The following is a 144,179-nucleotide window of genomic DNA, read 5'->3' as shown; positions in this document are numbered from 1 at the left end:
CGCATGCTAACAAATAGCAGACGTTGGCGACATCCCAATGTTTGGTTTGCCTGTAAATTTCCTGTCAAAGTAAAATGAAAACATTTGTTGAACTGATTCAGTTTGTATGTAACACCACAGGTGGCCATTTTTTTGTGAGACATGTTTTGAATGTTAACCTTTTCACTCTTCTTTCAGTTGAAAGAGATTGAGACTAGAAATATGGCTCGGCCAACCAAATAATGGTGGAAGTATCACATCCTGGTGTAACAAAGACATGGATCTTCTATTTACGTGGCACTTCATGTGACTCTGATCCAACTGGGTCTGACTCATGTCCCCAAACAGGGAAAATAGACAAATGTGCAGGACGCACAACACATAGCAGGTTGTTTTTCAGAAAACACAACCAACTAAGAAATAAAGAGATAACATAATAAAGGTCAAATAGGGAAAAATTGGACAGAGAGAAGGGGGACAGAGTAGTGCTGTGTCTCAGAGAACAGTGGGATGACAGAAAGAGGAGGAATCACAACACGGGCAAAAATAAACAGCCGGCCACCGGCCAGCAGGAAAGTAAACAAGTGGAAAAGATGTCCGCCTGTTCAAACGTTCAAGCGCTCACGTCACAGATAATACACACATTTATCTTCAGTGTGATGCTCTCATTGATGGACGCAGACAAAAAAATAAAATAGGCACGAAGGCATAATCAAGAATACAAATTGTAAGAATACAAATACGCACACACGCTTCATGAACACTCATAAACAGGGACAAGGAACAATCACTCACAGATACGCACACACTAAAGCATATTCAACTCCAGCATTGGAAGTTAACTAGGCAAACTCCCACAAACATCTGCACACGCATTTCATTAAAGGCACAGTAAACTCTCTTTAACTACAGTAGCTCTCTCACACACACGGAATCACACACAGTACGGTGGCAGTATGAGTTTCACATACCACTGCAGTGGAGTAAATCCTCACCACGGGAGGTGTCACCTCCTCACTGAGACACTTGTGCTGCGTTCTCACTGTTCTGAAATGTGAAATATTGAAAACCGTTAACTCAGCTGACATTTTTTCATGTTGAGACGCTCAGGAAGTGTTGAGACGGGAGCAGAGCTCTGTTTAAATATTAATATGTCAACAGAAATATGATTAAAAGGAGTCACTAAAAACTCTGTGCATGCATATAAATATTTGTATTCGAGTTGTGTCGGTGGGCGGGTGGGTGTGCGTGAGCCTTTTCAGCTCTTTCTATGTACCTCTCTCTGCATCTGTTTCCCCCTGTTACACTCTCTGTAAATATTCATCACAGTTCTTTGTGACACTTAGTTCAGCTCTCCTTCCCCCGCTTGCTGCCCCCCTAACACTGCTGCGTGTAGGGTACATGCTGATGAAGTTGACACTGTATTTAGATAGCTTTGTTTTTGTAGTTTGGCATACTGTTGAAATATTTCTTTAATCCACAGTTTGACGATAATAGTGGAAGTCAAGCTTGTTTGTACAGTAATCTCTCGCTCTTTCGTTCTTTCTTCCGTTCGTTGAGTGTGAGCCGTCTGAACACATGCGGTCCCTCGGTGTGGTTTTCCAAAGGTTCTTCTGAGTCACTGATCAAACTCAAACTCAGCGTGTTTACTTCAGGGTTTGTTAGTTGTCAGAGGGATAACATCTCTGTCTCTGTTCCCCTCTGCAAGCCTGCCCCTCCTGATTTCTCTTCTACCCCCGCTGGAGAGACGCTGCACTCATATGATGTGTTTGAACTCTTACTGCATATGTTTGGATGGGATTTGGATTTCTTATGGTATTTTTTTTTGGCATTTAAATATGTGAACTCTTTAGAGCTTTTATTATCAAAGGGAAGCAATGCATTTTAGAATTAAATTAAATTACTGATGCGATTTTGTGTGAATGGAAAAGCCAGAGGCGTGGATCAGGGGTGTCTGACAGATAAACAGATCCTTCACCCATCAAATAAAAGAGAAATGACCCACAAAGCAATGTTACAGGACCAAACAACAGCAATGTGGTAACTGGTAGTGTCTTTGTCAACTTATATGAGAAAAATACCACAGTTATACATGGAAAAGTGTCTGTCGTCCTGTCTGTCCTACTACTGACTCTTCATCACATTTCTGCCCCGAAAAACAGTGTCTGTCCCCGGCAGCAGAGCCAGGCAGCTCCCGCAGTTGAATGGCGGTGATTATGTGACGCGATTCAGAGCATAAAACTTTAACTCACCATGTCTTTGTCTCCTTCCACTATCGTGTTGTTGTAGTTACTGTCTCTGGCAACTTGTATTGAAAAAGATCGCTGCAACGGTCAGTCCACCTGACCGAGACTTCAGTTAACGTTCCCCCAGAAAACAGCATCCCTCCCCGCGAGTGAGAGTCAGGCAGGGTCCTCTGTTTACTCATGGTGATTATGTCATTATGTAATTTAGAGCAAAACACGCAACTTTGATACTTTACACAATGCATGGTGGATCAGGATCTCAATCACAACGCATTATAACTGCATCCATATGATGATAAACAGTCAGCCGATACATGTTTAGATTAACAGGTGGACACTGAGGGAAACACCTTAAAGAAACCACACAGCTCATGAGGAGATTTCAAAATATCTGTGTATTGCGATATAGCTAATAAATATTGTGATATTATTTTAAGGCCATGTTGCCCAGCCTAAGTAATATGTTCTTATTAATTATATGAGTAATTATTTGCATTTTTTAAATAACTTACCCTACACTGTGTAAAAATGTAGTGTGTAGTTTGAACTTGAAGTTGTCTAATGCATTTTGATGAACTGCCACTGCAACAAGAGGATATATTTTTCACTAGAAAATACAGCGATAAGTGTCTTCTTGCAACAGTTAACATATACTCTGAATTTTTGGATACATGGCGGATATGTAAGTAAAAAGAAATTTGCTTCACTGTACTTTTCAGTCAAGATCAATGAAAACCAAAAGTGATGAGCCTAAGGAAGTGCACACACAACGCACACTTGTGATGCAAGAGAGTCGGGTAGAAAACGCGATAAAAAGTGCTGATTGGTGTTGTATTATGTCAGGTTTGATTGATTAAATGCGGAACACATAGCTTGAGAAGAATTGATTCCTATGATAAAATGAGTAATGTCATCAAGTTTTGTGCGTTACAGGACATAATGTCTCCTTGACCTGTAAGACCCAAGACTGGCAGAAAGTGAGGGAGGCTGCAAAAAAGAGCAAGACAGCATGAGATAAAAGGGGAAACACATTTTCTTTCCTAAATGAGTTATCTAGATTTTACAGAAGACGATAACCTCCCTCACCCTATGATTGATGGCATCAATTAATATAAATGGTGAATTAAAACAAATGGCCTTAAGATAACAATTATACTGATTAAAAAGCTTCAATGTTTTTAGGATGCTGAAGAATCTCTGAAACTGATGATCCCATTTTGGAGATTAATCTGTTCAGATACAGAATTTAATGATATTGTGTTCCAAAAAAGCACAAGGATCGTACTGCACTAGCTTGCTACCATCTGTGTCAACAGTTGTTACACTGATTTAGTGGTAAGCAATTTGGCTTCTGCCTCCATTACCAGTTGGTGACTGATAGACCTAGCATGGTTAATGAGAATTGACTTAGAAATGACTTAGAAATCATTGCACTGGGGTAACTGTATGTATTTTTGAGCTTGTATAAGAGGATATTCTGTGTACTCTTGTGGAAACACAGGGTCGGTCAAGTAGTGCATCACCTCTGGAGTAAATACAGATTTTCCTATTGAAATTATTTGGATGTTTTTGTAATCGTATCATTAGATTACAAATGTGTGCAATCATTATTCAATCCCACAGAAATATCTTTTAAATCCTTTTCCAAAAACAAATATTTCCAAAGATACTGTAGCTGTTAGTGAAAGTCATGCTGGATTACAGTGAAATACATGCAAAAATTATGCACAATAGATCCAGAATATTCCATTAGGTTTAACAGCAACGAAAAGCCAAAAAAGGCTTATCATAGTAATGTCTTGGGACCTCTTGGATATTGCTGCCAAATGAATGGCAGCATCCATTCCTAACAATATCAAGTAGACCAAAATGTAAAAGTCACACTTAAGCTCTGCAATTAAAGCAGAGCTCTGACGGGAACATCCAGTGATGGGCTGGAATTTCACAATGCAACCTCTTGTGTTCCTTTCAGGTCAAATGGAGCAGTTTGCTAAAGAGAATTGATCGGTTCAGCTTGCATTCTGACATTTTATAAGGAGAACCAGCTGAAATGTTCACAACATTCCCCCCTTTCATATTGAAAAAGAAGTAACACATAAAAATGGTAACATCCTCAGTAGTGAAACTCTTACACCACTACTTCCCTGCGAGAACAAAAACAGAATAATAGCACGGTGTTTCCCCGTAAGCTAGTATCATCTCGTTGTCAGATGTTCAGTTTCCTAAGTAGTTCTAAAGGATTTTTTCAGGATATTTTAGTGTTTTGAGAAAAAGGTCGGCAAATCCTTAATCTTGCTCCTTTTCTTGCTCTCTTTTCTCTTTCTTTTCTTTTCTCTCTTGAAATCCGAAAATGATAATTCATTATATAACGTTCCCTTTTCTTTCTTTCTTTCTTTCTTTCTTTCTTTCTTTCTTTCTTTCTTTCTTTCTTTCTTTCCTGGCGCTCAGATTTCACATTCTCCACAAGTCCACTCGCGCTATACTTGACTGACTGACCAACATAATCCCTTACATGTGGAACCCTCAAGATTTAATCCCACCGGGACTCGTCTCTTCAATGCATGCAAATGCACAATTTGCCTTCGCACATGTTGTGTAATCAAAACCAAATTGTGTGTTTTGTGCAAGGGAAGCACAGTTACCCAGACAAATTAACATAAATACATTCCAAATAAGATGGAAGCAGTGAATTGATTTCTTGAGGGGAATTGGGTGTCATGAATAATGACTTAGCTCGGGCTAGTCCTTGAAGTCCCTGATGGAAACCAGGCCAATGTTAGGTCTGCCCTGCATGGCTAATAGACTGGCTAGTCCTGACATCTAGTGGTGAATTCAGCGGTTGCACTGCTGTCTCTGATGGGTGTTAAAGGTAGTTAGACAATAGGTGGTTTAGGCTGAATGGATGACTTGATGGATAAATTCGTCAGTGGAAAGATGCAGGGGAAAAAAAACACCTTTGTTCTGTCTGGGTAAGTGAGTGACTTATTATTTATAGTGTCATGCACCAAAAGGTGCCCAGCCTGCATGGGCTTACAGACAATACAAACAAGAGCAACAACACAATGAGAGCAGAAGAACATATAATGCAACGTAATACATTATCAACAATATCAAACCAAATATAATCACAATTGTAATATAACCAAGGCACATCTGAGGCACAGTAATATAAAGTGTCCTAGTCTCTTGTCATATGTTTTACACAAACTTTGTCTGTACATAGGTACAGAAGACCACATTCATCAGACAGAAAACAAATCAGGACATTCTGGAGACATTTTAAGGAAAAGCCTGTATCTACGATTACGATTTAATGGAAAATGGAACAAAAAGTGGATTTCATTTCTCTCCTCTCCCAGATCACAGATGACACATCCGGATTCCACCGCCAGAGGCAAGATACATCTCAACTGGGCACAGACAGACCTCTGTGCTCTGGACAAAGTCACAAAGGTGACTAAACAAAACTTTCTGTTTCTGTTCATTTTCTTTACAAATAGTATTGTTTTAGTTTGACTAACACTGGAAGATAATTTAATTCTGTAGGCATATATATATATGTGAGATGTGCCTTGTTGAATACTTTTGTAAGTTCACTTCGAGAATAATTATTTGAAAAGTCCCATGTCCAACATGTCATTCATGCCACACTTCACACTGCTCTATTCCCATGTCACACATTCTGCTTGTTATGGGTCCATTCTGTACACACATAGGGAACAGCACATAGCTCTGTTCTGAACTGCAATAGCATTTTCTTCTATTACAATGCCCCCAGAACCCTGCACAATAATCTAAAATAGGACAGTCTCAAGTATTTTACAACTGTGTATAGGGTTTACAATCGAGATCCTGACATAGCTTGAGGAGAGCTCCAAGTGCCCTACCTGCAGAGCCTGATAAGACTTTTATTCCCTCTTCAAAGGTAAGATGGTCCTATAGAGTATTTCTTATGCTCAGTGTGTAACAGAAGTCTGGATATTCATTACTTACAGTGATCTCACGTAGCCATTTGTCAGTAGATGGTTGTACCACTGAAACTGCAATTAGCAAGTGTTTAATCAAACTTGCTTGTGTTGCTTTTATTAAGTATCAGGGTTAGCGTTAGTATCAAGCTTTGGTTAAAGGTAGGGAAGGCAATTCTGGAGAAAGATAGTTGATGTTGAGTCTCATGTCTATATTCTTGATCCAACTGGCAGCGCATCCAATTCTTGCGTCCAGTCATGTTAAGTGATGGGGGCACAAGGCAGCAGCTCCATATTGCCCCCACAGGCTGAGCCCAACAAGGCCCCCATGAGTATCCCAGGCTTGGCTCTAAGCAGCCCTAGTCCATATTCTCGCCATGGTAGCTTTTTTCAGGCCTTGCAGATTCACCTCAGACCAATTTGTCTTATCCTACCAAGAACTGTTGCCCCCAACAACACAGCTCTAACACACATGGGTGTAGGGGTGTGCATACCCCTACACCACCTTAAGATAGTGGTGGAGGAGAATGAGGTGGTTGTGCCTTTGATAAGGACAAATTGCTTAGTCTGTCGCTGCTGTAACCTGGAACTGAGAAAGCATCAGAAAACAGGTGGATGTGTGAACTTTGAACTCAAAGGACAGCATCACATTCATAAACCCTTTAAGGACTGTGCACCTTTATATGTTCTTGATGTAGCAACATGTCAATAATACTGGTTCTTGGGCAATTTATAGACAAACATGCTAAAACATGATCTTTTCCTAACCCTGACTAAGTGTTTTTTGTGCCTAAACCTAAGATAACATAAGGGTGGCATTGTCACAACATAAAATTGATAACTGAACTAAAAGGGGTCTGAGACTGACTTTGATGAAAAGGTATCGGGAAAATGTCTCCCCAAAAGTGACACTTTTTTAAAACATTCACATGGAGCTCTTCCAAAGTATTTTTCTACAATCTTTTAACTTTTTTTGCGATTGTGTAGTTTTATTATGAGTTGTGAGAAAGAAAAGAAAGTGAAGAGAAGGTTTGAAGATGAGCCAGCTGGATCAGAGCGCATCCGTAGATCTTTGAAACTTCTGGCAATGTATGTGCAGGAGCAGCTAAGAAGCAATTTGTCACATTGTATTCTCTGGGGACTTCATTTAGTCATCTGCAAATTAGATAGTATCTATACACTGAAGTCTGCTTATCAGTAAATAATGCAAAGTTCCCTGAGTTCCTGATATGCAAAACAAGAAATAGAAAGCTTCAAAAACTGCGACCCTTAATAGTGACAGCAAGACAGGGTAAAAAAAAGTATCCAGCTTCCACTGATGCATACTTGGATAAAAATGAATTAGTGTCATAATACTTTGACAAGAACAGAATTTATTTAGCATACCTTTTTGAGCTTGGCAGCAGGGCCACTTAAAATACACCAATGTTATTCACCAGAGAAGGCAGCAGTGTAATTAAAGACTGGTGCTTAGAGGGATACTTCAACAAAAATGATAGAGTGTGCTCTTGAGACACTGACTTTAACTGGAAAAAGCCACAAGGAATTTAAAAGACTGGGTACTTCATAGGGGGATAATACATTCCACAACAAATATAAAAAACATGTCAAAGACGAGTCAGAGCCACAAAGATGTGGATGAGGATGTCACATTTCAGGCACTTTTCAGTGTCTATCTGCCACCCCCAAAACAGGTACAATACTTTACTGTATATCACAGTGAGACACACATTGTATTTGTTAGATCTTCTTTTGCTTTGATGCACTTTCACAAACTACAGTTGAAGCCTGCGTCAACAACAAGTGTTGTGTCAAGTTAGGCTTACATGTAAACCTATTTTGAAGATAGAAACAGGTTTCATAATACATTTGGTGAATATAACGTACAGTACAAACATGCAAAACTTCCTAGTTCGCTGATGTTATCATCACGCTGACCTTTAATTCACTAAAATTCAATTTAAATCCTTCTTATTTGTTGCTTTCCCAGTTATTGTTAATAATTGATAAAAGCTGTGGGGTGGCAGGCATGGACCCTTTTTGCATTTCTGAAGGGAGAATACTGTATACCAGAAAAAGTTTGAGAACCACTGTTATAGAATATGTCTGTAAAAGGCTAGCAGCCCCCAGCTGTGAAAATGTGTGAATGTGAAGCAGGTTGTGGAAGATCGAGCATCTAGCATAACATCATTCTATTTTTGCTGGATAAATAAAAGGGAAATAACTACAATTGACAACAACTTTGATTGGTTGAAATGAAAACTGCTTTTACAGCATTTAAACAGGTATAATAGTCAGAACCACATGATTTCACATGATTTGCTCATGTAATGCTGTTGTAGAGGGTATGTACAGTAACAACACCTGGTACTGGGGTGACAATACAGCACGTTCAAATGTAAGACAATAGTGCAGGACATACTGTAGATCAGAAAGTAAAGTCTACCTCAAGATCTCTACTAATATTTTTTATGACACAGATAACAATTAACACAGTAACATGTGGCTTCTTACCAGAAGGGGGAGCTAGTCGCATGTGCTTTATGACCTAATCTCCCCTCAGGCACTTTGTTCTGCTCAGACTGAGGCACATTAATTGCACGATAGAAAGATGTATGAAATAAAGCTTTACAATATTAAGACATATTTGGGGAAATGTAACTGTAGAAGTTGGTTGAGTGAAATGACAAAAATTCTAGCCTCTGATGTGTTTAGCCATATTACTGTAGCTCCATTTTAACACAGAGATAGTCACCCTGTTAATGTGGACGTTAAATGGATCTTTTACATTTTTTTTTATTGTTTTACACACCAAATTCATTTGACTTATCTGTCCTGCCTCAAAGTAATTAGCCCTTAATATAAGAAAATAACCCCAGTGTAATGTATATTGTTCTAAAATGAGACATATATGACACATATATCCAACACTCTAGACAGACCATTTCTTTGCCACGAATCTCACTGGACTGGGTTAATTAATTGATCTAATTAGTATTTTATGGTTAAAAGCAGGTCAGTGGCTGATCCTCTGAACAACTGGCATGGACAATGATCCACAGTGTGTAAATGTTCTCAAGAGATCTGTTCTTATGGTACATGGTATCTCATAGTGCTTATAAAATAATTCCATTATATTTAAATCTCATAAGAATCTCCTATGAATAAAACATATGGCCATGCATGCTAAAGTCATTTTTATAATCTATGAAGGCCTGATCCTTGAAAGACTGATTTAAGGAGATGTAGGTCTGTTGGAACATCTTTCCAATAACTCCAGGAGTTTGGCTGGCTCCTGCTCCCGTACTGTAAAGTTTATTACCAAAAACTCAAAATGATGTGGTTAATTCAACATCTTGATTCACCCATACAGTCCTGAAACTGTCACTATCATTGAGTCTGGTCACCTTATGTAATTTGAAGAAACCTGTGTGGGCATGCAGGGTAACTGAAACAACACATCCTCATGCCTAAACGACTGAATAGCTGTTGCCTGTGACATATATCACAATTCATCAATCCCAAAACAGCATGACCGTTGTAGTGCACAATGGACAGACAGTTTAGGAATGAAAACTAATAGCTTAGGATTATGAATAAAACTCCTTAGTTAGCTTTAGGAAAACATTGTGATTCGGGTTAAAAAAAAAACTGTTACTGATGTCAATTCAGTCAAAAATGTAGCGACACAATGTACATAACTCCAAAAAGTTACATTACGTATGTAACATAACCTAACTAGGTAAGTTAAAGTAACTCACTGATAGACACAAACAGCAGTCTCGTGGGTGAAAGTCCTACTTGTCTATTCCTAACATCCACCCCAACCTCCTTATAAGAACCGTTTTGCTCTTTGAACTACTTCACCTGACTTTCTCCTGCTGCCGTGATAATTATTATGGAGGCTGGAGGTCACTGCCTAACAGCAAATGTCAATATGGGTCGCAATAAGCTACTTTCAGAGTTATCCTATATGTTTGTTTTCCTGATGAGGATGGGCTCCATTAAAAAAAGTGGTCTGGCTAAGCTATGGACTACCATGCTGTTAACCAAAACTTATAAATAGCGCATAAACCTGCATTTCTGCAAGTTTTCTACAAACACATCATAACTCATTGAAACTTTTAGTCTGTCACTTTGACATAAATGTACAGGCCAATATGTATGTGCTGTAATAGCAATGGTTTTACACATTTTATTGAAAGTTTAGCTATTAGGTGTGTCAGTTATCCAGCTAGTTAAATATATTCATACAGTGGAATCACTAATTAACCAACTCTTAAAAAAATGTCACAGATGTCTGAATAGAGAATGACTGTCATTGTGGTTTCAGATGTTTTACTCCTTGGCTGTGTATTGATGATGTGTGTGTGTGTGTGTGTGTGTGTGTGTGTGTGTGTGTGTGAGTGTGCCCATGTGTTTATGGTTTCAAGTGACAGTTAAAAGGTCCACTGAAGTGCTCCATCTGGATGAATGACATACGAGCCAGTATTTCCTTCTCTTTGCGTGTGTGTGTGTGTTCATGTGATTAAACAGACCAATTATAACTCAATTAACTGAGTGTGTTACACACCAGACATGTTGCAAGAATTAGAAGACTTATAGAAATGCACTGTCCATCTTTCGACATACATCTGTCCCTCTCCACTACAACATTGATAATCTCACCATCCATGTCGGAAGAAGAAAGAAAAAAGAAAACAGGGCATTCATCATGAGCCTGGAGACATGGGATATGGGACTGAGACATAGGTGAGCTCTGGAGACTGGAATGCATGATAAATGAAGAAAACTTGTTATAATATCTACCTATTAATATACCTTGGATGTGATATGCTCTTACCTGTTCATCCGTCCAAGTATCCTGAGGGGTTAGAAGATAATTATGCCTTTACTGATGGACAATGTGATTGGGAGTGGGGGAGTGCACACTGGTTGAAAGATTGGGAAGAGAGGCACAGAAAGAGAAATCCAACCCTTTGGGCATCAGGACATTAATGACTACTGGGGTCACTCAAATCCAGATACCACTCTAATATAATATATTCTACCTGGACATGAATGCACTAATCAGACCATGGTCTCATCATCAGTTGATGAGCCCGTCAGTCTGAACTCTTAATGGAGTTGACCCAGAAAAGAAGAAATCTGTGTAGAATATCATTAACAGTGGATGAACAAAGTTTGTTGAGTTAAGTTTCAGTCTCCTCAGCTGGGATGTGGCCCATTGAAGAGGCATGTCTGCCAAGACAGCCCAGCAATGTTGAGAGCCCTCAGCATCTTAGGGCCAATCTGATCCACCACTGGCGCCTTGCTGCTGAAGAGCTTCTTAATTACTTCAGTGACCTCTGCCAGGAATATGGGTGAGTCCTGCTCTGAGTCTTCAGACTCTGCCTCCTCCACATAGGACATGTTATTTGGGTGTAGGAGCTCCTCAAAGTAGTCTTTCCAATGGTCATCAAGCAGTTCTCTTTTCTTTCCACCGTTTGACAGTATCCCCAGTGTGGGTCAGAAGTTCTACTTTCTGGCAGAGCATAGCCTGAGCCAAGGCCTGCTCTCCTTCCTGAGTTGTCCAATAGTTTGCCAGAACTTCCTTGACCCCAACCAAAAGTCCTCCTTCCACACCGCACAGAGTTTTTGTATCCGCGACTGCTGAAGCTGCGGCCCCTCTTGCCTCCCAATACCTGTCTGCTGCTACAGGAGACCCCTTTGACCTTTTTCAGCTTGACAGCTTCCTATCGCTGGTGTGCTCAGCCAAGGACTTGTGAGTATGGTTCCAGAACCTGTGTTATGCAAGGAGGGAAGTCCAATTATATCTACTACTGCACCAGCTCCGGTTTCTTCCCTGCCAGGAGGTGACATTCCACCTCCCTAGGACCAGTCTGAGATGAGAGAGAGTCAACATGCCTCTGTCCTGCCTTGTCTGCCACCTGGCTTGCAAAGCACCCGACCCCAGTGCCTGTTGCCATGGGTGGTGGACCCATTAGGTGGATTTAAGCACTGAGCTCAAAGCACTGCTGTGCCTTACAGAATCTCTGACATAGCTTTGTGACAGGAGCACCTCATAATATTATGCAATCCAATTAACAGCAAAACACAGCAAAACATTACTGCAGGTGTGATCCAACAAACCTTTCAATTTCTGAAACATTTTTAACAAAACTTGACTGTAAGTTTCGTAAAAGTAGGACTTAATGCATGACTGTTTTGCACTGCATTGGATTGAGGTGTGTCCCAGTCATTTTTACCCATTCTTGATGTTCCAAATATGCCATTACCTTGTCAAAGGGAAAAAAGAAGATAGATAACCACTGAAACCCAGAGAAACTGTTTCATGTTGGTCTTTAGCTCCCTATGACCTATTTCACAGATTTTTAGGTTTTGTAGTCATCCCTGAAGCTATAGGCCACCACATTCTAACCTTGATCACACTATCTGATTTTAATTTAAATGCTAAGTTCAGTCATTGAGTTATTAATAGTTGAAAAAAATGTGGTCATTCCCTTGGAAGCCTGAATGAGCTCATGAAAGTTAATGAAAATCTGCCCTCACAAAGACGAGATTTTGGCCATGAATATCCTCACAAAGACTGGACAGTGGCACTTAGAAATGGCGCTCATTAGAAATCATCCTCTGAGGATCATGTAATACACAGTATTCATGACCCGACAGATCAAACAACAAAAATTACAATTATTTTACTGTGATTACATTACAAGTATTTGGGATTCTAATGATTTTTCCATTTTTTCAAGTATTTGCAAATGCACAGTGTTTGGTGCCATCCACAATATTTTGATCTGTAGACTTGCTTTAGCCCTCATTAGAAGGTTCGACTCATCACCCTGACAACCACACCACAATGTGACATCATCTGTCATCATTATCCAAGTCTTGCTGTCGTCAGGGAAACCCCTCTCAGGTCATCAATGATGGCATTGTGTACAGAGACAAAAGGCCCAAGATGAAGCATAACATCAATTATGGATGCTCTCAACTCAATGTTTATGAAAAGAAGCATAAAAGTCTGTTAACTTGTCATAAATTTGAGATACATGCATTTGAGATAAAATACTTTTTTTTATTGGTGAAATTAAATATTTGAGGTGGAAATATGTGAAAGGAATTGACAACTGGTGAGCACCAAAGATGCCTCATATAACTATATATAAATATATATATATATATATATATACAGATATAATAAATGTTCCTTGCATACTAACGAGATAATGCCATGTTGGCGTGAGAGGGACGCCTCTTTCATCTCGTTCACTAATAGAAGATATTCCTCAATCCAAACATAACATGCTTATTTTCTTTAGATCACAACATAATTGGTTTTTGAACACAAGACAACAGTTTTATTATTTCATTGTCTTGACATAGCAAGCTTGTCTTGTTGAGATGGAAATAATTAGGTTTGAATAATAAGTATTTTCTGACTTGATAGCAAGAAAACAAACAATAAATGAGAAGTAATTACATATGTGGCCTTTTCAACCTCCCACAGATAGCATTCTGAGAAAAAAAACAAAGAACGTGCAAAAGCAAAGAGCCAACAATTGCTACACTGTGAATGAGCATCTGCTCTGGTGAATAAGGGCCAATTTAATGAACACTGATCAGTGTCCAGAAGCAATTAACATGTTCCTTGAGGGAGATGGAGAGCCTCACAAAGGAAAGAAGAACTCAGGCAATTGCCAAGCCCACAGAAGGAGACAGCACTCACCTGAGACCCAGCACAACATACTGTAGAGGAAATTCACAGTTCACACTCTCAGATGACAGGAAATGAGGGAACGAGGGTAGAGAAACAGAGGAAGTTAGGGGATGAAACATAAAGCAGATAGAGAGGCAGGGAGAGGGAGAACAGAGGGATGAAACAAAGGGAGGAGAAAACGTCCCCAGATGGTGGGGCATACGGTGAGATGTGTAGCAGACAAAGCTGGCAAGCTGATGTGACTCGGAGAGGAATAAAGGGACAGTGTGTGTGTGTGTGTGTGTGTGTGTGTGTGTGTGTGTGTGTGTGTGTGTGTGTGTGTGGGTGTGTGTGTGTGTCTTTGATCACTCCTCAGAGAGTCATCATTCTCCATTTCCTAATCTTTAATGAAGATCTCCATTGAAAAATAAAAAAAAATCATATACAGCACCACAATGCCTAATGATGCGTATAAATCCTACCCTATATATTACATCATGTGTTCTATTTATATTTGATTTAAAAGTTACTAATGTTCTTTCTATGTGCTCGTTCTATGAGCCTGCAGAGGGCAATGAAACACTACACTCTTCACATAGTTTGTTTGAACTCACACAGGAAAAAGGCTTATTCATGAGTAAGAGACTGTCTTCTTTACTTGCACTGATCTGTGTGTATGTGCAGGCACATGCATATGCAATTGCATTTGTGTGTAGGTATGCATGTGTTAAAAGTAGGGAAATAATCCTAGACTTGTGACAGCAAAGAGTTTCATGGAAGCAAGGTATAAACCATTTTAAAAAAAGCAGTGTCCATCCTCTATGCTGCCTGCTTCTCCGTTGTTTCTTTCCATCCATCAAACCCTTTTCTTGATCTCTCCCTGGGGTATTTTTACCATCTTGGTCTGACTGCCTGCTGTACTGTGAAAACAGAACCTTTAATCGATCCAACACTGATTGAGCTGCTGACTAATTAATAATGGATCAAGTCGGCTTAGCTGCTCTGCTCTTAGGTCCTCTGGTTCGACCTATTGGAAACAGATCACAGGACCAGATGAGCGGACTATATTCCTATTTGAAGACAGTTATATCAGTTTAGGTCAGGTTTACATTTTTAACAAAAAACGGGTCAAGTGCAAAGATTTCAAGACTTTGCGTCAGTACCAGTATAAACTTCCTTTAATCAAGACAAACTAGCACAAGTACAATTAAGTTTTGTTTTTTGGAGGTGGACATTGTGGTGATGTAGGGTAAGCTACATACTGCATACATGGATATTATGCCACATTTGTGAGCCACCATGTTGGGAAAGTAACTTGAAAAATATTATTAGCGAATACATATTGCTCATTGTGATTATGTTATTTCACCGATTACTCAACAGCAAAAATAATTTGTCACATGACTGATGTTGAGTTGTGTACTTAAATGTTTCCAACAAGTTCGAACCCAGAGAAATCCACAAGTTTACTCAAGTTACGGTGCGTTTCATTTGGTCACCTTGTCTGTGAACATGTACGCCTGAGTCACATCAGATAGATTTTCATCAGCAGTGATGGTTGCTTAATGGTATATTCACCACAAGTGAAGCAGTGTCTTGTATTTATTCAGGTAACACATGTACTGTTCATCCGCCTCAGACAGCCAGAATGCTTTACTGTTTATTAGCCGGAAGCTATCGTTAGCGAGCAACAGCACACACCAATTCAGCACCCACCAGAGACTCTCTGGCATTTTTGTTTTGTTTTGATAGAGAGCCCCCTCTCGGCAGAAATGACATCTTTTAAATACAAAAAGAGAAACTCTGTTGACAAGCAGTCAGCCAACAGTTTGGAGGTGATTACTCACCACCAACATCTGGCTTAATGTTAGCCCTGTGACTTCCCACTGTTATTCAAAAGTCTTTTTCTCACTGAAACCCTTGGTTTCATATTTTTCATATTTTTTGATCATACACTGCTATGGATAAGGTTTAGACCTGAAAAAAATAGTCGGTTTGGATTAGACTATTACCTCATTACAGTAAAGACACTTATAATAACTTAATAACTACATGATTCGTGTTAAGGGAACAATTTTCATCATGCCTAAAAGAAAGGAACCAGGAAACAAACAGCAGTCTCCCATGTCAAAATCTGCAATTTCAGACTGCAAACTGGACTAAAGTCTGATATCCCACCTCACTCACAAACTGATTCTTCTCTGCCTCCTTTTTGGATTCACCCATTTCAAAATTGTGTAACTTTTGGATCTCAGCATACCCTAGAGATTGAAGCTAACAGGTTTTCTTTCTTTATTGGTGGACTGTCTGGCTTTCTCTCCTTACCTGTCACTCTGACATCTGTCAGGTGTGCAAAAGCTGTCTTTATTAATCTAAAAGTAGAACAAAGCTGAGACGAAGGTCAAGTGGTGTCAAAGTGGCCAGGAAGTGGTGCAACTGAAGTCAATTATTGATTAGCCCAGTGTATTGATATGGATACAGACACCCCAGACTGTCTGAGGACCAGCTCCTTTGTCATTTATATAAAGAAGGGAAGAGAGAACAGACATGTTCCATTTTTTTATTGTTTTCTGCTAGTTTGTGTCTTTGGGATTGTATGTCCCTTGATATTTGTTTCAATCTTGTTTATGTATTTATTTCTTATACAAATGTACATGAACATTTTATTAAGAATGTAATTTGGTAATTATGTTACTTCAATGATCAAATAAATAAAGCTAATTAAAGTTTGATTAGATTTCATTAGGTGTGATTTGATTTGATTTGTTATTGAACACCGCGCTGCCACCAAATGTCTGTATCCTCACTGCAACCTGAGGTCTTTTCATTAAATGACAATCTAAGCCAGATGGAGCACCATGCAAATCAAAGTGTTAACGATGCGTCTTTGTAGTCACTGCCTGTGCATGTAAATGCACATCAGCAAGACAGTCCAGCCTAAATCCATCTAATCCATACTGGAAATGAGCAGAGGAATGTTGAACGTGATGTCAATTCTGGAAATTCACACTTCAAATTTTCCAACTTCTGTCCTTTCCAGCAATTCATCTTGGAAGTGACACGCGTGCTATTTAGATTCTATGCAGCTATGCTTGCTAACCGAAGTAAAGCTAATATTTTTTGACAGACCCAGATGGTTTCACACCTGTCTCTGCAAGCATAACAGGTTTTATTATCATGTAGTCTCATAAATTTGAATCAGCAACACATTTTAATATGAATCTTAACAATAAACAAGCAAAAAATGCAAGGTTTCTTTTAGGTTATCTGGTGGCAAATCGGGATTCGGTTGATTACATGCACTTCAAATCTACATACTTAAATGAAAAAGATATGCTGTGTTTGGTGCTGCAAGAGGCTCATATCTCAAGATGTTTCCATAGGCAGAAAATTGAGGTATGATGCCAAAATGAGCAGCTGTGAGCGTCATGCAAACCATGCAACAACATTTAGGAATCATGAAGAAGATCAGTATGTGAACAAACATGTTGGCGAGGGAGTTCGTGGGTGTGCTCGTATGTTTCTGTTGAATTCATGAGACATCTGGCATCCCTGAACCCCCTGCCCTCCATCCCAACGTGAACACACACACACAGACACACACATATACAAACACACATGCACACACACACACACACACACACAGACCTGAATAATGAGGTGTCATGTCTCCCTCACACCCTGGGACCTCCATTCATGCCTCATCCATTCACGTCATCTCCCAAATCCATCTCTTGTGCTGTAACTCTCCCATGTTACACACTCTCTCTCGCCCTATCACACACACCCACAGTGACACACACAGACACACACACACAGTGTCAAGATAGAGGTCAGGTCACGGTGCTGAGAGATGGGGCTTCTATTGAGAATAATTACAGTTGAGGATTGGCTGCTCCCTGGTCTCTTCAGTATAAACATCTCCTATTGGTCAGGCTGCTGTATGTCTGGCCTACCAGCTGCCCTGTTTGTCTCGGGTGGTAAAGGCAATTATTATGATTAATGAAGATATTATTTATCATTGCAGATAATTTGACAGCAGAGCTGGCTCTTGCTGCTTTACTATAATGACTGCCATTGTTGAGGTTGTCATAATTTATCCACCCTGCATCTGTCTTGCATTCTCGTGTGAAAATGACCAAACACTGGGGTGAAACGAGAGTAATATTAGAACTGCTGTTGAGAAGATCATGTATTATTGATACTTTTGTGCTTTGTCACTCTGTTTATGGTTGCATCATATTATTTTACTCAATGAAATGGTCTTGTTTTAGTGCTTCCTCTAAAGAAAGCTGCCAGTTGATTGCAGAACAAATGTGCCCTTAACTGATTGTGATTACAAAAGACCATGACTGCTTAAAACTTTAAAATTTCAGATGACACAGACATTAGACCAATCAACCCCGCATATCAACAGGCTGACATTGTTTGTGTGTGCCTTTTAAAACCATTGCAGATTACTGTTGATATTTAAATAAATTAGATACATCTTTTTTTATGATCCGACACTGTAGTGGTTAAACTTTCTACAAGGAGTTTTTAAATGGCTATGAAACAGTCTCAGTTTGATTCTGATGCCTGTATATGAGCTTCATAAGCAACAAGACCATCAGTGTGAAGACTGGACATTTCTATATAGGTTTTTTTAGTTAGTCTTGATGCATGTCACTGAATTGGATTCCTCGCAAAATAATACATTTACTAGGAATTATTCATAACTTTAGCTTTCTCAACAAAATCACAATTACCTAGTAACCACATCTGTAGCTGTAGGCTAATTGTTAGCTGACCTAGTTGTATGAACTGTACTAAAACACTTGACAGCCTGAATTTCTTCTAAGTGCCCCGATTTAGGTTAATTATTTGGTCAGTGCCCCTGACTGCTACTTCCAGATCTTAGTACTGGCAAAGATCTGAGCACTGGCTCAGGGAGCTGGTCCCTGGACATTGTCCATCGACTGTCCACTGCCCCTCTGGAATGAGATAATTGCAGATAACCAATTTCACTACACTGTCCATTGTGTGTAAAAAAATAGATTCTTCTACACATCATATTACAGTTACTACTCTTACATAGCCACAACTAGATACATTACCTAATTGCATGCATTCTACATTCTTTGTTGAAAAAGAAAAAAATAGTAATAGCAATATGTTGCATCTATATTTCACTTGCCTCCAAAACAAATGCACAAGCTGGCCAGAACAAGATCTTTATGGTGCTCATAGCTCTTTTGTCCACAGGGGCCGCCAGAATCAACAAAACATCAACACAAACATTCTTTGAGGCTGTTTTAATTGGTCAGGTTGTGGCACAGAAACGACAAAGTTAATTTTATTGGTAAAATCATCGTCTGGGTTAAAATAACTACTTTCTTAAGGTCAAGAGAGGTTAGGAGAGACACTTAGGGTTAGGGCTATGGAGCAATCATGACTGTGCTTTAAAAACAATGATTGATGGTTGGAAATGAACAGCGCCCTCTCATGTTAAAGTATTGTTATAAGTGTTGCTATGATTTAGATTACTGCCTAACAAAATTCTGTTGTATTTTAATATGCAGTGACAATTAAGTATCTATCTGTACGATGTTTTGGTGACATTTTCTATAACAACATCATCTGACTTCCTCCTTTGCCCCCATCATAATTACTATGTCCAATAGAGGGCCTTGTCACCTCAACATAAATGTATGTTTTGGGGGCATTTGCTGAAACAACTGATGCATTCTCCTGTTTACTGCACTTCTATAGAAGCACAACATACACTAAATGTCCTTCTTATAAAGTGCAGCCTTTATTAATGAATAATACCATTTATTACTTTGCTTTATTGTTGTGATGGAGTGTGGTAAAGTGGATGTTTATTCATATCATTTCACTTTAACTGTCACATACTATTTCATCAGTTCCGTGACTTAAATGCTGTATATCAGATGCAATTTACTAATAATGTTGTCATGTACCTCCAGAATGTATTTGTTACTGGTAGTGTTTATCTACCTGCAGAATATCAACCTTATTAAAGGATTAAATTGTCATCAAAAAGCCAAGTCGCATCACTGCTTTGAAACGCTTCTCTCAGCTACCTTCATTGTTTAAATATTCAGGCTCTCAGTCATCAAAAATTCACAAAGAAAGCACAAATAATATATCAAAACTATGTCAACCCCGAGCATGAAGCCATTGGAAGGTTTTAGTGTTCTTCCATCAACAATCGGGGTAAGTTTTTCATGTTCCACCGGAGCATCAAAAACTTTACCTGCTTTCCTTTAAAAGGCAGAATTTGTCACACCGGTTAATGTTATGCTATGCCACGAAATTATCTCAATTCCTTTGTGTGTAAGTATTTCTTTCTGTCTTTCTTTCTTTGGTTTGTCTTCAAAGCCATCAATAACAGCTCTGTGATTCAGTAAATGAAGGTGACAAGGACACCTGCACACACACGTAAGCTGCACACACACACCTCCCATCCTGTGACCCCGATTACCTACAGGTCGTGTCTCGCTGCTGACAGCTTCATAACACTGCTGAGAGAGGCAAATCTCTCAACAACACTGTGTGTGTGTGCATGCTGTTTTGAGTGTGGCTGTGACTAACAGGAGGAAGGACACAGCAAACATTAATGAGCGGATACTGATCTAATCTAATTCAATCATATTTTCTATCATTTCTTTTTATCAGGCTGCTCAAATATTGGGGAACAGACAGAGAGAGAATGGTACTGATAAAGGAGAAAAGGCGGTAGAGTAGGTAGACATAGGTAGATGTAAGGTAGAGATAGAGAGGTAGCAAGCATAGGTGTAGGAGTTTTAGGAGAGACGATGGGAGCGAGATAATTTATTCAGCCAGTATGTAAATAGTGTGAAGTATAATGCTATTAGCTGTGATTATATTAGGCAGCTATTTCAGGATAGAATCTGCACCCAGCTGCTATCACAGATGTTAGAGGAAAGGAGAGGAGAGGAGGGATTGATATAACTTGCCATGCATGCAACCATAGGATTTATTAAAGTCAGACAAGCCATATACACTGTGCACAGGAATGAATGTTTTTTATTGTGTCCATGCTTATACATAAAAAACTGAGTGCCCGTGCTCTCGCATCTCTTTAAAGGAAGCATCCTCTCCCCTATGGGTAAGCACATGTGCGTTTGCATCCTTGATGTGCGTGTCTATACCATGTACATCCTTCTATAACAGCGTCCCTGTAAAATCATGCATTTGCACACGAGATCTGGCATCTGCGTGCCTGTGTGTGTGCATGTGAACCCTCGCCACTTCTTCCTAGCCCTCTTCCTCCCTCTGTTCCTGTGTTGAGGTATCCTTGTTCGCTGTATTGTGATGTTTTTATCTGTGTGTGATTGCTACAGTTCCCCTCAGCCAAAACACACAGCTCTCTGAAGGCACACACAGTGCCAGCTTTAGCCGCCCTCTGCGGAGTGTACGTCAATAAAATATGAGCCCCGGCATACACACAGCCTAACAAACACTCACGCGAACCCACACATTAACACACACGCCGAGGCCTGCCTCAGCCTGCCTCAGCCTGCCTCAGCCTGCCTCAGCCTGTGAGTTTACACTGCTGTGAACATGAACACTAAGTGGAAGTTTGCACGCAAACATGGCGGCCACAGGAGTTACCTCAGGCCAGCTGCTCTGTCATCCAGCGCACCCCTGTGTTCCCTGCCCATCATCACTGAATCTGATTTGACTGTGGGATATGTTTAATTAATGAGCACCGTTTGTCCTTTCATATCCCGGCCTGATCTTTCAAGACCTTCCCATTGCTCCTACCCCCAACAAAGAAGGAAAGAGGACGATTGAGGAAGAATGATGCGTGTAAACGGGAGAAAAAGAGAGAGAGAGAGAGAGGGAGAGAGAGAGAGAGAGAGAGGCTTGCCACATGGGAATGTGTGCGTGTTTGGTTTGCGTGGGAACTGTTGGTGCAGCAGGCTTGTTTGTTGGTGCATAGAGTGACAGCAACAAACTTCATGTGAGAGTTCTTCAGGCTGAAAGGGTTTAAGTGGGCATCTCAGCGCAGCAGAGGATCAGAGCGATGAGAGGGCACACACGGCATGCACACGCACAAACACAGTTCATGTGCACATTTATTGCAGCTACTGACTCTTGTAAATGACCATCACGCCAACCGACTGTATTGCTGCAAAAGCATCACATTTCTTTATGTTGCAACTTTACGTTTTTCTTTCAGTGTTTTGACAACATTGTGCTTATGGGCTGGTTAGGTTTTAGGCACAAAAAACACTTGGTTAGGGTTAGCAGAATATCATGTTTTGGCTTAAAATACCTGGTTCTGGCTCCACAGACACTGCTGGAAAATATCCCCAAATCACATTAAAATATCCAGTGGTTTCACGCTTACAAATGTTGAAACACCATCTCAAACAGTGGCCTCTGGCTTAGCAACAATCTTCAACAATTGTTACGCGACCACAACCTCTTAACCTCATGACATTGAAAAGCCAGCACAAATACATGTAATGTGAACCTGATATGACACGAATTGTTGAAATAAATGTGAACGTATCCATGTTTTTCAGAAATGTAAAATCTCACTATTTTATTCCAGCAACTCAGGAGCTCCACTATCAGTCGGGCAGTTCGAACCTATAAAGAAAACCATTATAGGAATATAATGAATCTGCTGTACTGTACAGAATTAAAGAGGGAAACTGATGTGATCAAAAAAATAAATCCTTGAAACAGGATTTTTACCATCTCTGGTTGGTTACATCATGACAAACAACTTTTACAAGTCCATGCTCAAATCATTGGTACAAGAACTGAAGAAATGCAACTGAGTTGAAGCTTAATTGTAAATCCTCTTTCTGAGTAGCAGCAAACCTATACTTAATACATTTGGTTTAAAGCATCTCCCCTCTCTGTTTTCATATTGCCAAAAGTGGAAAGCACAACCAACTGTCACTGTAAATGCCTCTGCCAAATCCAGCTTTGAATCTTCAAACTGAAGCCGAACCATCTCTTTGGACCAATCCATGCCAGAATTGGACTACAGAGAGTAATCTTCAAGTGTTACCAGATGTGTTTACCCTGAGCCCTTCCCTGTTGTCACTCATTCAGTTTATTGTCAGGGAAATAACTGCCTCTAATGCCCTTCATAAATTTCTAAGCAGGCCAGAGAGCGCTCCAAGAGGTTTCTCAGCAATAATATCACAACTCCCAGAACAACTCTCGGGCCACCAGGTTTCAATTTGCCAAATGCTCCATAGATGACCCTTCTGTTAGCCCGAGGAAACAGTGGTATAACCCCCTCACCAACCCCACCCCCCACCACCATAGGACCAGCCCAATCGCCAGAATAAAATGTTGACATTGTACCTTTCTGCAAACCACAGATATGTTCAATATGTATGTTTCATACATATCATATCACACATATATCTACAACACTAAAAGCGAACAGGAAATAGACCACTGTTCTTTGGTTATTAATGGCAATACAATGGGACATTTTTGCAGCCGTCTTTGTGACAAAACAACGTGGTCTTTTTAACAGAGACATCAGGACACTTTACAGCCATCTTTGTGCCGACAAAAGGTATTTTGAAAAAGAATATCACCTTCCCAATCCATAAACAAGTAGTTTTTGTGCCTAAACCTGACCAGACCATAAGTAGAGCGTTGTCACAACATGAAATTGAACACTGAAACATAAAGACACGTAAAGTCAAAACAAAGTTGTAAGTTGAAATGTAAAGGAGCATAAAGTTTAAACATATCCATGGTTTGCAGAAACATACAATGCCAACACTGGTCTGGGCAATTGGGTCGTATAAGCCTTGAGGAGTTGCAAGTGGAGTAACAAGGACATGATAGTAATTTAATGATTTTCAGAACTCAATCCACATTACCAATTAAGAATGTTACAACCCTGTTTTCTCAAGGCGAGCATTTTTCAGTTGTTCATCTTACAGCTGAAAAGGTTCAGTTATCTACCCTACATCATAAGCCCTATATTATATACCACAAATGCATATAAAGTCTGGCAACATATCCAGTTCAACAATGAGCCACAGAGATGCTATGCCATATTTGCCTTATTTAAGTTTGGAGCTCTGTGCCCTGTAACAGTTCTGTCAAACTTTACTAATTAGTATTGACAATGAGAATTGGATTTATATTAATGAGTGTGTTATCACTTTAGATCCAGACTATTGGGGCATTTCATGGTCTGGCTGGGGGGACATGAAGCGTGGATTGACGTCTGCAGACCTTTATGAGCTTGATGCTCAGACACAAATTAAACCAGAGGCCACTGAGTTCATGGACAGTTTTGTGAACATAAGTAAAATTAAATTTTGATTGGTGGAACATGAATTGTATATCATTACATATTTACTTCTGTTTACTGTCTCAAAACTATTATCGTAACAGCTCACCCTCTCTTCTCTCACCTCTTTCTCTCCCTCTGACCCCCTCTTCACACTTTCCCCGTCTTTCCCTTTCTACCCATCTGTCTTTTCCTGCACTTGTTTCTTTAGGTCCCCCTTTCATTCTTCCTCGCCTCTCTGTGAATGTACAGGGGTGCTCATTAAAGCCATTCTTTATCATTTAATGAAGCCATTGGATTAGAGGTGATGCACTGACCAGCCAAAGGGGAGAAGTGAGGAGGGAGTTGGAAGGAGGTGAAGGAAATCAGCTGCTGGTAGCACCAAGTTAACATGTGTTTGATCGATACCCACAAGTCTGTTCAAAATAATTGAACAATAAGGCCTTTATTTATTTAGGGCAGCTATTATTGATGAAATATGGTTCATTTTGTGCTTCTCAAAGTCAGAGTTTAAGTGTGCAATTGCAAGTACTTTAATGAGTACAGGAGAGAACAAACAAAGGATCTAGATCATACGAGCTGCCTCAGCAGCATCATTATCACAGATATGACATCTAAATCTACACCATTACTATATATTTCTCAACATCATTTTAGCCTGTGCGACTGCAGTAGAAGTATAATTGTATCACTGTAGTCAAGACAAAAAAACAAACAATAATGGTAATGGTCTCATGACAACCAATGTCAAAACAGCTTGATGTAACGTGAACACATAAGTTAAATCATTTCTCTAAGTTTGGTAATTAGGCCTGCTATGACATGATTATGACAGGTTATGTTGTCTTGGTCAATGTCAGGTTGTTATTGCATAGACATCTCAAGCAAAATCAGCTATGTATTAAAAGTGACATAGTGGATCGAACTTTACAGCTCGTATAAGTTAACTTTGAAAGCTTATTATGACCCATGTTGACGTTTGTTGTTAGGCAGCAATCTCCAGTGGCTGTTGTACTTATTATAGCAGCAAAGGAGGAAGTCAGATGAAGCACTCTAAAGAGCGATAAAGAAGAAGACATACTTTATGAATCCCTTTACAGAGAAATTCATTTTTTTCACTCTGTTATTTGTTTTACATACGCATTCATGAAATACATGCACAAACAGGACCTATACACATGCACTAATGGAGCAAGGGGGCTGCCCCTTATGCAGCGCCGGATGCAGTTAGGGGTTGGTGCCTTGCTCAAGGGCACCTCGGCAGTGCTCCAGTCCACACGCCGTATAGACTGCTCCAATCAGGTCTTGAACGGGCAGCCCTCCGGTCCCCAAGGCAAGTTGCTGCCGACTGAGCTACTTCCGCTCCTCGTCTGTGTAGGGGGGTCTGGATGGAGGTCTGGATGGATGGTAGGGTTAAAAAAAAAGGCACCATACAGGAGACCGTTGTTCATGTCCAGCGTGAAAGAACTAGTAAACAGAATTGTTCAACTTAGTAACGTAGGGAAGTTTCAGAATATCACATGCAAACCTAACCAAGTACTTGTAGTGCCTAAACCCAACCTACTGCGACCATACAACAAAGCTCAAGTATGATTGTCACTGGTGCATTACAACAGTTGTTGTTATGGGAACGGTCATATATGTCACTTTTTGAGTCACTGGCAATCGACCTATTTAGTCGTTTAGGTGGTTATGTCAGTGTCATGCCAGTCTTCTGCACACCCCTTCAAATGAAGTGTTACGCCTTTATTTAAGCACATAACAGGTACACTTTAGGAAATATACTCTTTTGTTTAAACTTGAGAATGCACTTCCCTTTTAAATATGGCAGTTTATTTTCCAACACTGAAGTGCATAAAGTCAGATTTTTGCAACTGAAAGTTAAGCATGAAAAAATGACATACATCTTTCTGTGACTTTGGTTGCCTCCAAGGAGCTGAGGTAAAGAACAGATATCTGATCTGATATTCACATTCAGACCACATAAGAAAAACTTTTGATATGCGGTTTGAAGAAGAGCAGGACTTAAAGCTTTGTCCTGATGTCGATCCTTGGGGGGGATAGAAACATCAATGAGGTGTAGGAGCTTTTAAGTGTGGATGCAGGCTGTGCTTGTATTCTCCTGACTCCAACCAAGGAGACTGTACTGTGTGCAGCTAGCTGTGTCAATATTGAGATATCTCAGCTTAAAGAGACAACAGAGCAGGCAGGCTCATTTCTCTCTCTGTTCTTCGCCCTCTCTATTGCTTTTGTTGTATTTTATTCTTCTTCCTCTCTTGTCTCTCTTTTACCTCTTTCTCTCTGTATCAACGTATTGCTTTTATTCCATCTGTCTCACTGTCACTCACCTCTGTCACTCTTCATTCCTCTTTCAGCCTGCCCCTGTTTCTGTCTCTGTTTCTGTTTCTCTCATTTAAACCTGTCATGACGGGCGCTACACTTTCTTTCTTGTGTGCTCCTTCTTTGCCTGACAATTTATTTCTTCCATTTTCTTTCAAGGAAGGAAAGCACAAGTTGAATGCAATCATATAGCTCAAAATACGATTTTTATCCCAGGACTTCTGGGGTTGGACGGCAAACTGAGCTCAGTCAGTCAGCCGACACCAGCAGGTGTCTGAACCTCCTGTTAGTGAAAGTCAGGGAAACAGTGAAGCTGACAGCATTGAATATGACAATCTGTCTATGATGGAACCATTGTCTCAAACCACTGAGTTATATGAGCTGCAAATTAATTCAGTTTGGGAGAGTTGGATGTTACTTCCGAGACACATTGAAATGTTTGTCACATTCAGTGAGTTCACACGCTGCTCTGCAAAAGTTGGTGGTTTTTAGACATTCTGGAGGGGAAAAAAGTACAGCCATGAAACTTTTTCAATTAAGAGGTGTAAGACCAGGAACCAGGAACTGGAAAAGTGTTATATCTATATATAATATAAATATCTGTAAATAGACCTGGGGAGTGTAATTAGGGATATCTGTTGCAGAAGTCCATCCTTATCAGAAAACATCCACATCTAGGTTGACAGTGCGACCATTACGACCATTTTTTTAGATTTCCTGCCGAGCGGCGACCTCTAGTGGCCAAAGTAAGTATTATGGCAGCAAAGAAGAATGTCAGGTGGTATAAAAAAGCAAAAAAGTCTGAATAGGAAGGGGCAGGTGATGGATGGATGGTTAAAACATACACAGGACTTTCACCCAGGAGACTGCTGTTAATGTCCCATGTGAAAACAAAAGAAATCATTAAGTTATTTTTATTTACTACAGAGTAAAGTGACGTTACGTACATGATGTAACTGAAGCTTTTAAGTTAAATAACTAACATAGTTATTGTCATCCAGTCCACAATGTTATTCCGAACAAACTGAACCTAACCAAACTGCATGCATACGGCAAAGGCATGCGGCCTGCTGCTGGTATGCTGCAACGATCATGCTGCTTTGGGAACGGTGGGAGTCATTGGCAATCAACCTTTTCAGTTGTTTGGGTAAGAAAATGTATTAGTTGTAAGAGACTTCCCCACTTTTGTGAGATGAGATTATTTTTCATCAACTACAGTCAAAGGTAGGGTGGAGTGGGACCTAACTGATCAATGATTGACACCCAAGGAGACATAACCGACTTATGTTGGTGTAGCTAGCAGCGAAAATGTCCCTCCTGCACCACCATAGGGCTTTATGGGGTGTTAATCATTAGTGCATAGGGTGCCACAGGAAAGAGCCCTAAAACCTGGAAATAAGGTTAGTCAGTTAAATGCCTGTATTAAGGCCTGTGGTTAACACAAGCTTAAGAGATTTTCCTGTTTTGTTCTATGACATAAAATAGCCCAGTTAAATTCATTTTAAAAAAGGGTTTTATAAAAGGCGATTGCTAACAAGTGGCTAAATGACCACAGAGGTTGTTGGGGACATTAAACATCATTGCGCTACTCACTGCTTCGTCTTTACAGGCGGACTTGAAGTCTTTTGACTGTGGTTCGTTCAAAGCCTAAAGTTAGCTTTTTCCTTCTGGTGTTTGCTTTTACACTTCAAAAATAATAAAAGTGGTGCTCATCGGTGAAGATTATCTTGCTGAGCAAAACAAGTTTCATAAACTTGTTTTTGCCACAGCTTATTTTCTGCATTATTCCAAAATCCAATTGAAAAGTCCCATGGGCTTTTTCTCAAGGAAACCAGTGAGATGCTTACTTTCGGGTTAGCCTACAAAAATGATCTTCATCAATCTTTTGTTCCTGTATGAGTACTGCAAGCCAATTGATGCAAGTGATGGTAGCTTTCCCTTTCCTGCACTTTACAGCCCCATAATTATGTGTGTGTGGTTATCTTTTTACACCCTTTCTTCTTTTTTACGTTGTGTGTGTAGGGCACATCATTGATTACTACATACCCCTTGTTTTCATTGTTTAATTGATATATAGTATAAAAGCCACAAGCTTCACTGGAATTTAAGGCACAATGATAACTGATTATGATGTAGTGACCGTCTTAAAAATCATAGTTGTGATTTATTTAAGTGTGATTACTATTGAAAAAGATACAACTCTACCAGAGATTGAACTATAGGGAAACTTTGCCTCACATTACTATGAGCTGTGCACAGTTCATTTGATGGTGTAGACCCCAGGGATGGCATTAACTCAGGCAGGATCAGATTGCTCTGTAATAAAGGGTCTGAGACTGCCCCTGCCTTCTGGTGGAAAGTGGATTAAGGGCGGCTGTGTTGTCTGCAAGAGAGGCAAAATAGAAAATGAGAACAGCGGCAAGCTCATTGGTGTAAAGAGGCACTTTGGATGGCCGGGTCACGTGCAGCAATTTGATGAATGAGATGAAGTGAGAGTTAGAATAAGAGAGGAAAGGTTTTGTACCAGAGTGAACGACCACATGTGCCTGGCTCGATCTCATTGTTGAACTTTAATAAACATCTTAAAACTTCTTAAAACTAAAATGTAATCTTTATAAAACTGCATTATCAGCGTTCTGTGACCATGGAGGACACAGAGTGTTCTTTTGTATTGCTTTCTGCCATTCATGATTTGAACTGCACTTTCTTCTACTCTGCCTTACACACACTGGTGTGTGAAGATCATTTGATTGCACAAGACTGACATCATTAGTCTAACTTGAGAAGTCACAGTTAGTTCAGTGAAACTGATCTTATAAATACCATGAAGCCATGACTGATGAAGTGAGACTCTCGCAAATAGTTTTCTTTTCTTTTGCCTCTTTAACTTTGACCTTCTTGCACATAGATCTGTCACAATCCGTAATGCAGAAATAAAACGAAGAAGGATGCAACTTTTTTTTGCATACTGCATTTTACATGCTATGTATTAGCACATACCAAATCTTTTTTCTGGTTAATGTTCCTCAATGAACATTACGCTGCCAGCTGCTGCACCAAAGTCGCCTACTAGTGGGTGACAAGGACTTTTAAATGACCCCTTTATGTGGAGGATTTTCTTCTCCCAATGGAGTCTTCTATCAGTAGGATATATTTTACACTATTACTTGTTGGATAATGCTTAAAAGACCTATTAAGTAATAGATAAGATTTGTCTGACTACGTGAGGCTCCACAGCAGCTTCAATTTAGAAGTAAGAGAAAACACTGAACAAGGACTCAACAAAGACTCAAAAGATTGCTGATTTTCACTCATTGCAGGGTTTTTTGCAACAAAAGAATTGAATACAATCAAACCCAGCTGTCCCAGATGCAGCTTCCTAAGACACGCAAAATGAAAACTAACTTCAAAGGCTGCGGGGGGAATTTTTATGTCTGTTTGGGTGGTGTCAGCTGGAATCTTAGCTCATACTGGCCTTGAACTACTTACATTTTTAATCCAGTGTGGGTCCCCCTCCCGTCTCTGCTGCTTCCCATCTTAATAGTGACCAGGTCATCATGACCCACCTAGTTCCTTTGTTTGGCATCCCCACTGACATCTTAGACAAATTGTCTCATATGTTCTGGTCACATCCGCCGTGAACCTGCTCCAACTGTCAGCACTCAAATAGATCCCTCGGGATTTCGAGATGTCCCAGTTGTTAATTTGACATATTTTATAACATAGCAGACGATTCACTCAGTTATTTACTCCTACTGTTTGGGCAAAAACGACACAAGTGAATTTTGCAACTTTATACATGTTGAAGGCCTTATATGTCTCCACTTTCACAGAGAGAAGGCTCCCCAGCTGCATATTGCAGCTTCAAACCCCGATGCACACTGGTCATTTTTAGGTTCTTCCCAGTTTCCCTCACTCATGTCCGGGCTTCTGTCCACTGTTTCTCCAACTGGCTTATCTGCCTTAAGCTTATCTGCTTGAGGCATCTGGTTACACTCCCACACTCCTGAAGAGAAGCTTTCTCACTGCTCCAGCTGAGTCTAAGATTTAATTTGGCAAAGATATTGCATAAGTCATACGTTACTCACACTTATAAACCTCACATTTGCATATATATATATTTTTTTTTTCTGAAAAGGTGTAACAACACAGAAACAACAACAACAAGACACCAAAACATAAACGCAGACATGATGGGCAAATATATAGACAGTAAACAAGTAGAATTACTGTGATCAGTGATGATATTTGATGATATGATGAGAGTCCAGTCCATCCCCCTCCTTCTTTCTTTATCATCTCTATTTTCATCTTTGTGCTTTGTGCAGGTTAAAGTCCTGTCCCGGTTCAGACCACTCTGTCCAATGGGGACAGAGATCAATTTTGTTTTGTTTTGTTTTTCCTTTTTTGTTGTTGTTTATGTGGTTATTCAATTTAGATCTGTAATTTGTTCCTTCCCCTGGCCTGCTAAGAGGGATGGACTGAGAAACATTCAGGTGCATTGCATATTTCTTACTTTTTATTCATTTAACACATTGAAACCATTATTTAATTATGTGTTACCAGTGTATGGGTTATAAGCCTTGAATTAAAATAAAGTATAGTTTACATGATTACAAGACAAACCTCACATTACAACGATGTTGACAAACAGTAAGGTACAGTAAGGTTTACTTTTTCCCTTTGTCACAACTCTGTCTGTTGCACTGACAAACTTTCATAGTTATAAACTATGTGCTGCCAGGTGCTTTCACAGCATATTCATGGTCCATTGAACACTTGCAGAATGGTAACATTACTGTTTTCATCATCTCTGTTCATCGTAAAGGAAGGAAGGAAGAAGAATCTCGCCTCTGCAACTCCACTGTTTCTCACACCAGCAGCTATTTTTCACGACTAAAACATTGGTAGAAATGAAAAGTTAATATTGTACAATGAAAAGTTTTTAATCTGTGTCTGTCAAAGTGATTTTTTGTTTTGTTGTTGTTTTCTGTTGGATGAGATATGTTAAAGTACAATCCTGACCTATGTGCTAATGTCAAAAAAGCTGTGTTAGATATCATTAAATGAATATATATATATATATATATATATATATATATATATATATATATATATATATATATATATATATATATATATATATATACATACATATATACTAAATGATTGGTTACATTTTAAATCCTCTCCCTTTTCCCTCTCTCATGTCTTTACTCTCTCCATTTAACTCACTTCCTCTCCTCACTTCCCCCCTTCTCTTTTCCTCCCACTCTTCCTTCCTCTTCCTTCTCTGTTTCACCCTCCTTCCGGGTCTTCTCCCTGAGTCTGTCTTCTCTCTCTTCCCATTCTTTCTCTTTACCCCTGAGTCTTTCCCCTTCTCTCTCTCTCTCTCTCTTCCTCTCTCACCCCCCTCTTCCTCCCCTCACCCTATAGGGATACAGACTCAGTAGAATTACCATCCTCTTGATCTATAATTACCACACAACTCTCTCTACCCCTGGCTCTCTTTCTCCTTGCTTGCTTGCTTGCCAGTCTCGGAGTGTACACAGGATACGCGCATCACCATCTTAGCATTTTAGCCTCATCCTGTTTGTGTGAAGAAATATAAGAATCACCGAGTTGTTCAACGGAGGACAGAACTTTATGACAAATGCATGATTGCGTGACCTACATATGGGATGAGCCATTAAGAAAACATGGGAAATGTTGTTGATGTCTAGCACTGCAGTTTTTTCACCTAGATAACAGGTGATGCACTTGATACAAGGGGTTGTTGAGTGTCATAGAATATTATATAACAGCAGCTGTGAACATATACATATGCAAATATATTCATCCGTCTCGGATATCTGTTTCGTGATCATCTTTCCTGCTAATAAATGTATGACTGATGCAAATGGTAGCTTGTTATCTAATCATCGTATAGTTCGCTAATGATCTCATGTGCTGATGATTAATGTTCGCTAAGCAAATATTGGGCTATAACAGGAGTCGGCAGTTTTGGGATAAGTTTGCATTTTCTGCATGAATTGTAAAACTGCAACCTGCACAGATACATCTTCAACTAAATCTGCACTGTCTGGAGTTCATCTTCTTCAGTTTTGTATCAGTTTGCATCTTCTGTGTCAGTGTTTTGGGTGTAGAGACTTCAGTGTCTCACATCTGTCAGGTCATGGATAATAGGCCTGCAATATAAAAGAACTGAAAAGATTCAACACATTATAGAACTATGTGCAAAATTTGGATTGTTGCCTATTACAGCCTATTTAATTTTGTAGAGGGGTGTTATTTCTTGCCACACAATGAGACAGACATGTCCAATAGAGAGGCAAGGTCACACCCCTTTCGGTGGTCCACCATGGCACCTTACTTCAGAAAAAATATGTGGGGTAGCCAATGGTGAGTGACTTTTTTTTATCTTGTTTGAATTGGGATTGAATAAAATAGAATAAAGTCGCATAAGATACGTCAACTCATCTAAAGTTCACCAAAACCCCAAAACTGAAACCGTGGTGAGGCGGTCTCTTAGCATCACATCTGTGATTCATGACAAGTTCAGTTCAAACAGGATCAAAAATGTATCGGTCACATGGGGCACACCTGAAGGGCTGGGACGTCACCTGTCTTTGCCATTGTTCAGTGCCACTGCAGCCAGCAGTGCACCCTGTTATGTAGCAGGGCAGAACGTCAGGAGGTTGGGGCCATGGATGGGCATGACGCATGTTAGACTTTCATTTGTTTGTATCGTGACCCAAACCTGTATTTGTTTTTCAACCATAATCACAATCTTACCCCCTCACCTTTACCAAGTGTTTAGGTTGCTGAACCATTGCATAATTTCTGCTACCATGCACAAATGTTGATATTGTAAGAATTTTTCATGTGAATAAATATGCACTGGACGTGCTAAAGCAGCATTATGTAGAAATTGGTATTTTGTGTGATTTGGCGCAACATCACTGTCATAAATACAAATCCTAGTTCTGTAACAATTCATCAGACTTAATGTAGCTGCTAACTACAAACAAAATTCATTATGTCATAACAATGCTATGTGGTAAAAACTTATACCTTGAAGTAAACATGTATGTAACGCTGTGATCCTCACTGAAGTTACATCGTGCAGAAACAAGTGATGGGGAGCGGAGTGGCTGATACAGAGACACCATTCACCCCATTACAAGATACTACACCATCAACATGACTTTGAAGCTGCTTTTCTAAGGTAAAGGAAAAAGAATCTGTTATTTTCTTTCTTTTTTATCGTATGGTTGATTTAATGTCCTCTCTTGCGGGAATAAGTGCTCGAGAGACGGATGACTGCTCAGACTATAGGCAGGTAATCGAGAGGAATGAGCCACTTAATGACACATTTAGTAAACTGACTGCATTTACAGAGCTCTTTTATCCCAACCACTTTACAATTCACCTCAAACAAACTCAGGAAGCTATCATGCAAGATGCCGCCCTTTGCGGCAAATTGTGGTTCATGTCGACGTACGGAGATGACAATCCTGTGATTAGTGGACGACGTTCTCTAGTAGTTCACTTCACCTCACTATAGAGGATGATACAGGGAGGTGGATGATGGCTCCAGTCATTGACAAGCAGCAAAGAGTCAAATATGCAACGTACTAGCCAAGCATGTGAGGGAGGACAGCTGACTTTCTAAAAGCTGTGGGTGACAGTTTTAACATTATGATGAAATCAATAACGCAGTGTGAGGCAGTGACCCAGTATACTCCTGCTTCCCATCTATGGCAGATTTGGGACCAGAGTGGCTGCCCGTTTCTAGCTAGCGTGTCGTTTTATAAAATGAGCCAGTCAGTCAGTTGTTTAACTATGATGAAATTAATAAGGCAGTAGATGAGGCAGTGAGGGTAAACACAGTTTGTAACCTACACTTCTATTCTCCTCGACATCTATTATTCATCGGCCAAGATGATTCTTTCATGAGGCAAGCTAGTTGCACATAATTCATAACGCAGGCTGTGGAAACTAGGACAGAGTGAGATACAGGCGGAGAGGGGGGTGAGGGGGAAGGGGGAAGAGGAGGAGGAGGAGGAGGAGGAAGGATGAGAGGGCTGCTGGAGAGAGAGGGTGACGAAAAGGATGAAGACAGAGAGGGGTGTCAGGATGAGGAGGTGAGAGAAAAGAAGAGGGAGAGAGGCAACAGGATTTGGGTGTACAGAAATACAATTGACGACGCGGCAGAGTCTGTTTCAGTTTATAACAGAGGCAGAGAAAGAAGGAAAATGCGAGATTAAATGCACATGAAAATGGGAAGAGGAAAAGAGAAAGAAGAGGGGGAAAAAGGAAATGAGAGAGAGGGAGAGAGCGCTTAAAACAGGGGAAGGGGGTTGCGTCTCGCCGATGTGATCAGACATCTTTATCAGGCTTTGGGAGGAGGAGTCTGCAGTAAAAAGAGAAGTTTGTCATTGGTTCTTTGTTTTAGCAAAGCAAGAAGAGAATACATTTGTTAAAGCTGCTGCCTGGTGGGGAGACAAATGATTCCCCTGCATATTTTCTCCCTGCGAATCTCTTGCTGCAGCAACGAGAATCCATATTAGAAATATAACAGCAGTGACAGCTCTATTAGCATTCTTAATTTGGTGTCAGACTTTTGAAGGGAAATCCTCCTCGAAGCCATTTTAATTCTTCCTGTTGCTTGCGAGGCTTGTTTCAAAGTGTTTGTTTGGTATAGGAAACAGTTCACTCGCCTGCACCTGCAACTAATACTGCAGAAATCTGAAAGAAAGACAGCAAGAAATAAATAAATAAATAAATAAATAAATAAGAGAGACGTTAACGTGCAAAGAGACGGTCAGAGAGGTGAGACGCCGAGACAAAAGTTTGGACCGGTTCTCTTTGGTCTGGTGCTGGGAGCGAAAAGATCAGGATTCAAACATCATTCAGCTGCTGCGTGTGTGTTTGAGTGAGCGAGAGAGAGAGAGAGAGACAGACAGAAAAAGTGAGAGAGAGATCACAGAGAGAGTATGCACTCTCTCCCCTGCTATATAGCTCTGGGCCATGTACACAGCAGAAAGTCACGACCCCAAAGTACAGTTCATGGTCTGAATTCCAATGACTTTTTGACTGAGATAGAGCACTGGTGAGCGTGCATGTGTGTGTGTGTGTGTGTGTGTGTAGGAGGATGGTTAAGTGTAAGCGCATGGGGGACAGTATTCCTACGGGAGCTGAGAGCAGAAAAAATAGAATGCTGAATTGTGACAATGACACACTACCCTGGCACACATGCAAACATACATACACAAACACGCACACACAGCAAGCAAACCTTGGAAGAGTTGCAAGTGTAGGGCAGGACAAGGTGACCACAAATAGAGTTGGAATAAGGCTAAGCATCTTGGCGACCGCTTCCACATAGCCATGCCAGTATGCTGGAAAACAAGGTGTAAAAAAAGAAAAGAAAAAAACTTCCTCGAATGTCTGCTTTCAAATGTGACAGTCTAAGAGGGCACTCAGGTTCAAAAGAAAATGGCAGCCAGCATGCTGAAGTGTCATTGAGCAGCACAAAAGCTGTGTTACATATACGTTCTACATAGCAATTCTTAGTAAAACCACACTGGAAAGTGACGACATGAAATAAAAATGTACTTAAAAGTATATGCATACTAACTTCTTTTGTTGAGAATGAAGAAACTGAAATACATTTTCACAACCCAATCACCAGAATAAATGTTGGCAAACCACGGATATGTTGAAACTTCACATTTCTTTATTTTGTAACTCTACAGTACAAAAACCATTTGGTTGGGGTTAGGTAAAAGATCATGTTTTGGTTCAATATATCTGCGATGGTGGCCACAAACACAGCTGGAGATGTCACGACTTCCCGTCAAAATCATCAGGTTTTTGTTGCCACAAGCACAGCTTCAAATTGTCCCGAGGTCTCCTTAAAAATATCCAGTGGTTTCACATTTACAAATGCTGAAACGCAGTCTTGAACTGTGGTCCCTGGCTTGGCAGCCTTCTCACTGAACTTCACCACCATCTCCTCCACCTCCCAATATGAAATGTCATGAACATGTAATGTAAAGTTGACATGACAAGTATTGTCAATATGGTACAGAGTAACAGTTGTTTGCAGCAACTGCCAACATTTCATTCTGCTGACTGGGCTACTTTTAGAACATGGCATTTTGATACCCATCAACTAACCTCTTGTATCACATCGTATCACAGCCCAGCCCGTTCTTAGTCCCATCAAGTCTTCACCAACAGAAATTCTCTGAATCGCTTCCTAAATGTTCACTTCTTCTTTTAGAACTAACCTCATTACTTGAATCACTTTTAATAAATAACTTATGTTATTTTTTGTACATATATTTATTTTCCTTCTCCTTGTTTGATGTCCTTTATGTGGCTTAATTTTTGCCTACATTTGTTCTGTATGTGCTACTATTCAGTTTGACCTGAATTCTTTGTAAATTAAAAAACCGTCCAAACAAGTCGAATTCAAATATGGCAGCTTCGTAATTGGCCAAACGAGCCAAACTATGAGACTTTAGGTGCCCGATTAGCATCATTTCTTCTATTGTAGTAGCATACAGGGTGAGAACTCCTCAATTCATCATCAACACTCCATTTTCTAAAATAGATCTAGCATAAAGGACTCAAACAAAGTACTGTTTTTTAAACCCTTGAGTTTTAAAGAATGTCAATAAATGTACCTTGTAACCTTGAGAAGAGGTGGTCTTCTCAAGAGGTGGACCACGAAGTGGTCAGGGTGATTGAGTGAGTCAAAGACCTGGATTCAGACCTGGGTCTCATGGTACAGTCATGTGGACTGTACCATGAGACCCAGGTCTGAGTGCGGTATGTAACTAAAAGTCAAACTTGAGTTAGTTACATCATGTAAGTTACATAACTGAACTAAATTTCTAGTTTTAACAAAAACATGGGCCCAAGCTGCTGTATTTGATGAGTTGGCAGTGAGGACATGTTGCACATCCTGCCTTTGAAGATTAGTGTCATGAATCCTTCCTGATTATTCCTTTTACCTGATCCTGCCTTCCTGAACCCCTGCTGGGGACTTGAATTCTTTGCCTTCTTTGTTTGCCTGCCTGGTTTTTACTTTTTTTCCTTGAGTTGTGCCTCCTCTGTGCCATCCCTGTTACAAATAGTATGTGACAGTATGTACCTCCACATAAGTAGTGTATCAGCAGCGTGGTGCTCTTTTCTACCTGATCACTGGCCTCTCTCATGAGACTAAGTTGTCAAAAGCATGCACAAATCCAAAGTAGCAGTGCTAATGCCATTTCTGCCATATCTCTTCTGGGAAAAAAAGGCAGGTATCAAATATGGACAAAAGTCTCCTCAAACAAAGTTCATTCTTTATGTACATAATTGAAAATACGATCCTGCTTATACACCAAAAACAAAATATGTTGTAAATCAGTTACTAAATGCATAGTCATGACATCATGGTTCAGTTTCTCCTCACTTAGATACATTACATCATTGATAATGCATTTTTCAGTTCACCAAGATTTGCTTAGTAAGAGCTCATGGCAATGTAATCCCATGAGCACATTTCTGTGGTTTGCAAAAGCTTCCTGATTGATCCCGGTATATATTTCCCTTTTTTTCTCTCTCCATCTCTTTTTCATTCGTTGTAAATGTATGTGCGTCTGTCTCCATATAATCTCATTATTCTATGCCCTGTCTCGGGTTTCAAATGCATGCGTATATGCACAAATTGGTGCTTATGTGGTTCAGTAATATGCAGATACTGCTGCAGTCTGCGTTGGAAATGTTTCTCATTCTCACAGTTTATATTTAAATTGTGTCTGAGACCAGTGAAGCATTGAGAAATGAGTGCTTTGTTTGTCTCTCATATTACAGTGTAGGTTACATGAAATAGTCCTCGAAGTGAGCAGTTCTCAGACTGCCTGATGGCCTCTTTGAATGCTAATCCCATTACAGCACAGCAAAAAAGAATCACTATGATCAATAAGCACACTAGGCAATAAAATAATCTTTGTAGCATTAAGTACATTGGAAAAAATATATCATATAGATTTTCATATGTAGCAAGCTGGAGCATTTCTGTATTATGTTTAGATATTGAAGTTCCTTAAACAGAACAAGGGCGTCTGCCAGAGGCATCACAGTATGTAACGTTTTTTTGGTATACTATTAAATTGTGACCACGCATCCAGTCAGTATTTTGAAACGTGCTTGCCAATAATAGCACAACATGTGAAATCTTACAGAGAAGAACCGTTATGGTGCAATAAACCTCTTGTGTTGAGTGTAATGTGGCCAACATTGTTGTTCACATATAAAGACAGTTGATTCAGTGGCATTGTTGATAACATCAACATCCCACTTAAAGGGAAGCTCCACCAAATTTACACATTAAAGTGTGTTTACAGATCTTGGGAGTACTACTGCATATGTGGAAAAACAAGTAGTCTAAAGCCTTTTGTGGCTCCAGAGGAAGATGCATGTAATCTGAAAAAGTGGCAAGGTGCATTCTGGGTAATGTAATTGCCTGGTTTTGGAAAGCAGTTCACTGGTCTGCATTGCAGTCCTGTAACACTGTTGGACTCATAATGGACAGTTTAAAAACAAGTGATGAAAATCAATACATCAGAACCAGAGATTCCATATCCTGGTCAAAATCAAAATCTGGAGCCTACATTACCCACAATGCATGAGTGACATCACCGGAGGTAATTTTTGGATCCACAAAAGGCTTTATAATACTTTTTCACTTATGCAGTACTCCCCAAAGCCTGAAAACACACTTTAATACGTACAATTTAGTTGCCCTTTATTTTTTAAACCCTATGTGGGAAAAGTGATCATGATTTAATTTTCCATCGTAGATTTGACCTGTTAAACCTGCCAAAGGCAACAAGGACTAAACTGAGTGTCCAAAATTGACTTTGTATCTAGTTAAAAAAAAAAGAGCCTCACTCTGCCCTTTATGATATAACTGGAGGTCATTTACTCAATAAACTGACACAAAATGAACTTACAGTACAGTGAGGCAGAGGGGGTAATCGAGGGTCATCCATTGTTAGAGAAGGTCACATAGAGAGACAGAGGGCACCTAAGGCCACAGTTTTCTCTGATGTCATTTTAGAAGTGCTGTTTCTTCCACCGTTTACTTAAAACCCTCGGATTTGCACTCAACTGAAACTTTAGAGGATCCTCTGGCTACCGACGTGGCCATTTAAAATCAATATCTGGAGACGCTGCCCCTTTAAAAATCAATAGTGGCACTTAATGGAGGGTTTTGGTGAGGTCTTCTTTTAACTTGGGCTGCCTACACTTTTGTTTTGTTTTGTATTTTGTTAAGATGTGCAGAGAATAGAGAAATAACAAGTCAGTTTGAATTTCATGTGGTGAAAATGATACAAAACTGCCAATGACAATGAGGGCCATATTGAAAATTCTCATTGTTTGGGATTTACACATAAGTTATATTCAATTTTTGCAGTATTATCCATCTAGTTAGCTCACCAGACTTCAGGACATGAATGCATTTGATATTACACCTTCTTTGATCAATAACAAAGCACTGGATATGTGACTTACAGTAATTACATGGGTTTGTGAAATAGAGTTGGCTGCCCTCCAAACTCTGCTGAAGGGTCTTACCCCAGCAGGGCATGTCTTGCACTTAACAGACAGAGAAAACACCTTTAATGTAATATGCTGTATTAAGGGGGATTTATTCCAAAAGCCTCAGTCAGTTTAATTTAAATATATTTCTGTTGCATCAGTGAATTCACACTTGAACAAGAGAAAGAGCTGCTTTGTAGGGCTTCTCTTTCTTGTGTTTTAGTTAGATGATGCTATATTTAACCATTGGAAGAGACCCTTCAGAGCAGTGTTTTTCAGTCCTGTTCCTGGGGGGCCCTGCCCTGCATAGATGTCTCCCTGCTCAAACATACCTGATTCAAATGATCAGCTCGTCATCAAGCCCTGCTGAAACCTGATGACAACCCATTCATTTGAATCAGGTGTGTTGAAGATGGAAGAAGGACAATCATAAGAAAAAAAGGTAAAATGTTGTGCTAGTATTAATAAAAAAGGTAGTGAAGTGCTCTAAAAGACGTCACTCATTCTACAGCTCAAGGCTCATTTATGCTAATTTATGATGGCTTTATTTTAGCACAGATCAGACCAGATGCAGTTCTTAGGGTTAGCCCAGGACATCTGTACACCTAAAAACAAATTCAGTTTTGCATATACTGATGATCACACTGAAAGTAAATGTACAGGTGTATACCTAATCTGGTGAGGTAATCCATTCTATCACCAGGCTAGCCCCAAGGATAAAATGTTAGCACTTAACATTTCTGCAAAACCTGATATTTTTAAAGGGAAGTCGGCCATTTCGAGCCACGTTTGTGGCCACAAAACCGGGTGTTTTTAAAGAGACCAGGGGACATTTCAAGCCAAGTTTATGGCAACCTTAACAAGCCAAACCATAATGTTTTTTCTAAGCCAATCCAAGTGGGTTTTGTGCCTCAAACTAAACAGAGCATAAGCACAGCATTGTGACAAGAGAGAAAAAGATAATTGAACCTAAAGGAACAAAAAGGTGCAACATAAAGAAACGTTAAGTCTAACTTATCTGCGGTTTCACAGAAATATTTTGCCAACATTTATTCTGGCGATTGGGTTGACCTGACACATACTGCACTGCTTGCATAGACATATTTGTTCATTGATTTGCTGTAGACACTGAAACAAGGAAGTGAGGTATTAAACAATAAGGCATTAATCAAACATGTATAAGAGACAAGTGACTGAATGTCACTGCTATATATAAACAGTAAAGACATGTTTTGGCAGTGTTGGGGTTTGATTTCTTGAGCATCCACCAATCCAAGAACTAAGAAACAGATTGTAGTTTATATCTTGGCATTGTGCTGGGAAAAGGATTCAGCTGGCGAAGCTATCATAATGTAGAAACACTTATATACATTCCATGACTTCCCCTTATTACTGCAGTTGCTTTGAATAATCACTTCACTTTATGCCTCAGGCTATTTAGTGATGGTTCAGAATTCATCTGGCAGGTTGGAGCTCCTTCTTGCTGCATTATCTGCTTGTTTCTCTCTGTCTTTATCATCTCTCCCTCTCTGTTTCCACTTGTTTTTCCCTGATCCCTGTGTAGAAGTAGGTTGACACCCCCTCAGAGAAAAACTTCATGTAGCGTTTCAGATGATGACTCAGTCATCAGAAATACCTCTGTGTCTTCTTCCTGTGTGTGTGAGTGTGTCAGGGAAGCACGTGCACCATGCAGTATGCATACATGTGTCACCGAGTGTGTGTTAATATATGCGTGTGTCGCTACACACTAATCGTAATTAGATGTTTCCTGTATCAGGCTGTTTGCAATTTGAAGCACGGGCCCTGCCAAGTGCCCCGGGGATGTGTGTGTGTGTGTGTGTGTGTTAGTCTGTCTGTCTGTCTGTGTGAGACTCTGGTGGCTCTTTGTTTATATTGGGGTCAACTGACATCACACTTCCTGTGCAACAGTATTCCCTGTCTGGCACCGTGTTTGTGTTTGTGTGCATGTGTGTGTGCGTGTCAGAGTGAGGAATACGCAAACACAGCGTCCTCACCCTTAATAAAACTGTCACAGTGGCTTTTTTCCCCTTCCTCTCTCTGTCTCTCTTGCACCACTTCACTGTTCAAATCCTTCATCTCTTCTCTCTCTTGAAATGAGTCACAAAAATGAAATCTGTTTCTTTTCCTCCTCCCCTGCTCTACATGTCCCCATCACCAACCACGTTCTGTCCCACATTTCCCCTCAATCTTTTTTTTTAATCTCTTCTGACCCCACAACATGGTTCCCTTTTTCTGTTTTCTTCCTTTCCCCACTCATCCCCTCTTTCTCCTTTCCCCCCGTTTTCTTTCGTTTTGGCTCCTTATCTCTCACGCTTTTGCTTTATCTTATCTTATCCCTTCTTCTCCCCCATACATTTCTTCCTCTTTCTCCTTCTCTCCATTCTCCTCTTTTCGTCTCCCTCCCTGTTTCTCTCTCTCTTGCTGTCTCAGATGCTCTGTCTCTCTCCCTCTCCTCCCTTTAGGAACGGAGGGATTATGGAGATGAGAATGTGTATTGTTAGGGACAGGCCCTGTCTGTGATCCTCTGGTAAAAAAAAAAAGAGTCTCATTGCTCCCAAGTGGAGAGAGCTGCATCACCAGGATAAACAGCATGTGGCTGTCACAGACATATACAGACACACATACTCACACATGCTGCTGTAAATGTCTCCACACGCAGAAAAAGAGGCATACAGGCACTGAGATTCATGCATATATGTAGGTATGGGTACATGTACAGACATCATATACATAAGCAGTCTAAAATAGATATCAAATGCACATAAACAAACACCTACAAACAAACAACGCCTAACAAAGCTGTCATAGTGGTGTAACTAACTAGATGTGGCAGCCACCAGGGGGTTTTGATACCACAGGAGGGGGTTTTCTCTCTCTTTTTCTACGTCTCCCTGCATTTACACCTTTGAAGTTTTAATTTCCCTCTCCTCATGTTTGCTGGGGTGTATGTTTTACGTGCACGAGGAGGAGAGGGAGCCAAACAGCCAGCTTAAATGTAGCTTGATTCATTTAGTTACAGTTACAGTATGGAGTCATGAAGTATTTTATAATCCAATAAAATGTAAGACGTGTCGGGGTATGTGTTATATCTGTCTGGATGATAAATGGAGCAACACTGAGCAAAAATACATAACCTATTTAATTAGGCATTGGCAATGAAACTGATCGTGTACTGCGCGATTAACCTGAGGTGGGCAGTCCTCCATAACAGAATGAAAAAGTGTGTTCGTGAAGAAATAAACAGAATTTCAAAATGGAGCTATACAAGAAGTAGGGGTAAATGTTAAGCTATAGTCTGTCTGTGTATCTGTTGTCTGTATTCAGATTTAAACCAGAGGTGGACGTGGTACACTCCTCTAAATACCCTCAAGTGCACCTGGACGACGGTCTAGAGTGGGTCGAGAGCACAGAGGCCCTGAACAAGAAGTGCCAGAGCCAGCTCTACTTCTTGGGGATGCTCATACCGCTTTTTGTACCAATGCGCTTCAGGTGCTCTGGAACCAGTTCTTTGCATTTCAACAGCCGAAGAACTGGCTCTCAGCCTGGAAAACAGAAAAACAGTGCAACTGGATGCTGCAGATGCATCATCAGTCTGTGTCGCTATCTTTTATGTTGAAGTGTGCGGTAGAAGGAGCATGAGAGCAAGAGAAGCCAACAAGCTAGTTGGCTGGCTCAGTGTTTGGAGTTGATTCGAGGTGGGCTCATTGGAGGCGTTGACATAGAAGAGGATAATGTTGGATATGGATAGCATACTGGACAACTCCATCCCCCCTCCAAAAACTTTTGAGGCGGTCCCTAACTTCCACCCCATCAGATTACATCTTTATCGAGGATTTAATATCAGATCATGAGGTCCTGTTCAGACAGGACCAGACAATAAAAGTCTGAATGTGATGATTGAGAGACAAGGTCTAAAGTTAGTGCTAATGCCTCAAAAAGTCAGTTTTCCAGGTAGCCAGTCTCAATGTTCTTGCCAGACTGCAAGCAGATCAGCCATTTTGGCTCAACTGACATATTTTCACATTTTCATTAAATACTTATCCCTTAAAGGCTTGAAAGGACAGCTTGAAATTGAATCAGTTACTATGGACACTGCATCACCAGGATAAACAGCCTGTGGCTGTCAGACACATACACGCAGACATATTCCTTATATTGCCGCGGGAAATGTATTCTCATACACAAAAAGGCCTATAGGCACTGAAATCCAGGCACTGATGCAGGTATAGGTACTGTATATATCCACAGAGATGGAAGAGTGTACACTCACTTCCAAGCCAAAAAAGGCAGCTGCTGAATCGAATGAGAGCAAAACATGAAACAAAAAGACGGTTCGCACACTGCAGGGCTCCAATATCCAAATTATTCCACTATTGTGCATTCAATAATTTGGATATTGGAGCCCTGGAGTTTGTGAGTTGTCTTTTTGTTTCATATATCCACGAAAATAATGCATGCACAGACTTAAAGTACATATCTAAATAACACACTGACCCAGTTTCACAGCAAAATCAAAGAATCAAAACAAGTATCAAAAGTTCTGCAGTATAATTCACTCAATAAGTTCCAAACAACCGTCTCTGGCTAATGATGGCACTTCTGTTTGTTGCATGTGACTATATCAGTTTTCTGATACATTTTGGTTGTACTTCTTTAGAGTTTAGAGTAAGACAACAGGCAGCTACAACTTAAATGCCCATATTTAACAAACAACCAATTTGGATTTAGACAATGGTAGAAGGTTATTGTTACAGACAACACTGGGTGTCATAGTTCATAACAACTCTTTGTGCTACAGGAACAGCACAGAAGATTGGTTTCTGCATAACTGACTCTTTCCATTTTCTAGCTGCAGTGCAGAACACATTTGTCACTGAAGGCAACATCAGATGGTCCAAGCTGGTATGTGAATTGTTGATGAGGCATTTAATCCTCTTCCTTTCTCCTCCTGTCAAAATGTGGGAAGTTAGTACAGAATGAGGTTTTCCATTGGTTCACATATAAGGGTCTATAATGGAGTCTGTCATGCTCAGAGTGGTTTGTTGTCATCGATCCAATGTATGCTGGGATACGCTCCAGTCCAATCCAACATGAACCCTGAATTAGAATAAGTGGGCCCATCCATCCGTCCATTTTCTAAACCGCTTATCCTGTTCAGGACACACACATACAAACACATACACACAATGACAGTCACGCTGCTTATGTCCTGGGTGTTTCTTTGTTGTTTTTGTTATTCATTAAGAAAATATTGGATGGTAAATTGGAAGGCGAGCTCATCAGGCGCCTCTTTTTATGCCAGCATTAGTCAGATAGGAAGCACAGTTCCCTGCAGAGGTTATATCGAGGGGATTGGAATAAGCTGAGAGAGGAATGTGGACCCTTGTAGCTTTGAAACTTTACTCTTTTATGCACTATTCAACTCCCTGTGCATGTCTAACACTGTTAATAAAGGTGCTAAGAAACTGCACTGCACTGCATCATTGCACAAGATAAGGTAAGAATGTTTTGTTTCCAAAAAGCAGATGTAGGTCAGTGAGCTCTCATGTTTTGTCCTTAAAGGGGTCGGTTAATTACTTTGATATGTTTGTTTTTCTTTATTTATATAACTGCAGCAGTATGTGCCTCATACAGCATACAGTACCTGCCGTTGTCTTTACCAGGCCTCCCTGAAAAATTCATTTCATCATACATGAAGATTTTGACTGACATGAGTGGTTTCAGCGTTTTTGGCCACAGTGTCTCCCAGCACATGAAAGAAACATAAAGCCATAAGGTCTTTTTTATGTCTCTTTTCATTGCTGTCCTATATGTCTGCCTGCAAGCTGTTCCCCCAGCACCACTGCAGCATCGCCAGCTGTGCCGCCGCTCCCTTGGCAGGTAAATGATGAGGCCTGATGAGACTAGATAGCGTCGTAACGTCAGCTTTTTAAGTAAAAATTTGTTTTGCATCCCGAGTAGCTGCATTTAACATAAAATATGGTCCGTGTAATAGGCAATGGCATATGGCAAATAGACATCATCTGAAACGTGACACATTTTACCATGTTGACCTTCAGGAATCCTTGGCACAAGCAATAAACCACCTATACAAAGGAATGGGTTTAACTGTTTCCATTGAACAGAGCCTCATGGACGGCTGTATGCTTACATTTGACATTTTAATAATTAAGTCTGGTGTTTGGTGATTTCTTCGCCAATTCTCGCCTTCAAAAGATTTGTTTATTAGACCTGTAACAGTCTGTTCATCTCATTTTCAAGCAGCCAAATGCCAAAAGATGTAAATGTAAAAGTAACGACCTATTACTTAATGATCTATTGAGCACAACAGGCTTAATTTTTCAGGGATGCGCCGTGAGCATCCAGTGAGCCCATAGACAAGCTGTTATTGAGCCTCTGCAGTGTCTACCAGCTGTAACTGCTCTCTCCTGGCAAGCATACAGTCGCAAAAACCATCTGTGTCTGCGGGCATCAGGCAGCGACACCAGCGCTCTATATACGTCCTCCTTTAAACTGGCATTGTACCACCGTTTCTGCCACAGCTATGAAGACAGATCAAATGCTTTTGTCATGCTGCTTTACTTCCTATTTTGGTTCAAGAAGAGAATCAAGTCAAATCAAGTGGAGTTTAACCTCAATGGTGAAGTGCTGAGCTGGATGTCCTTCTTATTTCTGTCAATGTAACGTAGAAATAATAAAACTGCAAGCGGAAAAAAAAGAAGCTTAGTTAAACACAAGAAGACGAAAGAAAATGTTTCAAAAGCAGTGTAAGAAGTGAATCTGCTGAGAACGATAGCCCCTGACCTGGCTATAGTGGGCTTAATTAGTGGCACATTTTTGCTATACAATGGTGTGATGAATCAATTTTGCAAGGTACTGAAAAATATGGGTCCCTTGTGGAAAACGACAGACAATCCAGGATATAAGACCACAGTAAAATCCCAGACTGTGGCAAATTGTAGTCTGTTGTACTCAGGAGGCTCTCCGCATGACACGAACGGCACGTCCATCCAGCTTGGTAAATTTGCCTTTTGAGGGAAATTTCATGGGTTTATTGCAGACTTGGTGTGAAGTCTTATGCAATATGTTTTTGTGATTTGTATTAATTTGTTTTATATTTAGCAAAAACTTACATTTTTATAATCAAATATTTGGAAACACTGGATTCATTTCTAAATACTGTCACTTTCTGTTCAAGCGGCGCATCTCTGAAAGACAGTTTCAGTTTCATGTCTAAGAGAGCTGGGCCCCGTCTCATTTACTTTTCTGCCCAGACTGTCAGCCCCAGACAATTCGAGATTTGATTTGGTGACCCTCTGCCCAACAAGCCCAATTTTCCGCTCATTATGCTGCCTCCTGGCTCGAACCTCCCAAACCATTGCAGAATCTAAATGTTCTGTCATCACCCGCTTCCTCTTCCCATCCCTTCATCTCCATTCGCCTCAGATTTAATAAAGTCTGGTCTTGAAAAATAAGCTCAGTGTCTCGATATGCAAATAATAATAATACATGGGAATTTTTGAAAAGGAAGGATTACACGGTGGAGACAAGATTGAAAACAAGTGTGGTCCACTTTTGACAGAGAACGCCAGGCAGTGAAGGCATCCTTCTGCCTTCAAATGCAAAGATAAAGGTTGTACTCCAAAAAGTAATATTTTTCTCTAAAAACTGAGATAATATGCGGCTATGTATTTCCTTTATTGCAGCTGGTTACACAAGATGCGCCTTTACAAGCACGATGTTTCAACAGCTTATATCAGATTGCAGCAAATTCTATTTTTTTCAATATCTGATCCATTGTTTCTGGCTAGATTAGAAAAACCTTAGCATTATAATTTACCAATAATCTTTTCAAACAGTAAAAAAATATTTAGATATGAGTCTAACACAATCACAACAATAGGAAACTGTGTTTTCCTTCTTGTTCCTGTGTATTTTGCAATTGAGGCAACTTAGTAAGCAAGGTTTTTTGTTTTTTTTTACAACACAAGCATTAGCTGTGAGGATGCCTTTGGCTTGTGGGTTGGGACTCACATTTGAAATAATTAGGGTTGGGTGACAAATGTATAATGAGTCTCTGAATTGCAATGTAAGAATGTAATAGGTGGGTGGTTTGAATGTGTGACATCTTGCTCAACCAGCAATGACAGCTGTTCAGCTCCAACGTGTTTCCCATCAACCCCCTCTCACTCCAATTTAAGACTAAATTTTTGCAAAGAAACATAAAAAAAAAACACGCAGTAGAGCTGTGTAGTAGTGTACACTAGAATATACAACTGCCTCCCTTGTGTGTTACTAAAATTATATATGTTTATTCCCCAGGGAATCCATATCCATACTCTCCTAACCCTCCCTCATACCCATCTACACAGACACACACACACACACAGACACACACACCAGCTAGACTGTTATTGCTCTATAGGGACCCATTCGTTTTCACATGTTACATTCAAATTAAGCAGCATGTGTGGGCAGGGGGTTGGCTCATATATATATATATATATATATATATATATATATATATATGTATCTCAGTATGGAGGAAAGTGGAACAAGGAGATAAATGCGGACACAGTATGTATGTGAGTTCTGTATTTGTTGGATATTTGTGAACAAATACCACACGTGACTGACACTGGCTGGGAATATCTTGATCCAAATCATCAGAATTGACTTCTGATTGGTCAATGAACACCCACTCTGTGGTTAAACAGAAAAATTAGTCCAGGCAGATACTCTGCTATTGTTGGTTATTAGCACAGGGAAAATCAACATATTACTTTCATTATCAAAACATGTTATTAGCAATCTTAACCGTTTCGTGTTGCTATTATTTCAATACTTTTTAATGTATCCTTTAAATGGTATCTACAGACAGCTGTGAATCCAAATTAGCTTGTAAGGAATATATTTTTGGAAATCCATATTTTGTGTCCAGAAAGTGTCCAGTGTCTTGTGTTACTAGCCATGCAACTAGTAAGTGTTTTGACATACTACAGTCTGGTTATTTGTCTCCTCAAGGCTTTGTTTTGCATCCTCCTCCTCATCCATCCATCTGAGGCTTATTTGTGGATGATTTCCAGCTCTTTGTGCATTGTCTCTCACACTCTGAGTATTTCTATTTAGAGAGAATTTAAGGAGCTCCGTCTATTTGGCACATAGACTGTATAAAACATGGACATAGTCTCTTCGACCAGTGGCGGACTCAGGATCTTTGAGGGGCAGGGGCAAAACAAATAAAAAGGGCACCAGCTGTGTGCGATGGAGGACAGCCTGGAGGGCAATTTATCAAGTTTTGCCCACTGAAAGAGCACCCTAGAGGGCACTTTATTATGTTTTATCTACCATAGGGGCATCCGAGAGAAAATGGGGGCACCAGGGGCAGCTAGCTTTCACTGAAAGCACCCATGCCCCTAGTTAGGCCTAACTGTAAGCCTTAATATAATTTAAACGAGTGAGTTGGAATGGAAATGGAAAAATTCACCCAAAGCTGTCTTGAATTTGCCATACCAACCAAAACTGTTTTCTGTACAAGGCTGTAAACATGTTTATTTCCGCTATACAGTTGGACATTTTAACACAGGGTCTTATCAGGATTTTCCTGCTTTTCGAGGCAGCCTCAAGTGGTCATTCAAGGAATTACAGTTTTTAGCGACATTGGCTCAATTTTTCAGCCCAGGAGCTTGTCATTTGGTTCGGCAGCATAAAACTGTTGTGGCATTACTGACATCCTGGACTGGACAGTGTATCCTCACATTCTTCTGAGACCACCCCTGATCTGTCTTTTGGCTAGTCAAGTTTGGAAATATAATATAATCGTTTAGCTTGTAAATCACTGGCACTACCAGCCATAACAACTGTCCGCTGTGCCTGCTGGTCAGGACAGTGTTAGCAATCAAGATGCCTGCGGACTGTATCCTTAGTTCAGATGTTAGATCCGTCCTACTGATTCTGTGATGCTAGTGTCATGCATGGTGTCTTTCTGCTTTGTAGTGTTTTCAGTACTGAAAACTAGCTATAACAGCAATGCAGCTCATACATTTTGTATGGTTTTGATGTTCACTTGCATGATTGCCTTGTGTTTATCGCTATACCTGGAGACCTGAGGCTGTGAAGCATAGATGTGTGTCTAATATATTCAGATTGAATAGATTGTATTTTGATATAAAGGTGACTTGCTTGTTATTGTTTTTGCCCGGAGAGTGAATTGGACAGATAGCAGATGGACAGAAATAGGAAAGAGAGAGAGAGAGATGCCAGCATTTGGCTAACACCATTGAACTGGACAAACAATTGATTGGATTGCTGTGGACCCCCAGGGTGTGTGTGTGTGTGTGTGTGTGTGTGTGTAGCCAGCACGAGATGGAAGTTGTAGGTTAATAGGAAGAGGAAATACAGTGCTTTAGAGATGGGAGGGTGTGTGTGTGTGTGTATGTTTATGTATGTGTGTGGATGGGTGCGATGCCCTCACAAGGCCTTCAAGTTCAAGAAAGTTGAATATATTTTAATTTTCTTATAACCTGGGTAATATTTTCCATAATTCTTACCAACTCAAATTACATTTTGCAGAGACGTAGACGTTTTTTGACACTCAGACGCAAGTGTACAATAAAATCCTTGGGGCAATACAATTACTAATTGAGAACAAGTATAAAGTACAAAGCAAGAAGCGGAAGTGATCAAATCCTGGGGGCAGATGAGAAAGGTTAGCGAAGGAGCTAAATAGAAAAGAGCGAGAGGGCAAGAATGAACCGTATGCCTTGTTGGAGAAAAAGCTGAGGGAGAGGAAAGCGAAGTGACAGAAAAGTGCAGGCATGGATGTGGGGGAAGGCTGGCTGAGAAGAGGGGGTAGACTGGAGAAGACAAAAAGGATGAAACAGATAAAAAGGATGGGGGAGCGGGGCATGCCTGTGGGAAATGGAGGCAATCGATAGAAAAAGATGCCAAAGTGTTTGGGGGGGAAAGGAGGGGGTGGGGGTGGTGTTATATAACTCAAAAATGGCAGCGCTGAATTGCAGGATAGTCTGAATTCAGGAGCATCCTCATCTCTACCCCAAGTTGACTTCTGTTCGATCAAACCGCAGACATTGTCTCCTGTGAATGGCATTGCCTGAACCTGAGGGTAAGCCGAAGCATTGTCCAAAAATGTCACAAAAGGATGCTTGACAGGTCCCTGTTTATAGTCTGAGAGATTTCTGCATGGAAAACATTAAGCGACGGCAGGTCAGAGGCATCTCTAATAGGATCAGTTTGATCCCAATTGTCCATCCGCTACTGTATGTAGAGGGATTGAGTATGAAATCAGATATTTCTCTTTCAATTTAAATCCAGCTAAGAAGATCAAAGTGTTGTTTGTTCTTTTTTCCATTTGTTCATACTCAACTGAACAAACAACACATCAGCATCATTTTCAGCCCACACATCTTCTATGGAAGTTAATGTACCACCATTATTGATTGCTCTGGAAAACCTGGACTCGCAACCATTTACTTAATGTCCTGTACTTTTAGTGCATTATAATCTAATGTACTATAACCTCACATTTTCTGTACTGTTATATGTTTTAAAGTGAGGCTGAGGACCAGATGAAAAACAACACAAACAACAACAAATGTATGAACGGACTGAAGACGGTAGGGATGAAAACCAAAAGGTGGGTTTCCATTCATATCAATGAAGCACACATGAATGCATTATTTTTTTTCGTGTTTTTACCATTTGTTCAAATGTTTTCTGACTGGCGCTCACTTACTCACGCCATCTTGTTGTGCTCTCTTCTTCTGTAGTGGTTTAATGGCACAGAACTGTGTCTGTCAATGTGCATTTTCTTTGGCAGATTTTTTGCGCAACAGTGGATGGATTTGGATGGAAACCAAGCTAAGGCTTTACTTCTTTGATCAATCAGTCTTATACTTTTTCAGTCGATATTAGATCCCAAATGATAGTGGATTTGTGGGTCAAATGCTGAGACCGCTATTAGGGAGTTTAAAAAAAATTCCAACAGGAAATTTCACTCCCAACGGGTCAAATACGGCAGCCTGTTTGTATTTAAGTTATGTAAGTAAGTTAACGTATGTAAATGACTTATGTTACGTGAGTTAAGTACTTAACACTCCATTATTTAAGTTAGAAGACTGAACAGTTATTTTAACCCAAATTATAATCTTTTCCTAAACCTAACCAAGTAGTTTTGGAGCCTAAATCTAACCAAACCGCAACCATTTCACAATGATAAAATAGAACCAAAAGTCAAAATATGTCATAATATGTGAAATGCTTGTCAGCTAGCTTTATTTTGACCAGACATTGTATAAAACTTATAATTGGTAACCTGACCGCGCGGCACTCCCCATGCAAAACTGATGCTAAAGCGGTAGGTAGAGCGTTTGAAGCTTAAGGCCCAAGCTGCCGTATTTGACAAATTCTGAGTAAGAACATGTTGTGAAGTAACAGTAAAGTTCACTGGGAATTTAATGATTATGATCTACCCTAAGCATCTTTTGCATTATGTAAATTATAAAGCATATCTTGCCCATATTGGCAACATATACCCTGATACTGATATATATGTGAAAGGTCAATATATAGTATCTGTGGAACCGAAAGACCTGTCGGGTTCCAGTCGATATATCTGATATCTTTGTCTACTTTAGTGTGCTATTACCTTTTAAACAGGTGTGATTTACAAGATTTACATATCAAAAATAGGAGATATTGTATTACATGTATTAAAACTGTAAGACAACACTCGGTGTTTCTTTCATTGCATATTGAGGGAAACTAAATCAAAGCACTTTGTTTTTGTGTATTTATGTTATGACTCAACTTAGATCCTCAGGCATTTTTTTTCTCCATGGATTGCACTCAGAATAAGTTATCCCCCAGCCCCTACACGCTCTTTTTCATATGAAGTATATATTCTGTAGGACCTGAGTTGGGAGATAAAATGTGTGAAAAGAGAGCAGTAGGATTTGGAGCAGCATGCAGAGGGGAGCAGCCAAAATAGAGAGAGAATATCAGCAGCACTGCCTGCCAGCCTCACTGAGCTGCTAAGCAGGGCTTAACGATGCCCACGGGGTTGTGTATGTGTGTGTATGTGCATGTCAGTGTGAGTGTGTGTGCATCTATTTTTTTTTTTGGTGTGTGTGTGCTTTCCTTCTTTATAAGCCCAAAACAAGTGCTCCATGTTTCGGGGTCAAATAAAGGCCAGAGAATCAGTAATGCAGAACTTTGTTTGAGGGGTGAAAACTTGTTAAGTAGTTAGTAAACTATCACGGTTGATGTAGGTTGTTTTAATTGTAGCAAGACGATCTAATGACGGTGAATTTCTTTAATCCTTCATGTCTACCTACAGGGAGGTCTACTTGTGGTGTTCTTAACAGTGTCGTTTAGATAGTGTGTTGCCGTGAGGGTTTTGCTTTCACTTTCTGCAAAGCGCCTCATTCTTGCTGCACAGTCATGACAGACTGACAGGGAGGAGTTTCATCATAAGATCTAAGGGTCCAGCCCAGCCCAAGTAAAGTGTTGTCATGGTACGTTTATGCAAACCACAGATACGTTGAATTTGTACGTTTCATACGTATCAAACAACATTTCTACACTATGTATCATATCATGTTCAGATTACATGTATATTAGCTGACTTTAAACGTCAAGAGTAGAAGTTGATGGTGTTTGCTGCCAAGCGAGAGACCACTGTTCACGACAATGTTTCAACATTTGTAAGCATGAAACCACAAGATTTTTTGGATGGGATCTCAGGACATTTTCCAGTCGTGTTTCTGGTGACAGCACCAGGTAAGCTAAAATACTACGTTTTCCTAACCCTCACCCTAACCTAGTGGTTTTTGTGCCTGAACAAATAATTAAGCACAGGGTAGTCACAGCATTAACTTCAAAAATTGAACTTGTAGTTCAAACATATCAAACGTGGAGCTTCAATATATTTGCAGAAGCGTATATTGCCAACATTTATCCCAAGTGGATCGCAAGTGAATTTCCAAGGGTTGGTTTTGGAGGAAAATATGAAATAACATATTTCAGACTGAGGGATAGTTTTGTATCGCCTGTACCAGTGATATTATTTGCCATAGAATAGATTTTACTGAGTGTGTTTCATTTTAGCGCTTTGAGGATGTTGTGAGTTAAAAGTCGGGGAGGTTGTGAACACCAACCAAAGGCCAGTCCTCATCACACAAACTAGCATATAGGTAGGTTGACTATAAAAGCAGCTTATTACAACCCCTATCTACGTTTCTTATGAGGCAGAGACCTCCAGTGGCTTTAGCAATGATTATAGCAGCAAAGGGGGGAGTCAGGTGAAATAGTATAAAAAGTCCATATAGGGAGGAGGTCAGGTTGGATGGTTGGCCAAAACAGGCACAGGACTTTATTTCAGAAGACTGCTGTTGGTGTCCACTGTGAAACCAGAACTCAGCGGTTGGTTCTTTTAACTTACTAACGATGACGTGAAGTGACGTCACATACATAACGTAACATAGGTACATTTGTAATAGAAGTTAAAGAAGTACATAGTCATTTAAGGTCAAACCACATTTTTTTCCTGAACCTAACCAAGTAGTTTTAGGGCTTAAACCTAACCAAACTGCGAGCGTACAACGAACATCTGTTGCACTTGTCGCTGTGCCTGTAACTGTGATAAATGCCGTTTTGGGAGTCGCTGGTAATTGACCTATTCAGTTGTTTTTGTATGAATGAAAAATGTATTTAGATGTGTTTTTTTAGGGGTTTTGCAACTTGAAAAGGTTGAACACCACTGTCCGTGATCACCTCTTGTCTCCTCAATGAACAGTCAACCCAACCAACCAGTATTTTCCAGTGCATCGATCTGGGCAAGATCTCTTTCTGACACACCTGAGAACACTGCATTTATGCCTTATTCATGGGGAGGTATTTTTGCTTGTCCTGAAAAACACAAGTGTCTCTCACAAAATAAATGATTTTCATTTAAGTGCTTCAGTAAGCCATGCCAGTGAGCCGGCATGCACAATAGCAGGGCCTTGAAATTGGGACATCTGAAGGGAATGCAGCCATCCTTCATGTTAGTAATTAGACACATGTTTCTCCTGCAATGAAATGCCAAAACGTCTGCCTTGAAATGGGCCATCATCCTCTTTGGAACACCTCGAATCTGGTTTGGAAATGTTTCATCTGCTACGCCACTCAAATATAATTCATTCAGGCTCAAAGTGGCAAAGAAGTGTTGGATTCAGCTTTTTTCCAGTTAATTTAACTCAAACTGCAAATTCAGATGTAAACTTCTCTAAATGCTGACAGCCGATTTCATGGAAAAAGTTGTCACGTCCACCAAATTCAGGGATAATGGCAGAGAATAAGGCATGATGAGCAAAATGAGCTGCATTTTCACAGTTTCAACCCACCGTGTTGATGGTCCCAGAGCTTCAGAGGAAAGAGCATCTAAAAGCATCTGAGTAACTGTAATAAAGCAGTCAGTGCTCTGGAGGCCTATTCAGTGTCTCACCATATATTGCCATGGCACTCTGGAAAATCCCAGAGTTCCATCCAATAGAGGCCAGCTGGTCAAGCCCCAAAGCTGATTATTTTGGGAATGGGGGTGCAGTGTGTGTGTGTGTAAGGGGGGTGGGGTCCTCAACTACTCATGTATTTCAGTTTCTCCTCAGGGCTGTGTGGTCTGGTCAATCAAAAATATCAGTTCACCATCACGCTTTACCCTTTCCCGAGGGATGGACAAAGAAAATACAAAATAAATGCTTTAATGCTTATTTTACTGAAGAAAAAAAAAACAAGAATAATTTTCTTGGATTTAGTTTGGGACGTTTTTATTTTCTGTCAGTAAAGTAAATGTAAAATGACCTTTCAGTAAACGCAAGAATATGCTGTATGTACTGAAAAGTCATGTTTTTTTCGTCTTTTGCGTGTGTGTGTGTGTGTGTGTTTGTGTGTGCTCATGTGTTTCATGTGAAGTGACTTTCTCAGCTGGAGGACTGAGTCGGTTTGACTTCCTTGTTCTGCACCAGACAGAGGTATCTTTACTGCCAACAACAAGGTACTCCCTGCTACAAATGTGTATGTGTGTGTGTGTGTGTGTGTGTGTGTGTGTGTGTGTGCGTGTGTGTGTGTGTATGTGTGTGTCTGCATGTGTGTCTACTGACCTAGCCTGACCTTGCCTTCCCATTTCCCTCCCCTACTGTCATGAGTGGGCAGACACAAAATCACAGCTGACTGTTCAGCCCCCAAGGTACCATCACATCTGATTGCGCCAAACTATTGGTTTTGGAAAATGTTTTAATATGGTGCTGTGTCCTGCAGTGAAAAAAACCTACAGAGACATTTTACCAACAAAGATAAGGGGGAAATTTCTCTCAAAAAACATGCCGATTTTGACATTTTACATCCTTATTACATCATTTACATTATTATTGGTGTTTCATTTTGTTGTTTATTTAACAGCATGTTTGATGTTATGCCACTAGGGATGCTTTGATGAAAGAAGCCTTCTCTGGGAATCACAGTTATTAATGTGGTACACTAACTACGCTTATATTATTATTTTTTTCAATAAAATTGATCAAAGCCGGGGTCACTTGAAGTGACATACCCACAGACAGTTATCACCTTACTCTGCAGTTTGTCTTAATTTTACTATACTACAACTTTACTATAACCATCCTTTTTGGCCAAAGCCAGCAGCAAGAACCACAGATGAATCAACTGTATGCTACCTGCCCTGCAACAAAGGAAAAAAAAGAGAAACTAGCTGGTGAACTTTGAGCATTTTGCAGCTAAAGAGCAAAATATGTTGAGGTTGGTGGAGACCAAACTGGAGCTAAAAGGTGAATGGATGTTGGACTGGAAAATTCAGATTTTCAATGAATGCAGCTCCGAATCTGTAGTTCGCCATAACTATACTTTGGTTTCCACATGTCAATATAGTAGGACTAACAAATTACAACTAGAGGACTTTTTGCAGACGCACAGTATGAACAATGTGTCAAATACAGTGTGTTTCTTCCAAAATGGGTTCTGCTAATGCAAAAATGGGGGCATGCGAATGCGAGGAATGATGTAAAAGAATATTAATAGTGCCATCACTGGATACACTTAGCTTGTATGTTCAGATCTTTGGTTTCTGATGTTTAATGCGTTTGAAGAAGATAATATGTTGCAGTTTGGTTCTCTGATGTATCCTCTCCCCACATCCTGCATCATTTACTTTGTAGTGAGTTTGAGTCTTTTCAACCATCATTCTATTCTAACCTTCCATCAAGGTAGATTTGCAAATGATACTACTGGAGAAACGTCACAGATACACCTGGAAATATCTAAAAGTGACGTCACATCATCCACCCTTTTAACAAACACTCAAAGGAAGATGAAAACTACTCAGCAAGATTAGAAGAGGCGTCACTGATGGCTGCGTGTTTGGGGCTGTTTTGAGGTTCGGGGGTGGATTTTTTTTTTTTTTTGCACTTTCCTCCGCAGACATTTTATAGAATTAAGCCGACGACACCTCCAGGAGACAACAACAGTTTCTGGCATCCCAGAACCACCTCCACACCCGCTGTCAGTGCTGATCAGACCCCTACACGTCTACAATGCACCGCCATCACCACCAGCAGCCTGGCATTACACCCAGTACACCTACAGTTATGGTTGTGCTTGGCAAACCATGTTCAGCACGTACTGTAAAAGAGGCAACATTAGAGATCTGAAGATGTGAAATTCTGCGACGAAAATAGGAGGCGAGGATTTGTGCATTTATAGCGGTTAACAAGGAAGGTCGCAGTGGGGTCTCTGAAGACCTGAATGTGTGTTTCTATCTCGGGAGAGTGAGCGATGAACAACACATGTATGTATGCGTGCCTGTATGTATGTGTGTGTCTGTGTGTGTACACAAGGAGCGTGGGAGGTGTCAGCAGGGTGAGCCACAGGAATATCACCCTGAATCCCTCAGTGATCAAAGAATCTAATTGCACCACGGAGAGCAAAAGGGAGGCAGAAAAAAATAGGATGGGAGACAGCAAAAACTGGGAGACTTTAAAAAAATAAATAAAGGAAAAATAAAGATGAAGACAGAAAAGGGCCTGGAGAGAAAAGAGAGAAAAAGAGTGTGTTCATCATCGTATATGTGTGTAGATAACAGGGAGAAAGCAAAAGAGACGGAGCAGGATGACAGAAAAGAAGATTGAAGAGAAATGGAGGCCAAGATACCATTACTGAATCATCAAACGACGACTTACAATTTTATGATCCTGAAAATATGAATTGATTCAACACACTCTGAGGAATCATGACGATGATAAAACACTTATTTACAGCTTTAACTGTAACAGGAGGAGGCAAGAAAAAAAGAGAAAGTGTTTTACTTCAACACACATTTAACCAGAGAGCAGGCAAAGAACAAATTGTCATTCATTCACAGCTGCAGTGAGAGCGGGCAGGGGGTGCGGGTATATATTTAATACAGATTCACACTTCAAAGATGTGTGCACCTACAGTACACTGTTCACAGGGGCCTTTATGGGCACATTTAACTGTCTAACTGTTTCTGTCTGGGCTGCTCCAGTTTGTCCTGGGGCAACACATCAACTGACCCTGATAAGCCTATGACCACAATCCAAATAATCAAATTTAGGTTTTTTAAATAATTAATTATTTGGTGAGATCACATCCTGAAAACCTGCAGATACTTAGTCATGATGGGAAACAACTGAATGCCACTACCGTAATAGACAAATACGTGCAAGTAAGCAAGGAAAGGTTTAAGTTTCAGAACCAGGATTACACGGTGGTTTACTGATACAAGTGAAAACATGCAATTGAATAAAAATAGCTTGTTGAAAGCATGACAACACAAAAATGCCTTTTAAAATAAATAAGTATTGAGTTGTAATACACTCTGTAGAGTTTGCTGACCTGCCCCCCCAAAAAAGAGGCTGTTACATAACCTCGCTTGGTGACCACTCTTGAATAGAAAGAGGATTATAGCGGCGTCCTGGTGGTTAAGATGCATACCATATAACCACGCTGTCCAGTGTTTAATACTGGAAAGGGACGTTTGTTGCATGTCTTAACCTTCTGTCTGTTTCCCCAAAAATAGTTTAAAAAGCAAAGGGATAAGATCAATTCTAGTGGACAACGACAGCCCATGTTGCCTTAATAAAATGTTGCCATTGTACGTTTCAGCCAACCACAGATCAACATTTCTGCAATAGGAATTATGTTATTTTCAAATGAGAATGTTCATGAGAAGTTCAATCAGGATTTTTTAGCTACTTTTAGGACATTTTTAAGATGCATAACTAGATCCAAAGTGTTATAGAAATCCACAAAGTTGAAACATAAAGAAACCTGTGGTTTGCAGAAGGGGATACTGGATGAAGAGTGTGGTTTGAAAATCACAGTAAGGCAAGACTACATCCTCAAGTCTCTCTCTCTCTCACACACACACAGTATAAATAGATATTCATACAGCCTAAGGTTGTCTGTAAAGCCCACAACAAACGTTGAAAAAGACACAGGGAGACACAAACTGCTGCCTGGCTGCTCACTTTCTGTTCATACCTCTTTCCTTTAATGCTGGTGGTACGGTGCTGCACGGCCACTGCTGCTAAATGGCAAATAACAGCATTACATCTGCGATTATTTACATGGCTGTTGGGCCCATCTCTACTATACCCATCTCTTTCTCTACAGTCTTTTCACCCCTAATATGACATGTTATTGCTTCCTACAGGGGAATTGCTTTTGCATTCATAGCTGAGCAATAAGCTCCTGGGATGGAGGTGGCATCATGTAAGTGATGTTCCAATTACAGATGAAATGTTAGGCTCCGAAGTAAAACGCGTGAGGTCATGATATGGTTAAGGGAAAGGTTCGCCCACTAATGAAACTTCAGTCATTATCTACTCACACCTGTGCCGATGGAAGGTCAGGTGAAGTTTTGTAGTCCAGACAAAATTCCCAGAGCTTCGTGAGCAAAGTGGCAGTGTTCAGAAGTAGATGGGGACTTTTGTTTTTTTGTTTTTTTAAAGAAAAAAAGATATATAAAGGCTTCATACGGCTCATCCTGTGTAATCCAAGTCTCTGGAAGCCCTGAAAAAAGACGTTATGCACCCATTTCAGATGGGATACGCTAATGCTTTCGGCTTAGCAGCTACAGTGAAGATTTAAGCTTAAAAAGGGGGTGTAGATGACGTCTTTTCAAATCAATTTGAGATCTTGGGGGGCTTTTCTTGAGACTTGGATTATGCCGAATGAGCTGTAGCGCTTTTTATTTATTTTTAATTATTTACATTTTAAAACAAGTCCCCATCTACTTCAACTGTTTAGGAGAATGCTGCAAAGATGTTTTACTGTGAAGCTCCAGAATTATTTATGGACCACAAAACTTCACCTGACTTTCCAGCGGCATTGGGGCTGAGCAGACAATGATTTTAATTTTTGAGTGAACTGTTCCTTTAATTCTATTTCTAATCCGATTGGTAATACATTTATTGATCGTAAAATACCCATTTTGTGGGATTAAACAATAATCAAGAGTTAGATCATGTTTAAGTCATGATATTCATCCTCTAATTTATTCTGGGGGCGTGTATATAAGCTAATTAAATGATCTTTAAATGGCTGGCCATATGGTGACGAGGTTTTTAAGTAACAAGCCTCACTCAGTTCATCACTTAGTCGCTTGTGCTGACATGCAACGAGAGGGGAAAGATTAATAGTCGCTATAAAGTAATGTAGTTACATCTGGAAGTGGTGACGAGTGAGGAGTAATCGATTATCAGTCGGGGAAGCGAGCCCCGCAGCGGTGGGGTTCACCTGTGGAGGGTCTGTGATTGGAGAGCCTGGCGCTTCACTCCGCCCCCCCGTCGGCGCGCTGCCCGCCTCCCCAAACCCGGAGCGCACTCAGCTCCTCAGTACCTTCCTCCACCCGCCGCATAGTATGAGCTCCCTTCTCTCCGAGCGGACGCGTAACGATACAGATGGTTTCATCACGGCACCCCGCTTTATGCTGACCGAAACTGCTGTTGTTTAGGAAAAATCTGCCCCCCTGGTACCGCTTTTTGTTTTTTGGATGCGCCATGCAATCTCGCTGGTGGAGTTGTGGCATTCGGCTGGTGGCATGGACGTGGGTTTGGAGCCTGGCATTGCTCGGAGCGTGGTGCATCCCCGCGAACGAAGGTAAAACACGCACAGAGACACTTTTTGGGTCGATGACACCGCCGCTTGGTGCACGACGGGGCTTTAATTGGCACTGACAAGTGTGGCCGGTTAAAGGTCCGTCTGGCAGCGCTGGTGCCCGTCGGCTGACTGCACGGTTCCGACGCCTTTTGACCGAAAGAGGAGGTCGCCAATAAAAATTAATTTGAGCTGATAATGTTTATGACATTGGTGTCCATTAAATCTGTAATTACTGTGTGTTCCGAAACGGCAAAGGCTGAAATAAAAGAGGACCTTTGAACGGAACATGCGTCTCTCCAGATAAGCAGTCCATTGAGGACTTGGCAGCGCCGACAGACGCACAGTGCGCTGCAGAAATCACCGGAATGATCTTTTAACGGTGTCCTGTGCTGCAAGGTGCTCATACAGATGAGTTGACACTGACCTTAATGCACTTTATGATATTTTAGAATAAAAGACAAAAAAAAAAAAAAATCACGATTGGAATTCCCATGTTTGTGTTATAGTGAGTTTTAATGGAGCTCACAGTTTTTTCATCCCTTAAAATAATGAGAATTTAATGACTATTGTCATTTTTCTCTTCATGCTTTCAAAGGTTGCGAGTCCAGTCTGTCATTCTGTCTTTAAAGATGTGGATTGAATCCTGTTAACCTCTGAATCCTGTTGACCTGCCTGACAGCCATTGACTTCAGAGGGTAGTCTCTTGCAGTAGTGTTGCTTATCTTGTTAGATATTAACAGTTTATTTTGGTACCACTCACAGTTGGCGCAAATCCTTCCATATGCATGCACTGGGTGGCAAACTGTTTAACTAATCCATTTTCAACTGAGCTGAAGTAATGCACCTGCACCACCCTTCTAAATGCCAAATAAAAACAAGTAGTTTCAAAACAAGAAAAGGAAAAATAGTAAAATCTATGAAACAGAGCGTCAAATATTGTTCCCACGCTATTGTCCGCACGCTGAGCAGGATTTTAATAGCTGGAGATGAATGCCATTGTTTGCGGCTAATAGACGGCATTATCCGGGAAAGGGAGGACATTCGTCAACCTGCTTATTCTTCACATGGCAGATTTATTTGGTCAAAGTTTAGATTCACAAAAGTGTGACCATGGGACACTCCTGGAGGGGTTTGCAGGGCATCCTTGGCAACATATCGAATAGTTAAAGTTCACCTACAATACATATGTTACCTCTTTGTGTCAGTGTCCTTTGAATTCAATTACTGCAGCGGGGGTTTGGACATTTGTATTTGCGCTACATGAGATATACTGGTGCAAACTGGCATACAAGTTCCACCAAAGTCCCTTGAAAAGAAGTGTTTTACTCAAAATCTGACCAAACAATTACTCATCCTGTTTCTTATTATTAGCACCAATGCCAATTTAAAAATACTTAACACTTCACTTAACAAGCTCACCATTTTACTCAACATTAAAGCCAAATTTCAGGCTGTGCGATCTGTGAATCAATGGCAGACTAGATCATAAGTTTGTGTTCTGACTGCGGTGAATAAAGAGAGACAGAGGGAAGTCCTCAAAAGCACATCCACATTTGTTTTCCTTGCGGTCCTCATTCATCAGACCTGTCAACTGTTTTGCTCCGCGGCAGCACATTCTTAAAAAACTCTTTTATTTGTGTTCTCTCTCAAATTTGAATGGAAAACCACAAAGTTCTACTCGCAAAAACAGATCAGATAAAACTGTGAAACACCCAACCTCTTACGAAGCCAGAGGCTGCCACTCAACACACATTTTACATTCATTTGCCACCTATTTGCATTGCAATGGCTCATCGTACATTGTGTGCATAATTGGAGAGGAGAGTGAAGCTCATAATTAAAATAACCGCTTTTCTCTCATTGGGCTAATTTATTGTAATTGAAAACGTGAAATTAAACCATTTCTCAGCTCACTTCGAGGAATCTTTGGGGACTTTGGCCACTTGCCCGTCTCAGTTTTTGTCTTGTTATGAGAGTAAAATCCTACCAGGCTGCATGCTGTTTTTCAAAATGAAGTTCACCTTTCATTTGCATCTCAGTTTGTACCCCAACTTCCCTGGGAAAAAAGTGAACAGAGAAAAGTCCCGATGTCTTCTAAATTTTATGAACATTTCTCGAACAGTGAGCACAGTTCTCCTGCAGTGAGGCTCCACCACTGATGAACAGCGCAGAGGAAAACTGTACACACTGCGCCACCTTGATTAATTTCCTCCCTTGAAGCAGATCCATTCTTATTTAAATTCCTTAATTTCTGAGAGCATCTTGACACAGAGCCAGATGCCTCACATCTGTTTAAGAGATTGTTATTGTGCTCGATTAATAATAATGTCTGACTAATGAGGGTGATGAGAGTGTGTGAGCCTACGCTTTGGGGAGTTTAAAACCCAATTGCTTTGCTTTTTCGTTGGTAATGGTCAAACAAGGACGGTGGATTTGAGTTAATTGCGGTAAATGGCCTGAAAGAAGTGTGTGTGTGTGTGTGTTTGTGTGAGAGAGAGAGAGAGAGAGAGAGAGAATAAGGCCAATAAGCCCAAAGCGATCCGGGCTAACATCTAAACGCCACAGTCAAACATTGTGAAGTACAGACGGGCTAAAAGAGAACAAAAGAGGCAAATGTGTTGAGGAAATTAAAAGTTTAACACTTTAACCATTGGTTTCAAAAGAAATGGTTTCAGAGGAGATTGTATTAATGATCGCTGAGGGTCAAGTTTTCACTAACACATTCTCAAACATTCACTTGTGTTCCCCGTGCTGGAAATCCACTTTCTCCTCAACATATGTGAAATACTTAGAGTATCCTTGAAGTAATGTCACGGCAAACCTTTAAATCACTCCCTCCGTTCGGCGGTGATGACTTTTAATAATAAGTTCTGTAGATCATTGTCACGGCTGAGCTCTAACTTGTTAGGTGGTTTGATCCTTGGAGAGCGCGCCAGAGAGTGAAAGAGGTAACGCATCCCTTGTGATCTAGTTCAGCATCACTTATCACTTCTTTATGGCCTAATTAGTTGTCTAATCGCCTCCTAAGGACATCTTTTATTATTCTCTGCAGAGCGGTGGAGACAGTAAGACTAGATAGAGTAGTGTGTGTGTGTGTGTGTGTGTGTGTGTGTGTGTGTGTGTGTGTGTGTGTGTGTGTGTGTGTGTGTGTGTGTGATGGGAGGGGTTGCAGAGCGAGTGTGTCGCTGTTACTGTATAGCTCTCGCTTCATGTTTGGTTCTGCTTACTCCACCTTCGCGCTGCGGATGTCTGTTCTTTTGTTGACATTGGTGCAGGGTTCATAATGCTGTTTTATAACGTGGCTTATCACGGGACATGTGACTGAAAATACTGTACTCAACAGCTGGTTTAAGGTATGGATAGCATTTATGAGATTAATTGATGATTGATTAAAGCTCTTACGGGCAGTAATAGTGTTTGTTCTGCGTTAATGTTTCACTGGGAAAGTTTTCCAGTTGGCAGCTCCAAACTGTAGCAAGAAGTAACACTTCAACTTAAGTGCCCAGAAATCTTGCAGGGTGAAGGAAGATATTCTAATTTTTATCAACCTGGCTCATTTCTGATTCTTTTTCTTTCCAAGGGAAGAGAGAGGATGGGGCAACAGTTGGGCCGTGGAAAAGACAGTACTAGTAGTTATTTGCATACAAATTTAAATGCAGATTTTATGGAGAAATAATATGACACTTATGGAAAAATGTTTGCAAGTTAGGAAGAAAGCTATTAATTATAGGAGTGTGAATTTCTAGGCGCCCCACAATTCAATTTGATTCTAATTCAGAGGACCGCAATGTAATTACAAATGATTATATATGCTTCTTGACGCAGTCCTGGCAAACATGGCATATTTGTAATGATCCATAATTAAAATAAACAGATTAGTTAGTTCCGATATGCTTGCTCAAGCTCAGCCATGCTCACCAAAACTTAAGAAAAAGCCCAACTTTGAAAATAAACACGATGCACATGTGTATGTCCGTAACGACTTACCATCCGGTTGGTTTAAACGTAAGGAACGTCAGAAAGTCAAGAATTGGGTTTAAAGTGTCCGATTATTTAGCAAAGAGACATAGTCGTTCAAGAGAGAATTGCGATGGATTTAAGATTTGTGAATTTACAAGTGACACCAGTTGGTTAAATATACTGGAGAGATTCTGAAAGAAGATTTCTAGAATGTAACAGATGTTGCTTTGCTCCAATGTCTAGCTCTTATTCTGCTCCCATTTCATGTAGATGGAAACCTTGACAGTGGATTATTCAGTTGGACTTTCTCTTTTATTGTTTGAGTACACAATGTGTCAGACACAGAACAAGCCATACGTTATCATAGATGCGAAAAAGACGACTGAACTCCGGCCTGACAGAAGTTTGGTCGTCTTTATGAGCATGTCGAGTCATGGCCAACTCAGATGATTCATAAAGCTGTTGAAAGACACCATATGTCCATTGATGTGATTTACTGTATTCAGTGTCTGTGAAAATGGTGTTTTCACTTTTTCATAACTGAAACATAGACTTCAAGCTGGAATCCAAGTTGATTCTATAGGACTCACACATGGCATTTACCTTTGTTGCAAACTGTTTTAGTCAGAGGTTAAGCCACAGAGCCATCAGAGAAAAGCTTTGAGGTTCATTGCATTGACTTTGGTCAAGTGCTTCTAAATGCGTCCAACAACTCCTCTATGAGCCTACAGTTGCCTTTGTAAGTTGGTGGAGACATATGTGGACACACTGACTGGGAACATAAGACAGAACTCAGAGGACTAGAATTTGACCAGTGCTGCACAAGAGGAAATGGAAACATGTTTTCGGGGAGTGCAGTGGTCAGGTAATTGCACTTGACAGCTTTCATCAAAGAGGCTGGGAAAGGAGGATTCTAATGGATCACTATGAGCTGAGATCACTGTTGGGGTTGAGTGGCAGTTTTTGGTCAACAACATTCACAAATGTGCAGTTCCACCAAAGGGTTGTAAATAGATAATGGCCACTTAGCGCAACTCTCCAGGCCATGCCAAGTGTTATGTCAACTCTGACTCATGAAGTGACTCTTGGCATTTAAACTACTGTGCACAAAAATCCCTGCTATTCATTGAATACCAGTTTAGTGTACAAATGGAAATGGAGAGCTCTTTATTCTTTCAGCTTATAAAAGAGACGCCAAAATTCAGGGAAGAAATGGAATAGAAATTATGTTGCACTACCTGTCATTATATTCGGGCCGAGGAACAGATCAGGGTGAATTTCTGTCTTTACAGACAAAAACTTATTTTTTAAGCTGCGACCAGGACAGTCCGTCCATCTACAAAAATTTCCCCACCCTTTGGCAGCCACACATTTCGCCATAGGATGCTGCAATTTGGCATGGAGGCCAAGTGTGTGTGAAGGTGTGTTTGTGTTCATGCCAACTGGCTAGGCCTATCACAGAAAGGAGCCTAACTTTTAAATGGATTCACAGACTTGCACAAGATTTTGTGTATCGGTTGGTCACGAGCCAAAGGACAGCTGATTAACTGCTCATTCAAATAGGCTAAAAAGGGGGTGTGGCAGTGGGAGGTGTATAACAAGAAGGTGCATACCTTCTAAATGGATTTATGTAACATGACTGAACTTTGTGGAAAGGCATACAGATGCAATTTGGCCTTTCATAACTCATGAACCGTTTGTCATAAACACTCAGGATGGCGATATATTTGCTCGGTAACTGCATGTTCTCTATTGAATTATCATTTCTCCATCATGCACATGTAAACACGTTGTTAAAAGCAAAGTTTATCTCTTGTCTTATGGGAGGCATTGGACAAAGCAGAGTTCCTTTTTCATTGCTCCTTCTATTGGTTCATCAGTTCATTTCTCCACAAAAATCTCTCCGTTCATTGGTCCACAAAGCTGTGTCAACCAACAGCAACCACAACTTTCTGTCCTTGAGACAGTGTCTAGGCGGTTGTGTGCATGTTAATGCCTGAGTGTGTGGATGCCTGCGCGTCCCGGGTTGCAGCTATTGTGAATGAGTGCTTCCAATGTTCCATTTGTGATTAAGAAAGTCTCAAACTCTCATTCAAATCAGTCTGCGCAGCAGTCAGCAGGTTTTATCTTTGTCAAAGTAGTAAATGAGAAGATCTTGACCAGTATTTCTAAATGGAAACACACGATGAGAGTGTTAGAAGCTGGGTTACAGAATGAGGAACTCAAAATCTTAGTATGAGGTCTCTTTTGTTTAGATTGTTTGATTGAGGAATACTTAAAACTGTCTGTGTCTTTAATCCTTCAACAGTGAACCTGCTGGATTCTCGCTCCGTGATGGGAGACCTCGGATGGGTGGCCTATCCGAAGAATGGGGTGAGTATTTGTAAGGTGTTACTAGATGTTAATTGTTGCTACAATTTCACAGACACAAGCCTCAAATTTGACGAATACTTAATATATATTGTCAAAGCTGTTGCAATGACACCTGAAGTGTCATTGTCCACTGATTGGTTTCCTAAAATGAGTACAGGTATATAGATTAGTTTAGTTAATACACCTTATAACATTAAAACACATCCAAGACAAAATCCAAAATTAAACTTTTTGTCCATCTAAAACAAATAACCAGCTACTATAAGCACAATACTGCCACTTTATGTGGTGAGCTCACTTACTGTGTATAAAAAAGACACCTGTAACATATTTTTTACCCTGAAGTACAGACTCTTCATTTGTTTAATCAAGGTTAAAGGCCGTTTAATTTCCAAGAACTCTCAGATCATTATCAGGGTAAATTGAATTCATGAATAAGATATTGAAAGTCACCACGGAATATATCAAGCCAGGAATTGAGTTTCCATTTGCAAGTATTCCCAGTCTAATTAGAGGATGACTTAGTAGAGTTGGAAAATAGTTATTTCATGGTATCTTATAGTGTATTTTAATGAAAAAGGAAAAAAAAAAAAATATTAATGTATTCTGGAGTTTCAACACTACCTCGACTCATGAGACAGTAGTTCACAGCCGAATCTGCCACCTTTCTGTGGGAAAAATGTTATTCCCCAACCTCCTGGGGGTAGATAGTGCTGAACAGGAATTCATTTGTGCATCCATTTGATCCACATGGAAAATCTCTCATATACTCACAACTCCTGTTGGCAAATATGCAGCTATACAAGCCAGACCGATAGTGCTGACCATGGCGCTTCCTCAGCTCCGGATATTCAAATCACGGCCCACTCTGTGGCTGTATGTAGATGGGAGAGATAGTGCTGACAAAAGCAGCCGTATGCGCAATCATATTAATGAAGATGTGATTATGGTGTTTAGGCTCTACAATGCAACTGCATAAATAAGTGCATTCAGGGTAGGCGGAGGGAGAGAAAACAAAAGACGTGATAAGACGATGTAAGGATCTCATTATGGCATCCTTACTTTTTAGCCGATATGTTTTTATTAAAAAAATGCCTTTTTTTGGTAATAACTTTGTCTGACACTGAAATGGCAATCATTTCTCACAAAATAATGAAATTAAAAAGTGTATTTCCTGTTTGGCAGTTTTAAATAACAGACATTATCGTTAATGGCTATTATATTTCATATAATGCTCGGTATTTATACGAATGAACCCATTCGCCAGCATTGTTTTGCATGGACACAAACACACATTCACACTTGGCAGCAGTTCTCTATAGCTAAATAAGATGTTGAGGAGGCACAGAAGTTTTTTTTTCTGTCTCATGTTCCAGATGGTTTGTTTCATCCCTCATTTTCTCCTCCTCCACCCCCCTCTATCCCCATCATCGTCTCTCCCCTCATTCTTCACTTCTTGATCTGGCTCAGCTCTCCTCTCTGTCCCTCCCATCCCTCCCTGGTCCCTCAATGTTCATTTTACTCCTTATCCCCATTTTTCCTTTCATTCTTGTCATCTGCTTGTCTTTGTTATCGCGCCATCTTCTCTCTGTTGCTGCTTTTCTCTTCCAAAAGCTTCGATGTGCTTTGAAAGTTCTTGAAACATACATTGAGGCAAAAAAATGAGATGGAGTAGAATAGGTGCTTGAAATTTGACGGATGACCTTGAAGTTTTGACACGTTTCAATGAACAGCACGACACTGACACAGTTGCCTGAAAGTGAAGACTTTTGATTGTAAAACATGAATATTTTGGTTTAAGAGCTTAAGTTGTCACTGGAAAGCCTCTCGTCATATATGATGAGCTCCTTGAACTTTTGAGTTCAGAGTTGAGGCTCCTCTTCTCTTTATACAGAAGCAGGATATATACTGAAAGCCCTAAGAAATGCCATTTTAAAAAAAAAGAAAAAAAAGAAAAGACATTTGGAGTCTCTCTCAAAGATATTGTGGCTAGCAGGAGGCCTCCTGGTCCTCTAGCAGGTTAAACTGGAGAGGTGGAGAGAATTGGAGAGAGACCGAGAGCTGCAAATGGTTGTTGGCAGATTTTAGTGCAATTAATTAGCATTTGTGTAGAGATGTAATGTTGGACATTATTCATAAGTTATATTTTGGATACAGAAAACAGCATCATTAGGAAGAAACCAACCACCAAAGTTCATGAGAGTTGCTTGAAGCTCTACATTTGAGCTATAGTAAGAAGACACTTTATTTTGGTGGTATTTTAAAAAGTCATAATTGGAATTTCATTTGGTTAATGAATGTTTGCTTCCTGAGCATTAATATTAATGTAGTGTTTGACCAAAAGGGGGACAAAAAATTAAGATGAAGCTGAGGAGAAAATTGAGGAATTTTGGTTTCTTTCAACTCTATGTCATGTAATACCTCCATTACTTCCTGTTCCTATTACATTGGAGGAGTGTTTGTCCGTAAATAAGATTGGGTGGGCTACTGATCATGTGCCATTTGGTGGGTGCTCAAGTAAGAAAAGTCAGGATGGAAAGTGCCATTGATTGGATGGGGATATTTTGCTGTCAAATCCATCCATCTCCATTGCCTCCCATCAGTCTGGCCGACCCAAGAACCATTTTGCTCTGTCCTTATCTGAACATTAATAGGCAATATCCACTGGGCCTGATTCTCCAAGCTGACCTCAAAAGATCTAACGGTGACAAAAACTGACTGATGAAACCTGTTGTTTCGCCTTACGTCACACCGCTTCTTCTGTTAAAATTTTCATCAGAGGAAAGCACAAAGGCTGTAGCCGATGACTCTCTGACAGCTGATACGCACCACGCTCTTAGCTGGCAAGAGAGGTAAAAGTCCTTTGAAAAACCTTCAGACTTAGCATTGCAGAGAGACAAGCAAGCCAAACTAGCCCACCATTATCCCTGCACTCTGTTAAAATGGACTTGAAAATAAGAGCTGAGAATATGTCGGACCAAAAGTTGCAAGTGTACTGTGAAGTTTAGTTTTGCTTCTCCTGTTTGTGCTATACCTCAGGGCTGAACAATTTGAAGGGAAAATCTCATTGCAATTAGGGCTACATTTATGTATATCTTCACTATTAATGAATCTGTTAAATATTTATTAAATCATCCATAAATGAGTTGGTCTATAAAACTTGTAAAAATAAAAAAAGTCCCTTGTGAAGTCGTCAGTTCTCTCATTTTGCTGGAGCAACAGCCCAAAACCCAAACTTACAGTATTCTTCAGGTTACAATCCTCACATTGGAAAAGCTGCAAAGAATAGCTCTATTTGCAAAACTGCATTAAACAGCAGTACAGAGTTACCTAAGATGGCTGCCGACCTCTTACCTATTGACACCTCATTTGACCAGTTAGGAGTTTATATGCCCGCCCTGTGGCCTACAACAGCGAATGAGTAATTTCATAGACCCACTCCTTCTTCCATTCCCTTTTTCCTGAGCCAGAACAAAATGTCACTAAAAATAAGGTGAAGTCACACAAGTAATTTTCATCAACTATATCTGCTGATTCAGCATACTCACTTTAGCAAAGATGAGGGCAGGCTAGCATCAAAGGTGCTGAACACACTGCAAAACCCTGGCTAATGATCACTCAGTGATGGCCCAATGATGCCTAACAGTTGGCTTGGTGTGTCAGGGACCTAATGGAGCCGCTGTGTGAACAGTTGAAGGAGTGTTTGCCTAGAGCAGAGCCTCTTTTTTTCCAAAAGCACATTATAGTACCGTGAAGAATGGACAGAAGAGAGAAGAGAGAGCTAAGATGAAGGAGGAAATTATTGAGGAAAGGTTGACAGGAGGGAGGCAAGGAGGAGGAAAGCGGGAATTGGGGACAAGGAAGAAGTCAGGAAGTCAGACAGAGAAGGGGGGAAGCCGTCGAACAGTGTTTCTGGGTTAGTCTTAAGATTGGATAATTAACGGAAGAATAGAGGACACATAGAGGGAAAATGATGATAGACATGAATGAAATGAAAAGGCAGAGGAATGAGGCACAAGAAGAGGGTGTTGGAGAGAATGAGATGGAGGGGGGCAGGGAGGGATGGAGGTGGGGGGTGTTCTTGTATGTTAAGGAGTGAAAGGGACAGTTCTATTACGGTGTCGTGGCGGTCAGCGGTAATGGCTTGTAATAATAAGTTGGAGACAGCTTTATAGACTTAGAGCCAGGAGGGCACTCTGCACAGCCACAGGGGGTCTCCTGACGGATGTGACACACTGACACAGACACACACACACGATGGCCAAGAAAACAAACACACACACTAATGAGGAGCTAGAAGGGTGCCTGTAGGGACAGTTCAGTGTAGGGAGCAAAGTCGGCAAAGACCATGTAGAGGTGAAAGAGAGGTTAAGGCTGCGTGAGAAGGTCTAAGAGGACTGAAATTAAGACTGTCTGGTTATTTGGACCATTTAATACCATTGGGATCAGACGCTGTCAATGTCTTGGCTTTTTTATTGTTCACATTAAAGCATCAATTCACCATGGATGCACGAAACGATTCTTTATACGGTAGCAGAATATTAACTGAAGTTGATAAAGCCTTAGTAAGTTCCCTTTATGTAATTTGTAAGTCTGTCTTGAAGATATCACAGCTAGCAGGAGGCCAAAGTACATTTTTGCCTGGAGGCCCCCTAGTGGGTTATTCTAACAACATGGAGAGAGATGTGGTGTGAGACAGAAGTTGAGAGAATAGGAGAGAGATGGAGAAATGCAGGACAGTCTGACAGTAACAACCTGAGATGGACAAAGAGGTGTGAGAGAGAACTTGTGGCCTCAAGAATACAAGTCCTGTTGGAGACAAGTCCTCATGGGCAGTCAGGAAGGTGCCTTGTGATCCGCCAATAAATAGAGACAAGACGAAGGAGACGCCGTGATAAATGTTCAAGGCTCACAGCGTCCAACTATTACACAAGTGTAGACTAGAGAGCCAAACATGTCATCCCTAGTGTGAGCATTTTTTACAGTTTCGGAGGAAGACAACATGTAATTTCCAATACATGTTCTGGAAGGGCTCAGAGAGGAAGGAAAACAAATCTTGTCAAAGCTACGAAATGTGGATTCATCCATCTTTGCTCACCATATCTTATCCTTTCTTTCCCTCAGGTTTGCATAAACTACAGGTTAGGAACTTCTTTTTACAATGCAAAAATGTGAACTTGTCAGATATCGTTATAGTCTGAAAAAAGAAAACATATCGTGCATCCCTAATTTTCACCCAAATTCTCCCCAAAAAATGCAGGCCGTTGTATTTTTAGGGGTCACGGGATGAAAGATTTGGTTGAGAAACTTCTGCTGCCTTCCTGGTATGATGTGGGCAAATTACATTTTTTGTTCATGTCAACAATGTCCTGCCCTTCAGAAATACCACAAGGGGCGAATGGAAAAATGTTCTTTTTCTTGGAATTTGACCCTTTAAGAAGAGGTTGAGTGAATTACATTAACGTGAGGTGGGTTCACTGAGTATCACATCTTTAAAACAGATGGATGGTGACTTTCTTCACAGACTCAGTTGGAGACAAAGAGCCTTTAAAATGACCATAAAAACAGTTGTTAGGTTTTTAAAGTTATCCTATTAGTGCATGCTTTTGTGTCTACAGTGCCTCACATTAGCATGGGTGGTCCTGACCCTGCAGTGTTAGTATGTTGCTCTGTGCAGAGCTTTGTGTTTGACCCTGGAGGCCCCAAACCACCTGAATACCATGTACACTAGTCTTTAAAGATTCCATGAAACAGGCACGTGAACCCCTTTCTCAATATATAATCGCCTTTTTTTTTAATAATTAAGATGTCTGATTTCTAGCCCTGCTAACTTGTGCTAAGTGCTTGTTTCAGTGCAAATTTCAGAAAGTAATTATTTGCAAATGTTAGATCATTGTTTGATGTCTTAAGCAAGTGACACGTCCTATTTACATTAGCAATCAAACGCTGTTAAAACAGTAGAGCTGCAGAGTGGGAGGACTTCCAGTGGCAACAATGGCAATCAAGATTTATATACACAAACACTGACTCCATTTGGATCCAGGCAAAAATAGAGAGGGTCGTGTGTTAAACTCCCTGCTGAGCTACCAATAATGATTAGTGTGTGTGCGTCTGTGTGTGTGTGTGTGTGTGTGTGTGCGCATGTGTGTTAAGCTGTGTAAAGCTCAGAACAGGCTGGTGGATCTGTGTGATCTAACCAGTAAGAGGCTTAATGTCTACACTGGGACCAACTGGGCTGGAGTCTGCTGGGAGTCATCGGGAGTCAGTCACACACAAGCGCACACAGATCTGTCTGTGCATCTACGGTGTACTTGTGACGACCCTCGTTAACATAATGCATTTACTGTAACCTTAACCTTAAAGTGATAATCTCCAAGAATATATAATATCTAGAAAATAAATCTGTTAAATCACTGTCTATCTGTGAATGTGGTAAAGCAATGGCGATTGAGCCTGTGGCCCACTGATGAAAGTATTGTAATATTTACTGTATATATTTCCAATATCACAAACTGAGTGTGGGTCTCAACATTCCCAGATACTCTCAAGCTTGCTGCACAGCTAACTGAGCTAACAAGCTAACAGTAGAGCAGTCATGAACAGAATACCGTTAGCAACAGTTAGAGCTACTCTGCTCTAACTTCAACAAGTGTCCCGTTCTTATATATTGCACCTTCAAGCTGCTAATGCAAATTGACTATTGACTACTATATTTTCTATTGCTGCAGCTTCACATTAAAAGCATTTGGCTAGGGAAACATGAGTTGATTTTTATTATGAGGTAGTCGCAGGAAATGTGATGTGCATGTCAGTGATCTTAACGCTTACCACTCGTTCATCAAAAATGCGTCTACAAAACAAAACAACGGTCATAGTCCGCATTTGTTGACAAGCGGATCAGTTTGAAATATTGCAGGGAGTAACTGAACAAGGAGGAGCAGCTACAGTAAGCTATTAGATGAAGAGCTGCAGGGGACAGGCTGCACACCTCCAAATTCTCAGTGAGGTAATCAACTCCTTTCACTGTGCCCTGCTGTTTGCAGAATCTGATCAGTTACAGAATGATTGACGGAGACCAATTATTACCTGACTTCTTTATTAAAATGACAATAGTTTTGATTTGTTGGCCCTGAATATTGTTACATACAGTATTAAACTGTATTTGCTTTTACCACCAGTAAACACAGGTGTCGCCAAATTAACCAGGACTGAACTCTTGGAGACTGCAACTTTAAACAAAGCTATTTCTGTAACAATGAAGAATAAAGGTTTGTTAGAAAGAAACCTCCTTAACTTTACAACTCTCAAACTCAAGTTTGTCTTCTCAGAGATACAAGAATACAGACACACATGCACCATAAGCATATCAACATAGAACATACTGCCTAATAACTTGACAATGCCTTCATTCATTCACAAAAGGTTCAGAAACTGAATGATGATAACCAGAAAACAAAAGAGGCAGACTAAAGCAGGGAGGAATGGGGAAAAAAGACAGATGGAGAACAAGACAGAGCGATGAGAGGGAAAAGACAAAGACAGAAGGCTGTATACAACGGCTACAGCAAGGATTGATTAATATGGGCTATTAAGCTATAACACCAGATCATAGTCTGGTCCCTCTGGCCATATTACGGTGACATGATGAAGCGCCCATATTAGCCATGGGAGAGTGCTAGTGATGCAGATAATAGCCACGTCCCAGGAGACCTGCAGAGGGAATTAATGCTGCTGTCTGACACACACACACACACACACACACACACACACACACAGGCATGGATGCAGACGCTCACACACACGAGCTGGAACACTGACAGAATCATTTACATATACGCACACATACATAGTGTATAGCTACAGTATATGCACAGATGAACACCTTTAAGTTAATTCTTTTTTCCGCTGACACAAACTCCACCCCTCATTCATGGTAAATGCATATATACCCTATAACGCTGTCTCATTCTCTCCTGTCTGTTGCAATAGGATGAAATGAGGTGGAAGGGATGAGGATTATTCTGCTATCTATACCTAGCCACACACACACACACACACACACACACTCGCCACCATTAAGCCTTTTAAAAAGGCATTGCTGTAGCTTATTCTTAATACATTTCCATGGATATCAATTCTCTGCAGATGTGGGTATTAGTTGAGATTTTCTGATACTTCCACAGATATTATAGTTTTGGCATTGATACCACAACTGTACTGTTCCAGTACTTACATTGAGAACTACTCTAAGAATGATTATTTTTTTGGAAAGCCCTTTAGCAAAAGGAGCCAAAGTTTTCAATTGTTAAATGTTGCCTAAGCTGCTTTACAAGATGTTTGCCTCAATAAATGAGTCAGAAATGCCAAAATGACAATATAAATCTAAAATTGTTTGATGATTTTGTTCATCGCTGGTAAATAAATGCATTTATTCAAGAAGTGTTCAGTTTTGAGGTACTCATAATCTACTTTTGAGTGTTTCCATTTTAACTAGAATATACTGTACATTTTAGTAAAATAATGTCATATATAACAACATATCAGTCACGATAATTTACTGTATAACAAATACTTTTGATACTTAAAATATAATTTGCAACTTTTTACTAAAGCAGGATTTCTAAAGTTGAGTTGAGTTGTGTATTGATATCATCCCAAATGTTTCCAACAAGAAAACTGGAAAAATCCATAACTTTATTTAAAGGTCCAAGTTGTATGAAAGTAGATTTTTGAGTCTCAATGCCAACTTGTCAAATTTTGACCTTTTAAGGTAGAAATGGTTTCATTCGGTCGCCTGTCGCTCTTACCTCCGGGGAAATGTCAGCTCATACGTCAGAGAGTGAGGAAAGAACTGATCCAACATGTATAAAAATAACTTGAAAACCTAAAAAAAAACGATACCTTGTCAGTGAACATTTCTGCCTGTGTCACATCAGATGGATTTTCACCTGCAATGGTAGTTTTTTAACGTGGAAGAACATGATCATGCACTACTTCATTATTAAAGGGAAGTGATCCTTGTTTTATCTTACCCCACTATTGTGCTCTTCTCCATTAACCTCCCTCTTCTCTGTGCTGTAGTGGGAGGAAATTGGGGAAGTAGACGAGGACTACGCTCCCATCCACACCTACCAAGTGTGCCGGGTCATGGAGCAGAACCAGAACAACTGGCTCCACACCAACTGGATCCTGACCGAGGGTGCCCAGCGGGTCTTCATCGAACTCAAGTTCACGTTGAGAGACTGCAACAGCCTGCCTGGGGGGGTCGGAACCTGCAAGGAGACGTTTAACATGTATTACTACGAAACGAACGGAGATGAGGATGAAATGGAGGAAGGAGAGATGAGAGATGGAACTGGGATCACGGAGGAGGAGGACAGGGCGATGAAGGAGAGCAGATACATCAAAATTGACACCATTGCAGCTGATGAGAGCTTCACTGAGCTGGACCTGGGGGACCGCGTGATGAAGCTCAACACTGAAGTCCGCGACCTAGGTCCCTTAACCCATAAGGGCTTCTACCTGGCTTTCCAGGATTTGGGGGCCTGCATTGCTCTGGTGTCAGTGCGTGTCTTCTACAAGCGCTGCCCGTTTCTGGTGAAGAGTTTAGCTGAGTTCCAAGACACAATCCCCGGCTCAGAGGCCTCGCAGCTGGTGGAGGTAGTGGGCCGCTGCGTCAACAACTCCCTGCCTCTGTATGAGCCTCCCAGGATGCATTGTAGCACAGAGGGAGAATGGCTGGTGCCAATCGGGAAGTGTGTGTGCCAGACAGGATTTGAGGAAATCAACGGATCGTGCCAAGGTAAGAGGGCAAAATATGTATGTGTGGAGTGGTGCAAAAACAATTTCTTCGTTAATTAAAGGTGCAATATTTACGCATTGGAGACCTGTTAAATGCATGCTCAAAGCAATTAGGGGACAGCATAACCGCTAACTGCTGCTAGCGTTAGCTAGTTAGCTTAGTTAGCTGTGCAGCTAGCAGTCCAGCCTTGGAACTTGGAGTACCAGGGGAGTGTATGTGTTTACTGCTAGCACAGGACCTTTGGACCAGAACGGGATGGGGGAAACTGGTTAGCATGCTAAATTTATCATCTCTGCAGCACAGTACATAGACGTCATTATGTCAAAACTTGACATTCTGTTGATATATTTAGTTATTTTTTGAATGTTTTCGACTAAAATTCTTACATATTGCTTTTAATGAAGTCAATAAAAAATGATTCCACTATAATTTTGATAAGTTTGTCATCCAAGTCATTTATTTAGCGCTACAATTAACAATATAACATTGTCAATGCTGACTAATATGTTGATCATTTTTCTCTATTAATCAATCAGTTACGTCTTTAAAGTGTCAGAAAATGGTGAAAAATGTCAACCACTGTTTGCGAAAGCCCAAAATGACATTTTCAAATGTCTTGTTTTGTCCACAACCCAAAGATATTCAGTCATAGATGGGTAAAGAGATGAGAAAAAATCCAAATTTTATGAAGCTGAAACTTGATTCAAACCAATTAATCGATTGTCAAAGTAGTTGCAGATTAATTTAGAAGGTGACAGCAGATCCATTGCACAATTGATCGTGCAACTCTACTCTTATTTAACTAAGTGAAAGCCTAAAGAACTTGAGAACGTGAGAATTTTGTGCTCTCCACTGTCCAGTGTTTTCAGTCTTTTTAGGTTTCTGAGTGCACATGCGTGTGTACTCTCCAGGTTGCATCTTCACCCCGTTTGTTTATTTTTATATCCGTGCACATGTTTGTTTTTAGTATTGTGTGCTAGAGTGTGTGCATGGATCTGTTTATTCTTTTACTAAGAGGGTTTCATACTGTGCGGGTGTGTTTTTCCCGAGCTTAGTGGAGGGTATTCCCCAGAGCCCCGCAGCACTTTGCTGCTCTCATGCAGCTGCTGCTCTGCTCTGACTCGAGCCCAAACATTGCCATCGCCGACCTTAACTGCCATTTCCACGGGCACCCAGGGCCTCTCTATTTTTCTCTCCTTCGCTCCTCTCCAATCTTCCTCTGCGCTGTCTTTAAATTACTCAATTTTCAGACTTGCACACTATACTCTACTTGAGCTGCTCTGAGTGGCATGGCGAAATTTCAGCGAAATTCCAGAGAACAGTTATTATAGCGGCGTGAAGCTTGGTGATACAGAAACTTGAAATGTGTGATTATTTGGTGTCTCTTGAGTTTTTCATTTTTTCCACACAATGCCCTACTGATAAAGTGTCGGTCTCAAGCGATGAACTAAAAGATAGCTCTCAAATGCTCATATCAGCACATGCAAAGCTTGTACGATTGCGTACACTGAACACTGACTTGCATAGAAAAGAAGGGTAGTTGTTTGGTGTGCATGGCAGAAGTGGTTTTAGGCGCTTCATGTATCTGGTTTTCCATTGAATCGATCACGCCGTGCCTCCAGAAGATCCAACTACACCGTGTCCAACTATCTTAGCTGTGATCAGTTCATTATAATCAAATCTTAAAATTTAGAAGCTATGTGACAAAATGTGCACCGTTTCTAGCTTAACTTGGTCAGACATGCAGTCTGTGTGGGGAGATCATTAGGAAGTAGCTGTCAGTATGCCACTGGCCTGCCTGGAGTTGTGCTGCCACAGACTGTACAGTCGCATAAAAACTGTTACAGAGCTGTGGCTGACAGCGCCAAAAGAGATCATTCTGGTGTTCAGCACTAAAACATGGGAGCCCATTCTGTAATGTGTATATCAGGGCCACGTAGCAGCCTGTAGTCATGAGTATTCAAAAACAGCTTAATTTGTGAAGTTTAGGAAAGAAAATGATGTTTAAGTACTGTACATGAGAGCACCTCTGCATGAATACTGCAGGAATCAAAAATGTATGAACTCTGAGATTCAGAATTTGACTATATTAACAGTAGTTTTATTAATTTATTAATGTACATTTGCTTATTTACGGTGTTGAACTCTACCACAGCGTTATGAAACTCGATATAAACTTGAAATATATACATTTTTTAATGTCTGTCAGGAGGTTTGTGAAATTATAAGAAAGCATATGTTCAACCAAAAACACCCTTCTGTTTTCATCCCATTAAGGGTCAATCCAACTGATATTAATAATTGTAACTGTGTAATACAGTAAACTGTGTGATATCTTCTGAGATGGTTATCATTCCATGACAGTCTCATACCATTGCAACCCTAATTGCAAATGAAGAAATGTATTTTCCTAATTGGCATTATTGGCTCTTAGTTTGACTTGTGCTTTAGTTGTTGTCATGCCGATGCTTGTACACAAAATACTTTGCACTGGAGTTGGTTTTCTCCAGTTTTTACATGCCAGCAGCTTGGCTCGAGGGATGGCAACTGACAGACCGCCTTGTCGCTCTTGTCACTAAAATATTTCAACAACTACTGGGTGGATCATTATGTAATTTGGTACAGAGGTTTAGGCCAAACACTGGCAAAGCTGATGACAGTCCAATCAGCCAATCAACTATTCTTATTACTGCTAATTAGCAGATATAAGCATACTATCATGCTAAACTAAGGTGGCGACCACTGAACACATGATACCTGAAAACATTTTTCACTGTCATTGTCGGCTGTAGCTTGCTAACATTAGCATTCAGTTCAAAGAGCCACTGTATCTGTAAGGCCTGTAAGCTTCACAGAGCTGCTAGCATGACTGTAGACTCTTCTTATTCTTAAGAGTATGATTATTTGAAGTAAAAGAAACATACTTTGATGGTGCCAACAGTAATACATAATTTACTGTACATCAGCTGCATGGCTCTGGCAGCATGTCGGCTGCATTTGCAGTACCTCTGTGCTCACGTAGTGGTGGTGTTTTAAAGAGTATAAGATCAAGTGCACGATCTTAATTAACACTGGGAAAAGAGACACTGAAATGGTTTTCATGAGTAATATGTTGTATGTCATGAGTACCATCTGTATAATGTGCAGGAGCATAATATTAAAACTGAAATGAAAAATAACATGGATGAATTTTGGAAATGTGTTTCCACTTTTCCAGAGATAAAATGACTCGCTAAGAGTGTGTGTCTGCATGAAGCTGATGTGGACTGCAGTGAAGATTAAAACAGTATTTTTGTTTGATGAGACATGAATGAAAAACACAACTAAGTCTATTCTGGTGTACTGAGCTTAAAAGAGACAGCCAAAGCACAGCATTTCCTCTGTACCCCTATTCACAAAGGAGTGTGAGGGTGTTATTTTGATGACACTGTGATTTAAATCTGACCCCTGCCACCATGTGTGGCACCGGAACACCTCGTGCCCTGTTTTCACAGTCCTGTTGGTACAGAACAGAGTTTTGAGGTTACACAAGTTTTTAACTGATTTTCATTTTAATGATTTCAGTGTTTTGCTTTTCAGGAAGATGAGTTTGTGTGATATGCAAATTTTTGCCATTGGTTAAACGTTTTGGAATGAAACATCAACACTGCTCAGAGTAAAATAGATTATTTTTATTTTAATCATGGTCCGTACGTAGGAAAAAAGAAATAAACAAACTTAGAAGTAAGTTGTCAGAGTGGAGCACACTCCCAGTAATTAATGAAGCTACAAGATTATGTTTTTCATATGCAGATGAGACTGACAGCCTTTGAAACATCAACAGAGAGAAACATGGCAGGGCTTCCTCTCCTCCTCAGCTTTGTTACCATATGTGTTCGCTGCTTTTAGCAAACACTTTTTCATGTGCATTTCAGTCGCTCGGAGAATGAAGTGTTGGGTTTTGTTTTTGAGACGTTGAAAGAGTGCCTGGACTCCATACTGAGGCGGAGATATGGATTCAGTGTCTTTTGTCTTGTGGGAGGTTGGTTTCTCGTTGCTTTTCGGATGTGGAAGTTTCTAACATCTAGTGATCTGGACTGTGATGTAGTGGTTATATTTCCACTTTATTATGTGTATGTTGCCCTAGGTAGAGCTGTTTAAAGGGAACCTATTCCCTTCTTCATTATTTTCCTTTCCTTTAGTGTTTTATATACAGTATGTTCCTCTGCATGTAAAAAATCTTGAGCGTTGAAAAGGTCAAAGTCTGTACCTCCTCTGTACCACAGAAAACACTGCTCCTGAAACGCCTCGTCAGGAGTCCCACCTTTAAGTCCATGACACTATGTCACCATGTCATACATTTGCATAATTCATGCCTCACCGCTAGTTTGGCAGGCAAGAATTGATATAGCACGGCTGCTGTGTTGTTGTTGTTATCAGTGCTGGGTCAGGCATGTGTGAGCTAACCAATCAGAGCTGGAGACTGGAGCTAAAAGAGACAAAGCGTTAACAGTGTGAGAAAACTGATGTATTTTTGAGCATTAAAAGCATGAAAAGCTACTCTAGTAGTAACCTAAAATAAAATTATGAACCTGAAAATGAACATAATATGTCTCCTTCAAAAAAAAACATGCAGCATTGTTAATAACCAAATTGTATTTCACAGCCTGTTCAGCCTTTTCACTTGGTGCTTTAAGTCTTACTGTGGACTGTGAATCCGTGGGTTGCAGGTACAGTGTGTGTGTATGTGAGAAAAAATGTGTAAGTGTGTGTGTGGATCCTGGCTGTATTGGCTGTGTGTGCTGCCTAGTAGAGCATGATTTAACACCGCCTTTGTGAATGTAGGACAGAACTCGTTACGGACAGCTCTTTCTCCTCTCCTTTGTCTTTATCTTCCTCTCTTTCTGTTGCTCATTCCCACATCTCTACTTTTTTCCGTCTCAATCCTTTGCTTTCTTTCTGCACCTCAGTTTCTCATTTCCCCATCTTTCACACTCTTGTTTGTCCTTTTATCCTCGCTCTTTCTCTCATTTTATCTTTCTGTGACTGCCCATCATTCACTGCCTTCCTCTTTATTGTTTCCACCAACATTAGTTCTCTCCTGTCTTTTACACTCCAGCCACTGCCTCTCACTCCACTTCCCTCTCCTTCCCCTCTTTAAATATCTGTCCATCTTTCCCTATCAGCAGTCTAACTCTGCCTTTTTTTACTTCTCCCCTCTTTGTCTCATCCACACACACACATACATCTCTTTTAAAAGTACATCTCTTTGTTTGGCTATTGTCCAGCTCCTCGGATCGATCAATGTATTTGTCTTTTTTGTTGTATATTTAGATGACAGCCTACAGTAGGATTCAAATGCTCATGTAATATTTTCATAGTTTAAATAAAAAAAATTATACAATTAACTGAAATTCAGTGTGAAAAAATGACAGGTCTGACATTATGTGGAAGATGTCTATGTACTGTGTTGCAGAGACATATGCTGATATATGCTAACTAGCTCTAGTCTCGTAATAACATTCCCTGTCTGAACCACTAGCTCACGACAGCTACAGTTTGCAGTAGTTGGCGATTACTCTAATGATATACTGCCCCCTATTTGCCAATTTTTACATATTGCACCTTTAAGTATCAGCATATAATGAGCAAATGATGCATAGGAAGTAAATGTATGTGCATATAAAGCTTGTGGTGATCCATTCTTGTCACGCCAGAGATTATATCGTGTCAGATGACATCTAAGGATATTGTATGCGGTTGTGTGAGATGTATAGATGTAGGCACAACTTTAGCTGGGATAATTGGCGATCGCCTGCAGCACTGTCACACTGAAGAGAGGGAACGGGCGCGGAGGAGGAGAGTACATCCGAGGGGTAGATAGATGGATAGACAGACCGAAGGATTACGGAGAGAAGTGATGGCAAAACAAGGGACACAAGATAAATTGAAGATTTCTCACCGCAGGGTGTGAGGGCAGAGAGATGGATGAGTGTTGTTTCAGCGGTGATAGAGGGAGGATAACTGAGGATAGAAGTGGGCAGATGGATGAAGAGATAGATGAGAAGGATGGAGGGAGGGGGTTGTAGATTGAGTTCAGCCCTGCAGATGTGACTTGGGCTGAATGAGTGCGAGAAGAAATGTGGGTATAATGGCTGAATGGGACATTGGAATAATGAACCGAGTGTTGGGTTCATGGAATAAGAGCTGAATGAAGAGCTAAATGGTTTGAATCAAATTCAGATATGATGTTGACATGGAACATGAGAAACATGGTTATTTATATGATTTTATACATTGTTCTTGATCAATTTATTTTATTTACTAGATGGGTTATCTCAGCAGTTGAAGGGCCAGTTCACCCCAAAATCAAAACTACATATTTTTTTCATCTAGATTTTTTTTGTGTGTGAGAGTTGCCAAGTTTTGGAGATATATTCCGAAGAGATGTCTGCCTACCTATGAATATAATGGAACTAGATGGCAGTCACATTTCGGTTACTCAAAATAATCCACAGACCCCATTTCTACCAGACTACATCATATCCCCGTGCAGAAGGACACATGTACAAATCTGTGCTCGTAACAGTGTGGGAGTTTTTGGGACCTTTGAAGACCACAAGCAGAGTGCCATCTAGTTCCATTATATCCAAGAGAGGGTAGGCATCTCAATGGCTGATAGCTCCAAAACCAAGCAACTCACACCAAAATAATCTAAATGGATAAATAGCACTACAGGCAACAAAAAAAATGTATTTTTGATCTGGAGGGACTGTCCCTTTTTAAGGAAGAAGTCTGGCTGCCAAGGCTGCATGTAAACTTCTGCTGGATTTAGCATTTCCATCTGATCACCATAATGGCAACACTTTAACTGAACTTTGATTTCAGTTCAGTATGATTACATCATATCATTAAATCTTTTCATACATATTTTATCATATTTTTCTTATTCAGCCAGCAACCGAGCCAAATGAGTTGAAGACGCACAAGCACTATGTGCTGATCGGAAACCTGGATTTGCATGGCACACTATCCTGATATTGGTCAGGTTGTTTGCACTTGCACTTCACACAGTAAACAATAAAGTTGTAACATTAACAGTGCATCCATCAATAAAACTATACCTATACAAATCATTATGACAAAGGGTAGAGAAAAGGGGCAAAGGAATGATGAATGATGGAATTTTGGGTTGAAGTAATGTTGCCAAGGGAATAAGGGCTAAATAAAGAGTAGTGATTGCGTTAAAGGTTGTCCGCTGGAATAAAGCTTCCTGGAATGATGGAATAATTGCATGAGCTGAGTGAAGTGTTGTAATGATAGTTAAAGAGCTCAATGGCATACTGGAATGATGGAGTAAGGACAGGATTGGATGTTGGAATAATAAAAGATGGACTAAATTGGATGTTGGAAATGAGGACTGACGGGAACGTTGGAATGATAAGGATAAGAGTTGAATAGGAGGATGAAATGAAGTCTGAATGGATCCATGGGATTGACAGCTTTGTGATGTTCGGATTCAGGCTGCACTGAATTCACATGACAGAAGAAAAAAAAAGGCTCGGAGGTGTAAGAGATGGGCAGTGAAGTTGGGGGAAGAGATGAGGGGAAGTTGGGGGAGGGTAGGCAGAGAAGAGGGAAAGGGATGACGGCAGATGAGGAATACAAATGAAAACGAGGACGACTTTTGGTATCATCAAATGAAAGAATTACATGGAAAGATAAAGAGGCGCTTACTGGTAGAATAAGAAAACCATGGAGCGTTTCATTGAGCGGGCGTCATCTAAGTGTGTCATGGGTAGAGCTGGATTTCCCTCGACAATACTTTGTTTCAGTGCCAGGGCTCCCCTGATGTTCCTCTATGTTTTCCTGCCTGTCAGACGTCACTGCGGCATATGTCAAACTCAATCTGGTCACGGTGGTGGTGCTGCCATATGAAACGGTCTCACTGACGTAGTAATGTGAGGAAGCTTTCTGCTGTATCCCTCTGGGGAACTATGGGATAGCTAACATGCGGCTCACACTTGCAGTGTGGGGCTTGTGGTTGACGTTGTGGTGACAAGGGTATTACAGTCACTTGAATAACAGAGATACACACATGATCATGCGAAGCATCTGCTATTCCAATATGATGAGCCATATAAAATACAGCTGCAACTATTGCTATATATTTTATTAAATCAATTGCCAGCTACTTTAATAATAAATTGGTCTGAGTTGGAGATTCTTAACTGTGAATACTTTATGGTTTCTTTGCTCCTCTATGACCGTAAACTGAGACATTTGACATTTGAGGTGGTGCTTTGGGAAAAGACTAATTGACATTTACCATCATTGGCTGACATTTTATAGACCAAACAACTAATCAGTTAAATGACAAAATAATCAACAAATTAATCGACAATGACAAAAATCATTGGTTGCAGCCCTAAATAAAAGAAAACCAAAATAAAATATAACACATGAAAATATAAAAGTAGACAGTATCTATAAAATTCTGATAAAATGCTGCATCTCCCAGGCTTCCTTCCAACTAGTAGTAAATCGGTTTATTTTCTTTTACCTTTATAAACATTTAATTAATTTTCAGTCATGGATGTGAACCATAAACAAATCAACCTGGTTTTAATATCTGTTCTTCTCATTTAAAGGTCCAAACAGTAAGAAAGTTGATTTTTGACTCTCCTTCCCATCTCGTCAAATACTCACACTTTGGGATGGCGGCCGACCTGCGCTACAATCCCAAACGTCAGTTTTTGAGTTGGGATTGAGACTCAAAAGTCAACTTTCTCACTAATTTCATCTTTAACAATAATCTTATCTACATTATGTGGCTACATATTTTAAAATCAGACATGCAAGAGTGCAGCCTAACCTTTGGATCAGAACTCGTTGGACCTGGAAGATCCAGTGGCATCACAAGTCAGATATTTCCTGCTGTGTATCTATTGCAACGTTCATTTGAGTTAAACAGTATTCAATAACCTTTGGAAATATAGAAGTTCTGTCGTCCCTGAGTTGCTCGAGAGACAGAACAGCTCGGTGAATGATGGTGCAGAAATCTGCATGTGGCAGGAAGCCTTTTTGATTCCATCACCTCCTGAAATATGAATCGACTGGATTTATGGCTGAAAGAGTTGCCATTCATCTTTTTAGATCTTGTTCAATTGGAAGCAGCCACTGGCTTCTTTCACTACACTTTCTCTCTCTGTGCTCTGCTCCTGCATCTCTCCCTCTCTCTCCTCCATCTTAATGCCCAACCCCTCTACATCACCCCATCATCTCAACGTGGTGATGCTGTCATGACAACTAAAGTGCTTCCTGAGTGCTTGTTGGGTAAACTGACTTTCCCAGAAGTGCTTCCTCCCTTTTACCCTTCCCCCTGCTAACGTGCACACACATTCACATGGTTTCTCTATACCTGTGAGGAGCTTAATTAGCACACCACAACCATAACAGACATTGCTAGGTGCCTAACCTTATTTGCCCTGACCTTAACCTAAACCTAACTGTGTCCCTAAAACCAAGTCTGAACCCTTTAAACACCTCTTAAAGGAAATGTGGGCCAGCCCGAGTGTCCTCACAAAGATGTAAATACAAGCACACACACATAGACACACACACACACACACACACTCCTGCAGTTTGTGAAATATTAATAAAATGCCTCATTCAGCAGGGCCAGCTTCTTTCCATGAAAGCCTCGTCGTCTCCAGAGTCCCAGTCAGCAGTGGCTTGTAGGGCTGGTTGGACTGGTAGTTATTAACACTTCTGATGCATGTAGGTCAGGTGAGGAGTTTCCCAAATGATACAGTTTACAAAACAATGACGGTTTCACAGCAGTAACAGATTTTTTTACCTTATTGTTTCTTGTACCCTCTCTAGAAGTCTAGAAATAAATGATTGGTGAAGATGAAATACATGCTGGTAAACATCACAGGGTTAGAGAGGGATGGAGCTGATTTTTTTTTTTTTTTTTGTCTCGGTGCTGTTTGCAATGCAGATATGCATATTTTCTCACCAGCACGTTCCTAACTTTAGGAAAAAGCTGGATGAATTTTTGCAGGCAGTTTTGTGAAAAGTAAGATCTCTTGTTTCAGTATTTATTCTTTAAAAGTGAAAGTCACCCACATGAAAATTACCTAAAGTTATCAAGTATCAATTGTCATTTTCTGGCAATACAAGTGAATTATCAAATCACAGGACCTTCCCTCCAGAGGGTTTGTGTCCCATTTGTGACCAAGAGTCAAGAGTAATTGTTTTTAAGTTATGTAACATAACTAAGTTAACATACGTAAATGACGCAACTGGTGTCACGTACATTACTTGACTTGAATCACGTCACTTACATTGCTTACCTTAGTTAACGTAAGCAAGTGCCTAAACCTAACCAAGTCGTTTTGATGCCTAAGCCTAACAGCCCTAGAAGGCGAACTAAACTCTGTGCTCTCCTGCTTTCAGTAAATTTGAAAATATACAGTCTTTGCAGAAGATATCCATTATTGGTCCTGGCAATACATTTGTAATCCAAAAAACAATTGCAGAATGGGATCAAAGTACATGCAATAGTTTATCAGCATGCATCTGGTGAATTCAGGGTAGGACACTCAACGCATGCGTATCTGGATACACAGAAATGTGCACACACACACACAAATATTCTGCATTAAAATTTAAATGGGTCAAAAATGTTCTTCAATCTACAGCCAATTTCATGCATACACATTTCTCATGTATGTCTGATCTGACAGCCTTTCATGTTTTGCTGAGATCACATGTCTCAGGAGAATTTTAATGGCACTGAGATCCTGACCCTTGTACAGGGGCTTACAATTTGTGTTTGCAGTTTCGTTGCTGGGGAGTCAATTTCTTTCAAGTAAATGAGTGTCAGCTAAATGCTGAAAGAGTAATATAGTCTGGTGTCGTTGTTCAATTATTTTCACAACACATCTGGTCAGCATAACTTGACACCTGATTTATCATTATGATGCATTGGTCATTTTTAATCTCGCCCACCTGACTTTGACTGAGGCAATAAATTGGTTATGTTTGAAAGCTATCTTGACCTGCTCGACCTCTTGGTTTCTGTTAGTAGCCTGATTGTGAGAATAAATGGGTGCTGAACAATGACCTTTTCTGCCATCCAGCAGACAGGAAAACCCCATTGACTTGATTGTATATTATTATGGTATTATCATCTGGCCTTTGTTTGTGTTCACACACAGGCACACACAAATATGAGTGGGCCTCGGCACAAACACAAGCACACAGACACAGTAATACAACAATAATAACTTGTGAAGGCATGACACCCTCATTCGTACACACACACAAATAGGCACACACACGCTGTGTTTATGTTCCTTAGGCCAGTAGCTCGCTGTGGGACAAATACAGGAACAGGATATTTACTGTGTTTCCGGGCCTGGTTTATTAGTTCACAATAGTATCTGTTGACAACACAGGCATTGTATTGAAGTTCAGCCTTACCATTTCTGTGTTCCTTCTGCAAAAGTTTACTTTTATGTCAATCCCACTGAACCTGTGTACAGTTGGAAGACTTTCAGGAAAGATAGAAATACAAGTGGATGTCACGTACAACAAACAATGGGAGCCATTTGGCTTTTTGCTCTTATTTTGTCGGATTGTGGAATTCTGTACTAAGTATAGTTATTTAGGCAGTAAAATCAAATAGTGTAATTAAGTACAGTTTTGAGGTACCTACACTTTTCTAGGGTATGTCCATTTTATGCTGCTTTGTGCATACATACCAAGTCATCGTGACATCACGGTACCAACAATAGTTACTTTCGGGTAGACCCTTGTTATTTCTGTGATCTTCTTCAGCCGTAACTTTAAGGTTTATAGATGCATAGTTAAATAAGGTGGTCTAACCTATCTGATGTTTGTGCTGTGCTTATTTTTTGTACAAATTTCAGGGTGAACTAAAGCAGTCTATTCCTTAGTCTATAGCCCAACAAGAAAATTACATCTCCAACCTAACAATAGTGAAAGGGTTGTTATTAATGAGATATGAAAGCATCAAATATGCATTTAAGATGAACAAGATTTTTAAACTTTGAAATAACATGACTAAGGCAATTAAATTGCATGTAGACAAAATGTTGTACTTTTTAATCGACAATTATTGGACAGCTATGGTTGCAATTACCCTGCGGAGGCCGATTTTCCATGCACAACCAAGACAAGCTTATGATATGACACATTACAATAGATTAGACTACCCAACAGCATTTAAATGGTTTAAATTGGCCCCTTTTTTAGCCAGTTAACCTAAATGTTGCTTACATGTAACTGAATAAGTAAAAAGCCAATCATCATGAATTAAATTAATATATAACAATACATGCATAATGACTGTTTTTGATACTTTGAGTTCATTTTAATGGAAAAGCTTCTGTATTTTGAAAGCATGAATTTTACTACTACTACTATTTTAATGATGAAGTATACAGTACATATATCAGTTGGCCAGCTAACCAACTGCTACTGGCAGTAGTCATGTCTACAGAATGTTTGTGAATATTTACCTGTGATTTTTGTTTATTTGTTTTATTTGAATATTTGCATTTTAGGGCTGTATTTTGATATTTGGATCCATAGCGAGCCTTTAGCCACATAAATGAATTTAGATCTAATGTGCTGCTGATACACAGTATGGGGTCTTTAACTTTAAGTTGTGTTTTATACCCTCTTCGAGTACGTCTCTATGTACTCGCCTTAATCGTTTACTCCCTCTAATCCCACCAAACGACAGCCAGTCATATAAATCAACATGTTTACAATGAAATGTTTCCAATTAAAGAGGACGCTCGTTAAGAAGCATCACGGACACCACTGGATCCTTAATTGCCTGGGATGCCAGTGTGTGATGCATATTAATTACGTATTAACCTCACACACGCAGACGCACACACACAATCTCATACAGGCACATTAGTGTGTATTGCATATTAATTACCTATTACCCTTTGTGCTGTGCATTAAGAGCTGCGTGGCATCAGAAAGACAGCTTGCCCAAGGGCGACACACACACACACACGTGCACACAACCTACTACCACCAACGCCGTCTATTCAGAATGCTTTCACAATGAGGAATGAGCCATTTCAGTCAGCCAGCCATGACCATAACTAATCTCACCAGGGGAATTGTGTGTGTTCGGATATAAAGATGTATGTGTGAGTGGGTGTGCCTCTTCAAGGCACTTAAAGCACCTCCAAACATCTAACAGCCTGCCTGCCCTTGCGTCTGGAGATGTTTCATTGTAGGACATCTAACAAGATAAATACCAAAGAACCTAACCAAAGATGGAGGTTGGGGAACATTCAGATTTGCCACGAAGAGGTCATATTTGACTCCATATTTAGCTCTATTTCTTGGGAGGAAAAGGTGACAGTTCATTGTTTAATCTTTTAAAGTAGGACTAAGAGTCTATAGCCACACTAGTGTCTCCATTAGGGCTGCAATTAGCTAACTGCTAACATCAGCACGCTACCATACTACTGTGCTTACGTGGTGATTTTTAGCAGGTAAGGTTTCCAATGCTCACTTCTTGGTGTAGAGTGTGAAAATGCAAACATTTGCTAAAGTAGCACAAAATACAGCAGAGGCTGATGGGAATAGGGATGCACAGTATTATAGGCAAAATCAGTATCAGCCCATAATGGCTGTAAAATGAAATACTGGCATCAGCCTAAAGTGAATAAGATGTGATAAGATGATGAGATTATTTTGCCCTGTGAATGTGTAATAATGTCTAACATGTTAATTCTATAACCCGGAGATGTTCTTGCAATTATGTGGAAAAAAATGTTTGCATCTGCAAATTGGCCAAAACAAGTCGGAAAATATCAACTTATCAAAAATCCAGTATCTTGCATCCCAAGATGGGAAGTCATTAGTGCTGCAGGTATTCAGTGAGGAACAAATGAAATGGACACGTATGAAAATTTAGACATGATGATGGCTCCAGAGGAAAAGTCACCATCCATAAAGCCATGCAAAATAGCTATTTAATACACAAAGTATAAAGTGTCTTCAAATCATTGCATGTGTATAAGAGCATGGATCTGTCATTTGTAGTAAAAACCATGAGTTCACTATGGTATTAGTAGATAGTAACTACAGTTTGAATTAAAGCAGTAATCACAGAGTCACATGTAGAGTCATCCAGTTGCCCTTTAAAGGACATTTAGTCAACGTGCATGTCTTCTGGTCTCGTCCTGACAGCCACACCAACGACTTTACCCTTCACACGCATGAAGGACATGCATGTTCTTATTCACTCTCTGTGGCATTTTAATTTATCCCAGTTTCAGCCTTCAGCTGGATGCCATGACTTTTATGACCCCTTTCCTCTGCATGTGGTAAAACCTTCCACACATAATTAAGCCAAAACAGTCAAAAATGGAGCTTGACATAACTAGTCATTTGCATTCAAGCCATCATGTCAAATTTCACAATACATGCCTTAAGTTAATTTCCACATTTGTTGTGCGTTCACTTTTCCTGTAGGGCATGGATAATCTATTTATGGTAAATGGAAATGAGCTAGAATTAATGATTATAAATACCTTACCATATACTCTGTTGATGCTTGTTAGTCAGTTGGAATTGACTTTCATTGAAGTGGCATGCAGGGGATTTTTTTTTCACACCAATTTGCACATTTTAATTGCAAATGTTTATATCATTCTGACAATCATTTTCAACTTTTTCCAGGGAAAAGAAATGCAGTACTTTATTTTAATCAAAACACGTCAGGTAATCTTTGTCAACACATTATCAGGAAATGTCTATCTGCATCTATCTGCCAGGCTTTTATCTTTGTATCTATTTTTCAGCAAATATGTCTTCCTGGTGAGTGTAGAATACATTTTAAAAAATGTAGTTTCCATCAGCAGTGACAGCTTACAGACACTGTGGCCAAAAGACAAAAAGAAAAAACTCAAATCTTGATCAACAGGAAATCCACGTAAGGAGCCATTAGTATCCCACTGTGCCCACAGCATACTGTTTGATTGGCAGGTGATCTTTAGGGAGTTCAGCACAGACACACCAGGCGGTGAGAGCTTGGCACCAAAAATAAAGAATATATAAATAAATAAAGATAATCATGGTTATACTGGCATAATATCTGAGCATACTATCTCAAATCTTTAATATGTGCAAGATTTTTTTTATTTTTTTTTTATTCATCAGTGCCTTTTCTTGCTTCATTCTCACTACTCCTCTTTATTCTACTTCACTGTTCATGTGTGCCCGTGTGTCTGTATATGTGAAATGAGCTGCCATCCCATTTTTATTGATTTGACCATGGAGGTCTGGAGGATGAAGTCAAGGAGAGCCAGACACCAGACTATGGCCATAAATCTGTATGCAACCATAAATGTGTGTGTGGCAATGGGCTGAGGCAGACAAAGGATCAGGTGTGTCCTACTACCCTGAATGCTTCATCCCTCATCACACACACACGCACATACATACTTGTGTAGAATGTGATAAGGTTGTAGGCTGAAACACATGAATTGAAGTAAATAATAATACAAAATGTAAATTTTTCAGGTAACCATCTAGGGCTGGCCACTATATGGATATTATATTGTTATCTTAGATTTTGGATATTGTTACATCTTAATATGGCAGTGTTCTTTTCCTGGTTGTAAAGGCTGCATTACAGTAAAGTGATGTAATTTTCTGAAATTACCAGACTGTTCTACTCAGTAAGGACTTGAAATACTTACTCATTATATCCACATTACTGATGACTATTTATCAAAAATGTAATTGTGTTAATATTTCGTCCCTACAATATTTTCGCAATATCGGTATTGAGGTATATGTATATTTAATTTTGTCATCCAGTCTTTATTTACTAAGTGCTTTTGAGGAGGTTTCAAAATATCGATATTTAAATCTTGTATCATGATTTAGCCTTAAAATGTTGTGATATTATTTGAAGCCCAGCCCTATCCATCAGTACATTAGGTCCGGACCCAGCTCTTTGCATTTAGCCCTTTAACAAAACAGGACAAAAATTTTAAGGATGGCAAAAATAAAGCATCTTTTCACTTCTGAATAAAATAAACCCTAAAGGCAAATATCAATGTCTGTGCTCCGGTGAGCATGAATTACTCAATGTATTACTATCAGCTCATTGAAAACTAGGCCAGTGTGTGAATGCCTCAAAAGCAAAGTCTTGAGCCACGACTCATAATTAGGCTATGTGTGGCATCCTACATGCCAAATACATTTAATGAAAGGCTTCCAGCACGTGTGTGTGTGCATGTGTGTGTGTGTGTGTGTGTGTGTGTCCTCCAGGACTCTGCCTGATTTCTTTTTTTTTTTCTTTTTTTTAAGTGCTGTGCAACCCCCAGAAATAGTGGTTCCCAGTATGCATTTTCTTGTCCGGTTTCAACAAATGACACAAAGACAAAGATGTGTGTGTGTCTTTGCATGTGTGTGTGTGTGTGTGTGCTCCAGGATTCTGCCTAATTATTATAATTTTTTTTTTTCCATTGCTGTACAACCCCTCAGAAATGGTGGTCCCCAGTATGCATGTTCTGGTCTGGTGTCCACAAATAACACAAAGACGATGGTGTGTGTGTGTCTGTGCATGTGTGTGTGTGTGTCTCAGAGGTGAGACACGAGCGATCCAGGGCAGAGGGAGGATTTTTCAGGCCTAATGTTCCATGACAATGGACCAAGGTTCCGTCAAGGGGAATCAGAGCCACTGCCGCCTAACGCCTTAGACACACATACACACCGCACACCCACACACACACACACCCACACACACACAAATCTTCCCCTCCACTCCTCCTTTGTCTCAACCTCTCTCCTCTTTTCGCTCCTCATCTCCCGTTGTAAACTCGGCTTTCTTCCTCCTCTCTTCTGTTCTCTTCCCTTTTCTTATCTCATTTCCTGTTTACCCTCCTGTATTTTCTCTCCTCATATTCTTTCTCCTCCTGTCGTCTCACCTGAAGTTTAATTATGTAGTTCTTAATCACAGTTAGAGCCTGAATGGGCTCCACAACAGCCACATTGAGAACAATGGTTGAGGATAATGGCTCCTAACCTTCAAGTCCTTGGAGGACAAACACTCTCTTTGGTCTAGTGTACTCCTCTCTCTGGCATCCTCTCCTCTCCTCAGTGACAAAGAAACATACATTTGTCATTTACACAATAACTACGGTACAGTAATCTATGGACTTTCTTATCAAAAGTCAAACATCCCATTAGTGTTTCATCCTCTACCGCTTGTGTGTATTTGTATCCGTCTGTTTGCAACAGCAAAAATCAAGAAGGAAAACGATGCCGTGATAAGTCGGTGATTGGTTGGCTTGAGGGCGCAGCCATGGCGACAAAGGTTGTTGATGTATTCTAGCCTGTTAACATTCTGAGTGTGTCACCCTGCTGTCTACCTGCCCCACTTAGATCAGCCATCAGACTGTTTGTTTGTGTGGGAGGAAAAGAGATGATGTGTGTTTCTGTGCTTATTGTATTTGTATATGTTTCACATATGTGGCTGGGTGGCTACATTATTGTGAGCAAATTCTTCATCAAGTCATCACTGACTTAAATTCTGATGATGATTAAGAAGGAAAGTCCCCACTGTACGGTACACATTTGGAGTGAATTGATTAGCTATTATTTGACCATATAAAAAAACATCTGAAGATTGTTTCACGTTAACCTGACACCATCCAATGATAGTATGCAAATCTATATATTGTTATGCCTACATGTGATTGTTGGTAAGAGATTGTACTCAGTGAGCACCAACCGGGATTTCAGTGATGATTTCTAGTAGAAATCTGGGTGATAGGCAGTTTGAAGGTTTAAGACAAAATTAAATAAAATTATCAACAGAATGTGAAGAAATAACGGTGTTGACATTATGTCAAAGTCGTCTATGTACTGTGTTGCAGAGATATCTAATGAAGTTAGCATGCTAAACAGCTAGCCCTGGGCTTGAAAACCTCTTTCTCCCAACAGTCCAAAGCTCCTGTGCTAGTGGTATAAACTCCTCCCTGTAGTCAAACTAGCTGCACAGCTAACTGAGCTAACAAGCTAATGGTAGCCCCAGTTAGCAGCAGCTAGCATTTACCGTGATGATGTGCTGCCCCCTATTTGTTTGGAGTATGAATTCAACAGGTGGCCAATTCTTATATATTGCACCTTGATGTGGTCGACGTCAAGATGTAATTTCAACACATGTAATGTTTAATTTATAATGTCATAAATATTGACCTGAACTATATAGACTGTGCGCTGCCAACAAGAAGCTTCTAGGACATTGTAACAGGAGCAGTTTTGTACATGAATGTAAAGTAAGACATTGCGTTAACTGCTGTTAAGCGCATGCGCATGTACTTGGGGCTTTTCAATGTAGAAATGTCCACCGGGTAAGCAAAATCTCCTGGTGAAAAGGATTAGATTAAATAAAGAAATTATAGAAAGGAAAGGGAGGGAAGGAAATCCCCCTTAGAGCAAGAAAAATAAACTTTGTCGGTTAAGATAATAAAAATGACGAAAAGGGCATGGTGCACAGGTTGGATAAAAGGAATAATCCCTTGAGGGATAGAAGAAGAAATCAAAAGGAACAAAGAAAAAAAATGCAAATGTGACAACAAAAACTAGGTGACAAATGTTTCTTTTAATTCCAACTACAGTAGCATCATTGATGAGGATCCTCAAAACAACCACAACCACCCAGGGAATCTTTTTTTTCCTACCGTTTTGATGCTGACCTCATTTTTTCGTTTTCCTAAGGAACTAACCATGCTGCCCTGCTTTTTCTCTCCACCACTTTTTTTTATTTTACCTCTCCCCCCATGACCCCTTTCCCATTCCTATGTCTACTCTTATCATCTCATCTCTTCTTTATCCAACCCCAAACACCCCTGGTGTCCTCTCACCCCCCTCCTCCTCGTCTTTCAGTGTGCAAAGTGGGGTTTTACCGCTCGCTGCTGGAGTCTTTGGCCTGTAGTAAGTGTCCGCCCCACAGTATGGCGAGGCAGACGGGAGCCACTGCTTGCAGTTGTGAGGACGGATACTACAAGATTGACTCCGACCCTCCCAATATGGCCTGCACACGTGAGGATATTTGCATATAATACATTTGATTGTACTACTCATCTTTACAGTTTTTACCAATGTGCTTTTGTTCTTGGAGATAATGTGAGATTACAGATGTTGCTTCCATCTCTTTCAGGCCCTCCCTCTGCCCCACGCAACGCTATCTCCAATGTCAATGAGACCAGCGTCTTCCTGGAGTGGTCCGTCCCCATGGAAACAGGCGGCAGGAAGGACGTGCGCTACAACATCCTGTGCAGACGAGTTCTTCCAGACGGAAGGGGCTTGGAAGAATGCGGCCCGAACGTGCGCTTCTTGCCGCGCCGCGTCGGCCTTACAAACACTTCAGTGATGGTGGCCGACCTGCAGTCACACACCAACTACAGCTTCCTGCTGGAGGCTGTCAACGGGGTGTCAGAGCTGGCCAAAGACCATGCAAAGCAGTATGTGTCACTTAATGTGACGACCAATCAGGCAGGTATGTTGCGCCAGATCTGTCACAAATGTCAATACTTTCTTTTTTGACAATTGCAGCCTCCACAGGATTTCTCCAATCAGCACCACAGCTGGCCTGTTTTTTCTCCCCCAGTATTTAAACTTTCTCCCAAAAGAAGTCATCACCATTTTGTCATGATTCTTTATTTTCCTCCTTTATTGGGACTGCCACAGTCCAACCTGTGTGTCGGATTCCTGGCGTGACTATCTGGGTTTGATAACAAAAACACCAGATGATCAAATTATCACAGTATTTGTCCAACAAATCTGTCGCCGTATTAATTCTCCCTCGTGCGCCATCCCTGCAGTGAACGAGCGAACATTGCACAGTGGAAAGCTTTTTCTTTTTCGCTTTTGCATCCAGATTTGTCATTGAAAAAGCAGCTTGGTCCCCTCAATTAGGCAGGGCATTTCATCAACAAGATTTGCTGGAGGAATCGGTGGCATAATGAAAGCTCTTGAATTGCAGGCTGTCTGTGCGTGGGGGTTTTCTTGTGTGGTAGCAGGTGTTATTCTGCATGCCTATCAACAATGATGAATCAGGCTGATGGTGACTTGCAACTTTACATGTTAAATTTAGTCTGGGGAGCGTGATTATTGATCAACTCTGAGCTGAAAAGGAAACTTCAGCTGGTGTAATGTTTTGCACTTGTAGCTGCTGGGGATACTTTATTATCTGCGATGCCAGAGCAGCTTAGAAAATCTGTGCAATTTTATAAAGCATGTCTGAGCAAGGTCCTAAACCAATAACACTAAAGTGAGCGGCACAGTGGCCAAACATAAAAGACCACTCTAATATCAGACAATGAAAGAATCCAACTGCTCCCCGTAGTTGTAAATATTCGAAGCTTTGTTGGTTTTTCCTTTTAAATGGAGATTAAAATTCTGCTTTGAGAGCCCATTTTTATGTTTACAGGAGGTATGTGCTCGTGTGCTTTATTTTATTTGCTTGTAATGGAATGGGTAGCGCACGGTGTAATGAAATGAGGAAAAATATTAAGCTTCCATCTGAAGGGAAGGCTAGAGAAAAAACGTTTTGAAGGAGTGTGTTTGTTGAACAGATGCTACATCGGCAGTCTGGTAATATTAGGTAATAGCAGTAGTAGGGTGGATACAGTATGAGAGAGAGAAAGAGGCAGGCATGGCAGTCAAGAGCACTGACGGTCCTCTCACTGTGTTGTCACTGTGGCTGTCAGTGGACTGAGTGGATTACACCAGACTGCACAACCGCCGCATTCAGTTTATTGGAGTTGTAGCTGGATTAAAGTTAGCCAGTCACTGGACCAAATGGAGATTAGGGATTACGTTAGATTACACATGGCTGGCGGAGTCACAGATAGAGGAAATGTGCTGCTCTCTGGCATGAATGTGGCAACGGCGTGTTTATTTTTCTGTTGATATTAGAGGAACATACTAATGAGACCAATTAGCTGTATATATTTGAAACAGTGGCTGACAGTGCACACAAAAATAAAGAATACATATAGATGTAAGATTAAACTTTAGTGAAAACAATTAAAATGAAATAAAAACAACAGTACAGACAAATATAGCTATTGATTCAACATTTTAAGTCAGGGTGTTGCAGGAGATAATGCACCAATAAGCACAAAACAAACATAGGATAATACACTGGAAGCTGTGGAAGGTTGACAGATTATGAACAGCTGTACCAATAGTGCTGTTTGGCTGCTCCAAATATCTGGAATACAGATTGCAGAACATATGTGCCAACATGTGTGCTCACAAGCAAATACTTAAAGTGATCAGATGAGCCATTTACAGTTAACTCTACTGTAAATATGCTCTCTTGCCGAGTAAATTCAGTAAAATACGTCTTACCTCTGGCCTAATTTAACAGAAGGTACAGATGGTTTACGCATAACTGTACACTTTATATGAATCTCATGAATCAGATCCATCAGTGCGCCAAACTATCACATCCAGATCTCTTCATTTTCTTAGTGGTTCCCAACTTGGGGGGATGGGACCTCACTCTCTCACAAGATGAGTGTGATGATGAGTAACAAGTTAAGAAGGAGGGAAAACACACACTGTATTCAATTCTTTCTTGTTCAATACCAGAAGTGTTCGACCTCTCTAGGCTCACAAATGTATGCAAATGAAAGCATGTGAAAATTGGAAATATGCAACATGTGATGAGGGGTTGCGAGTAGCAACTACTTAATGTGAATAGGTGCGTTGTCTTCATGAATTACATCTGAATTTGAATGTAAGATGTAGGCAAGGGACAGGATTTTGGCATCAGAAGCTTTCTGGTGTCCTTTTGTAGTCGGTGTAGTGTGGACCAATCACATTCGAGCAGGCTTTGGTTGCATGCAGGTGAACAGTCTGTGTGGAGATCAAAAGATGTGGAACGCATTTGTGGAAATGCAATCTCAGAACCCTTCAGCTGTCGTCTGATGATGATTTAGCTTTTCATTAGCATTTTCCCACTGCTAAGGAGGTTATGTTCTTTGTCCAGGTTTGTTCGTTGGTTGGTTTGTGACCGGGATTACACAAAAACTACTCCTCAAACTTGGATGGAAGATGACTCTCAGTCTAGAATAGACCCCTTTAACTTTTGGATTTGGATAAAGGGATTAATTCAGGAATTGCCGAATAGGCCTTTTTTTGACATTATCTTTAATTTCTCAGGGAATAATGCATGGATCTTGATTTAAAAAAAAAATCAGGCATATTTAGTTGGCTGGTATCTATGAGTGAGTACAATTTGATGCGGATCCAAATAAAAATCTGTATCTAGCGGATTTAAATATCTTTCATTTGATTCTGGATTAGGTTTAATTGGATTGGATTGTTGGGCTTTGGCGGAGGTATGCTTTGTACTCTGGTTTAAAATGTACAGTGTATGCATTCATATGCATATCTGTTTATAGAGATTAGTCAAAATGCTGTCTGGGCTTGTCAAGATGCTAATCAGACTGTAAACAATGACCAGCATACGGAAGAGGAAGTCTTGCCCCGGATTGCTATCATCCAGATTGTGCTTGTGTATTTTGACTGTGCCTCTGCTTGTGAGGGTTAAATAGGCTAAAACAAGATACAGACACAAAAGTACCGAGAGGTGGGGGGCCACAGGGACACTCAGACAGACAGAGACTGAGAGGAAGAGTCGGAGGATCCGCCGTTTGATGTGTGGGAAGTGTCACACTCGATAAGGGATCCGTGAAATAGGTGATTTCACAGTGTCCCTGTGAAGCCCTGCTGAATAATAAAGTGTTGGTGCTCGTGAGGAGGAGAGGTGAAAGGCAGGAGGTGGAGGTGGAAAGACAAGGACAGAATGACAGGACGGAGGTAGAGGTGGAGGGGGACAGGTGAGAAAAGGTGAGATTGTGAGACACGGTGAAGAAAAGGGAAAATAAAAGGATGGAGAGGAGAAAGAGTGAAGGGTGGACTTTAAGTGCTTGTACGCATTCAAAAACAGTCAGAGGTCTGTTGCAGCTTAACACTTTTAAAAATGCAAGTCATATTCTTTGCAGCTGCTTTGATGTTGCCTTTCACACCAGTACAAGGCTTTGATAAGGTAGCTAGCTAGCAAGCACTATTAATTGTAAAAATTAATTTCAAAAAAAGAAGTCAACCAGTGCAGAACTATTCCTGCAGCCCAATTGAGCTTCCAAGTGTCTGTATGTTTGATATTTGGTCATGTTTTATGTATAAAGCCGTGATGGCCTTAGCTGTGGCATTAATCAACAAGCTGTTCATTCTACACAATAGGATAATAATGAGAACAAAGAAGCTTTTAAATGTAATTGGCTATTAGTCAATAGTCAATAATCACAGAGAATGCAGGCTTTTGTTAGCCAATAAGCTTCATGTGCACATCAAATGAGCCTCTGTTGTAGCTCAGCTCCATTATGTTTTTATTTCTGGTTATTTGTTTTTTCCTGTTGTTCACAGTGTGGGAGCGCTGTGTGGTAACTGCACACTAAATGCTCCCATACATTGTTTTTACTGTTGTAGGCCATTAATCAACTGAATCGTGATGCATTACCTTGTGGGTGGTAAAAAATAAGTGCACACAGCCCGGTGCTCTGCCCATGTGTCTTACTTTTGTTTTAGGCATAGATGTAAAAGTAGTGAGGTCACTGGAGTGTTTGCATTGAAACTGAAATGAAGTGAACTCAGAGTAGGGGAGGATTAACCTTGTGTTTTCAAGTAGCATCCATTTAAGTGCATTTTAAACGTAGCCTTCGATAGAGATGCCTTAAAGTGGTGCCAGATGCTAGATCTTTTGCATTGATGATGGTTATTACGGTTATGCACATTGGTATACATATGTATGGTCTATGGAAATGGAAGTAATACGGAAACTAATTAGTATATTTTCACATTCCACACCCTATAATGAAAAAAACACAGAATTGTCATATTTTGCTTTCTTCAAAACTTTATTTATGCATATAGTTATAGGGAGGAAGGGGTTGAAGCCGTTTTAATTTGGGTATGTCATTTTAGGTGTTGATTTCCAGAACAAGGTTGGAGTGAAAGAGGTTAAAGATGACTGACAAGACATTTGGGAGATCAGCAGAGAGGATATGGGCCTTCACAGTTGGTAGAAGAAAAGTTTGCAGGAAGTGTATTGGCTTTATTTTGGGGTTGAGGGGCGTCGTCCATTGAGTATAGATGCTAATAACCCTGGTTCAAGACTATTTAAGTATCATGGTCCTGAAACAAGCCCCCGGGTGACTTTTAAGATGATTTACATAGTGGCCAAACAGTGTAATTACAACGTCACGTGATGCACTGGGGCCGAAAAACATTTTCCGACAGTCTTACACAGTGAAAGAAGCCACTGTAAAATGGTGGATAAATGTTTTTATGGGTCACAACCCCCTGCAAAATGACTGATTTACTATCATAATTTTCAGCCAAGGAACATTTGAAAATACTAGAGCCGCACGGTTAAATATTTTTATCCCTATTCCAGTTATTCAGGGGCTAAATCTGAAGACTTGACGAGCAAAAGTCTTGAGAGCCCACGATCTAGGGGCCCCACATAGGGGAAGATCAGGGTCATTTTTTAAGCCAGGAAGTAGAAATTTTTGGCTTTGTGCGCCACTGAGCAGCTTGTTGGGCACTGTATCCATCCAAATGCATACATTTTTGCAGTCACACTGCACCTTCAGCAGGAAATGCATTGTATTGTATGGAATTCAGCCTCTGTTGATATTATTATTTATTTACTTACCTCAAATCTGACATCTTTTACTTTCACTCTATAAGAAGACTGCCTTTTGGCTGGTTGAGTTTGTACATTTTGTAGTCCCTTGAACATTTTATTATGAATTTAATGTGGTTGTTAGTCAGACGACCATGGAGAGATGACAGGGGAGAGAGTTGGGTGACGACATACAACAAAGGTCTGCAGCCAGACACGAGCTGGGGGACTTCAGTTTATGATCAACACCTTGTTGTGTACTTGTTACGACTTTCATGAATTCCTAAGTGACCGAAATGTCACTGAGAAATGATAGGAAAGCTATATCGTGTATGACGGATTGGTTCTACACTGCCAAATGGCTGTCACCGTTGCAGATGTATGAAAAAATAAGAGTTGCTTGAGATAAAGGAGGTGGGCAGGGGGTTAAATTGCAAACAGAATAGACGAGAGCAGCTTGGCTACTTTACAACCTTAAGAAAGCCATCTATCTCTGTGTCTTCATCTCTCCTTCATTCTGACTGTGGATCCGTCTTCCTGCCATTCTCTGAGGGTAGTTAAAGGATAATAAACCAGATAGTTGATGGTCTGTATTGATTTCGGTGATGCTTCAGACAGATAGCGGTCCGAGAGGCTCATGCTCTGCATTGTGATAACGCTGCTCTTATCTCAGGCCAGACTTGTTACACTGGAGGGCTGCACTCGTATACTGAATAGCTTCAGCTTCAGATTGATGAAAAAACACAAAAGTGGCACCGCAGATGCAAATTATAGGGGAAATGCCAGAAGTTCATGATCATTTGTGGCCTGCCTTCCCGTAGTTTAGGTGCTCATTAGCAGATCTAACACGCGCTGGAAGTGTTTAAACCAGGAAGTGTGATTCCAACGTCTTCCTTGTTGCTAAAATGAATGTGTTGCTGGGAGCCTGTCTGCACTTTTTCACCACGTCTCTCTCTTCTCCATCTCTCGCTTTCTTTTTTACCATTTTGTCAACCCACTCACTTGTCAACCATCCCTTCCTCCTCCTCCTCCTCCTCCTCCTCATCCTCCTCCTTTAGCACCCCTTCCCTTTCCTTCCATCACCTCCCATTCTCTCGCTGCTTTGGCGTTTCTCAGATATGTCAGATTGTGAAACACTTGTTTGTTTAGTCACAGACGGTAAATCATGGCACTAAAAGGTGACACATTGTGCAGAAAGGTGCATCTGCTGACTAAAATGCTGCTTTGGGTGTTATTTATGGACATCTGAGTGTGTCTGCGCTGGTGAAAAGGGAAGGGCTGCAAGAAGACATGGCACAAATTATCTGATGACACATTTGTGTTTGAAAATGTGCTCTAAATATAAACAGAAGAACTTAGGTGTAAAATGCAATCGACAATTAAAGTTTACCGAACTTGAGGGACAATTAGGCATTGAGTTATACGACACATACAAAACACTGAGGAATATCAAAACAAAAACAAGAATATAAGAATAAAAACACAGCAGCGAAGTGATAGTCGGGCCATCAGAGTTTCTGCAGAGAGCTGTATAGAGCAGCGTTGTTAAAAGGTATCCTGATGTAGCATGTAACCTGCAAACTAACTTGTGACTAAAGTTATTTAATAAATGTAGTGGAGTAATAAGAACAATGTTTGCCTCCAAAATGTAGTTGAATTGAAGTATAAAGTAGCAAAGAATGTAATGTAATATATAACACTCAAGTAGGTCACAATTATACTATAGGTATAACAAAAGTAAGGTGATTAAAAAGTAAAAGCAGTGTAAGAGTAATTATCACTCGGATGATATAAATTAGATACATTAAAGGGGCACTGTGTAGTTTTGGAGGAGAAATTCAAGCTCAGATTTTTAATATTGACAATATTAATGAGGAAATAATACAAATATTTATTTATTCCGTAACTGCATAAACAAGCTGTTCTCGGAGGAAAATAAGGTCCTCAGAAGACTGTTGGAAACTAGAAAGGTGGCAGGGTCCGCCAAATATAAACAAAGTAAAACAGTATGAAATGGTGTTGTCCTTTAAGGTCAGTTTCTTTATACAGTTGTGAAAATCCAAGTTTTTTTAATTAGTTTGTTTAGACATTCAAAATCAGTCTGATTAAAATTAGTTTCCCCAAACTACAGAGTGCACCTTTAACTTAAATGTATCAGAAAATGCAAAAGCAGATTGTGCTGGAGGCCATCGTTGTGAGTAACTGACAGTCAAACAATGCAAGGTGATTGAGAGTAAGGTAAAAACCGCGCAAGGATAATGATGACTGTATAAACAGTATAATACAAATGAAGATAATTACACTAAACAAATACAAATGCAAACTGTGCATCTGGCAAACATAGCCAGTCAAATGACAGAATTTTAACTATTTTCTTGTCATTTCTGACACATGGAAAAAACCTTTTACAGATTAATCAATTATTTTAAAAAATTCAAATTTATGTATTATCATGTGTAATTTCACATCAGCTCTATTTATATCCAAAACCCAAAAGCATAAGTATGTATCCGAGAGGGCTTTACACTCTGTCCGCCCCCACATGACACCCTCTATTCAACTTTTGATTAAATATAGCAGGCTAAACTGCATCCATTTTTGGAGGATTTATACTTAGATTTGGGTGTATTGTTACCAGTTAAGCTGCTGGGAAAAGAAGCCCACTATCTCATCATGGCATCCCAGCATTTATTCCATTTAAGCATCGAGTGTGTATGTGTGATTCGGTTTCTGGTTTCAGGCTTTTAAGATGTTGCAGATAACACTTCTGTGCGACCATCCACTCAGGATACAGTTACTGTGTTTGTAGCCATGATTTATTCCCCGTGGAGTTCTGCTGAGGCTATTGAAACCTAAACGGTGTTTAGTATTTGCAGTAGACGCTTTCACGTACACACACACACACACACACACACACACACACACACACACACACTATCAGGATGTGGCCTGAGGGAGCATTTTGCCTGGTGAAAAGCTCTTTATGTGTCAGAGACTCTTCAACTGTCCCTCAGAGAGATGGGCCAACAGTTCAGGTTACAACAGGATGGCTCAGTGATTGATGCAAACTCACACTCACTTCAGAACTTACAGAATAAATCAGGGGAAAAAAAAAAAAATGCCATGGAAATTGAAACTTTGCAAAGAGCCAAAATCAAACAGAAAGACATGCATTGTAAAACCAAAGAAAGTTTTGAAGGCACTGGTTTAACATCTGGAAAGTCTAATCTACATGTGAAAAAAGCCAACTGCTTAAGAACGTAGGCAATACTCATGTGGAAAATGTAGAGGTAGACTTTTCACTGTGTCACTACAATAGAAGAATTCTAAAACATATGCACTATCTTTTGAAAAGTGCCAAACTTGGTACACCAAACGCTCTGTGCCAGATGTGTGGAGTCATAGTTGACGTCAAGGGCTCTTCTGCCAGAATCTCCTGAAAAGCGAGATATAAAAGGAAAGTTTAATGAGGCACAGGTGCACCTTGTTGCCAGATTGCAAACATTTTTTCAGAGGCAGAGCTGCTTTGGAACCATAAAATAATTTCAGTGGTTGAGTTAAAGCTCACTGGACTGTGCCAAATAACCTCAGAGGGACTTTGGTAAATAACAAACTTGAATTCCAAAGATGAAACTCTGGGGAAAATGTGATGCTAACCCAGTATGACGACAGATGTACATTACCATGTGAAAAATTAAAAAATCATCTTTGTTCATGTTATTGTGAGTGTGTTCTATGATGTTACATCTTCAGTTAAATATGTCAAACGTTCAACAATCTCAGCAAGCATTACAATTAGCTGTGCGCATGTAAACCTCAAAGGGTGAGGTGTCATCAGAAGACGACAGTCTTATAGATGATGATGGCACCCCACTGTTTTTGTACACTTTTGGCACCATTTTTTCCTTGTGTTGAATCACTGTCTATCAGTCATGTTAATAACTGGAATTAAAGAGATGCACTGGGTTGCATCATATGAAACTGCTGGATTTTTACTGCCCAAGCAAATAAATGTGCTTGAAATCTTACTGTGTCTTTATATCTTTGTGTGCATGCAGCTCCCTCCCCAGTGAGTGTGGTGAGGAAAGGTCTCACAGGGAAGAGCAGCATCGCCCTTTCTTGGGCAGAGCCTGATCGCCCCAACGGCATCATTCTGGAATACGAGATCAAGTATTTTGAAAAGGTAAACAATATATATATATTGATATTGCTCTTTTTGTTTGCTTCCTTATAAAAAAGCAAAGTGTCTCTGTCCACCTGTGGCTTCTGAGTACCTCTCTTAAAGGTGCAATATGTAAAAAATTGGCCATATATTGAACTCTAATCAAATAGGCAACAGTATATCACCAGAGAAAGCACTAACTGCTGCTAATTATAGCTGCTAGGCGTGCAGCTAGCGGACGGGACTGTCAGCTGGCAGTGGAAAAAGGTGGTGTGAAAGAGAATGGGCTCACACAGTTAGCCCTGAGCTGTCTCAGTCCAACATTCCTGTGCAAGATGTGTAAACAACACTCCTCTGGTGCTCCCAGCCCCCAGTCTGAACCACTAGCTTCATAGCTAACCAGGCTGGCTAGCTAATGGCAGTTACAGTCAGAAGGTGCTCCTGTGATATGGTGCCCCCTGTTTGTTTTGAGTGTGAATACGACAGCTGGCCAGTTTTTACACACGGTACCTTTAGCTTCCTAGCCTGTCACAGAGGTTTTGATTTTGCATTCACTCTTACGCTTGTGTGTTTGATAGACGGTATATGCAGCAGCTACAGATAATTTAGCTTTATCATTTGGGAAGTTTATAATTGGTCGTTTTGGAAACTGTGAAGTTGTGCATGCAAACTTTTTATTATGAAGTCCATTTCCAAGTTGACACATATTGATGCTAATTTAAAGACTTTTCTTTATTGACGATGCCATTTTCATCTGAAAACAAATTGATATAATCATATACAAGCATACAGTATTTGCATTGAGCTGAAACCAGTGCCACAGGATGTACATATACTATATGTATATGTGTATATATATATATATATATATATATATATATATATATATATATATATATATATATATATATGTATATGTATGTATATGTATATATATATATATATATATATATATATAATCTGATTGAGAGTGAAGATGTTTTTTAAAATGGCTGAAAACCTATGTTTTATGCATTTGAGAATGTTATGATGCTAAAAAAAAATGCCCCAAACATCAGTGGATTTTTGCTGTGTAACAGTCCCGTATTAAACACATTTATTTGTTACATTTGGCCAAAGTTTACCGAGCAACATGTTCAAAATGGCCCTCAGAGATACAGCTGAATATACACTGAAGTATTTTTTTACTGAAGTGGCCACTGAGAAAAGCTTTCTGTCAAAAAGAGTCTTTCATGTGACAGCACTAAAGCTATGAGGGTTTTTTTGTGAAGCTGGACTTCAGCAATTCGATGCTTGTATTCAGATCATTGTTCCCGTGCCCTTCCTCCTTTTCTTCCTCTTTCATCCTCTGATGTCTCATTTTCTGGCAAGGTCAGAATAAAGGTACACAGGAGAGCAGATCAGGGTCTGTGGTCAGTGGTTAGCTAATGGCTTCTACGGCTAATGGAGGGGGCATTTAGCTTTGTTAAAACCTGATGTGGTTACAGTTGGGAAACTGATCCTTCCACACATGCACTCACACACATACCACAGGTGGCTCGGCCATCAAAAGGAGCCGGAGAATAGGAAAAAAAAAAGTGTAGGCAGGATGACACAGAGGATAATTACTGCAACAACAAATAATAATGTATGTGAGGCACGTGTGTGAATTACGATAACCCCCTCTCCTTTTTTCTCCTACTGCAGGAGCAGGACTCCAGTTACACTATTATAAAGTCCAAGGAGACTGAGATGGAGGTGGAAGGCCTGAAGCCCTCTTCAGTCTACATCTTCCAGGTCAAACATGTGTTCAAATATATCTAAAAAGGCATTAATAAATAATAATGTGTCAAAAAGAATATGATGTGATATTTAGTGTGGATGTGATATATTTGGATATGATGCATTGCAGGTGCGAGCCAGGACCTCAGCAGGCTATGGCGCATTTAGCAGACGTTTTGAATTCGCGACCAGCCCTTACTGTGAGTACACCACACAGAGAGTGAAATAGAGTGATCATGACAGTAGAATAAAGTTCAACTTGCACGAGACGCCCACTTGCTTTAAGAGGCTGCTTCAACAACAGATGCCAGGTGTGTTTCTGTCCAACCCCACCTTTTCTTTCTTCGACAGTAACAGCCACCAGCGAGCGAGCTCAGGCTTGGATAGTGGCGGTGGCCATCACGCTGGCTCTGGTCCTACTGGCAGTAGTTGCTGGATTCCTGCTCAGTGGACGGTAAGACTTAAATACACAGCAGGAGAAACATAAACACAACCAGGAAAGCATTTATATACTGTGCAGGTGTGAGCATGGCAGGTACATACTGTATGCCAGAACACATTTTTCTCCCATGGGTGAGATATCTGCACATGCACACATGACTTCATGATGTTATACATAGTAATACGTTGCATTATTAGTGTTGTGTTATTGTGATCATTATATGAAATGTTCAGTAACACTGAGATGGTAGAGCATGTATAAAGGGAGCACCACCAATCAAAACTTTGCTTCTGACTGTCACTGTTACTTACTTTAAAGTCTTTCATAGTGTTTAAAAGTAGGTAGTCTCTCCTTCCATCAGTAGTGAAATCATTTCAAATATTCAAAATCAATATTTTTTGATAAATTGATATTTTTGACAACACTACTAGGTAATGACCAACGCTAGAGGCTGTTTGCCTCACGCATGCCAACCTTCGGTAAAGACTCAAGTGAGACGCATATTCTGAATGCCTTGTATCAATGCCTTGCCTCAAATAATATTGGCATATCCCACTTGTCTTAACAGGCAAATGCTTGTTCGGAGGCCAAATTCAGAGTATCCAAAAGGAATATGCTTTTTACATGACCCATATTAAAATCGGAATATTGTCAAATTCTGAATAGTAGTGGAATACTCCTGTGATGTTAATGTAGTCATTGATGTGGGAATTGTGGCTGTTTGGAGTGACATCCCTTATCCTCTCATCTTTGGACTAAGCGATGTCGTCGGATGATGAGAGTAAACTTTACTCATTTTGTTTGCTTCTAGCCAATAATGACTAACTGCATATTACAAAGCCAGGACACTATGACATAATTTATTTAGGAATGTGGATATGTGTGAGCTTAGTCAGAGGACTTCCCCCTGTCCTCCTCTGACCCCTTGCTGACTAACAGGAATGACAAAATACCACATCCTCGTTTCTGACCCAGATATTCCTCTCTTGTTGAGCAGCATTATGGGATTAGATGGATGGCTTGAGGTTTGAGTTTTGTAATAGGTCAGGATTAAGGGCTGCTTTTTAGGTTAGAGCTTTGGGGCTGATGTGTACGAGCCGGTGGATTCTCCTCAAGTCTGGTGAAACAACTCTGCTCTGTAACGCATCAACATTTAGCACTTTACGCTCCATACATTATACACTACATTAATGTTGTATCTGCATGTCTGCAGGCTCATGAGACCTTCACTTAACCTAGTTTCGGAATTGGTACAACCAATTTTCTGATAGCATTTGCACACGTGCAACACACAATAAGAACTACACAGTTGTTCAGGAAGCACTCAGCCGCGTGTCCCTCACACTCTTGGACACTTTGACTTTTTCATGCCTGATTTCATCTTCTTTAACCACATTTTCCTGTGATATGTATCTAATTAAGTTAATTACTAGTTATACATGTCCAAATCCTTTTACTGAACCACCACTAACAGAGCTGAGGGCAGTTTTAGTTTTCAAGGTTGAAAGTGCTCAGACTGTGATGGTTTGTTCATCCACCCATCCCTCCACTCATGCATTTGTTTTATTGAGCGTACATTCATCAATCCATGGATCTGTTCATCCATTTTTTCGCTCCTTCCTCCGTTGACCTCTCCATCCGTTTAACTGTTAGGTCATCATTACCGTAATTTATCTTCGCAAACACAGGGAATATGTGGTTGTGTGGCAAAGTGATCAGATGAAAAGATCGTGGGGGCGCTGGTGATGTTCAAGGATTAAAAAGCGAATCAGAAAAGACACAGTGGGGATTCTGGTCTAGCCGGATAGGGATGAGGATCGAGGATCGCTTGGGTTTTCGTGTGGGGGAGGAGACATGGACGAACGCCAAATTTTCCAGTGATGGATTTGGGACACAAGCACCACAACCCCCCTCCATCCACTGTACACAGCACCCCCTTCTCCTCTTCCTCCTCCTCCCGCATGACCCTCCAGACTGCACAGGCATCCAGACACCACACACATGTGTAGACACACACACATACGCACTGATGCATGTATGCATGGGTTAACTCACACACCCACGCGCACACACACACACACATGCAGGAAGTTTGGAGGGCAGGCTGGGCATTGAGCGTGCTCAAACCCCTTGACTCAACAGATCCGGCAAACCAAACACCCTCGGGCAGACACACATATACGAAACACTCACACAGACACACTAACACACACAGACTCCCCTCCCCCAGACTATCCAGCTGCCCACACTGAACCCCTCCAGCCAAGCCTGGCTGTCCTACAGAGAGGCATGATGGGAGAGAGTTGGACATGACCCCTGTGTGTGTTTGTGCACTTTGTCTTCAAGAACTGATAAATTGGGAAAAACTCAGCCCTCGAAAACATGTATTTGACTCTTGTTTTTACACATGAAAAAGTGCAAACTGATACATCTAACAAAACATTTCACAAATTTGAGTGCATCTCTGTGTCCTGTGTCATTTGTTTGCTTGTCTGTATGTGTATAGGATCACTTTTAAAATCAGTCCTGTTTAATCTGGGTTATCTGCAATGATCTCTGATGCTGTTTGTCTTTGGGCTTTGAGCACACAGACACACATCTGCATGGCCAAACACATTTATACAGGTTTTGGCCGAAACATCAGGCGACACAGAGATGGAGAAACGGATGTGATATGAATGCAGCCAAAAAAACTGTGACTTTCTTTTTTAGTTTCTCTTATATGTCTTATTTGTATTCAGGCGACTTGACCAAAAATCTTTACTTTCTATACAGCCTTCATCGTAAAGCACAAGACTGCTCTCTCCTCTGCCAGAAGTCAGAGTTGATGTGTTGACGGGGGCTTTCTTGGAAAACTGCATTATTTTAAAACTGCGGTCCTTTGCTGATCTCTAAAAGCCAGGCTAGTTTTTCAGCATTTTCAGCAATATTTTTGTGAACCTTGAATGTATGTTAGCAGATCCTACAAGGAAATCTTTGTTTATATATACAGTAGATATCTTGGTTGGCCGCTATTATTGGCCATTATTGGCCTTTCACGGATAAATCAGTATTGGCATATATTTTGCCTGATATGCACTGATCTGAAAAGTTTTTGTGGGGATTATAATGCAGAAAACGACGAGGTAATTAATAATTATCAAATTCCCAGTGAAGTTTACTGTTTCTGTGCACCGATGTTGTTTTAGACAACAAAGTTTATTGTTAAACTATAAAACACCCTGCCTCTGTTACATAACTCAGTGTTTGATAACCACATTTGAGGGATCACTGCAAAAAATGTGTGTATATCAGCCGATGCATCGAAATTGGAATTTTTCACCCCCTAAAATTAGTATTGGAATCAATTCCAAAAATATCGGTCAGGATCTGATATACAGCAGATAAAATGCATAAGCTCATACAGTTATTTCAGCTACCTTAAAGGAGAAAATGGGCAAATTATGTAAACAAATTGTACAATCATTGCTAAATGATGCTACTGTAAATAGACCAGCTGAAACTGAACAGCAGCTGTAATTTATCTCTCAAACTCAGTGGTGAACTCAGGACGTTTGAGGGGCAGGGGTGGGGAAAAAAAAGGGGAGGGGGCACCAGCTGTATGCGTTGGGCCACCAGCGGCCAGGAAGTCTAATACATTTTTACCCTGGAGGGCACTTTACCACATTTTGTCCAGTGGAAAGGCACCCTAGAGGACACTTAATCATGTTTTATCTGCCATAAAGGGCATCCAAGAGGACACTTTTGCAGCGTTTTGGGGCCACCGGGGAGGGGGTGATCACCTTTGAGTCTAACCGTGCTCAAAATGGATCATTCCTGATACGTAATTAGATATAAATTATCATTTTTATAGCAGTGTTGGGTGTTTATTGACTGATACAGTTACAGATCCGATATGGTGCGTTAAAAAAAATGTAGATATTATTTTTTAACAGCTGTATACTTCTAACCCTCTGTGGATGTTATTGATGTGCTTGACAGGTTGCTAACCGTTTATGATATTGGCTACTTGTGCAGTAAAATACCTGTTAAGTTGCATACAGTTGCACAGGATGCTGCTGGAAAGTAACCGGGTCCCATTTCTAAAAAAAGAAAATAATGTATGCTGTATAGGATCAGTGCATTGACTCGTGTACTCGCCAACAGTTCAGCATTTTAGACGGTATCAGAGGCATTTCTGATACTGGTGTTGGGATTATTTTGTCCTCCACCTATAAATCAGTATTGGTCATTGATGCAAGTGTCTTTGTAAGGTTTTCTGCAATGAGTCAAAGTCATCAAAGCTATGACATGTGCACATGAAAATGCTGCACACTAACCATGATGCGTTTATGTGCCCCTCCTCTCAGGCGGTGTGGCTACAGCAAAGCAAAGCAGGATCCTGAAGAGGAGAAGATGCACTTCCACAATGGTCACAGTAAGTTAACCAAGCTCAACTCAAACTCAATCTGTTTATGTTTATGTGTGTGTGTGGGCCAGTTCATTCAAAGTTTACACCACATGTAGAGGGTTCAGACAGCGGTCATGTCTGTACGAGTTTATTCATCACTGTTGACACACATGTGTGTGTCTGTGTATGCGTGTGTTGCCAGTCCAGTTGACAATGTTTTGTACCTGGAGCTATTCTAAAATGACACAGCTACATATCAGCTCCATGGCAGACATGTTGGCAGAGGACACACAAAGCTAGGATGATTTATAGACCGTGACATCTTAATATATTTGGCCTCATTTTTAGCACTGTATCCAGCTATCCATCTGTTGGCATCAGAGAGGACAGTGACGGGTTCATCAGCTCCAGAGAAGACAGGGAATACTGTAATACAACACTGCCAGCACCTGTGATACACTGTCATATTGATTCATACCATGAAAGAAAATATTAGTAGTAGTCAATTTTAAATATAAAATGCCAGAAATACTGTTGGGATAGGATGGGGGAGGAAAAAAGGTTACATGTCACATTAAACACTGACAGAAATATGTTCACGCTTTATATTAAGGCCTTGTAACAATTGTTAAAGGGCCCTAATAGGTAATAAGGCCCTTTTAGGTCCTCATAAGATGCTTTTTAACATTAAGTAATAGCATCATAAAAAAAATTTTCTGTGTTTTTATACCTGTTAACAGTTTATGGAAGCTTTAGAATGTCGACTAAAAACATACAAGTTTCTTTTTATTGATGTCCTGTTGATGTCGTTTCCAACCTGATATTGTCCTGATGGCAAAGTCAATAAAAAATAATCTTTTAATACGCATGCACAACCCATGGTCAGTTTAATTCTAGATTGATATAAAAGATAAAAAACTATGTTTATGATTGCAGTCATTTTATTGTTGACAACAATGATGAAATGATCAAACATACACTTGCAAAGTTGGCATTATCTTCAGGCATAGAGGCAGCGGGACTTCTCATGCATAGTTATGTATGCATGTATGTTGTTGCGGAGCCTGCATATATGTTAATAACATTCAGTGACATCTAAATGGTAATGAGGCCACGCGTGTGTGTCTGCAGTCAAGTTCCCGGGGGTGCGTACCTACATTGACCCCCTCACCTATGAAGATCCCAACCAGGCAGTGCATGAATTTGCCCAGGAGATCGACGTCTCGTTCATCTCCATCGAGAGGATCATCGGAGCTGGTGAGTCAACTCTGCGTGCCTGCCTGTGTGTGCGTGTTTTTGTGTGTCTTAGGGACACACTGATTCTTATTCTGAGCATCTGTTTTGGGCTGATTTGGCCGGAATAATGTATCACATTATTGTTCATTCTGAAGTGAACCTGTTCAGTCAAGCATGCTCAGGTAAAATACTCGAACATCCTGTAGCAGCTTAATTTCACACAGCACTGTATGAAACACACTCGATGCACGGTAATAACAGTAATGAGCCTTTCCTGATTCTGTCATGTTTTATAGAATTTAGCCGTGGTCTCATTCCCTCGACAATAGTGCGTCATATTGTCTTCAGCCTGCGTAAACCTGTCACATTCATAATTGCATGTCATTGTACAGAGGAACATTTAGACACAGTCAATTAAGCCAAACACTGTGCAAGAAAGTGACGGCTATAAATGGTGTTTGTCCTCTTTTGACAAGAAAACATGCGTCAGGTAAGAAATATCTGAAGATGCCCTTGGAGACGAAGCTCGATTTTTTTTTTTTTTTTTTTTTTTTTTTTTTTTTAGAGGTGTTGTCTTTGGTCTCAGATAAAGGAATCGATCAGTAAAGTAACGCAAGTGAACTTTTAGATTTAGGCCGCGATGAAATGTTCGCTTCACCATTCGGCAAGACTTTTCCAGATCAAGGTGGGCTGAGGTGTCGAGCGAGGCCACAGTCAAGCTCTGTCTCTTTCCCTCAGGGGAGTTTGGCGAGGTGTGCAGCGGACCGCTGAGGCTGCCAGGGAAGAGAGAGATTCAGGTTGCCATTAAGACCTTGAAAGCAGGCTACACGGAGCAGCAGAGACGTGACTTCCTGTGGGAGGCGTCAATCATGGGCCAGTTTAACCATCCAAACATCATCCGTCTGGAGGGCGTGGTCACCAAGAGTGAGTCATCAGCATGTCTGCTTCTAGTCAGATTGAACACATACTTTTGGCCCATGATTTCTAACATGTGTCATACTGTATATAAGTTGGACTACTCGTATGGCAGGTGGACTGGCTAGATGTAGAGGAATCTTAAATCTCAACTTGTCAGGTTCAAGTTTAGCTTGTCAGATTCTGCTCTGATTCCCTCAGTAGATACTCTGTACTTTGTCAGGGTTTCTCAGCACCTGTCACACTCAGCTGTACTTCATCATTAAGGTTCAAATGTGCTATGACAGCTTCAGCTTTGGTTTATCAAGCTGAGCGTACAGCTAGTGTACTTCTGAAATGACCTTTTTCTGACTCTTAGATACTGTTGATGTTATCAAATCATACTTAACAACAAAATTAAATATATATAACACTTAACTTATTATCTCCCCTATATATCCTATAGTTATTACATCTTTATCTAAATATCCATTTGTTATAGGTTAATCCTGACTGCTGCATCGACTATCCCATAAAGAAGTCAAATAGTTGTTTAATCGCAGGAGATAAGTATAATTGATCAATTCTGGTTAAAAAGGTCTCAAATACAGCCAGTAAGGGGTAAACTAATGTAGGTGGGACCAACAGGGGAGGTTGAAATAGCAGAGTCCTCCATTGACTCTGAGAGGTTGTTTACAAATGAGCTGTGATCTGATTTGACAAAAGCTTTTTTCAACTGGAGATGCTTTCTTGTAGGGTTAGCAGTCTTCTTCCTTCTCTAAATGCCATAAATGTATGGCATTACGTAGAAATTGATTGTTTAAACACATATATGATCAACAACAATTAAGGTTATGTCCACTTTCTGTGATTCAGGATTCTGAAAAGCTCTGAGCAGCCTACTATGATGCATGACTGTGCTAAAACCTCAGTAATGCACAGTGTTGACTGTTGGTTATGTTAAGTTATATCTTTGAGATTTAAAAACAAAATAATCTGAAGGTTTCACACTCAGTATAAGTCAAAGTCAAACGTAGTATTTATTTATTCATGGGAACTGTGAATTATGATTTCTTGAGATGGAAATCTTGACATGATGCAAGGCTTTGAAGTTTAAAGCTGAGAAGCTGCAGCTGAAGCCAGCAGCTGAGTCTGAGGGATGTTGAGCAAACTCTTGACATAGTAGTACAGTTTATACAAGTGGTTCTCAACCATTTTTATTCACAACCTGGCCAGAAAAATCAGGTTGTGTTCAGGACTCCCACCACCATTTCCTCTCACTTTTAATTGGAGCATCCTGAAAGTGCCAAAATGGGAAAAAAAGGGTTTTTTTGTGTGCATCCAGTCAGAACTCATTTGCATGCACACTCACTAACTATTCCCCAGCCTAAAATATGTTATTTTATTTTTCTTTCCACCACCATCTGGCGACACAAAGTTAACACGCGACACCCTTGGGGTTCCTGACCCCAGGTTGAGAGCCAGTGGTTTAGACTCTTGTAAACAGGACTCAGTTGGACAAAATGAGACCTGTGAAGTCCGAAGTACAAATTTAGTAATATTCTGTTGTTTCTTCAAAATGAAGTTGTGAAAAGGTTGATTCAAAGTTGAGTTGAAACGTAAAATTTCAGTACCCTCTCCTTCATATCTAATGGCTCACTTTCACTCTCAAGACTTTATGTTGTGTTTTGTTTTTTTGTTTTTTTTAGGTATTATTGTTTTTGTAGTGAAGTACATTCTCATATTTTGCTTTTCAGGCAAGCCAGTGATGATCATCACTGAATACATGGAGAATGGATCACTGGACACGTTCCTCAAGGTAGGACAGATGGGGACAAGGATGCTTAAGAGGGGGCTCATGTGATATCTAGGGAGAAGGAAATAAAGGATTGTTAGGCGAAAGGTCGGAAGAGTATAAGAAAGAGTCAGATGAAAAATCTAGGAAGTAGACGGTAGAAGAAGAGCAGAAACATTTTTATAATTTTTTTTAGGGGTATATTGAAAGTGAGCCCTCAGGCTGCACAGCACCAAAGTAAGTGGCTTATTGTGAGGACAATTATCAAAGAGGTGGAAAAACATTTAATCTTCTGGAAAGAAAAACACATTTATGAGAGCTGTTGTAATGGAGATACACCACTGTCGGCAAAGAGTATCAAGAATATGTCCACCGAAGCTATCATTATTCCAATCCAATACCTCGTCATTCTTCACATTCAAGCAGAAGGTAACTAGAGAAAAATATGTGGTGGTTATAAATGTTTGAGGAAAATCTTCCCATTGATTAATCACCGAGGTTGCCCCGATATATAGGCCAAACATCCGTATGTTGAGTGCTACCGGCAAAAGACATTCACTGATGGCAGCAACTGATGTTTATCTGTTGTGACACATCCGTTTTGAGCTGGCACGTTCATGAGGTACTGGCTCGTGGCAGCCTTGCCACCAGTTTGTAAGGCTATGCACTGAAAATGTATTCTCAGTGAGTAGTTAGTGTTAGTGCAGGCTAAAAAGGCCGTTGAAGCAGTTACTCCCCCCCCCAAAAAATATTTTTTTCACGTGAAAGAAGGTTACATTAAAGGTTGTTTCTTAGATTTGTATGATCGAATTTGTGGTCTTTCAAAGATATTGTAATGAAGGGCATTTATGTTGAATTTATTTGTTTTCCTGTCACAAAAAGCGGAATAAATAACAACAAAAACTGAATAAACAACAAGAAAAAAACATCAGCATCAGCTATCAGTCAAATTGTTATTTTAAAGGTGCAATATGTAAGAACTGGCATCATTTAGAATTCATGCAAATGGGGGGTAGCATATCACCAGCATAACCGCTAACTGCTGCTAACTATATATGATGCTGGCTAGTTAGCTCAGTTAGCTGTGCAGCTAGTTGTCTGGACTGGGATCTTGAAGCAGTATTATAAAGAAGAGCAGGTCGGAGCTAGCTGGTAAGCAGGCTGGTGCGAGTATTATTTCTTCATATATAAAAACATTTAGGAGAGCAACAATAAATAACACTGAATAATCACAGGAGCCCTCTTCTGATTTTAAAGTTACTCTTCACATTTTAAAATGTTTACAACCCCCGACTGCAAGACAGTTCACTCTGCCAGAAAATATGAAAGACATCTGAGCTCTCAGGGCTGGAATTGTGTCTGCATTGTCTAGACAATTTGGACAAGTGAACAATAATGAAGAGGCTGGCTGGCAAATCTCCGAATTAAGTGATCCCTCTCCAGAGCACTTCAGTCTGCTCATTGGTTACAATGGCAAGATGCTCAGTTGGCGGACGAGGCCTAAATCCTGCTTGAGTAGAGGGCGAACTCCTGCAGCAGATGGCTAATGGAGGGACGAGGGAAGTAAGGTCATTCAATTGTAAGGTGGTAAGGCATATTTCAGAACAGCAATTATGGAAATTTGGGAAAGGTGAGAGTAAAATGGTGGTGTTTGGAGGGGCAGGTGTGCATGAAAGGCAGCGCGGACTAGAAAAGACCTTTACCTGTAAAAAGACGTTCTCTCGCCCCGACTGTGTGAAATGGGAGGATGCTGTGAGACAAAAGACAGAGGAAGGGTGGAGGAGATGTGCTACGGGGCTGTGGTCACCGGAAACTGCTGACGTGACTGCCCCGTGTGCCTTTGGGAGTAATCCTGGATGGCAAAGGGGGAGGCAGAGGAGTTGGGGAACCAGCAGGCGGAGCAGCACAGAAAACCCTGTGAAGTAATTACATGGATGGCTGGTGTACTGAGAACGGTATAAATGACACGGCCATGAGAGAAGCAAGCGGGGGCCGGACTGGCTCCAGGATTAAGTTTCACAGCCATGGACAATGCACTGTAAGGCTCATAACTCACATGTGTGGCTTAACATCTCATTTCACGTGTAAGTGCGATGTTCTGGTGTAGACGGACAGTTTACATGTGGATTGGAAGGAGATGAGGATTAAATGAACGGTGAGAGCTGTCATTTGGAGCAAACTAATGGAAACCCTAGTGGAAGTTTTTTTTCCATAGGAGGGAAAGAAGTATTGATTGAAACTAATACCTTCTCCTGTAGCATTAAAGCAACTTTATGTAACTTCTTTAACTTAAAATAACTATTGATCGTATCCTATATAAAGATGGCCGACTCTTATCCACTTCCTCTTATTGTGCAAAAATGACGCCATAATGGTGGTGGAGCCGTGGTATCGAGGTCCCACCCATATTTATAATTTAAAATTATTAAAATATGTTTCATCATAACAACACCATGGTCACAGTTAGGGGGTAAAAAAGCCTTGCTTCCAATATTAAAGTCAATCCATCACTGATTCCAACAGTTTTAAAGGAGTGCAATGTTAAATCTGTGCAGTACTCTTTAAAGTACTGCACAGAGCTTCCCCCTGACCAGCATGTGATCTTAAAAATAAAACACATTCTGTCCTTGGCAAAAAGTTCTCTGCCTCAGTCATGAAAAGACCTAATTATTAATATTGGGGAATGGAGATTTGAAGGTCCCTCAAGAGAAGGTTAAGTCGGAGCTTGAAAGAAAAAGTGGCCGTGACTTGCTGAGGAAAGACACGGCTCAGCTGGTGTCTGTACTAGAGGCTGATTTCATGAAGCACGGTGTGACTCTGGGCAGCCGGACAGCAAAGGGCTCCGAGCAGGATTAGAGGAATCCTTAATCTTTGTTAGCAGGAGAGCTGCTGTTTATTAGATTATATTAGATTTTTATTTCCAGGAATGAAACTTATATGTGAAAATCAGCTTGCGTAATGTGTTTTCCCTCAAAATCCTCCACTGATATAAAACTGAGAGTTAAAGTTTGATTCGTAGACTGTGTAGACAGGAACTGGCTTTGTGGCTATCAGTGGCTGTGTGGATTTCATGCTAGAAGGCAACTTTTAAGCAGCTGTTAACAGGGTGCTTGGCTGTCATTTTCAGTGCAGAGGTCATACATGTGCTCTCTTTTTGCCTTTCTACAGTATATTGACCCAGTTTCGCAGGCTACACACCATAAGAGCGACTGGCATTGAACCATATTTTTTCACTGCTTTTATGATCATCATGTATTTATCATCTGGAATTACCCTGCAGTGTAGTGTAGTGTAGTGTAGTGTAGTGTGTACACTATGGTGAAGCACTGCATTGACTGTATGTTGCATAAGCGTATGTAGGGCATCCTGGATCGACCGAGTTCACAGGGGGGTGACTGGCAGGCAATCAATCAAATAATATATGAGTTTCTTTCAGTGTATTTGCAACATTGTGCATTTGATCTGATTTTATCTTTTTTTGTCTTCCACTCTCTGAATGTTATATGTTCACTGGTTGATTTGTAATATCTCAATCAAATGTCAACAAGAATGTGTTCTTCCCTTTTTTTCTTTCAGAAAAACGACGGTCAGTTCACCGTAATCCAGCTGGTCGGTATGCTGCGTGGAATTGCGTCTGGCATGAGGTACACATTCAGCACAAGTACACGCAAAAACACAATCCATAACTGAGCTCTTCATCAGGGCACAGTGTTTAGGTTTAAATGCTCTCCTTTTGTGTTGATTAATACAGATACCTGTCCGACATGGGCTACGTCCACCGTGATCTTGCAGCGCGTAACATCCTGGTCAACAGTAACCTGGTTTGTAAAGTGTCCGATTTCGGCCTGTCCCGAGTCCTGGAAGATGACCCGGAGGCTGCGTACACCACGCGGGTAAGACTTTGCATTTTATGTGTGTATGATAACAGCCGTGACTAGTTATTATTTTGATTGTCAATTAATCTGTAGATTAGGGCTGTACTGAGTAGTTTGAAGCTTCATTAATGGCACTGACATACTGTACAAGTACATTTATTATATATTTAGAAAGTCAAAGTCTTAATTGTCATTTGCACAGTTAAGGAACAAGTTTCCTTTCACGATGAAATTGTTTCTTTGCCTTCCACTCTGAATCCTGTTTTAGGATGAAACATGAGTACAAAAAATATAACAACAAAAATAAGAATAATAAGATAAAAAAGAGATTGAACCAAATAATAATATGGATTTATATATATATATGTTGACCACACTGATGCTGTGATGAACGAATGAAGCTGTTATTTTAAGGTTAAAAAAAAATCTGCATAATGTTGCAGATTAATGTCACTTTATTCAAATTGAGGATTTTGTTTAAGGTTTTTTCAAAATATGAGGAACATTTGAAGCTTCTTTAAAAAAGTGTAAAATAAAAAATAGATTCGATAAAGCCCTACTGCAGATTCTTCTATTATTAAGTGTAAGAGTCTGGTAACAATTTCCCAGAGCCTTCTCTTGTCTGACAGCGATCCAGGTTCTATTTTTTTTACAATTCATAATGATTATAAAAACATATCAAGTCAGCACATCCTCACATTAAAATGTTTTTGCAAATGTTTGCAGTTTGGCATTATAAGCGACGTATACAATTAGTCAGTTTTCTGCCAGTTAATCAAGTAATTCTGTCAGCACTGGTGTGAATAAGAAGTGGAAGGATAAACTTGACAGGACACTGTTGTGTCCTTGAGGACATTTATATTTAATCTGGTGTGTATCTCGGTGTGTGTGTGCAGCGACTGTGGTGTAACAAACTTTGGATTAAGTGGAAAGCTAACAAGAGTCTTGCTCAAACCGAACACACACATGCATACTTGAATTCACAGACTCACACACGGACGGCAGCAGCAGGTTTTAAATTGAGCTGTGTGTCCCAGGCTGAGTGGCGTCCTGTCAGCCAGAGACGGGCTGCTTCCTTCAGGAGGACGCCCAATTAGTACTCAGCTCAGTCCCTGCAACACTCAATTAGCACTGAGTCTTGCTGCCTTCGCGCCAAGTTTCCTGTCACTCACCTCTCACTGCCAGGCTACGTCTCTTCTTGCTCTCTCGCTCTCGTTCCGGCTCGCCTCGCTCTCCTTCCCTGACAGAGCTGTGAGAATAACATAATTCACACCCTTCAAATAATCAGACCCTGAGATATCCCGCTGCTGTGTTCATCAATACTGCATCGAGCTAATTTCACCACTCATCAGCCTAAAAACACATTTTCCTCTGGAACTCAGCAGTCATCCTGTGAACTTTTCCATCTTCGCAATGAAAGCGCAATAATGAAGATGAGGAACACAAGTAGAGGAGTCTCGGGGGCCCCCCGACAGTTAGGACTGGGGGTTTGTGAAGGAAAATGAAACTCGGTGTCACAAATGTGTCCCTAAATTGGTATTCATTAGTGAAATTGTGTGTTGGACCACATGCGGTAGAAGTGTCTCAATTAAGGTCTGTTCTTGGTTTCCATCTTGGTGGCGCACATGTGAAACAGAAAACTTTTGATTGACTGCAGCTGCCTTTATACACCAGAAGGTCATTTGCATAAGTGCGGATCTGAGCTGTTGTCGGTGTAAACACATCACAGCACGCCACATATGAAAAGTTAAGGTTGCATTTCATAAGCTTGTTTTTTCTTTCAATTTAAGTACGTGCTTTAACCGGTAAATGTTCTTGCATGTTGTCACAGGGCGGGAAGATTCCTATTCGCTGGACGGCTCCAGAGGCGATCGCATACAGGAAGTTCACCTCAGCCAGCGATGTGTGGAGTTACGGGATTGTCATGTGGGAGGTGATGTCATACGGAGAGAGGCCATACTGGGAGATGTCCAATCAAGATGTAAGTGAGATGCTAAATTGTTAGCGTACATGCTGCATTCAGAGAAAGCAGGATTGTACAACGATCGTGAAATAGGACAACAGAGAAACGATCTCACCAGTAGCTAGCGCATCTTGTAGCTGTTCTGGGACTTTCAATCATATCAGTAGATCCTCGTCTGAAGGTGGAGTTTGGCTTGTTGTCATGGCATTTTAAACAGATTAAACAATAAATATATAACATGTTAATTTGTCACTTTATGAGGCAGGCATATTTGTTAGCATTTGACAGAGCCAAGCTAGCTTTTTTTTCTCACTGTGTCCAGTCTTTGCGCTACGTTTGGATTGCAGGACTTATGATATGAACGGCCATCACATTTAAGCCCTTGCCAAGCAAGCACACACAATGCTGATTAAGCCTATTACCGCCAGATAAATCTCTCCGTATTTGGCAGTGTACCAGAGAGAATTTATGGAGTGGCAACTTTCCTGCACTGGCGCACCAACACTGATGCTTTTTACATCAACCAGCAAAGAATGGTTTACAAGAGCTGAAGTTGGAGCAACAGAGCAACATAATTATGGTGGAGGCTATTCTGTCATAAGCACATTGACAGTATTTGTGTAATTACCCTCCCTGCCAGAAGGGGGAGACAAAGGTTTTGCACTGCAGGGTAAACCTCACCAGCTTTTGGTTGTAACTCTGTATTTAAGACACATACATGTTATCAATCATGACAGTAAACAAATAAAACGTATAACCTGAAATTGCTTTAAAGGGTAACTCCGCAAATCGTACACATTAAAGTGTGTTTACAGGTCTTGGGAGTACTACTGCATGTGTCGAAAAAAGTAGTATAAAGCCTTTTGTGGCTCCAGAAGAAGAAGGATTTAATCTGGTAAATTGCCTCCAGCGATGTCCTCATTGGCAAAGTTGCATCATGGGTAATGTAGGCACCAGGTTTTGAAAAGAAGGAAGAATGCGTGGGATAAAAAGGGTAACATCTCGGGTTCTGTTTTGTTGATTGAGATAATTAGTTTTTGACCTGTTCATAATCAGTCCAATAGTGTTAAAGGCATGTTGGACAGGTTTTCAAAACCTGGCGCCTACATTACCCCCAGTGCAACTTAGCAACTGAGTGACATCACTGGAGGCAATTCGTCAGATTGCATTGGGCTTTCTCTGAAGCCACAGAAGGCTTTGTACTACTTTTCTCACATATGCAGTGGCACTCCCCAAGACCTGTAGACACACTTTAATGTGTAAAATTGGTTGAGTTACCCTTTAGGGACATTGGAAACTGTTGAAACAGCGTTTTTTCTCAACTACTGTTTCAAAGGTTGTGCATGAAGTTTGAACCACAGCATGGACAGTCTGTCTAAACCTTGTACATTTATGTTTCTTTCTTATTTTATATATGTTACCAGGATAAAATCCTAGATATTTTTGCCTGTCAGTGCTGTTCTAATGCAAAGTATTTACTCCCATTAGAGTAGACAGTGTTAACACAAGGCTGTCTGCACTGTTCCTCGGGAACCTGTGACTTGTTTATAATAAAGCGATGGAGACGTCAAGTCAGAAAAAGACGTGTAGGTGAGACGTCAGGAGGCTGAATGCGTGTCGGAAAAGGGAGGGCTGTGTGGGAACCCTATTATTATGAATCTATTACTGCAAAGCGTAGACGTGAGAATGAATAGCTTTAATGGAAACACAGAGGGACACTGTGTGATGTAGAGAAAAGGTGCGCGTAAGTGAAACAGTAAAACAGGTGAATACTCATGGAGGTGCAGCACTAAGCAGAAAAATGTGGAAGGAAAGAAGCAAAGAAGGAAGGAAAGAAGCAGACCGTACGCTCACTGAGGTTATCTGTATATCGGCTGCTAGTGCTTTAGGTGTTTAGATCACTTGTGGGTAAAAAAAACAAAACAAACATATATCCACATTACATAAGTGCAATCTTGGCACATGGCGATGAGTAAGAACTTAACATTTGATTCAGATGCCACACACCTTCACTCCCACCCACACACACACACACACACACACACACACAGGCGACATATGCACGCACAGCCCTCCAGTGACCTCTTCATCCCCTGCTTCATACCCCTCCCTCCTCCTTTTGGTTATTAGGCTGTCTGTCTCAGAGAAGTCTGGAGAGAGGGAAGAGAGGAGAGGAGAAGACGTTTGATGTTTAATTGAAAGCGTTATGCTGGATTTTCTCTGATCTGCGCCAGCGAGTGCAGGCTCTCGCACTCTCGCTCTCTAAGCTTCCCTCCTTCTGTTTCCCATTTCTACCTCGTTCCGTCCTCACTCCTTCCTCTCTCCTCCACTCTTTTGTCTCTCAAAACTGCAAAATCGTGTCTGTATCCTTTCTCGCCCCTCGTCCGCCTTCTCCTTCTTTCTCCCCACCTCGGTCTCTCATTTTCTCTCCTCTGATCTTTCCTCTCCCTCCCAGACAGCTATGTGTAGATCTTCTCCCCCTCAGCACGCAGCTGTGATGATTTGATGCCGCGCTTCTCTTTGCGCTGTGGTGCGTGTGCGTACGTGCGCTTTCATCCATGCGTGTGTATTGGAGCGCTATCACGTCTGTCTTTTGTGTGAATTTGACACAAGTAAAGGCTGTCATGAACTCGACAAATCAATTCCCTCCAGTGTCTTGCACTGGCAGAACTAGGCTGAGAACTCCAGCCTGCTTTCCACTGCAGGGTCTGACGGAGAGAGAGCCAGATTTATTTATTATTCATCTAGCTCCATCCCCCCCCCCCTCCTTCATCCTCCTCCTCCCCCCAAAAAACAACATTTCTGTGATTCAGTGCTGCATCTTTTTACTTGCGGAAATGATTAACTGGGCTATGCAGCGGATCAAATAAACATTGTTGATCCTCGCAGGGGCTTTGGTTTTGCTTGCTAACTTCATGGAAGTTTTTTAGTGTGGGGTCAGATAGAGAGCAGCAGCTTCCCTCGAGCGAATATCAGGAATCGGGATCTTGCTTGAGGGAACTCGGATTGGAAGTAGCATTACTTTTGCTCAAGTTTGTTGTTGTCCTGTTGTGAAAAAAGATATTACATGTTTAGGTGTCAAACAACATGCCTTGGAAAGGATTCAAGTCCTTCTTTGGGCTTTGTCCACGCACTAGATTTTCTAGTTTTTCTCTGACCTTTTTTCTGTCATTAGAGGCTATGAAGGTGACAGAAGAGACTCCCGATCTTGTGGCTCACGTTGCATCATCGTATTACCTCATTACTCTGATCAAGCTGCTGACTATGTGTATTTTAGGACAATGTTGCTCACTGTACGGACAAATAGTGTCACAGAATCTCTTGAACAAACTTTTAAAACCTGCCTTACCTAAAATTCAGCAACTCTACAGCTGAGGTTCATATTACCAAAGGCCAGGTATAATATGGTGAGTTATTTTAAGTTATTTTGTCCCCAATCCATTAAACTGTTTAATTCTCAGTCAGCTGAAGATAAATCATCCATAATAATACTTCTGGATGATGATATTGATCTTGTTTTAACAATCGGCAATTGGATTGTATGATGATGGCTGGACGTTTAGTGTTTTCCTGTTACTTATGTTGTTTAGGAGGCTTAACATATGTTTTGCATGCATTTTGTATCATGTTTTTCATGTATCTTTATTAAATTTGTTCAAGTCTGTGTTTACCCGGCTTCAGGACAAATTTCCACTTAGGGACAATCACCTTAAAGGAGACCTATTATGCTATATATGCTTAGTGTTTTCTACATGTTCTTGTGCATGTAAAAGGTCAAAGTCTGCGCCGACAGAAGCTCCTCCCTCCCACAGAAAACACTTCACCTGAAATGCCTGAAACGCCTCGTCAGTAGTCCCGCCTTTAATTCTCTGACTTCTTGACATCACACTACGTCACCATGTCACACGTTTGCGTGATTTAATGCCAGCAGCTACTTGGCACGTAAGCACAGCTGCTCTGTCTGTCATGTGCGAGCTGACCAATCAGACAAGACTAGATAGTCAGGAGGGGGGGCCTTGAAGAGACTGCAGCTAAAACAGATTTAAACCTATTCTAGTAATAACCCGAAATAAAATGATGAACCTGAAAATAATCATAATGTCTCCTTTAACATTGAAAGTTAAAGTTGAAGATGGAACAGGCTCCAAGTCATTTTTTGGACGGGAGGAATGAGACAAACATGGGGGTTTCATTTCTCTGACGGTCTCCACTCAGCTAACCCTAACCATTCTGTTCTGCCAGTATAAACTGGGTGTTACCTGCGCGTACTTTACCGCCATCGAACTCCTTTTCTCAACTTCTAAATGAAGGAATTTCATTTTTTTGGCAGGTATTGCACCATTTCATGGCTTTTTTTTTTTTTATCAAACTAACCTCTATGTGTCTCTCTCCATCCCCCCTGTCTGTCTGCAGGTAATAAAGGCGGTAGAGGAGAGCTATAGGTTGCCAGGTCCTATGGACTGCCCTGAGGCTCTGTACCATCTAATGATGGACTGTTGGCAGCGAGAACGCAGCAACCGGCCCAAGTTTGATGAGATCGTCTGTCTACTAGACAAACTCATTCGCAACCCCAGCTCATTAAAAAAACTGGTCAACTCGTCACACAGGTATGAATTCACATCCAAAAAATGACATACTGTTTCGATTTGGAGTTGCATACATTTTCTTTGAAATGACGAAAACTGCTTGGATGGATGTGGCTATCTTAAGATGCCAACACAGACTTGTAGTTTTATTTTGAAGAAAGGCTGTCAAACAAAATATTTGAATCTAATTTAATTTATTTAATCTTGAAATGCATTGTGTTTTAATTGACCTAGCATTCTTAAGTGAATTAAACCCAGCGCTGTGAGCTAATAGAATCATCATCGTTGAGATGAAATGTAAACAGAGCCTCTGTTGAAGTCTCGTGAAGCTGTATAATTAAACCAGGGTGGACATAGACACTAACTGCTGAATCCTGGTGAAGAAGAGCTGAGAAATAAATGAAATGAGCTCGATTTTCTTCAAACTACGCATTAGTGTGAATCAATTCAGTGGGGTATCTTTTGATTATCGTAACATTTGAGCACTTAATTAGTATTTCCCCTCTATGCATTGCATTAGTGTATAATGGCATGAAACGGCTATAAGTGCTCTGAAGCAGACATCTAGTCAGACAACCTCATTACCTGATTTTCTCTGCAGAGATAATCAAATAATGTGAGATCTTTTGTCCTCCATTCTCTTTTTACACACTCGCAAACACACACAGGAACACACTTGTTAATAAATCAATGCCATATCTAACAGCCCATGCAATAACATATGACAGTTAGCCAGATTAAAGCGACGCTACCCGCTTGTTCCACATGGCGCTCCTTTTCTATCTGCAGCGTGGAGAATGTTGTTAGGCAGCATGAACGTTTTTGTTTGATAGCATGGAGAGCTCCATTTGTTAGCACGGAGAGTGATCTGAATGACAAAGAGTTTTGAGTGGACAGCATTTTCAGCTTCGCGTGATGGTGCATAACTAGCACTATGAAGCCTCACTGGCAACTGTCAGGACATTAGAGCTCAGCCCTGGCTTCAAAATGTGGTTAATTACCCAGCGAGTCCCACTCCTGGACATTTAGGTTAATTATGGGTTGCAAGTCTTTTAATCTACTTTTACTACATTCTGACAATGGATACTGTCTTAAAGGATAATACATGCATAATCTTTCTTTCTTTGACTCTGTTTTCGTCTATATATTAGGGTTTCCAACCTGTTAGTGGAGCATGCCAGTGTAGAAGGGAGCTGCAGCACTCGGAGCCAGACTGTAGGAGAGTGGCTCGACTCCATCAAGATGGGTCGTTACACTGAGCTCTTCATGGAAGGAGGTTACTCTTCACTGGAGACGGTGGCTCAGATGACATCAGAGTAAGAAAACTTATGCACATACAAACATAAACAAGTCGTAGGACACTAGTCTTTCAGAGAGTTTTGGTTTTTATTTGCTCAGGTTTTTAGATATCTGTCTCTGATTTCTGCCGCCACCCCAATGCAATAGAGTAAAAGGGACAGTTCACCCCAAAGTCAAAAATACATATTTTGCTTTGTACTTGTAGTGCTATTTATCTATCTAGACTGTTTTGGTGTGAGCTGCAGAGTTTTGGAGATGACTTTCTCTTGATTATAATGGAACTAGATGGCTCTCAGCTTGTGGTGCTCAAAGCATGACCTGCTTTCTCAAGAACCTTATTGTGAGCAGTTTAATAAAGGAACTATTTTCTTTCTAACAAACTACACTCCTCAACTGTATCACCATGCATTCTTTATGGGAGGTGAGCTAGCTATGGTTAAAGCTCAGCTGAGGGGGACGCTATTAATGTTTACATCCTGCGTTGTTACCAGCACAAACCTCTCACCCATAAGAAGGTGTACGCTTCCCCCTGCACAGTAGAAGATGGTAGAAATAAAATAGTTCCTATATGAAACTGATCACATCAAGGTCTTTGGATTATCTTGACTAAATGGGTCATGATTTCTGGAAAGAAACATTGCTGCTCAGTTTTTCGAATGTATTTCTGTGGCTTTGAGCACCACAAATGCCATTTATTTCCATCATATTCAAGAGAAGGATGACATCTCTACACTGTAAAATCTACAAAGTAATCTTACTTTACTTTTTTTTTTTAAGTAAAGTAAACTTTTAAAATGAATATTTCCAAAACAATCTAGGTGGATGAAAAGCACTACTGTTTTGATTCAGGGGTGAACTGTCTGTTTAAACCGACTGTTGACTTTGTTGGCAGAGCTTACAGTATTGCAAGGTTTTTTTTAAAACGGCAAAATCGCCCTGTAATAACAGCATTTTCATTATTATAGTTTTTTTTTTCTTCTTTTTTTTAGTCAGAGACGCAATGAACATTGTCACAAAATGCTGTGAAGGTCAAAGCAAAATGAGAATGCAGGATCTGTTACAAGGTTGCGAAAAACGCCTATGAAAAACATTCTAAAAACCCAACACCCTTTTATAGAACTGAGGGCTGCTGTAATGATAGAGATCGCTCCAGAAAATCAGTATGACTGATGAATGCATAACTCCAGACCATCCAAAAACTACCATAACAGCATTTTAACAATTACAACACACATAAGTTTTGAACCGTCACTGTTACCCTAGTTTTTTATTGCTTTAATCAAAGAACCTACATTATTAGAGCTGAGCCTTGTGAGGATATTATACAGTATATTCATTCTTCTACTTGCAACAACACTCCTCTACAATACAAGTGGCATATAAACAATACAAATAAAGTTTTTATAGCAAACTTTTAAAACATAGTCATGTGCAGTCTTTTTTAATCAACTGATTATGTATTTCATTTGTTGACAGACTGCTGGATGAATAAGTGCCTGTTGTTTGTGTGCTGTTCTTCAGGGATCTGCGGCGAGTAGGAGTGAACCTGGCTGGACATCAGAAAAAAATCATCACTAGTATTCAGGAGATGAGAGTCCATATGAACAACACCAACTCTACTGTAAACATCTGATGCATATGTACAGGCACGCACACACACGCGCATACACACATATGTAAACATACACACGATATATGGACCTAGTATGTGAAGAAAAGACTCAGATTTGCTGTTGGACCTAGAGCGGCTTAGCACTTTCTTCAGACGAGGAAACCCAGTGTTTATGGATCTAAACTGGAGGATCCACATGTTTGTGGTTCTTGTGTGTGGAGTTTGCTTGTGGTGTCATAGTGGATATTTGACATCACAGCACTAAAACCAGACTGAACTGAACTGAGTGGTGGAACACGAGGGGACGATGATGGTGAGCTAAACTAACTGGACTCGTGTGAAGACTTTTCATTCTAATTATTCCATTTGTGTGACTCTTGGGGATTCTGATATCTCTGTGCACTGTTTGGATTCTCTCAGATCGAAACATGAAATATTGACTGCAGACCAGCACTTTTTTGGCTGTATCACAGATATGGGAGTTTCATGCGGCAGGGCTCAAACTGAACTTTTTCAGCCTGTCTCAGGATATCTGAACCCAGCGGATCTGAACAACACTGACATTTTCAGTTGAATTGAACAGTTGAATTGAATATCATTCTCAGGCAGGACAACCATGTAATAATGGACCAAGAGCAAAATCTTCATTAGTTTTAGTCTTTGCTTTGCTATGCTAATGTGCTTTGGATGTTGTTGTTGACCTTTTGTCTTCATGCGACAAGACTACAGTTGTAATCAAGCTGTACATCTCACAGATGGTCCAGACTCATATTCAACATCATATACTTTCTTGTCTTCCAAAGCGATGCAAGGCAAGACTACGTATTGCAACTTTCATTGTTTAAAGAGGCCTAATTGTAATTACAGCAAAGTCCGTGACAAGGAAACCTCCAGAGTCTGGCTTTGTCGTGAAGAGTTTGGGTCTACTTAAACCTATAAAAGTGTAAAAGATACAAGGCTTTAGGCATTAGGGGCTCTTCATACCTGGCATGAACATCTATCTCAAGTGATCCAATCACAACCAACACAGATGGCACACATACATCTTGCAGACATCTGCCTGACAAATAGAAGTTACGTTGGAAAGACATAGTACGGGGAGCGTTTGCTAATTGTGAAGGTGTTGGCGAGACGTCAGCATTTAGACGACATGTCACCAACATCTTTGGAGTCATTGAGATCTGATTGCTCATTTATATCTGTTATATATTGTGTACATTTGTCCCAGCGATGTACATGTTTATTTGTCTATAGAGCAGGGAAGTGTGATCCGATCACAAATGGTCATTCAAGACGCATGTCATGACTGACGGACTTAGAGCTGTCCACTTCTGATCGGATCACCCAGGACGGACATTAATACTACTGTAGGTATAAACAGGCTCCAGGATACTCTCTATATCTGTTCTTCTGGCTGAATGTATAGCAGTACACAGAACACAACGCTTAGCTGCTGCATCTACCTGTTACCTTGATATGTGAATGCTGTCGATATGGATAGAATGTGGCAATAGAACCACTCTGGTCCTTAAACCAAGCTTCTGAATGAAGCTGCAGATTGTGTAAGAGGTTCAGCTTTCCATCATCTTTGCTCTGATAATCTAGGAATCTCCACTGAGATCTTGATGGGCTCCTACAGGACTCGCTCAACTTCCAACACCTGAACCAATCAATCTAGTTTTTTTCATTCTATATTTCCTTGCAATAACATCACACAATCAAATCAGTTTCACAGCTTCACTAAGTCTCGCAGGACCTTTGCTCAGACACTAATGCATCCTTAACCCAGATTCTGAGGAACCTTCACACAGGTCCTACATCGACATTCAAATGGAACATTTATACAGGTTCTAATGGAAATGTCACGTCATGTTTGGAGGCACTTCCAGTAGGATTGAGGTGGAACATTCAATCCACTGGAATTTCATTCATGGAAATTCATGGAAAGTTCAGTCGATCCTGATGGAAAAGGAACGAGATTCTCATGGAAAGGATCACCAATTTCTAGTGGGACTGTTTACTGATATTGTAATGGAACCTTTGCTTAGATTCTAATGGAATCTCTTGTAGGATCCCAATGCAGCCTTCACTCAAGAGTGCACTCAGATTTTCATGGAGCCTTCACTTCGAAAACAACCTTCAGGTACCGCCGAAAACCCTCAGCAATCTTTTCAGTTCACCAGAGTCTCTCTCCACCACATGTCTGCCACACCACAATAAACCTCACTCTCACAGGACTGCTGAAAATAAGGAGGCAATATTGATCAACTTGATAATCATTTATTTATTTATACTTGTTTTAAAAAATGAGCAAAAATGATGTAGACCGTTTGTGTTTCATCATGATACTCTTGGACTACTGAGCAGCTCTGCCTACATGTCTTTCATGTATATAATGTATTATATATTTAAAGCAGGGAGCATTGTTCTTCTGTCTACCATCATGTGGACAAGTTGGTATTGATCAAGCATCTCAGAGTAGTACACATTAGTAAATAGTGACAAATATTCTAAATCAGCATTCCTGCAACTTAGACCTTGGCCACTGTCAAGGGTTAGGGCAACCAGCACATCTGTCCCCATATAAGGGTGCCCTAAAAGGAATGCAGAATTATCAGATATTCATGTTATGTTGTTGGTGATTGTGTTTCTTTTCAAGTTTCAATTCAAGACCTAAAAATATTTTCAGCGGCCCTAAATGAGACAGCAAAAATTAGTTGTCTCTAAAAGTCCAAGAAGTGTGCACAGGGATTGATATATGAATTTGTGGTATGGTTTAAAGGTATACAATGATGTCAATGATCAAGCCCTTGCTTTACTTCTCTTTGGTATGGTGTGTTATATATTGCTACTCAGTGCTTTATTGCTAAAACTTGACCCTTTTCACCGTTGTTTTCAACGAAGCAGGAACTGAGTTCTGACAGTATATATATCCTCTTTGCAGATGACATGCTAATATTTTTCTTGGTTACACACAGTGTACTACTAGTGCTGTGGCGTTAGAGTGGAAATGAAATGAGATTGTAGAGCTAGTTTTATAAGAGGTGGTATCGCTTGACTGTATTGAAGAGCATAGAAAAGCACATAAGAAGAATGTAAAGGTTTTAAAGGGGTATTTCACTTTTTTAAAGAACATGTTTCGCTTTTAAACACTCGGACCTGCCTCTGAGTTCAAGAGGAGTCAAGATTAAAGGCTTCATTGGTGGTAATAAACTGCCTAATTTGGGATATTTAAGCTTTTCCACCTCCTCAAAAGATCAAGAGAATGTGAGTGAGCAAATGTCAGAAGTGTTATTCTAAATGTGTTTTTAAAAGTTGAAATGTTCTACCAGAGTGAAAGTTTGCTTGAAAGATAAACATCTGCATAGTCTCTTCAGTCTACATTGATCATTTTGGAGGTTTGGCTCTAGCTTGTAGTTTTAATGGTGGGCAACGGTAGCCATCTAGCAACATTAAATGTGTGGTTTATACTGATTTTTAAGCCACAGTCTACTTTTTTTATTCAAGCAGGTTTTATTCTCAAAAATGCAACCAACTCTTTATATATACTGCTTGTAGACTATTGTGGCTATGCAGATCTTTAATTTAGCGGGGGAATGCATCAATAATGGTGCACCTTTTATATTAGACAATATAAGGCATGTACAGTGAAAGTAATTGTGCTGGTTGGTTTTAATTCACCACCCAGCATGTTTTCAATTAAGGCTTCCTCAGTCATATGAATATCATAGGTGTCTGATGAGGTTTCACAGTGTTTAGATCCTTCCCAAATTTCGTGTTATTGGCTTTTTACAACCACCCTTTTGAACTTGATTTTCAACTTAAAACCTATGCCTGGGGGCATGAACAATTGGTGAATAGTACACCCTTATAAGTGCCTCTCATCTTTCAAGCACCATTATTTCCTCCCGCCAAAATGCTATGCCCCAATTGTGCCCCAACTTTCTATGTATTTACTTTTTGCCAACAATATCTACAGGCAATAAGAAGAATGTCAGACAATGTGTATGTTGGAACTAATTTAATTTGCACTTTATGAGAAATCTTTTGCCCTTTTTGTTTGACTAAAATGTCTATAGGTGACTGACTTTTTAGTGTCAAAGCTTTTCTTAATTATTTACCATAGAATTCCATAATTACTGTGTTCCAGAATGCTGATTATATCACTTCATATTCTCAATGCTTCCCATGGTATAATATTTGACAGTTAAGCACAAAGCATTGGTAATATTTTTCAAAACAAATCAAAGCTATATAAATATATATATACATATGGAAAACTAAAGTACATTAATGTAGAGCACCATTTTTCTCGTGTACGGCACAATGATACACCTTCAGAACGTAAGCACAGGGTTTGACAGGAATCTTTTAGGACAGTGAGCGTATGATACAGTTTTGTACAAAGGTCAATAGCACTAGCCCTTGATGTCAACAAATTCGAGCCAGACATTTTTTTGAGTGTTTGTGGCATTTCAGCATTACCACTGCTAAGTACAAAAAGTGTGAAAACAGATATTGACTTGTTGTCATTGCAAACGACAATAGATATACAGTTTAGCTGATACGTGTTGCTGCGCAAAATATCTTCATTAATTCAAATGACCAATTCTCAGCACTTTTGCAATGGCATGATGTTATCCTGGTCGTTGTTTATCAAGCAATTCTCATTTAGCGGGAAGAAACAAAGCACAGCAAACCAGCAGAGACTCGTTTATTGATGTGTTGTTTCTCTACAATGACTGTCAGCTGGGACTCCTTCAACCATGCAGTGAAGTGTTTATGCAGGAGCCAATTTCTGTGTCAAATTAAGTAACATAATACATTTGATGTAACATCAGAAACAACAACTTTGTTGTTTTTAAATTGACTTTCAGAAGAGGGTAATCTAATTATTTCACATCTATATACACAAATTTCCATAACAAGTTCTTGCATTCGTACATAACAGAGTTTGTTGGAATTGGCTCCGTGATAAAATCACTGCATGAGGCCCTTGATTGGAGGTTTGAATTCTAGCAAATGTACTAAAGCAATACCTGATATTAAAGCAAAAAAACATATTTGCATACACAAATGCTTGGGGATGTAACAACTGTAACAGGTTGTACTGACATCTAAATGGTTTTAAGATACTTTATAATGATGAGAAGCATGTTGTTGGTGTCTTTAAAACCTCAGAAATAATGCAGAGAAGTGGGCGGGGTTATGTCCATATGTTCTCCTTACTCTGACAAAATTCCAACAATATTACTATTTTAGAAAAGCTGTTTAAGAATGTCCAGTACTTAGAGAGTATAAAATTTCTTCCAGTTTAAACATCAGTTCCAAAGATCAGCAACTGTGCAGATAAAAGCACAAGATTGTGTATGTCAAGAGACTTGTTCCTGGTTGCAAAATGTTTGAACTGATTTCACATCTCTAGCTGATATCTTCATCATTGCAACAGCCAGTGGAGGATGAACGTTGAGATTTTAGCAAAAAAGTACATTTTCAAATGCAAATCTTTGGTGGGAGAAGTTCTCCTGTTATCAATGGCCCCGCCCACCTTATAACTGTGTAAGTTAACTTCTCAGGAAGTGGAAAATAGGTACATTTATTGGGTCATGACACATTTGGTCTTAGGGAAAAATGTGCAGCTTTCACTCAAAGTGTCAACATACAAAAGCAGGTATGCAGTTATTTGGTTTTCCCCAGGTCAAAGACAATGATCATGTTATCAGTAACTCACACGTAAGGTTTTAAACAACTGAATAACAGTTTTGTGATTCTTCGAAAGCACAGTAAAAATACTTAGCTATTGATGTGCTATTGGTTTGTCTTTGAGACTGTCATGTATTATGTTTGTGTTGATGTTTTTGTAGTGTGTTATCAAATTCTATATTTTTGCAATAAAACATTTTTAAAATGTCTTGAAGTAGCTTTCATTGTCTGACAGCCTTACAGTCGATGTCACTGTCATGCCTTGACGTGGGTGGGATGGATGTGAAGTTTAAGGTGGGCGAAATGGCTGCCAAGCCAGAGACCAAACCACTGGATATTTTTTGACGAGACGTTGGGACATTTTCAGTTGTGTTTGTTGCGACAAAACCAGGTATTTTAAGCCAAAACGATCTTTTCCTGACCCTAACCAAGTGGTTATTGTGCCTAAACCCTAACCAGACTGTTGGCACAGCGTTTTCACAACAGCAAATTGAACCTAAAGATAAAGTTGCAACTGAAAAAAATGTGAAGATTCGACATATCCATAGTTTGCATAATAGGTACATTGCTAACCTTTATCCTGGCAATTGGGTTGTGACCCAACACATGAATTAGTAGAGGTGTCATTAATTGTTGCTTTACACAATCTTTCAAGGCTGCATTCTACTGGCTTTTCATCTAGCACCAGCAGCAGGTCAAAGTCTTGGCCAGAGAAATATCACCACATTTCCTGGTCTATTTGAACAATTGGATGGCCATAGATTTTGGCTCAGACATTTATATTCCGTTCAAGATATATTTTGTTAATATCTTTTAACTTAATAGGGCTGTCATCAGGTGAAAATGTGAATTGGTTTATGACCAAATATCTGCAAAACAAACAACATTCCTTTCAGATTGCTTTATTTTGTGCTAATTAGCAACAGTTATCATGCTAACACACTAAGATGGCAACCATGGTAAATATTAGACCTGTTAACACTGTCACTGTGAGCATAGTACAGCAGTAACACAGCCTTGAAGTGGTGCTAGTGCGGCTTTAGATTGTTATGCTGCATTTACATGGATTCAGGCAGACAATAGACGGCACAATGGATATCGTTTTAGTGGACAAGATGAGAAAGATAAAATTAGGGGATGCCGGCAGAGAATACCTGCAACAGTCACAGTAGACAACAGCACGTCCAACATTAAAACATTAAAACTTTTTTATGTCCTATGCAACAGAATTTACAACCAGATGTTGAAACGTAGGTGTTCTGGACAAGGAGAAGCTATCACAGTCATCATAGTAAAATAGTTTTTTTTATATTTTTTTCCATTATTTGTAAACAGTATAACATCAATATAGCAACATATCTTCATGGGTGTTTCATTTTGCTCTTCTGCCAAACCGTCAGACTTATGTTTGTTTTTCCGTCTGCCATCTACCATCTGTCTGAATCTATGCAAATGCAGCGTTAGTCCTGTTTACTGATGTCCTCATAGACAAAGCCATGCATGTTTTGAGTTTAATGGAAAGAGAAAAAATGCCAATTTTAGCAGTGATGAATAGAACTAAATATAACACTTTTATAATTAGAGATGAGTTGTTTACGGATGCAGCTGTGTGCAGTGTAACTTCTTACTGTTATTGCTGCTCAATAGACCAGACTAAACTAAACTTTATTGTTATGTACTTTGTTAGGATTTGTGATCTTTTTTTGTCTGTTTGTATCCCTTGTTGCTTTCTGTGTAATAAGCTACTGTATTTATCCCAAACAATGTAATTGCTGAAAGATGCTTCCCAGCAATGCAATTAGATATGCTTTATTGGTTTAGATACCAACTGTCAGTGTAACAAGGGAGCCAGTTAGCAGTTTCTGTCTTTGTCTAGACTGGGGTGGAAGCAGGAGGGGAGGGACGGATGGAGACCGGTGCATAAATGAACACAGACAGTGTGTGATCTAGGAAGCGAATCAAATACTTAAAGAAAGTCACCCTAAACAGCACGGCTCCCATTTTGAGCTATTTGGTGAAAGTTATTGTCAACGGTGCATCCAGCTGACAACAGAATCCAGAAGAATACAGTTCATCGTTAGGTTATGGTGATAATGAGCTGCGAGGTTCTGTAAAATGCATGATGTTTTAAAACTTGATGATGCAAGACCTGGCAATGGTGTGTCTGTCAGACGCGTTAGCTGCTGATGTCAGCAGCTCGTGTTATTGTGTGATCTCTCTCTTACAAAAGAGCCCAGTATGTGGCCGCCGTGCCAACAATTAATGTATTATACAAGATATCTGATTTTATGTACAAAACCATGTACAGAATGTGGTGAATGCTCATTATGGAGGATTACTTCTTTAAATCCTCGTGACAGGTTTTACAATAGAAAATAATTCGCTTAATCTCCTTTGCAATACATGAAACAATCCCTAATCCATGCGTCTTTTTATGATTTTGGCGATAACCTTGGATCATGTGTGAAGGTGATGCTCAGTTCTTACAGTGCTACAGTAGTTTATATGTAAATATCAGCACCAAATGGTTTGGTGTATGTGTGTGTGTGTTATGATGTCAAATCAAACCTCCATGATCTCTGGGGGAAATCCACTGCCTGTATGGCTCAAGGTGATTGCACACACCACACACACACACACACATAAAGTGTATGAAGGTGAAATTAGCCATCACACCATCAGCGTGGCTATTACAAAAGCTCTGTATCAGCGGCTTGAAGAAAAGAGCTGCAGGGCGTGTGTGTGTGTGTGTGCGTGTGTGTGATGGTATTGCACTGGGACCATATTCCCAGTGGTGCTGACTGGGATTGTTCTTGGATGGATGGATGGACGGGTTTCTCGCTTTGGGCAAACCCGGCTGTCTCTCTGTACACATGCATGTCTTCACATACAGTACCTGTCTGCTCCTCTCTGTTCTGACCATCTCCGTCTACCTGACTGCTACATGCCTCTTCATCTTACTATCTGCATGACATACAATTTGGGACTATAACGTCTTCCTGTCTGGCTTTCTGTTTGCCTTTACATCTCTGTCCCAGTCTGCCGCTCTCAACTGTCTGGCTGTCTATTAGACCGTCACTGTGTCTGACTAAAGGCAGGTTTCCCAGAGCACGATAAAGTAATTTTCTATTGAAGAGGTGTCAGTGGTCCAGGCGTCCCGAGGGTCATTTGAAAATCATTGCAGAGATGCCTCTTTAATCATTATGAATGACCTTCAGCAGAACCTTAGCTGTCAGTTTAGGCGAGATTGCGTGGGTGTCTGTGAATCTATGAGTTTTCTGTGTAAGAATGTTTGTGGGTCACATTTCTCTGTCTATATGTGTTTGTACCATATGTGCATCTACATTCAGACCTGTTTAAGTGTTTGACATTAGATTTAAGTGGGCTGTTTATGACATTTTATGCAATTTGTTTGTCTAAAGAAAAAGGTTATCATAAGAGTCCTGCCAGAAAGGGGTTCAGAGAGTACTTTGGTGCAGATTTTACAGTTGGCAGGGTGTAAAATGAAGTAAACATGACCTAGCCTTTTGAAAATGCAGAGACTTGCAGGGAAATTATAAGCTCTGTGGGGTTACGGTCACCTCGCACTTACATTCGTTTTTCCAGGAAGGAATCATCCTCAGAGCTGAAGTAGTAATTGCTTGTGTGTGCATCTATTAGTTTGACCTTTTTTGCCTAAGAGTAGATTACGATAAAAAATCTTTTGCAATGAAATCCGATTACAGTCCATATCTGTGACATGCAAAGGATGTTTTTGTTTGCTTTTAAAGGTGCAATATGTAATATATTAATACATATTGTAATTTGTGAATAGGGGGATGTAAATTGTAGAGTAACTGCTAACTGCTGTAGCTGCCGCTAGTTAGTTGTCTCAGTTAGCCATGCAGCTAGCAGTCCAGATTGGGAGTTTGGGGAACCGGGGGTTGTTGGTGTTTACACCACTAGCACAGGAGCTTTAGACAGGGATGGGATGTGGCTAGCTAGTTAGCATGCTAACTTCTGTAGAAATCTTTGCAACACAATATACAATATAGGTGTCATAACATCAGAAATGTTATTCACATTCTGTCAATTATTTTAATTAAAGGTACATTATGCTACTTTTTTACTGGCCTATAAACAGAGACAGAAATCTTGATACAAGGGATAGCAGCTTGCAAGAGCTAATATGCGTTTTGCACGTACTATATGTTAACGTTCATGTATGTGGTGGGGTGCAAACAAAAAGAGCACATGTCCATCTAGAAGACCTACAGTTTAATTATATTGGACTAAATAACCAAAATTGTGGCAAAAAAGTAACCTTGTGCACCTTTAATTTTTGAATGCATTTCTCTAAAATTCTTACATATTGCATCTTTAAATCACGGGCTAAAGCAAAGTAGGCAGTGGCACTTTAATGTGAACTGAAATTGTTGTGATTGATTTATTTATTTACAATAATTACATTTTCAATGTTAATACCAGCAATGTTCACTAAGGCATATAATCAGTTGAATGAGAAATTGAAACAGTGTGATATTGATTCAGAACCTACCCGTCAGCATTAAAAAGAGATCTAGTGTGGGCAGGCTTAAGAGGATGATAATGTCATTGATATGAATTACAAAATGTAATAGGAAAACACATTGTCCTTGTATGTGTATATGTCCAGATCATGGCCTCCTAGTTGTCAAAATGTAATTTTTTGAAATCACTTCTCATGCAGATGTGAGCTCAAGGTGCACACGGCCAGATAAAGCTGCTCGCCTCCGTGTAGCAGCCACCCTCGACACCCATTAAACCGTGAGAGGAGGTCTGACCCCGGACCGAATAAGCTGCTGGTAAATAGCCTTATCCATTCTGCTACTGATCCGAGAAGGCTGCCATGAGAGGGCTGTGTGATGTCAAGTGGCTGGCAAGGACACACATTTAGACATACACACACACGTGCACACAGAAACCTTGACAGCGGTAGCAGTCTGGCAGGTCTTTGTGTAGCGCTGGAGATAACTCAACACACACGTTGGCTTCCTCTCTCTTCCTCTCTCCCTCTCTCTCGCCCACGGTATCCGTCTCCCTCACACAACACCAGCCAGAGGGACGCATTTGTCACTCGCCCAGATGTTTTTCCAAGGTCCTTTATTCGAAGCAGTCAATCATATGAGCAGAAATGTCCCTAATGTGAAGTCCCTTTGGTGCAATGGCTCTGCGTGTGTGTTCAAGTTTACGTGTGTGCAGCCGTGTGTGTGTGTGTGTGTGTGTGTGTGTGGAAGGTCGGTCAAGGTGAGATGAAAGTGCAGTTAACCCGAGACCAGCTAGGTGATATATTTATAACAACTACAATACCTTGCGCACACATACAGTTGCTATTACTCTGGTCTAATGAGATCTGTCACTCCAGCACACACACACACACAGACTTTTGGCAGGGCACACACTCTTTGTTCCCATTTTTTCCCCATAAAAACTAAATTGAGCATCTTCATCTGACGGAATTTCATTAACGATTCCCTCGAATGCTCATACACCCATTTCCATGTAAAGTGATGAAATGATCTGCAATGATAGCTGTGATGCAAATAAAAATATCTCATGATTATTGCTAACACGTCAGATCTGTCAAATCAATAAATAGACTCTAGTCATCTTATGGTCAGACCAGCACTCGAAGCATACATGATGTCGTTTCTTTTTCATCATCAAGTTGGTTATTGTTAAAACCTTTACCTGCTTTTCTTAAAAACAGGGTTTTCGCAACCTTTTCTCGTCCTTGACCTCCTTTTTTACGCCCAAAATTTCTACAGAAGCGTCTGCAAAACATAATATAAAATTGATGGAATATATGAAAGAATTATCTCTATTTGAATTTTTAACAACTCCCACAACCCTTTTGATATATGCAGATGTTTGGTATGCAAATAACACGTTTTTACCTGGTGAAAACTGTGTTTCAACAAAGCAAAAAGGCATAAACATTGTAAACATCCCAGAAGAAGTGAGAGACGCACGCATACAGCCGTGACATGACCCTTGTGAGCATGAAAGGATCAAGTGCTAAAACAGAGCAGCAAAAACTGAGGATAAAGGTGAAAAGGATTTGATGAGTTTTCGTGTCAAAGCTCGTATGGTGCGCATCACCACATTTGGAGGTTGTTAGCCCCCTCAACCTTGCTCCATAATGAAGAGGTGCTGCCTGCCCACTGAGCTGTCTGGTCTCATAATTATTTTGACATTACCCACTGAGAGCTGGAAGGGAATTATCCTCCACAGCGTCTGCTTGCCATACACTCATCATAATCGGCCTCGCCATGCATGGGTAAATGTGTACATGCACTGTGTGTGAGGAGCAGTGGTGGAGATGGCATGTTACAGTCTCTCTCAGTTTAGTAGCTGGGTAATGTAGAGTAAATAAATGCCATGCAAATGAAACAGCATGTAAGCGCTGCAGTATGGCAGTGTTGTTCCTATATTGGATACAGGATCTTCTGTTTCAGTATGTGAGGAGAGGAATGTCTATGTCTGATTTTGTAAAGCCGCATAACATTGTTTATTAACCTTGTGATATCCCTCACTGTGATGCTTGCACAGTGTGCTACTCATAATTCTGACTGGGTTAGACATGTTGCATATAGTAATGCAAAGCAGCAGCAGCCCTCTAAAGCATCCTGAGGGAGAGCAGGGCCAGATGTTTCACACAGTTAGAACAAGTCACAACGTTTTTGGTTTATGAAGTTTTAAAAAAAGTATATTTTTCCCTTTACAGTATTCATCCTCTGATCTTTGTCATTTCCAGGGTGGAAATCTGCATAAATATGTTTAATTAATTGATTAAATTCACTTTAGTTTACATCAGTTTAGTGAAATGCGGGCAGTGGAGTGTAATTAGGTTAATATCTGTTCATTACAATCCAATCAGTTCTGCGTAATTCAGTCGAATTGCCTCCAAATTAGCAAATAACCAATGTTTTGATCACAGAAAGTGTTGGGAGACGAGGATCAGGCTCATATTTTTTTAAATTTGAGCTCAATCAAAATTCTTCGGCAGCAATTCTACACTTTATACTCGAGAATGCAATTTCCTTGTCCTATTCCGAAAACCAGTAGCACCACTTTCTGTAGAACATGATATGAAAGATTTGTGGTTTTCTACAGATATGTATAAATTGCAGTTAATAGCTGTGAGACTGCCTTTGTGTCTGTGAGAAGCATCCCATTTGTCTTAATATTTACTGTGCTCTGCATGGCACACTAATGACCTCAATGCATCACCTGGATATTGTATTTCCATAAAAAGTGTGTGAGCGCGTGGATGTGTGTATGACTTGAACGTGTAACACTGTTCTTTCTCTGTGTGTCTGTTGCACATTTGCAAGTATCCTGCTCAGTATCGCACATGTGCGATGCATCATATATGTGTAATGAAGTGACTCTCAGTACAACCCTGTCTCCTTGATATGCCATGCAATGAATTTAATTTGTGAGGTGCATTCACTGCACGTTTATTGCAAATGCACAGAGTAGCGGGACACTTATGCAGCACAGGAAAAAGTGAATGTATGGAGAAGGTTGAGCATACAAAGTGTGCCATTTTCATGTTTTATCTTATACTTCAATTAAACGTTGACTTTTTTAAAGGATCAGTTCACCCTAATCACAAAAACATCACCGCCTGTGGTATCTAGCGATGCAGATACTTAAGTGCACAGGTTTGATGTATCCAAAACTCAATCATTATGTGTCCATCAACATATTTTTCTGTGCATTTTAAAGTTACCTATTAGAAAAGATAGATAGAAACGGCAAAATAAAAATCCTCAGTTTTGCAGAAAAAGGTTTCATGCTCACTGGGGGTGGTTTTTTGCCTTTTTTTGTGAAATTTTCTTTCCAATTTAATTTTCAAATTTTCAAAGTCCTCAGCCCGAACTGACTCAACTGACATCATTTTAGGCAATGTATCCCTCTGGAGCCACAAGAGGATTTTTTTCCCCATATGCATTAACACGAAGAAGGCTTTCTCCACATATGCAGTCGCCCTCACCAAGACTTGTAAACAGACTTTGATATGTAAAATCGGTGGAGTTACCCTCAGAGCATGATTGTTATCGTTTCCCAAATATTTTCTAAGTGCTCAATTTCACCTTAACTAAATGATTTCAGTTGGTTATAAAGATAAAAGACAAATAACTTAACAATACTTAGTTTTGCTTCAGGCAGATATTGTAATGGAA

At 40.3% G+C, this 144,179-nt stretch overlaps 1 protein-coding gene across 1 annotated transcript; it reads left to right on the top strand.

Moving 5' to 3' along the window:
• The first annotated feature begins 61,166 nt into the window (after nt 1–61,166).
• LOC141006034 (ephrin type-A receptor 5) lies at nt 61,167–131,118 on the top strand. Its single transcript, XM_073478127.1, has 19 exons — nt 61,167–61,356; nt 67,625–67,689; nt 76,771–77,491; nt 96,437–96,592; nt 96,711–97,049; nt 106,310–106,434; nt 108,100–108,189; nt 108,305–108,374; nt 108,526–108,628; nt 112,966–113,033; nt 114,138–114,263; nt 114,981–115,166; nt 116,894–116,955; nt 120,508–120,575; nt 120,683–120,824; nt 122,638–122,787; nt 127,183–127,376; nt 128,507–128,671; nt 130,176–131,118. The coding sequence occupies exons 1-19, from the start codon at nt 61,257–61,259 to the stop codon at nt 130,285–130,287; spliced, it is 3,042 nt and encodes a 1,013-aa protein (XP_073334228.1). The 5' UTR covers nt 61,167–61,256; the 3' UTR covers nt 130,288–131,118.
• The last annotated feature ends 13,061 nt before the right edge of the window (nt 131,119–144,179 follow it).

This window comes from Pagrus major, chromosome 12, assembly GCF_040436345.1.
Source record: "Pagrus major chromosome 12, Pma_NU_1.0".
NCBI classification, from domain to species: Eukaryota; Metazoa; Chordata; class Actinopteri; order Spariformes; family Sparidae; genus Pagrus; species Pagrus major.
The sequence above is the reverse complement of the archived record's forward strand: the minus strand, read 5'-3'. Positions and strand labels throughout refer to the sequence as shown.

What these genes read in the sequence shown, in the direction of transcription:
- LOC141006034 (XM_073478127.1), top strand. Translation starts at nt 61,257, where the DNA reads ATGCAATCTCGCTGGTGGAGTTGTGGCATTCGGCTGGTGGCATGGACG. An exon ending in TGTGACGACCAATCAGGCAG is followed by an intron (nt 97,050 to 106,309) that starts GTATGTTGCGCC and finishes GTGTGCATGCAG; the next exon opens with CTCCCTCCCCAGTGAGTGTG. An exon ending in AGATCAAGTATTTTGAAAAG is followed by an intron (nt 106,435 to 108,099) that starts GTAAACAATATA and finishes CTCCTACTGCAG; the next exon opens with GAGCAGGACTCCAGTTACAC.